General features: G+C 44.3%; 4 protein-coding genes across 4 annotated transcripts; 2 read left to right on the forward strand and 2 right to left on the reverse strand.

Moving 5' to 3' along the window:
• Nucleotides 1-25029: 25029 nt before the first annotated feature.
• On the forward strand, nt 25030-48634 carry LOC103184122 (kinesin-like protein KIF3A). The gene is given in 19 exon segments (XM_007901980.2): nt 25030-25232; nt 29690-29738; nt 29741-29971; nt 30256-30400; nt 31765-31849; nt 32277-32382; nt 32920-33059; nt 33649-33846; nt 34416-34590; nt 34698-34793; nt 38180-38188; nt 38700-38856; nt 39934-40114; nt 40342-40452; nt 40986-41111; nt 41871-41924; nt 43586-43654; nt 45549-45676; nt 46227-48634. Coding segments are annotated over 19 exon segments (2115 nt in total). The 5' UTR covers nt 25030-25226; the 3' UTR covers nt 46276-48634.
• A 5153-nt stretch (nt 48635-53787) lies between these two features.
• On the forward strand, nt 53788-56511 carry LOC103184173 (interleukin-4-like). Its single transcript, XM_007902044.1, has 4 exons — nt 53788-53916; nt 54912-54959; nt 55675-55797; nt 56416-56511. The coding sequence occupies exons 1-4, from the start codon at nt 53788-53790 to the stop codon at nt 56509-56511; spliced, it is 396 nt and encodes a 131-aa protein (XP_007900235.1).
• Nucleotides 56512-65713: 9202 nt separating this feature from the next.
• Nucleotides 65714-68288, reverse strand: LOC103184172 (interleukin-4-like). Its single transcript, XM_007902042.1, has 4 exons — nt 68151-68288; nt 67687-67734; nt 66193-66312; nt 65714-65848 (listed from the first exon to the last, which is right to left on the reverse strand). Exons 1-4 carry the CDS (start codon nt 68286-68288, stop codon nt 65714-65716), a joined length of 441 nt encoding a protein of 146 aa, XP_007900233.1.
• A 15068-nt stretch (nt 68289-83356) lies between these two features.
• Nucleotides 83357-121041, reverse strand: rad50 (RAD50 homolog, double strand break repair protein). The gene is made up of 25 exons (XM_007901978.2): nt 120821-121041; nt 119753-119836; nt 117064-117215; nt 116199-116384; nt 115090-115294; nt 112602-112730; nt 111756-111921; nt 110734-110927; nt 109906-110112; nt 107434-107616; nt 106653-106810; nt 104626-104801; nt 102831-103068; nt 101528-101717; nt 99821-99947; nt 99187-99380; nt 98497-98607; nt 97812-97904; nt 97417-97530; nt 94918-95045; nt 93555-93779; nt 86860-86945; nt 86507-86649; nt 85720-85853; nt 83357-83849 (listed from the first exon to the last, which is right to left on the reverse strand). Exons 1-25 carry the CDS (start codon nt 120947-120949, stop codon nt 83663-83665), a joined length of 3939 nt encoding a protein of 1312 aa, XP_007900169.1. The 5' UTR covers nt 120950-121041; the 3' UTR covers nt 83357-83662.
• Nucleotides 121042-129284: the final 8243 nt, after the last annotated feature.

Genomic DNA, 129284 nt, shown 5'->3' on the forward strand with positions numbered 1-129284 from the left:
CACACCTCCCCATCACCCCCCCACACCTCCCCATCACCCCCCACACCTCCCCACCACCCCCCACACCTCCCACCACCCCCCACACCTCCCCATCACCCCCCCACACCTCCCCATCACCCCCCACACCTCCCCATCACCCCCCACACCTCCCCATCACCCCCCCACACCTCCCCATCACCCCCCACACCTCCCCACCACCCCCCACACCTCCCCACCACCCCCCACACCTCCCCACCACCCCCCACACCTCCCCACCACCCCCCACACCTCCCCATCACCCCCACACCTCCCCATCACCCCCCACACCTCCCCACCACCCCCCACACCTCCCCATCACCCCCCACACCTCCCCATCACCCCCACACCTCCCCATCACCCCCCACACCTCCCCATCACCCCCCACACCTCCCCATCACCCCCCCACACCTCCCCATCACCCCCCACACCTCCCCATCACCCCTCACACCTCCCCATCACCCCCCCACACCTCCCCCCACACCTCCACTCCTCGTCGCTTCTTGTATTTCTTCAACACAGTCGCTTTACAGTGTTTTAAAAATAAATATTCGTTGGGTTTAGAGGGTTTGGCTGCACAAACCTCCCCACTCAGTACAACAGGGAGAGAGAGAGAGAGTGTTCATTTCATTTCAGTGTTAAAAGACAACACAAACGTTAAGGCAAATGCTATTGTAAGGAATATGTTGATGTTCAGTTTGGGTGTTTTTTTTTACACATACACTGTAGATAGTTTATTCATATTAAAAAAAAGTATCTGCTCTCTTCAGATCAAAAGCACTGATGTCAGGGACCCCGATGATGACTACTACTACTACTACTACGTCTGATAATCCTTAGTATAATAGAGAGTTATCACCACAAAACGCTTCCCAGAATATACTGTTAAGGTGAATTGATTGGGTATTTTGTGGCACACAGTAGTGTCGTGGATTGAATGACCAAATTATTGTCAAATTGTTTTTTTTCAAGAGGAGAGGAAAAGGGTGTTGTTGGGGGAAGAGAGAGAATTATTGGGATGTCTTTTTCTCGTGATTTTTGAGGAATCGTAAGTGTTGTCGTTCTTGTTGCCAAAATCCAAAATAAATGATAAATGCTTCTGAGAGAGAAAGCACATTCATCCAACAAGAAAAAAACCCTATATATATATATATATCTTAAGGACAACGTCGATGTCAAGGCAGATAGTTTATTTTGATCTATTAAGGGTAACGTTTACTAAATGCTGTGAAAATTATATTGGGGTTTGGTTGACCATTGGTTTATCCTGTGGTTATTTTTTTTTTTTGGGGGGGGGGGGGGAGAGAGGTGGGGAGGACACGTTTGCTCAGTACCAGATATCATTAGTAAAAAAAAATAAGAAATAATAATAATAATAATTTATTACACCACCGTTTCACGTCTCGAAGGGTCTCACACACTGTCGAGTACTTTGCAGGTCGAGAGAGATAAACATTCGCCCTAAATTCTTCATTCACTGAATAAGTCTTATAGTACATAATATGTATAATATATTGTGAACAGTCTCCACCAGTTATTCCTGTTTGCAATGCCCTTTATTAGCTAAATGCTCATCGACTGTGACCAACACCGACACTGACACTCAATCTGTATCAGAATCCCAGGACAAGGGTGTGTAGAAAAAAGACTTTTTTTTATATAAAAAAAGTAGGGATTTTTGGACTCTCAAACAGCTGTTATATTTTGTTTAAACATACTCTTTCGAAATCTAACCGGACACGTTCGATCTGTGTTTTTCAGATGTTTCTGTATAACTATACACATAAATACAGAAAGAAATAAAGAAATAAAATAAAGAAAATAAATGATTTGAAATTCTAATGATGTACTAGAGGTTTAGTGATGACACACACACACACACACACACACACACATACACCTATATATATATATATATATATATACCTTTGTTTGAGTGTGATGTAGTCTTTTGTTCTGGAGAATATTTCTTAAAAAAAATAAAGTCTTTATTATTGAAAAAAAATGGACACGATTCGATATTGACTTCACTTCAGGTCAAGTTGCAGTGCCTCAGTCACCAGTACTTTGTTTTTCACTTCACTCCAACAACGATTCATTTACATTTATAAATATATATATATATATACACAGCGATTATATATATATATATACATGTCGTGCAAACGAGGGATCACACTCTCTCACACACTCTCTCTTACACACACACACTTTCTTACACACTCTCCCACACTCAAACACAGACTCTCAAACATACTCTCTTACACACACACACTCTCTCACACACACACACACTTTCTTACACACTCTCCCACACTCAAACACACACTCTCAAACACACTCACACACACACTTACACACACACTCTCTTACACACAGACTCTCACACACATACACACTTTCTTACACACTCAAACACACACTCTCAAACACACTCTCTTACACACACTCTCTCACACACTCTTACACACGCACTTACACACACACTCTTACACACTCACACAGACGCTCTCACACATGGACGCACTCAGACACTCACACACACACACTCTCAGACACACACTCTCACACACACTCTTACACACACAGTCGCACAGAATCTCTCTCTCACACACAATCTCTCTCACACACACACACTCACACACACACTCTCTCAGACACACACTCTCTCACACACACTCTTACACACACAGTCGCACAGAATCTCTCTCACACAATCTCTCTCACACACACATATATATACAGCGCCTACGTGAGAAGCGCTGTATAAATTGTTGTTTTTGTTTATATATACACATATATATTTGTGTGTGTGTGTGTCTATATATTACTTATAATTATACAATCACATTATAAATTATAGTGTAATAATTATATATTACAAATTATAGATAATTTGAGAACCCCCCAAACCACTGTGAACTCCCGTATTTATCATTTCAATGCAATTTAGAAAGAAATGCGACACATCACATTGCACACGAATGTCATCTGGTGTTCATTTCCCCCCATATATGTATATATATAACCAAAGGACTATGTTTTAAACGAGTATTAGCTCTAATTTGCTGTAATGCTGGTGCGGGACGTGCCTTTTTTTTCTCCCCACGACATAAAATAAGCAACGATTAAGTAAGAGAAGGGATCCTCTGGGTTTGTGATTTCACAGGGGAGTAAATGGTCATTTTTATTGGGGAATAACCCGTTATTTTTGCAGGCGTTTCCCTCCAGCTGCTCATTAACCGATCTGCGGGTTTTTTCCCCCAAGAAAACGTTCACGTCCACGCAATGGGAACACGACACAGACACACACACACACACACACACAATGACAAATCACAACGTGTGAGTGTTGTGAGTAAATCGAGCAAAAAAAAAAGCAAATTAAAACCCAGAGGAGGCGACTCACAGTCTTGATCTGCAAACGCAGAATTGTCCCTTTAAACGCACACAGTCACTAATTTATGGGCTCAAAAGACAAGACCTCCTCACCAATAAACTCTGCATTTCTCTGGTTTCTCGTGGACCCGTTTATTCCCTCTTAGTGTCGGGGTTTACACGGAGTGTCATCTGGTTTGTGAGTTATTATTGAGTGACTGAGACCGTATCGCACACTCTCTCTCACACACACAATCTCTTACACACACTCTCTTACACACCACTCTCTCTCTTACACACACACTCTCTCTCTCTTTCACACACACTCTCTCTTACACACTCTCTTTCTTATACACACACTCTCTCTCTTACACACACTCTCTCTCTCTCACACACTCTCTTACACACACTCTCTTACACACAATCTCTTACACACTCTCACACACTCTCTTACACACAATCTCTTACACACACTCTCTCTCTCACACACTCTCTTACGCACAATCTCTTACACACACTCTTACACACACTCTCTCTTACACACACTCTCTCACACACACACTCTCTCTTACACACACTCTCTCTCTCCCACAATCTCTTACACACACACACACACTCTCTTACACACAATCTCTTACACACACTCTCTTACACACACACTCTCTCACACACACTCTCTCTCACACACTCTCTTACACACAATCTCTTACACACAATCTCTTACACACACACCCACACACACACACTGTAGTGTCACTCTGTTATACCGTTATCCCCGCGTTTTCACGCAGAGAGAAAAAAAAAACACGCGTTGGGGTTCATTGGTAAGATCTTAAGCGTTGTCAGATTCTGATCAATCAATGTTAATAATAATGTTAAATACTTCTTTTTTTTTGGACGTTCTTGGAAGCTTTTAAACGTCGCCAGAGGCCAGGAGAAACCTCACTGTGCTGGTTGCATGCAGATATATATTATATATATATATATACATATATTTATATGCAACTCAGTTTGGTTTGGAGACTCTTAAGCAATGATGATGTGTCTGATACCAACAAAAAAAAAGGTGTTATTTTCTTGTTTGAAACGTTCAGGGTTTGCCTTGGCTTCTCGCAAACCCACTTGTGCGTAATTTTAATCCCTTAAATCCCTTTCCAGGTGCTTTTTTCTCTGGTATTTATTTTTATTTCCAACGTGAAAAGGATATTTAAAGTGCTTTATAACGCAGAACTGGAGTTCAGTCTCTCTCTCTCTCTCTCTCTCTCACACACACACACACACACACAGAGAGAGAAAGCGATTCAAATTGGTTTCATTTCCGAATCCCCAAAGCATCGTTGACGATAAAAAATTAATGCATCTTGTGAATATTTTACTGGAGAATTTGAAATGAGCGAGTGAAGCATCCGAGAGGAAGGGCAGAAATAAGGCTGATGTGTGTGGAGTGTGAACAAAGTCTTAATTTCTTGTTAACTCCCTCTCCTAAAGACAAAAAAAAAAAAAAATCCCTGTTAAACTTCCTAGGAATCTATCTCACCCCTTGTCTCTCTCCTCCATCCATCCATCCATCCATCCATCCCAACCCCCTCCCCCCAAAAAAAACCCAAACAACCCTAACAGATATTTTTTTTTCTAATCAAATAGCTGTTAATAATAAATGTCCTCATGCCCGCACATTATATTGCTCGTTTTGAAAATGTTGTTGAAGGTTAATGCAATATTAATCGCTGAGGTTGGTATAAAATAGACAGAAACCTGGTCCAGGAGGAGAGATGTAGAGTTAGTTACTGGTTGTAGGACTTCCACAGAAACACATCAACTCTTTCATCTCAGGTAAGGCTTTGTAATTGTGATTGTATGATTTCTATTATCCAATGCAATATTTCTAAGTCTTGTGTTTTTTTTTTGAGAGACAGAGAGAGAGAGAGAGAGGAATAGAGAGAAACACAAGGAATTAGACTTTGCAGAGTTCAGATCTAACTCAGACCGAATTATCTTTCAAATGGACTAATTATATCGAGTTTAAAGTCAGTTTCAAGCCACAAATGTGTGTATATTTTTATTTGGGGGGTTGGGGGGTGGACCAAAACCTTTGTTTAAAAAACCCAAACACCAGCTGTTTAAAGAAAAAGCATCAGATCTTCCAATTATTGACTGATTTTACCCCATAAAACGAATGCAACTAACGTGCCTTCTCATCCCTCGAACAAAATTAATAATTAAACTATTATTATCATTATTATTATTAAAATTAAGTGCAACAACGAATAGAGATTTAGTTCCAGTTCTGATAAATACAGCTCTTACCGACCTGTCTCTCCAACCGAATGAGAAGTTCAGTTCAGAAGTAAGAGTTTATCTTAAACCCCAAATCCTTTGCCTTTCCCTTCTCACAGAGCGCTTCACAAGATTCACAGCAAAAGTGTAGTGACTGTGGGTTTTGCAGTTGGCAGGCAGGGAGGCTGAATGCGTTGGAAAATAACACCAGAAGTTTCGTGTCATGGAAGAGGTGGAGCACAAGTAATGCGTTTTAATACTATTCCAATTTTTTTGAGGGCATTTTGCTGTTTTTCGGGGTTCTGTGGTCAGTTAGACCTGGGTTTGTTTTTTTGCAAATGCTTTGAGACTGTAAAGCTAAGCAGACAGGAGGCAAAGTGACCAAATTCAACAGTACTGGGACAAATCAGACCTTTCTATACGCTTGTACCCTTAAACCCAGGCTATATGTATTATATCATATATGCATCTGATATATTACACCTGTATCTTATAGCTATATGAAGTTAATTGTGATATATATATCATAATTGTTATAATACATATACTATATGAAGTTAAGCCCCATCCTTCTGCTGTCCACGCGCAATATTTAATATTTAATATTTAAGTTAGCAACCAAATTTGCTTTCAGCCGCTCGACCTCCAACCAGAGACGTTGTCCAAATTTAAATGGACAAGTCCCTGTTCCAGCAGTGACTCACACGGTGATAACGTGATCTCAGGAGATGCGAGTTAACCAGCATCATCTAAAGTCAACTTCTGGTAACTTTCCTGGGACTTTTTCTTCATCCATCCCAACGGACCCGGAAAAGATTACAGATTTATAACAGTCCGTCTGAGAGCCGTTGACTGTTCATTGCGGGAAACGTTTTAGAAAGCGTTTCACATTGCCGTGTTTCCGCTGTGTGACATCTCACCTTCTTTTTTTTTTGGGTCGCCCTATCCCGCGCTCTGCATAGCGTTTTTAAATTTAAAATTCATTTCTCTCCCAGAGAATACGCAGTCACCACACTTTGGAGCTTACGGTATATTCTGTGAAGCGCTTTGAGACGTCGCGACGATGTGATAAGGCGTTGCATCAAATGCAAGGGTTGTTGTTATTATTATTGTTATAGTAGCATTTAACACTCGTTATAAATTATTTAGCAGTCTCACTCTTCCTTTTGAAAGCATAGGAACAGGAGAAGGCCATTCAGCCACATGAGCCTGTTCTGCCGTTCTGTTAGATCATGGCTGAGCTGCACCTCAAGTCCAATTACCTGACTTTGTATTCAACACTCTTCATATTATGAAGATTGCCTTTTTCTTTTCCATTCTCTCTCTCTCTCTCTCTCTCTCTCTCTTTCTGAAACACTCTCATCAATCACTCAGTCTTCTTTCCCTTCCCCCTCTTCCCTCCCCATCTCGCTGACATCCTGTTTCCTCTCCATTGCCCAAACTGTTTCATTGCAGTTAACGTCCATAGATCATAAATCAACTTTCCTTTATTCACAATCCATTTGTATAAAAGGCAGCTAATTGCATGGGTTCCTCCAGGCAAATGTCCAGCAGAGGCCTTGTTGGAATCAAATTGAAATTTGTCATTACTTGGTCCATTAGAAAGGTTTTTTTTTATGGGGTAGAAGAAAGTATGATGTATCTATGTTTAAGTGACATGAAAAACGAATTAGCGGATAGTCTGAGCATCATTAAGGGTTCAATCTATTTCCCGGATTTTTGGTGGGTATGTGAAATCGTTACGACAATTACGAAAGTAGAAATACCCTTAAAAGCCCACATCATAGCATTTACGTCAAATGTATTTGAACTTGTGGCATTTGAGCACTTTCCAACTCAACCTGGGGAAGATAGGTGCGCAGAACTGTCGAGACGTCTGCATTTATTTCTTGAAGGGATTATTACCCGTGAAAAGCAATACACCAATTGACTAACAACCGGGTTCTGACTTGCTGTTAGGTAAACAGAGGTGTGTGGAGTAAGAACAGTTGCCTAAGGTTTCGCCCCGGCTGGGAATCGAACCTGGGTCCTCTCGCTTGTGAGACGAGTGCTCTAAACTTCGATACTCCACATAATCAATTGCAATGGAGCTTGGTTCAGAAGATCACTCCCCCAGTGCACCATTGCAACCTCTTCCATATCTTACACCAGCTGTCCTTTCACTCACAGGACTTTCAGTGTAGATTTCTCACTTTATTTGCTACTTCTGCTAGAAATAATAGATGTTCCGTTTAAAAAAAATAACACTAGGACCATTTCATGCTGATTTATACAATCAGAGCCAACTTTTCAGTTCAATGAAGCAACAACAACTCGAAGACCACCGCAGACGCGAGAATACGTGAAACGACTGCGAGGAACAGATCGGGAAGAATTCCAGAAGCTTCTCGACTTCAAAAAAAAGAAACATTGTGGGGAAGCTCTGCGAGACAGTTGGAGTTTATGCATTATATTTCGGATCGTTCGCTTGAGTCGCTGTCACTATCCTATAAAAATGTGCACTCTCTTTCCTGTACTGATTTCCAAACTCTTCAGTTGAAAATGATTGATGGTTCGCCATGCGCTGAGGCCATTATTGAGCATCTGACGGCCCTTAAGGATATTTGTAGACCACTTATTTCTCGGTGACCTGATGCTGCCAAACTCTATCACCGCAGAGATACCAAGTCACCTCAGTGTTTGCTAACCCTTTGAGTTCACCAATATAATGCTTCCCCTCGATCGGAATATTCAAAAATTGGAGTCATGAATAATTAAATTTTTCATTAAGTTTAATGCACTGAGAGTACTTTTCAGATGCATAACATTGGGGTTATTTAAGAGACTGATATAAGATTAAAACAAATCGATGGGAGAAGGAAGGACGTAACTCTTTGGGAACGTCAATGTGAGACAGCTTATATTTCTGGTTTCTCCTATCTGCGTCTGTTAAAAAGTAGCTGTTCCCATTGGAGTCATTGTAGTGGTGGAAATGTGCGTATAAAAATGTATAATTCGCAAAACCATCAATGTTCTCCTGCCCAGTGGTTAGTGCAGCTCATAAAGAGATTCCAACTCAAAGCTACACTAACTACACTGTTAGCACCATCCATTATTGGAGAGGACATCCATCAATTAAGTCTTCATACCAAGCTCCTGACTTCCTATTCTGGTAATTAAAGTTGATGTTAGCTCTCATAACACTACGTGGGAGAAGAGCAAACAGCTGTTGAGATGCACTGAGCAACATTCCTCCCCGATTCAAATTCACCAGAAAACAGGAGCTAATTCAACTCACTGTGTACGTGAGATGTTGCTGCAGCAGATTAGCTGCGTAAGAAGTCGCCGTATGCAACATAACTCATTGTGGTGAAGTGCTTTCCCTCCTCCTTCCCCATCTTCAGGTCCCGTCTGAAGACCTTCGTCTTCTCACAGACATGAAATCTTGTGAAAAGCAATTACTGGGTTTAACCACATTGATTGCCTCAGACAATCCCAGTGTCTGTTCTCAGCGCAACCGAAACCAGAGCACAAATGGTGGGTTAGTTGTATTACATCAAGCTCCCTAACCTGCTCACATGAGCGTTCCTGGGTTTGTTGTGGATGTGGAGGCAAAAGCAGCCAAAGAGAAACACGGAATCTACGGTATTTCCGCCATTGATATTTTCTCTTACACATTTTTTGCTTCCGCCTCCGCCAATGATGGAAAAATGATCTCATCAATTATTTATAATGCAAACAAGAGTGGCGAGAAAATTGATAGGGTCTCTCTCGGTATCAGAAGGGAATTAAAAAGGCCAGTGACACAGAATGGCTGCAGTGTAAGCTATGTGATACGGGGATCATGCTTTCAACATCCTGAAAGGCCACGGCTTTATCTCACACCTGTTGGTAAATTGCAACTTGCGGATTAGGTACAAGTGTTCTCTAGGGTCCCTGGATTCAGATACACACTGTACACTGAGCAGACCTCCTACGCTCAGTGGAGTCCTGTAGCTCAGTGGTTAAAGCACTCGCCTCGCAAGCCAGAGGACCCAGGTTCAATTCCCGGCAGGGCGAAACGTTGGGCAAGTTTCCTTACTCCACACACCTCTGTTTACCCAGCAGTAAGTAGGAACCCGGTTGTTAGTCGATTGGCGGATCGTTTTTCCAGGGGTAATAATAATTCCTTCAAAAAAAAAAAAGAAAAACAACAATAAATTGGTCACTTCAATGCAGGACTGTTTGTGGTGGACGCTGCTGTGCGCAATCGGCTGCCGCGTTTCGCCCACAAAATATACAGTCAATTCACTTTACAGTATATTCTGCGAAGTGCTTTGAGACGTCTCGAAGACAGGATAAGTCGCTGTATCAAACGCAAGGGTTATTATTATTATTAACTTGAAAGTTGTCTTTCCCAAGTTCTTCTGAAGCTCTGAAGGTTAGGGCCAAAGGACTTGCTGGGCTTCTGTATGTGACAGATGAGAGTTTGAAGTTACTGGGCAGGAAATAGTTAATGGCATTCGTCTCCTGCTACTTTCATTTTGATCACCGGCTCCAGACTTTAAGGTGCTTTATAACCTGGATTAAATTGATTCTATTGTCGATGACTAACATGCAGTGAGTTATTAAGTTTCATAACAAAACAGCTCGAAGGTGAAGGTAGAGCATCTGCTTAAAGAGGGAGCATTTGGACAGTGAGAAGCTAATCAAATATTAATATCTCATTGTAAGTCTTGCATTATAATTTCCAAAGAGAAATGCACTAAACCAATGCAACGCTGTTTCTCTGGCTATTTCTGGTCCAGTTCTTTACTCTCATCAAGCTTTCTATCCGTTGGAGTTCACAAAAGGAGAGGAGGTGCTTTCGGAAAGAATCAATTTGGAAAGTGAGGCAGAAGTGTTTCCAAGACACTGGATAATAATAACAATAATAATAATGCTAATTCTTACAATTTATATGGCTCCTTATCATGTCGCTGAGAAGTCTCAAAGCGCTTCACAGAATATACTCTAAAGTGAACTGATTGTCCTACGTGTGAATTGACACACAGCTCCAGCCTTCATTTATTGGTTAGAGCACTTGCCTCGCAAGCGAGAGGACCTGGGTTTGGTTTGCGGACAGGGCGATGGCTTCGGCAAGTTTCCTTACTCCACACGCCTCTGATAACCTAGCAGTAAGTCGGAACTGGGTTGTTAGTCGATTGGCGGATTGCTTTCCGAGGGTAATAATCCCTTCAAAATAATAATAATAGTAATAAATTGATCACCACACTTAGAATACTGTGTGCAGTTCTGGTCCCCACATTATAGAAGGGATGTAGAGGCACTGGAGAGGGTGCAAAGGAGATTCACAAGGATGGTCCCAGAACTGAGAGGTTATACCTATCAGGAAAGGCTGAATATACTTAGACTCTTTTCTCTTGAGAAGAGGAGGGTAAGGGGTGACCTGATAGAGGTCTTTAAAACGATGAAAGGTTTTGATAGGGTGGACATAGGGAAGATGTTTCCACTTGTGGGGGAAGACCAAAACCAGGGGCCATCAATATAAAATAGTCACAAATACATCAAATAGGGAAGGTAGAAGAAATTTCTTCACACAGAGAGTAGTGGGAATGTTGATAATGCTATCGCAAGGAGTTGTTGGGGCAAATAGCACAGATGTATTTAAGGGGAAGCTGGAGAGGTACATGAGGGAGAAAGGAATAGAAGGTTTTGCTTGAAGGCTTAGTTGAGGAAGGACAGGAGGAGGCTCATGTGGAACATAAACACCGGCTTAGACCAGTTGGGCCGTATATTTCTGTGCTGTATATTCTAATGGATTCAATCCATGAATGTTTGGGGGACGCTGCTGCGTGCAATTGGCGGCCACGTTTCTCCCACAAAATATTTAGTCGCTCCGCTTTACAGGATAGTCTGTGAAGCGCTTTGAGACTTGTCAAGGATGTGATGAGGCGCTGTATCAAATGGAAGGATTATTATTATCACGTTATTATTATGATCCAAACCAGTAATCCTCCGACGAGCAAATTGGCATCTCATCACTGGTTTGGCACGGCTGACAGCTGTCCAATCTCCCCAATTTAGACTCCGTCAATTGTTGCTGACAGTGAGCAATATAACTAAGTGCAGAATGCCGTTGACTCATTTCAAGCTCCAGGTTTGCCATATGTACCAAATAATTTCTGCCTGTTTATGGCCAAGCTTGAGAGCGCATATCACAAAAGATTGCTGGGATCGGTTAACAATAAGCAAATGTGAAAGGAAACCTTGAAAATGTTTTTGGTTAAGCTGCTGAGGTCCAGAGAACTTGAGCTGTTCAGTCTGTTAGCATTCAGGCATAATAATAATAATATTAATGTTAATACTACTACTAATAATAATAATCCTTGGATTTGATATAGCGCCTTATCACATTTTAGCTCTAGGATCTGGGCTCTAACCAGCTCAGATTGTGGCAATGCAGACATTTCACTGTGTCTCTTTCTCTCTCCCGGCTGCAAATTAAATGAAGTTGCTGCTCCCATCCCAGGCAATAGGACAACAGGGGAGAGCTTCAGAGCTGTGTAGTTACTGTGTGCTTTGCAGACGAACGGGTAGGGGAATATAGTCAATAATCCTAGCATTTGATACAGCAGTTTATCACGTCATTGAGACGTCATCTCAAAGCGCTTCACAGGATATATTTGTGGGCAAAACGCAGCAGCCAGTTGCGCACAAAAATGTCCACAGTCGTGGATTGAGTGACTTAAGTTTATTTTATTGGAGGGATTGTTAGCCTCGCAACCGGGTTCCTAATTACTGCTGGATAAACTTAGCGGTGTGCGGAGTAAGGAAACCTGCTTGAAGTTTCAACCCAGCCGGGAATCGAACCAGGGTCCTGTCACTTGCGAGGCGAGTGGGACTTTGTAGTGAACCTATTTGTAGGTGGATGCATTTTATCGCGTGTTTGAATGGTGAAGCATTGAATGGTGGCTCAGATGACATCTCCGATCTGGGACTTAAGTTCTGAATCTGTCTCAACCACTTAAGTTGTTCGCGGATGAAAGTTGCCACTGAGTAAACCCAGATAGGTCCTCCAATCGTTTCGGGACTGATTCTTTACTCTTTTTGATTTCTTTCAGCTTTTAGCCCCGAGCCTCTGAAAAACGGGTGTCAGAATTAACAGACATCTCTCTTCCTATTTACTGTTCTTTACAGTTGTTTTATACATGAGCCGCTCGCTCCACTATAAAGCAAAAAGGGGAAGAAAAGAATGAATTAGCGGGGAGCCTGATGTGCTGATTTTTAGTACATAAACTATGCTAATCTGCCAAATTAGAATTTATTAGCACTGTGATTAATATTTCATTGTATTTTTTTTCGCTTCTGTTTAATAAAACATCGCCTGTGTGACTATAGTGTTTCTCGCTTTATGTTGCGTTTCCTAAAAGGCCCTTTCCTGCGTTGTATGAGAATCGAGTTCACGAAAAAAAAACAGAAAAGTTTCAGGGGGCTCCAGTCTGCTCCATGACCCCCGCAAAACCATCATGGGTCGGGCCTTCAGCCTTTCTGCCCCGACGCTCTGGAATTCCATCCTATCGTCCCCTTTGCCTCGCTCCCTCCTTTGCCGCCTTCAACGCCCCATCTCAAGACCCTCCTTTTCGACCGTGCCTTCGGTCAGCCTCCTACTCCTAACCCTCCACCCCTGATGATCCCAACCCCCAGCTCGGGTCCAAACCCTTCACTGTCCAAAGCTTGCGACATCCTCCCAACGTGAAAGGTGCTGTACAGATATAATTTGTTGTTGTTGTTACATTAGCGGCGACTTGTGTCCAAGCAATGAGAGACAAGACTCCATCCTATAACCCGTACAGCTCACCACTCTGACTCAGTGGGAATTTCGCTATGAAGATAGATGACATGGGAATGGCGTTCTGTGAGTTGTCCTGATCTACTTCTGTTCTCAGCCGATTGTGCACCGCAGTTTCCACAAACGGTCGTGGATTGGGTGACCGCATTATTATTATTTTTTTTGAAGGGATTATTATCCCCAGAAAGCAATCGACTAACAACCGGGTTCCTACTTACTGCTAGGAAAAACAGAGGCATGTGGAGTACGGAAACTTGCCTAAGTTTCGCTCTGCCCGGGAATCGATATCGTGTCCTCTCGCTTGCGAGGCGAGTGCTGTGACCAATACGCTCCAGGACTCCGCAATGTGAGCATCCATTTGATGGTCGTCAGGTGTGTCAGTCAGTGTTCAAGGCTTGCATTGGGATTTGATAGCTCAAAGTCTCAAAGACCCTCCAGTGATGCAATGCTGCAGCTGATGTCCGCTGGAATGAGACATTAACTCTGCCCGTTCACGAGGAAGATTGAAAGTGAAGTGAGTTTCTCCAGGTGTCATTCAATATCAGGTAAATTGGCCTTTCGCTTCGAGGCTGTTTGTGGAATCTTAAATGGCACAAAGGCGGCTGCGTTTACCTACAAGAAGTCACTGCGATTGTGCGTAATTACTTGTGAAGGTGCGATGAAAAATAGCAAGTGTCTTCTCTCGGCTGACCTTTGAGTGACTGCTTTCAAAAAGGGAAGGAGTAAAGTGAAGTGCTTCTCCTTGTGAAGAATCTTTGCCTTCCTTCACATCTTGCTTTCAAAGTGGGAGATGTACGATCTCCATTAACATGTTTGTGAAGTTGTTTTGCTATGTGGTAGGGTGGGGGTGGAGGGCGGGGGGGGAGGGGGAAGAAGGCAGAAGAGCAAAGCGTTATTTTTGTCGCAAAATCGCTGCAATGATAATAATATAATAATAAACCTTGCATTTGATATAGCGCCTTATCACGTTACTGAGACGCCTCAAAGCGCTTCCATAGAATATATCGTGAAGTGGATTGACTGTGTAATGTGCAATGAAACATTTTGATTTGAAACCCCTCATTGTGTTCTTCTTAACTAAATGAAGAAAGCTCGTCTAAATACAGCGCAAAGATGCTTTGAGACGTCCTCCTGATGTCTGCGTATCTCCGTGTGTTTAGCTGTTGCTGCTCTGTGAATAATTTATTGCAGAGTCCTCTCCACTTTCTGTTTCCCACACACACACACACACACCCTCTCTCTCTCACTCTGCATCTCTAAGATGATTCTCTCCACTGGCCTAAAGAATCCCATTTAGAAGCCCAGTGGCAATAACTAGTTTAATGAACGTAATTGAGATTGAACTCACTTGATGGGGTACGATTCAATCTGGAATCCTCTGGTTGAGAGCACAGACTTACCAGAAATATAGTTAAGGTCTTTCGAAGTCTAAAATTCTTTAATTGACGACACGCTATCCCGAAAGCTATGAGGTTTAGATGTGCTCTGCTCCAGATGGAGTTTCTGTGTTAAATAACTAGCAAGTTCACAGAGTGCCAGACTCGGATTCTTTGAAGGACAAAGATCACCAGTCGAGCTTCTTTGTGGTTGTCCTCATAGGATCCGACGGAATAACAATAATAATCTTTGCATTTGCTATAGCGCCTTATCATGTCTTTGAGACATCTCAAAGCGCTTCATGGAATGTACTGTAAAGTGTAAATTCTATGGCTTTCTTCATCCAGTGCTAATGATCAGTTGATGAGCAGTTTTTTTTAAAAAAGAAGAAAAGTAATGTTTCATGGATTCAAAGCTGAATTGTTGACTTGTAGAGTAAATGCGAAACTCTGGGTATTAACCATAGGATTATACAGCACAGTTGTCCGTGCTGGCTCTTTGAAGGAGCTGTCCAAATTAATCTCACTCTCCCCATAGGTCTGCAAATTTGTCCTCTCCAAATATCTATCCACTTCTCTCTTGAAAGTTATTATCGAATCGGCTTCCACCTGCCTTTCAGGCAATGCATTCCAGATCCCAACAACTCGCTGTGTGAAAACATTTCTCCTCACCCCAGCCCCCACCCACCCACCCACCCACCCACTGGTCCTTCTAATTGTCTACGCTGCTCAAGCAGACAACGTCAGAATGACGGGCAATCGAGGTGACACAATGGGACTGAGCCAAGCGAGAGCTTGTTGCACAAAGTTGTTCCCTAGCTACGTGCTGTTGCACTTGCAGGCAGGATGTGATGCAGGAACTAGAAGCTTCACTGAAGAGGAAGCACTCACAGTGGAGATAGGAGGGCATTAATGATGTATATAGTGCCAGGAGCAAAATAAGCATTCGGTGAACGGGATCTCACACAGGCTTTCACTGGTCGGAATACATTACTGTCATATGTGCAACCGGCTCAGGAAGAATATAATAGAGGAGTCCTAAGAACTCGCGGTATTGTCCGAGATTGCTTTACCACACCAATATTTTTCACCCAAACTTAGTTACTACCTTATCGTATCGGAACAAACCGAAGTCAAAAGCTATTGAACTGATCTTTGGTGAACTCTACATTTTTTTTCTTGTTCCCATATTTCTGCAGAAGCTGTTTATCTCACTTTGTACCTGATATCCCTTGTATCAGTTTCATTTCCGTGCCCAATTTATTTCTGAATTTAAGAACAAAGCGCGCAGAGTTTAATAATAATAATAATCCTCGCATTTGATATAGCGCTTTTCACGTCGGGAGGACGTCCCAAAGCGCTTCACAGAACACACTGTAAAGTGAATTGACTGTGTATTTTGTGGGCGAAACGAATGGGTATTTGACCCATTTAACCACACTCCTCCCACAGTCCTTATCTCACCAACTTATCATTGGTGTTATCCTAATCGTTCGCGCTCTCTCCCGAGAAAGAATTCTGCACAAACACTCCGAGATCCCTAAAAATTATCAAAGAGTTCTTCAGATTAGTCATCTACCGTCGTATCTTCTCCGTCAATGCTGCATAAGCAACAGTCACTTCCTTTCCCTTCATTCAGCAGTGCAGTGATCATTCTTTTCCATGACACAGTGCACCATTTTATTCCACACTATTGGTGCAGCCTTCAAACCCACTGCCAAACTGATGGTTACACAACTTAGTCAGGATGAGTCAACTGTGGAGGACTATTGTTTGAAGGAGCTAATTGACTTATTGACTATGTGTTGCTGGGAGCGTGTTCATCAATCCATTACTTTACGTAGGGGATCAAATCCTCTAATCAAGTCTTGTGTGAGTCCTGGTCATTCTGTATTCCTGCTCTTTAGCTCTGTGCTTACAATCCAAATGAAATTCTCTGCTTTTGTCTACAGTGTCCATCGCTCTCAGCTTTTTGACAACAAGAAAACACGACACTGTACTACCGGGAAGTACATAATTGAAACACTTCAGATCAGTGTCAGGCCTCTTTGGCGATGCAATTCATATCAGTTCGACTGCCATTACACTTAGGAAACCCTGGATTAGAGATCACCTAATATTTTGCAGGACTTCATAATAATAATAATATATCTTGCATTTGATATAGCGCCTTATGACTTTGTTGAGACGTCTCAAAGCGCTTCAAAGGATACACTGTAAAGTGAATTGACTGTGTATTTTGTGGGCAAAACCCGGGAGCACACAGTAGTGTCCCACAAACAGTCATGGATTGAGTGACCACATTTTCTTTTGGAGGGATTATTATCCCCAGGAAACAATCTGCCACGGGGTTCCTACTTCCAGCTCGGTCAACAGAGGCGTGTGGAGTAAGGAAACTTGCCTAAGGAACAATTCAAACTGACCAAATCCAGACCCGAAGAGTGAGTCGACTTCAACTTCAAAGAGGAATCTGTCAGAGAAAAAAGTAAGCCATAGGCAACAGGTTCTAATTGGGATAATTTATGTGAGTTATGCATCGGCAAATCAGGAAGCATTAACCAGTGTTGATTGGCGTGTCTGTTTGATGACTGATATCTGAACAGATATACTCGGTTTCCGTTGGGGTCGTTTGAGATCTCGCACAGAGAACTGTCATCCACTTGAGAAAGATTGGGGCAATGCTTGAGATACAAGAAGGATAAGTCACACAGTATCACTGGGACCCACACTATGTCAGCTGTAGCTCTACAGGGTATAGATCACAATCCTTAACAGGATGTCCTTTGGACGTTAGGAGTAACAGTCTCCCCAGGAGTCAGTAGGCTTCATTGCTATTCATTTATGACCTCTTCAATGCCTCCTCCCCAGTGAATCCCACCGAATCTTACTAACCTATCATTTAAACATTTTATTTATGTGAAAGCATTTAATAATGAACTAGGGGAGGGTTCTTGACGAACTGCAAAACCTTGTGCCTATATTTTGTGGAACACGAGAGAGAGAGAGAGAATGAGAGAGAGAAATATATTGATTTAAAAGCGAAACTGCAATCTGTGATGTGCTAATTATCACTGTGCTGCGATGTGCAAATTAATAGATTGCAATGTCGACCTCAGGATGTGTGCCAAGTCGGAATTTTTACCAGGATTCTCACATCATTTAAGTGCTCTTGGAAGCTGCCCTGTGTGCAGAGGCGCTATATAAATGCAAGTTGTTGTTGTCATTTACTGAAGGGATTTTGAGGCAAATTCAATTTCGAACAACGCAACCAGACGCCACGCACATACACACACACACACGCGCACGCAAACAACTGGTGGAACAGGCTGAATGGACTGTTCCTGTTCTTTTCAATGAACCGACAATTCATTGCTATGGATCCACTATCCTTTCCAATCAGCTCGCTAGCAGAGGTCCATCACACCAGAGACTTGGAGACCGGGCGAAGAGGAAATGCGGTCATTTGAACAGCACAGGAGCCTCAGAGCTCCCCAAGTATCTGCTCGCTCGCTCGCTCTCCCCCCTCCCCAGCGTACGGGCAGGACACAGGTGTCCTCCCTCTTCAGATAGCTTAAGGCAAGAGAAGAAACACAACTGGGGCAACAGTGAATGAAAGCTTTTGAAAGCTAAATCGTGGCACTCTCCTGGAGCTATAATTAGCTCAGTTAAAAATCGCTCAGACCACATCACTGTAGGTGTTCACAAGAACCTTGCGTGACCTATGGTTAGCATCAATGTGCGAAATAATCCAACACAGTCTATTTCCTGGATCTTTTCTGATCTTCCAATGCAGAGGAGCAGTAGAAGCAAGAAGTGCCAATATCTTATTTAGGATAAACGCCAACAAATTGCACTTATAAAGCTGTTGGTTTAATAATAACAATGATTGGATGACCAAATTATTTTTCTGTCATTTTGTTTCCTGGCAGGGATTCTTACCTCCGGTAAAGTGATCCGCCAATCGAGGCGAGCGCTCTAACCAATACGCTACGGGACTCCACGTCATCTCATGAAACCCCCACGGTCCACACGCGGCGGGCAGGTAGAATACTTTCCTGCTCACCTCACTGCTTCGCTGGCTAACGTCGGACCATTTTGTCAGCAAGAGTGACACCTCGTGGCCACCTCAGACAGCGCTGACCAAAGGTGCTTGAAAAACACCAGCTAAAAAGCCTGGATTTACCTGGGGATGGGGGGGGGGTTGGGGGGGACGAGGGGGGTGGGGGGGCGGTGGTAGGGCTGGGGGTGCAGGTGAGTTGCCTTCAGAACCGCCTGGTAGTGGAACCGTCAAGGGATAGATATTTCTACTGGGGAGAAATTCCACCTGGGTCTAGATCTACTGGGTCCAGATCTATTCTATTTATGGAGCATTCTGGAGCGTCCAGAATTCGGCGAATTCTTAGCTACGCCCTTCATTTTGAAGCCGTTTTTTTTTTCCTGTAAGTTCTTTTAAGGAACGAGACTGGATTAAGGAACGTGCGGACGCCTGGAAGTTCTAGGTCGTTCGCTCTTGAATGCCTTAATCCTGAAGCTGCATCGGCGGCTCTCTTAGACGGCTCCGCATTCTCCTGACCCTCCGCGCAAAAATTTGGCTGTGATTTGAATTTTTCTTTTTCTTAACTGCTGGACAGTCTGAGCCACAAAGCAATTTGTTCCGTCTGCGAAATAAATTTCACTCAAGTACTAAGTTAATTCTCGAGATTATGACCGAAAATGTATTGTGCTATCTGTTCAGCACATGCTACCGTTTCTGAGGGAGCAATAAATACCGTTTATATTTATGCTTGAAAGTCAAATTGAGTTATGATAAAATAAAACATGGAGGATAATTTAATTGCTGTTATCAAATTACTGAAAGTCTGTTCTGTTGGACAATAATTCCTCAGTTTCTTATATTGGGTTCAATATATATCTACAATCATGTCTTGTAATCTGTTTTAAGCACTTTGAGACATCCTCTCAGCATGAAAAGCGCTGTATAAATGTAAATTATATTGCATATTTTATGATTATATGTTTATGTTATAAGGGCCTGCAATAAACTCTTAATAATCTTTAAAACGTACACTGATTCTGTAGTTTGTTTTAAGTATATTTTACCAAGACTTCGATGTATTTAACACGTGTTCCATGTGTTTCTGTAACTTGGTTTAGCAAATGGTTATGAATTTCGAATTGTGATAGACTCTATCCCGAGTGAAGTGAAATATAAATACAAGTTACTCTTACTGTTATTGCCTTGTGATAAGAGGTGCTTCTGCTTTTGTACAAGTAATGAACTTTCATATTTATAATAATAATAATCCTTGCTTTCGACATAGCTCCTTATCACGTCGTCGAGACGTCTCAAAGCGCTTCACGGAATATACTGTAAAGTGAATTGACGGTGTACTTTTCGGCCAAACGTGAACGAACTGCACACGATGCCGCGTTCATGACAAAGGGCCCACAAAACAGAATCGTGGATGAATTATTCAATGAGGAGAGTCATGAGTCCACTGAAACCTGATCTCATTCAGAGCCTTACTGAGAAAGTTTCACAAACAGTGCATAGGGGCGGACAGATTTACACTCATCATCAGGCTACAATTCCACTGTGCTTTTGTTACTGGCCGCTCATGCTGCTCAGTAATCGGATACGTAGGTCGACCAAACACGGTACAGCTTAAACCGGACTCTTCTTCTCTTAACGTCTTAATAACACTTTGGTCTTCTGTCTAACTACAACGCCAACTCGCATTTATATAGCGCTCCTCACGTGGGTAAGCTATCTTGGAGCGCTCAGCAGTGGCGGAGCCTGAGGCCGAGACGGGGATGGGGGGGGGGCGGAAGGGATTGACCAACTTATTATTATTATTATTTTTTATTTTTTTGGAAGGGGTTACTACCCCCGGAAAGCAACGCAAAGGAGCTCAAACGGTTTGCGCTTAACGGGAAGAAAAAAAAAACAGGATGCAGAGTTAATACAATGTTCAAGGTAAAACTGTACCTACAAAAACCTTTTCGCAACCCCCCCTCCCCCCGGAAAAATGTAAAGCTTTTACGCGGCTGCTTGTAGCTGCATTGATTTGAGCGAAGTGGCTGGATACGGTCTGTCATCTCGGAAACACTACTTTGATGCACATCTGGGACTGTATGAATATTGCATCTAATGGCCCAAATGAAGCCATCTTTACGTTCCTGCATCACTGATGTATTTGCCCCGAAGCTACAAGCATTTGAAACCAAAACGAGTGTGTTTAAAAAGGACCGATTCATTAGCAACATCTGAGGGATGATGGGATTTCAGCTTTTGACCTGTAATAATTCCCTGTGGTGTAAATACTGAAGTAATAAAAGCGCTACACTCGCATTATCTATAATTCTTGAAAGAGCTTTCATGCATTCCCATGTATGTCGGTTGCAAATTGCACAGCCAATCCACTTTACAGTATATTCTGTGAAGCGCTTTGAGACGGCTCAACAGCACGATAAGACGCTATGACAAATGCAGGGATTATTATTATTACTGTAGCCTATTTAGCTTCCTTTCTGATTTCTTTAGAGCACTCGCCTCACAAGCAAGAGACCTGGGTTCGATTCCCGGCAGGGCGAAAAAAGTTTCTTTACTCTGTTTACCGAGCAGTAAGTAGGAATCCGGTTGTTAGTCGACTGGTGAATCGCTTTTCCGGGGGTAAAAATTGCTAAAAAAATAATAAATTGGTCACTTCCATCCACGATTGTTTGTGGGACGCCTCTGTGCACAATTGGCTGCTGTGTTTCGCCCACAAAATATGCCGTCAATTCACTTTACAATATATTCCTTGAAGCGCTTTGACATGCCTTGAAGACGTGATAAGGCGCTGTATCAAATGCCAGGATTATTAGTCTCCTTTCAGCTTCTGTCAGATTCTACTCATATTTGTGGCAATTTTTACACAAATGAAAAAGAATGAAGATTCTTGGACTGCGCAGAAGGTCTGGATTGTGGAATACACGCCTGGAGTAACGCCAGTAATTATGGATTTGAACCTCGGGCCGCGACTCAGAGTTGCTTTCGGACTTTCGCAAGCAAGATGTGTGAGCTTTCTGGTCTGGCGGAGGGTGCGGGCGGAGAGAGGAAGAATGGAGTGTCTGAAAAGAAAGATCCTCACCCTCACCTACAAGGCCATTCACGGCCTCGCTCCCTCCTACCTCTCCGACCTACTATCCCCCTACCTACCCGCCCGTACCCTCCGTTCCTCTGGCTCCGGTCTGCTCCACATCCCCCGCCCCAACCGCCCTACCATCGGTGGCCTTCAGCCTCTCAGCCCCGAGGCTCTGGAACTCCATCCCCCAGTGCCTTCGCCGCCTCCTCCCTTTCCTCCTTCAAGGCCGGTCTCAAGACCTTTCTCTTCTCTTCAGCTCCACTCTCGACTCTCTACCCCCTCCTCGCTCCCTCCCTTCCCTCCCCTCACCCTGACCATTTCCCCCCTCCTCGCTCCCTCCCTTCCCTCCCCTCACCCTGACCATTTCCCCCCTCCTCGCTCCCTCCCTTCCCTCCCCTCACCCTGACCATTTCCCCCCTCGCTCGGGTCCTGACCCAACTGTACAGCGCCTTGGGACGTCCTCCCGACGTGAAAGGCACTCAATAAATGGAATCTTGTTGTTGTTGTATTATGAATTGTACTGTGCTGCAAGAATTCAGTGCCACTTTCATGGTAGATGTGCGATATGAAAATTAAATATTAATAACCATCTGCCTATGTGTGGCCTGGCTGTTACAGTGCACTTGCTCTGTTATCTTTTCTGCCCTACGAGGTTAAGCTGCTCATAGAATAGTCTACTCGGTAAATGACTCACTCACTGCTGTGTGGAAATAAATTATGTGTAAGGAATCATGCGTAGAAGTAAATTTGCTGCGCTCAAATCCATTCCCTCCCTGGCACCTCCCTACCTCTCCGACCTCCTCACTCCACCAATCCACCACCCGGCGCCTCCGCTCGACTGGCACCCACCTCCTGCTCGTCCCTCGCGCCCTCCGCCCCACCATCGCAGGTGGCGCTTTCAGCCGCTGCGCCTCGAAACGCTGGAACGCTCTCCCTCGATCCCTCCGCCATCTCCCCGCCTCCCCCCCCAAGTCCCCACCCCAGGCTCCGCCACTGTTAAGTGGCCTAAGATGCAACCCTGCGTGGAGGGTGCTGTATAAGTGCAAGTTGTTGCTGCTGTTGTCATTGTTGTTACGCATAGAAAGGATCGATACTCTTTTTTTAATAAAATAATAAAGTTGGTCACTTCGATCCACGACCGTTTGCGGGGACAACGCCGCTGTGTGCAATTGGCTGCCGCGTTTCGCCCGCAAAAACGTACAATCAATTCGCTTTTACAGAGTATTCTGTGAAGCGCTTTGAGACGTCTCGAGGGCGTGATCCGATGCTGCATTGATCGCAAGAATTATTATTATTATCATTAATATTATCATTATTATTATTATCTTCATTATTATTATCATTATTATTGTCATTATTATTATTATCATTATTGTCATTATTATCATTATTGTCATTATTGTCATTATTATCATTATTATCATTATTATTATTATCATTATTGTCATTATTATCATTATTATTATCATTATTATTGTCATTATTATTATCATTATTATTGTCATTATTATTATCATTATTATCATTATTGTCATTATTATTATCATTATTATCATTATTATCATTATTATTATCATTATTGTCATTATTATTAAGAATAACTGTAGTAAACAATAGCCTTCAAATAAAAGGACGATGACGAGAAGAGATTGTCTTTTTAGTTGCTTGAAATGTATTGTATACTAAAACACAGAAGTGAAGATTCTTACCAGTTTATCCAAAACTTCATCTTGCACGTTTCTGGAGCTATTGCATAAATGAAATGCGGAGGAGTGGCTGAAAATGACAGGGGCTTCAGATTCCTTAAGCACATCCAACATTGTAGCTTTGGAAACATGCGACAAATCTACCAACATTCCCAGACGGTTCATTTCCTTCACAACTTTCTGCAAGGGATCATCACAGCAATCATAAGATGGCCTTTTTTTTATTACACAGTTAAAATTGGCAACAATTAGTGCATAAGCAAAAAACAATAATAAAAAAAATTGGGTCATTTTCAATCTACGACTGTTTGTGGGACATTGCTGTGCGCAATTGGCTGCCGCGTTCGCCCACAAATATACAGTCAATTCACTTTACAGTGTGTTCTGTGAAGCGCTTTGGGACGTCCTCCCGACGTGAAAAGCGCTATATCAAATGCAAGGATTATTATTATTATTATTATTATTATCATTATTATTATCATTATTATTGTCATTATTATTATCATTATTATTGTCATTATTATTATCATTATTATCATTATTATCATTATTATCATTATTGCCATTATTATTATCATCATTATTATCATTATAAAGATTATAATCAATATTATTGACATCAGGATGTGGTGCATTGGCTGTGAATGGGGAAAAAAAAACACCTGAATCTTAAACAAATAAAGGGTTTTTTTTTAGGAACGATCCCGACATTGTGCGTGTGTGTGTGTGTGTGTGTGTGTGTGTGCGTGTGTGAGATTGTATTTTTTTTGGTCACTGATATCATTAAAGAAAAACACAACAAGAAACGAAAATAAAACAACACAATAAAGGATTGCAGTCCTGGTGCTCAGGTCCAGCTGTCCATCAAACCGTGTCCATGGCAACCAGACGCTCTACGCGTTGCCTGGACCTCAACCCCCGATTGGCTCCTCCCCGCGCCCAGGTCCCGCCTTCCCGGAGGCGGGGCGGGGGCGGGGAGGGGGGCGTTGACGGCGCCGGCGATTGGTGCGCGTGCGCTGTCCGTCAAGCCCTGGTGCGGCCCATCCGCGAATGGGGCGGTGGAGTTGACGCGCGGGCGGGCGGGTCCCGCCCACCGCCTGCCCCATCGGCCGCCCCGCGATTGGCGGAAAGGGCCCGCCGATCAGCCTGCGGGGCGGGGCGGGGCCGGAGGGGTCGGGGTCGGGGTCGGCCAATCAAGCGGGAGAGAGCGCGCGAGGGCGGGTAGAGTCCCGCCCACACGCCCGCGCTCGGCGCTCCTGACTGGCTGAGGCGGCTGTCGGTCGGCGCGTTGCTAGGCGCGCGCCGGGTGGGCGGGGGAGGGAAAGGGTGGGAGGGGGGTGCCGCCCGCGCGCGCGCGCGTGCGCAGAGCCGGCGCGTTGACGGTTGGGCTCGAGCCGTCCGTTGATCCCCTTTCCCCGATCGCCTCAACCGCCACTCCCTCCTCCTCCTCCCTCCCTCCCTCAGGAAGCGAATGGTGTCGGGCGGGAGGCGAGCGACGGCTTGAGGCACGCGCTTCGGCTCGAGTCCGGCTTCGACAATGCCGGTGAGTGAGGGGAGGGAGTGAGGGGAGGGATTGGGATTGGGTCGGGTCGGGGGCCTGGAGGGAGGGAGGGAGGGAAGGAGGGAGAGGAGGGGAGGGAGGGAGAGAGAGAGAGGAGGGAAGCACAATGGCGTCTTCCCCGCTCCCCCACACACACACACACACTCACACTCCTTCTCTCACTCCCGGGATGACGAGACGAGGCGTGTCGGCCGCTGAGGCCCGAGGGTCTCCTCCCGACGCTCACACCCCATGGGCCCGGGACCGGGACCGGGGACCGGGACCGGAGGGGACGTCTCTCGCTTCTCAGCAAAGTCCACGGGATATGACCCTCTCCCTCCCGCCACAGATGGACAAACATAAACCCCTTCTCTCTCTCTCTCTCTCTGTTTCTCTGTCTCTTCTGTTTCTCTCTCTCTCTCTGTTTCTCTTTCTCTGTTTCTCTCTCTCTCTCTGTCTCTCAGTTTTTCTCTCTCTCTCTGTGTTTCTCTCTCTCTGTCTCTCTCAGTCTCTCTCTCTCTCTGTCTCTCTCAGTCTCTCTCTGTCTCTCTGTGTGTGTACATGTCCTCTCTCTCTGGAACGTCCCCCCGACCCGAAAGGCGCTGTACAAACATAATTTGTATTGTATTTCTCCATCACTCTGTCTGTCCGTCTCTCTCTCTCTCTCTCTCTCTGTTGGACAATCACAACCGCTTATATATATATATATATATATCTAAAAAAAATCACAGCCGGCCCCAAAGTATCCCAATATCTTTATAGCAATAATAACAACAACAATAATAATCCTTGCATTCGACATAGCGCCTATCACGGCTTCGAGGCGTCTCAGAGCGCTAACCCGCCGCCGCCTCCTGATGGGGCGAGCAGATTGTAAATAAAGCGACTGTAAATATCGGTGCGTCAGTCTCGCCCGAGTTGTGTAGGTGTGGGCATCTCACCGCTGGTTGATTGAGAGGGAGGGAGGGGATCGAATCTTCTGTTTGCGTGCAGCAGTGATGCAGCATAAATCCGTCTGATGGTCCTTGCGAGGGTGGATTCGCCTGTATTTTTCTGTGTGCAAGAAGGCAATGAGATTGACTTTGGAATGCATCTCCGGATGAATGGTTTGGGATGGGAGATCAGCAGAAATTGAGGCGCCGAACACTCAGATCAATCAGTTCTGATTTTTAAAAAAAAACGCAGTGCGTGTTCTGCTAAACATACTTGTTAGAATAAACGTGAGAGATTTGGCTGCTGATATTTTATTACGTGTGTCTAATTAGATTATATGGAGAAATGAGTGTCATGAAATGTCTGGTCATTTGTGATTCACAGGCCTACTTGTGAGCAGTGAATTTTCTGCGTATGTATATAGCTGCACAAAGCTTTTAGCCAAAATATATATAGATAAATCTGCACAGACTCTTGAACAATGTGGGTAGAATGAATTCCGTGTGCATTGTGTGCACCTCATAGAATATGGCAGCATTAAATCCATTCTTTATTTATAGTGAAGCAGGTTGGGGAGTTAATTCGGTTGAACCTAAATCATGCCTGAATAAACAGTGTGGATTTACAGTAGTCTGAATGGATACCCTATTACTCAATGAATAAGATGCCTTTTATGGCAGTTAAATGCGCAGTTGTATTCTCTCTGGTACTGTTATGAGTCTGTTGAATTATAGTATGTCAGATTCTACTTTCTGCAGTTCATTATTATTTTCAATTATTTAAGTATGTAACAAAAGTGTAAAATTCCGACTTTTGGTACAGTAGAGTACCACCATTGGGACAGAAATGCATGAAAAAATACACAAGAGAATGACTAAAGTGATTCTCGGACTTGGACCAATGCATTATGAAGACAAGCTAAGGGAATGATGATCATTTGCTTTGGCAAAACTAAGAATAAAAAAAATTGGTCACTCAGTCCACGACTGTTTGAGGGATACAACTGTGTGCAATTGGCTGCCGCGCTTCGCCCACAAATATGCATTCACTTCACTTTACATCATATTCTATGAAGTGCTTTGAGACGTCTGGAAGATGCATATTTGTGGGCGAAACGCGGCAGCTAATTGCACACAACAGTGTCCCATAGACAGTTGTGGATTGAGGTATTAGTGATAAATATCTTGTGATAGAAAGATGGCTCTAAGAATCACAGAGGATAGCAGCTGCCTGCAATGTTAATGTATCATCTAGAAAGCATTAGTAAACAATAAATGTTGCCAGATTATGGTGGGAAGTTACGCCTTGGGAATACACAGGTCATTATTCTATTCCGACAGCAGAACAGGCAGTGGAGTATATTTGCTTTATTTCTTAATAGGTTTTCTTAATCTTCCAGTTACTCGAAGGAAACTTCCATTTGTACAACTAAATTCAACACAGTTATTTGGATGCTGCATCCCATAAGAACTCTTGGAATCTAAATCAATTTTTTGTTCATAAACATTCCTAGTGAAGTGTTGACAAATAGATTTCATTTTGATGACATTCTTTAGTTTTTAAAACTTATTGTTGATACTGTTATTTATTTTGAAGCACAAGAATTGGGTTCTTCAAGAGGTATATTAATTAGTTCATGGAAACTCCTATGGTTTTACTCTCATTTTAATGTCTCTTCTCTATATTGCTTTGTTTACTTACTTTCAAGTGCCTGTATCTGTATCCCTTTTAAGCATCTCATTTGATTTTGCATCGGTGGTTGTCTGGAGGAGTGCATTCCAGATTTTCATAACACTTACATGAAGAAATATATTTTGGGTTTACTTTTAATTCGTTTAGTTCTAGTTTTAATATTAGACCTGGTTACACACTAATTGAATAACTTCCCCCTTTTCAGTGAGAATGAAATCAATCTCTCTAAAGGGTGCTATTTTTAATGGTTTGTCTGGCAACTGGCTGGTTCAGTTTTCTTTTTTGTATCAAATAAATTCAGTTCTGAATCTGTTGTGTCCATTGATGTACCAATTGCGTCTTAGGAAAGTAGGTCAGGCTGCAAGTGGGCAAGAAGCACAGAGACTATTTACTGAACTACCTATGGTTAAAATGGCATCCCTGGTAACGTATCAGAAGTGTTACACCGTCTCTTGCTGAATTTTTACAACCCATTTGCCTTTCCTCAAGCCTTACTTTAATGAAAACATTGATGTTTGGGGTGTGGTTGAATGAGCTGCTGATTCTCCTCCAAGTGTTTGTGACTCTTAAGGGTTGAGTTTCAGGTGAGATTTCTGAAGGTAGTTGGCCAGTGCTGAGTTCTGTTTACTCATGCACAGCTAGCAAGTAGCTATGAGCAAATACCTCAGATGATGTATAGTTTTCTTCTCCAAGCGTGAAAACACAAAGGCCAATTGTGTGCTCTCTGGTAGGATGGTTTACGGCACAAACTGGTGATCGAATCTGAGAAATTACTGATCCTGTATGGCTCACGCATTGGGCCCTCAATGAGGGCATATTTGAGGGTAATATTTTAATCTTAACTATCAGAATAGATCTGTGTATGGAACAAATGAAATCTCTAACATGAAAACAGCGAGGTGTTTTTAAACAAAGCTGTGTTGTGATTGGGACAAAAATAAGTGAATTGTCACTTCTCATATTATCACTTTTTTTAGGTCGCCAAATTAGCAGTGGCAGTAACTGGGTTGTGCTCTAATATGGCCATAACTCCCACCGAATGGAGTTTACCTTAGGGAAATGCTGCAGAATCGCTGTGTCATAATAAATTTAGTTCTCTCGAGTGCCTGTCACTACAATTTTATGAAACACTTGATTCACGAGAAATTTAAAAGGGCTCCTATCCCTCCACATAATTCAAGTGGTTTCTGTCCATTTGGTGGCCTGAATGCAGGGAACATATAGAATAACAGAAAAAAGAAAGTACACTCAGCTGGTACACCAGCTGATGTAAATCTGGGTCATAGATGTAAATGTATTAGATTTGCTAAATACAAGCAATCATGTTGGTAAGATTAAAATGCCAATCAATTTTCTCTCTCTCCTCTCCCCATCTGCTTGTATCACTCCAAGGCCTCTTCCATGTCATGTAGTGCACCATAATGTTTATTTGCCATTAAATAGTTCACATTGGCCATGCATTGTGGTACCAATCTTTTGTCATCACCACCTATAAGGGCTTTTCTGCTAAAGCATGTGTATCTACCTAATCTGGCTTTTGTATATACTAGTCATTTGCCAGCGAACACACAATCGGGCTTTGTATCTGACGCTAATAATTAAATTGTAATTAAAGGTGTAGTAAACACCTTAGCTGATTTTTATCTGATCATGCATTTATCTGATCATTATTCTCTTTTTGTAGTATTGTATTGTAGATTTGGCTAACACATTTGGATGCCTTGAGTTTGTATGAAAAGATCTTCTTTGGAATTTAATTTGAAAGATGATATTGGTTACCGCCCTGAATTCCCAGCCTTAATACTAATCCGATGCATTTGATCATAATTCCACAGAGTAACAAGTCCGAGAAGTTGGACCGGGTTGAGACCTGCGATAATGTGAAGTGGTGGTGCGTTGCCGGCCGATGAATGAGAAGGAAAAACACATGAGCTACAAGCAAGCGGTACTGGTTGATGAGATACGTGGGACTATCACAGTCTACAAGACAGATGCTGCCAACGAACCACCTAAAACATTCACTTTTGATACAGTTTTCAGTCCCGAAAGCAAGCAAGTGGATGTGTATAATCTCACAGCAAGGCCAATCGTCGATTCTGTTCTTGAAGGATACAATGGTAACAACTTTCTTTCAAATGCTCAGTTTAATGTGATAAATTTCACATTTTCATATAGGGTTCCTGCCTTTCTACTTGCTATATTTCAATGCCAGGAGGTCATTTGGACTTGGGTCCACATTGTTGGAGTTTCTAATAAAATTAATGAGTTTCAGATTAAATGTGCTGAGGCAACTGAGAACACTCAATTGAGGCTGATTTATTTTGAATGCTCATCTCTTGTACTGCCATTCAGAAGTTTCTGCACCTGACAAGATGTTTTGTATTTCTCTCAATTTGTTCAGGAACCATTTTTGCTTATGGACAGACTGGAACTGGAAAGACATTCACCATGGAAGGAGTGCGGGCTGTGCCTGAACTGAGAGGAATTATTCCTAATTCATTTGCTCATGTATTTGGCCACATCGCAAAATCTGAAGGGGATACCAGGTAAAATTCTGTCATGGGATATTTTTAGATCTTGAGGACACCAGTGGTTTTTCTGCAAATAAGTGTTTTATCGGTTGTGTTTTAACATATAATAATAATCCTTGCATAAGAGCAAGGAAACTTGCCTCCGCTCAGCGGGCACTGGCCTGCTTCACATCCCACATTTACCATTACTGGGCTGGCCTTCAGCCTCTCTGCCCCCACTCTCTGGAACTCTTATCTCACAGTCCCTCTGCCTCACCCCCTTCCTTGCCTCCTTCAAGACCCACCTCTTTGACCATGCCTTCGGTCAGCCTCTTACCCTACCCTCCCCTCCCTCTACCCTTCCTGATTGCAACCACCAGTTCTGGCGCGGACCCCTGACTATCCAGCGCCTTGGGATGTCCTCCTGGTGTGAAAGGCGCTATTGAGATATAATTTGTTGTTGTTATTCGTTCAAAGATTAAATATTTTATACTCTCATTACATGGGCACTTTGTGGCTTTGTTCTCTTTGGGTGTATAACATGGTCCATCAAAGCATGTAAACAGCATCCAGTATCTTAAAACATTGCTACATTGTAAATTATTCATAATAATAAATAATCCTTACCATCTTTCACATCAAGACAAGGGCTCAAAGCACTTCATAAGATCTATTTAAGTTTTTTGTGAGTATATATGGAAATAAATCCTTGTTGCACAGAATTAAAGAAATTATATATGATTGTGTTTAGTCTATTAATGAATATCTCTAAAGTGCTCAGTTGTGAACCCTTACAAATAGTCTTTGCTCTGTTAATGGAATTGACATATTTTGTACAATTTTCACAGCGCGTCTGTAAAATAAATACTTTTATTTACAAGCAAAGCCTGTTTGTAATCTCTTCCAAACTGGCTCAAGTGGAAAAAGCAAAACACTGCTTTAAAAATTACCACATTCCTGACCACAATTCTGTTTACTTACATCAGTATCTGCTGATCTCTTCTCATGAGTTGGTGGTGCGTAGGGAGTGCAAACACTTTCAGTAAAACACAGGTTTATTGTTTGCCTATAGCAGGACGTATCATCTGTGAAGTCAAACCACAGACGGGCAATCGCGGTCCAGATAATTGGGAACAATATGTTTCTTTATGGAATCATTTTAGGCGACTGTGAAGAAGAAACTATTCTTTTTTTAAAAAAATGGTCATTCTGAATGCTGCAATTGGAATGTTGCCCGTGTAGATTAGCTGTTTCATTTGTGTTCTTTAAGATATTTGGATGTAATAAGTATACTGTTCTAATTGTGCTGCAACCTTTGTCTTAACCTATATCATGCAGTGATGATAAACAGTAGCAACATAGAGCACGAGTTTGATTCTTTATTCACATCCATTTCCAAGGTTTCTGGTGCGAGTATCCTATCTAGAGATTTACAATGAGGAAGTCCGCGACCTTCTTGGGAAAGATCAGACTCAGAGGCTAGAGGTAAAAGTTCAAGTGACATTCAATTTATGTCTTTGTTGTCCGATAAAGTAATCGAGAGGAAGAATAGTTTAGTTTATTTTTGAAGAGAGCAGAGATTATAATTTACTTGTGGGGAGGAGAGAAGAAATTAATTTAACAGCAGAACAGATGAATTCCTATTATTCTATTGCAACTTTGAAAAACTTTGTCAGGGTCCTGTGGTATCCTACAGTTAATCTCCCCAGGAACCTCATGACTTTGTAGTTTGCATCATTCGTTTTTTTGCCTAATTACAAAACTATTTACATTTGCATATAGTCTTTCTTTCGTGTCAGTAATTGCTTAATTGTGTAAGTAACTTACTCAGTCCATTTCGAGGTATTTAGGCAGTCTTTGGCAGTCTTGTTTCTACGGTTATTTGTGATTTTTCTGTGTGTTTGCTGGACAGGTTAAGGAAAGACCTGATGTTGGGGTGTACATTAAAGATCTCTCTGGATATGTTGTGAACAATGCGGATGACATGGACCGTATCATGACTTTGGGCAACAAAAACCGTAAGTTGAGAAAAATAAAAATGCTATTGATGAGCAACATTATTTTAAGAATCCCATTTCGACCCCATGATGCTTATTCAATCTTGTGGAAATGTATGCACCTTTTGAGTAAACTGTTTTACAGCAAAAAAAACATTTTTAACCAAGTGTTTTGTTCAGATTGATTGAGTGATTGATGCATTTCTCAACCGGAATGAAAATAAACAGTATTCCCTATTTCTGGACATGATAATGGACGCCTAATAATAATCCCTCCAAAAACAATAATAAATTGGTCATTTTCAATCTACGACTGTTTGTGGGACATTGCTGTGCGCAATTGGCTGCTGCGTTCGCCCACAAATATACAGTTAATTCACTTTACAGTGTGTTCTGTGAAGCGCTTTGGGACCTCCTCCCGACGTGAAAAGCGCTATATCAAATGCGAGGATTATTATTATTATGATTTGATCCTCAATTCAAGAGAGATTTAGAAATCCGCTTTTATTCTAAAAGGAACTGTACAGTGATATTGCGAATATGTTCTGCTCTTTCCAGGTTCTGTCGGGGCCACAAATATGAATGAACATAGTTCCCGTTCTCATGCTATCTTCACCATCACTATCGAGTGCAGTGAGAAGGGAGTCGATGGGAATATGCATGTTCGCATGGGCAAGCTGCACCTTGTCGACCTGGCAGTAAGAATAACTTGAATCTTATCCACTGCATTTAGAGATCAAATGCTTTCACCCTTTTATGTTGACTGCAACATGGTAACTCACTTGAAGACGCTTCCCCACCTGTGCTATTGTATTCTACAACATTCCTTCAATCTAGCATGTTTTTAACAAAAACATTAACATCACAAAATTTGCCTTGACAATTCCCCCATTTCTGCAATTTCCTTATGTTTCTGTGTACACTTGGACAGATTAAGACAATAGATATTCATGTTTCTGTGTTCACACAAGTAAGAACAATTTAAAAAAGATATTCTATGATTTACCAAATCTGCTGTTTCTCTGCACTTTGCCCGCGCTCTCTCTCCTTTTTTGCCACTTAATCCCTACCAATTTGCCCCTGAGATGAGCAGTCTGAGATGCCACTGATTCTTGCTACTCAAGATCATTTAAAATATTTTGCAATTTAGATAGTGATGGCGCATTACGAAAGATTATGAACTTTCATTGTGGTAGATCAAATAAGGCCTGTTTGCTACATTGCAAACTTATGGTTTTCTTAATTGCATCAATGTGTTACAATTCACTTTGCTGTAATTACCCATAGGGTTCAGAAAGGCAAGGAAAGACTGGCGCCACAGGACAACGGCTAAAGGAAGCAACAAAGATCAATCTCTCATTGTCTACTCTGGGTAATGTCATCTCTGCTCTTGTTGATGGCAAGAGTACACATGTCCCATACCGCAATTCCAAACTGACCCGTCTGCTCCAGGACTCGCTGGGAGGCAACTCGAAGACCATGATGGTGAGGGAGTCTTCTCTACTGTTTACATATTTAATACATTTCAGGATGGTTGAGGTATCTATTTTATTTGTACAGTGATTCATTTAAACAAATTCACAATTAATGAGGACAACTAGATTCTTTATACAACTAATTCTACCTTTTTTAAAGAAACCAACGTTAAGCATTTATTGTTAATAACTCATTTTTTTAGAAATACTGGTAGAAGTGTATTCATTGCTTTGCATCTACAAATAGATTTTGTTAGAAGTTGCCTATTTGATCTTTCTGTACAAGATAAATATATTTAAATGGTGAAGATTGCTTTGACTGATTAACCTTCGTGATCAGTGGAACCCTCCCTGCAGTCCTTTTGCTTCTTTTAAAAAAACTTTATCTGAAAGGATGGCTGGGTGAAACCTGTTCCTAAGACCTGTGTTGACACTGTGAGAAGTGAGACACTCAGGGATGAGATTCCTCCCACCTTTTGTTTGGTATCTTCTCCCAGCAATGTACCTGAGATTGAGAATAAGTAGCAGAGGGCAGTTAATTAAATGTTGTGCATTTAAACATTTTGCTGTTTGGAACAGTGTGCGAACATTGGCCCAGCGGACTACAATTATGATGAAACCATTAGTACTTTACGATATGCAAACCGAGCCAAGAATATCAAGAATAAGGCCAGGATTAATGAGGACCCCAAAGATGCCCTGTTGCGTCAGTTTCAGAAGGAGATTGAGGAACTCAGGAAGAAATTGCTGGAAGGTATAATGCCTATCGTATCATTGATCTATGAATTAAATAACTTATAACGGATCTCGATGTGCAGCTCTGTAAAAGACAGCTTATAAAAGTTTTAAAATTATTTGCAGGGGAAGAAATCTCTGGTTCAGATCTCACTGGCTCCGAAGATGATGACGAGGAAGGTGAAGAAGGAGAAAATGGAGAGAAAAGAAAGAAACGAAGAGGTAGGCATTCTAAAATAAATTTGATTAAATTCTCATTTGATCATTAATGTAGTGAATAGTGAAGTCATGGGTGGGGAATCAGCATCACGCTCCTAGCACAGGTATAGCACTCAACAGACAACTGTAGAGTAAAGCTCTTCCTCTAATCTGCTCCAGTAATGTCTCAACACACATCTTAGAAAAGCATTCTCTATTGCATTAGCGTGATGTTTCTGTTTTGTACCCTTGAAACAAATTAGTCCTAAAAAAAGATAATTATTTCTGTATGCTTGTGGTCACTGGGCTAATATTGTCCATTTTCTACCGCCAGAAGAGACAGACTTTCAATCCCTTAGTCAACCTGCGATTTGAATTAAGCTCCCACAAAGGAACTGTGCATTAATCCATTTCTCCCACCTCTCTGTGACCATGTATTGGAATATCTTTCACAAGACTCGTATTCACATGTGTTTCAAACCCATTCTTATTTTATAAAACTCATCCGCTTTAGCTTTCCGTTTCCCTCTGTTTGACTAATACTTTGGTCCATGTGGAAGAAATGTAACTCTACTGTTTTACTTTTTCTCCACTTTCCTGTCTGTATCAACCTACAGGTAACTGAATCGGTCTGGCTAGTCTTTCTCTAACAAATCCTGATGTCCGCAACCTGATTCCAAAAGTCTCAATATAAATGGCACATGGGCTTTCCAGCTCTTTTATGCAAATCAACATTCTATTTTTCGGTGAAACGCGTTGAATCAATTTAAATGCACGTTCATTTTCTTTAATAACCGCTGACTTTCCCAAACAGCAAGTGGTACGCAGACTGTTGCAGCCTTCAGCTTATTTGATCATTTTCCCTTTAGTGGTTAAAATGAGTTCTAAGGCCTGCTGTTCATCTCACTGGTTTTCTCTTTCCCTTGGTTTTCTTTGGGACTTGTCTTCTCTCTTGCAGGCAGCAGCAGTAGCTCTGACTCCACATGCTCTGTCATAGAGAAACCACTGGATAAATCACTGGCTAGTGAGTGGATGCTCTTTAACACTTCCTGTGAGCGTGGTCCAGGCTGTTCTATCTCTACTGCTTTGTCCTTTCCAATCGCTCCTTTCCCGCACAGTAAAGTGCACTTTTCTACAGGGGTGGAAAATCCAACTGGTCCAAGATCCGAACTAATAATCTTCGGGTTTCAAAGCAGTAAAATATAAGCGTCTGAAAACATAAGGAAATAATCTGCTGCATTATATCATTGTAGTTTTAAACACTGGATGTTATTTTGCTAATTTCACTGCTGTAACAATACTTGGAAAGGTGATCTTTATGAATGATTTATATCAAAGCCCATAGAATGCATTTAATTTTCTTACTAGATCAGTGGATCAGAACGGTTTTGTTGAGTTCAATAAGATATGTTATTAGGTCCTGGACCAGTATATCCCGAGAAATAAAATATCAATCCTTGCTTGAGCTTTTCCTTTTCCAATTGCTTTAACGAGAGATAAAGAGACCAGAAAGCATGTGTAAGATATGTGCATTCCATCACTGCTTGAGAATCCCCCGCCTATCATTCATTTCACCCACTGATTTCAAGTCACACATTCTGTTTCCCAGGCAAAAATGTCTGAAACAAGAACTGTTACTGGGGTATTTTTATTATTATTATTATTATTATTTTACATCATAACTTAAATATTTAGGAAAACAAAGCAAGAGATGTCCTACTGTTTGTATTCAGTAAGTTAGCACCAGAAACCATGTTTCATTATCGCAGTCACAGTAAATGAACGCAGTCTAAACCGGGACCTGTGTCAATGAGTCTGCTCTGCTCTTTTGCAATGTGTTTTAACAACTTACTGAGTTTCATTTCATGCAGCTCAGCTGTTGCAGTTGATATCAAATGCGTCACTGAATGCAGGTACCCATGGACATTGTATAGTAACAAGTCAATTTCATATTGCTGAGACGTAGCAAAAATTTGATAACTGGACTTAGACTAATGACAGCTTAATATTAAAACAGCTTCAATTTAGTGCTGGGCTCAGTATGGATTGTGAATGTGAGCTGCAAATTGTGTAAGAACTAAACTACTGAACAGAGTTGGATATGAGGAACTGTGTTAGTGGGAGAAGTTCAAATGGTGAATTTTCTTCAGTAGAATTTGATCAGTCCACAGCACTAGAAAATCATTATGTCAGGTATCTTTCTTTGCAGTATTTTCTAGACAAATAAATTTTGAAGTTTTTTTTATAATATATAGTATTTCAGTCTATTTAGTTTGAAGTTACCATTTAATTTATTTAAAAAATTACTCTGGGTGACTGGTTGTTTCAGAGAGGTAAAAAGACATTTCTGCTGTAAGGAAGAGTTGATGTGTTATTTGACAAAATGTGACTTGTGTTATTTTCCTTGAAAATATAGTCATTCCATCATTCTGGCTTTCATAACTTTTTTAAGTTTAATTATCCTTAACAGTGCTTTTCGTTTCATTTAATGTCTGACTATGAAACCACTCAACCTTTTCCCAACAGGGAACCACCAAACTTTGAGCAAAGGTGTGTGTCTATTTCTAGCTTGTACGTCATCCGTTGAGAAATGTAGTGACAGTTTTAAGATTTTTTTTTACATTTACATTCTAATCATGTCCTCTAAACAACACAGTACACATTTTGTATGGCTGAAGAATCAAAGGTATGTTACTGCAAGAGGTGAGATATGCTCACTATCTCTCCAGCTCTTATTAAGATACTTCCATGCACAATAGCAGAGAAGTGAGTATTATGTGTCGCACCTCATGAGTAGAGTTGATTACCGTATTTGTTCTATTCCTGTTTTAAAACTGGTTTGTTTCTACTGGCATCAAAAGCTTAGAAATATCAAACTCATCTCAACAAATTGCCAAGAGTTTGTTGGTACAAGATCAAGGTAACAAGTTTATTTTGGAGAGAAAAAAATGATTAGGGTTGCACTGAATAGTCTTGGCCTGTTTGGCCAATGGAAAGGAATCTAAATTTACAGTGACCTGAAAGTTCCAGAGAATAATTTAGGAAGAGGTGATGGGGTCTCGTTTAAGCACATTGCATAACAATACTCCTTTCTGTTGAATTACCTCGACAGTCCTTGAATCAAATCTGATGTTTCTTTATTTTGCAAAATCGATGATCTCCTTTTTGTGATTGTTTTCATACTTTGCATCTTTTCTTTTTTAAAAAAAATCATATTGAGGGAAATGCTTTCTCCGTTAACTTTCTTTTCGTTTTCTTTTTAGTGACAGTTAACACTTGCTTCGGTGATCAGTCCCATGTTGATTATTTTGGCTGTCTGAAATCCAGAAAATTATGCTTTAACTTGTCTTCCCTTTTTCCTCCTTCACACGCTGTTCACCTGTGGCTTGCTAATTTCTTCCTATATCAAGATCAACCAGGTTTGTAAGCTTACTTTTATAACGTTAATTATTCCGTTTTGTTTTTGCTTTTGCACACATGTTTGCTATATAGGCCATAGCTTGTGAGAGAACTGAACCTGGATCTTTATCTACCAGATGGGAATCTATCACTATTTGCTAAAGTGGCTATCTTTTATCTTTGTCTTTATAATGTAATCTTGACCCCGATGTACAAAGGAGAAATCTTCCTATGCAGCCTGCTGTGTGGATATATCGTGTTATTAATAGCAATAGAAATTGGTATCAATTGTTGAGCATTTTTATCTAGTATGTTGAATTCTTAAAAGACCCTGAAGGTGTCTCTTGGGCTAGCAAGCAGGTCCAGTTACAAAATACATTCAGTCAACGTAAACCTAGTCCTTCAACCTGAGAAATCCCAAATAATCAAATATTGACTCATGATTAAGTAAAATTATAGTTTATTATAATGTATTCTTGCAATTTGACTGACAAAATGTAAGCCTGTGGTCTCGTCTCGTATGACTTAAAGGAAGGAAGAAGGTGTCTCCTGAGAAGATGGTAGAAATGCAGGCGAAGATCGAGGAGGAGAGGAAAGCTCTTGAAGCTAAGCTGGACATGGAAGAGGAGGAGAGAAACAAAGCCAGAGCAGAGCTGGAGAAGAGAGAGAAAGACCTGTTAAAAGCACAGTAAGTCTCTAGAAACATGCAACACTCCAAGAATGTCATCTGGTATTCCAGTTACTATGTTGTGAGGCAAGGTTGACAGATTTAGACTTGTTCGGTTTGGAGAAAAGTAAAAATTAATCCTATGTCAGCTCCTTTACACAGGAATGTATCTTGTAAGTAACAGAATGGTCTCCCGAGGAGTTTGATTTGCTTCTGATTACTATAATTGTTGCTTTGTCATTTCTAAATGATCTAATTTTATTTGACAAGCTGTTGATGGTAGAATTGGACTCTGTCACCAGAAATATCAAATTAAGACTTGCTCTTAAATGAAACTCATCAATTGAGTTTATTTGTTATAAGTTTTTATTGCATCTATAATGGTGCAGCGCTGGATTCTTCCACTAGGTGTAGCTGACATATTGGTGGTGGCAGAATTGCAAGAATTATTTCATTTAAATCGCAGTTACGGAGTCTTTCTGTTCACGCTTTCCATTGCACCGCTCAGTAATAAGGAGTATGACTTCTTTGTTTAACGGTGGGAAGCTTACCAGTGCTCTGAGATGGTGAGCTTTGTGGTTTCAGCTGGTTCAACTCAAGCATTACCCTCAATGCACATGCACACTGGTGTCCCCAAGCCTTGACTCTTAAATTTTCCGAGATTGGATAAGCAGAGTGTCACGTGCCTCTAGGAGGAGAGTACACACACACCAGCCAACCTGAGACGTATGTGGGATTCTAAATAGTTGATTCTAAGCAGGATGATATGGGTTCCTGTGTGTGTCAGATACCTAACTGACCTGAAAAAAAATTATTAGCAATATAAACCCAAAAGCCCCTGTCAAAATCTACATCAAGACAACAATGAAAAAGATCGGCTAATATTTCAGGGTGCGATTAATTGAGTAAAGGGTCTTCAGCCATATCTCTTGTAAATTAGATGAATTCAAGTCTGTAACCAATACTCCTGTGTTTTTTTTCACGTATCAATAAATTATAAAATGCCTGAGTCTGAGGCCATATTGAAAAGAATTTATGTAGTAATAAATAAATCAATAAATTGTGGTGAAATGGATCAAATTTGTTGTCCCTCCCAAGGCAGGAGCATCAGACGCTGTTGGAGAAACTGTCAGCTCTGGAAAAGAAGGTGATTGTGGGAGGAGTAGATCTCTTGGCCAAGGCTGAAGAACAGGAGAGACTCCTGGAGGAATCGAACTGCGAGCTGGAGGAACGCCGCAAAAGAGCCGAGCAACTCCGGAAAGAGCTGGAGGAAAAAGAGGTAGTGACATTTCTAGATGAATGAGGTTTATTCTAAATAGGTTTCCAAGTCCTTGTAATACTGGAGATTTCCAAGTTACTGATACAGACTACATTAAGTAATGTTTTCCGTGTTAAGCAAATGTGTGAATCTTTCATATACTGGTGCTCCCCCCTGCTTTGTTACCACTAATCTTTTCTTTTGAATAAACTAAGGGCCATTTGTGGTCTCTATTTTTCATTAAATAGCAAGAACGTTTGGACATTGAGGAGAAGTACACCAGTCTACAAGAGGAAGCCCAGGGAAAGACTAAGAAATTGAAGAAAGTTTGGACGATGTTGATGGCAGCAAAGTCTGAGGTAACAAATTGATACTAAATACTAATACTGAATGTTCCTATGTTCCTACATACGTTTTTAGTTTTGTGTGTGAAAAAGCAGAATAAGCAATTCTATCTCAAGAACATCAACCATTAGATATGAACTTTATGAACATTGTATTGCGGTTGGCTTCAGAGAATTTTTAGATGATCTTTCAGAACCTCAACAGAAATGACAGCCGAGGCAACTTTAAAAATTAAAAAATGTTTAATTCAAGATTAAACTGTGGTGGAGGACAAACCCGTAAAAGGAAACGTCATAAATAAATAAAACTTAGTGTGAAATAAACACATTTCACCAGTCTTTATTTTGTCTAGTGATCGGTTTGGAAAACCTTTTTATTTGGCCTGTGTTTATGACAATCAGTGGAAATCCAGTACTAATGAAGGCTAGTTCCATAGCCAATATTCTTTTATCACAAGCCACTGTCTACCCCTCTATTGGTGTATGACAGCCTGTGCCTCGTGTGGTGCTATTGTTTGTTACACTGTTCTGGTTGTTCTTGTTCAAAGATGGCAGACTTGCAGCAGGAGCACCAGCGTGAGATTGAGGGGCTACTGGAGAACATCCGGCAGCTGAGCAGAGAGCTACGTCTCCAGATGCTCATCATTGACAATTTCATTCCGCAAGAATATCAGGTTGGACCAAGATTGCATTTTTCTTTGCTTTTATTATTTGTTCATCCAGGGCACCACCGATTCACTATGTCTTACATGTAATGTTTGACTTTTACAGTCCAGGAATGATTTTAAGACTCTCACAGTTCAGGGATTGGGCCAATTGTGAACTCACTTCTGTTTTAGACTTTCCCTCAGTCCACTGACGAACATTAGGTGCTGAAGTAGCACCAGTTTGATGCAGATGTGTGGCTCTTAGTGTCTGGACATTTGGATGTGAATGACGTGTGCCACCAAAAATAAAGCTTAATTTCACCTGTGAAATTCCTAACGTTTCCATCCAGTGACTTATTTGTAGGGTTTGTCAGTTTTTGATTTTTATTTTTTAAAATGTTTGATGGACAACATCAAGGTTTATTTTACTTTTTTTCAGATTTAAGACATTCCTTTACACTTTGGCAGCAACAAATAAAAGATGTGCAGAACGCAAAATACTGCAGATGCTTAAACAAAAACAGAAGTCGCTGGGAACACAACAGGTCAGGCAACATCTATGGAAAAACGAAAGTGAGTCAACATTTCGGATCCACGACCCTTCGTCAAAACAGCTAATTGTGAAGGTTCATAGTGCGTTCTGACGAAGGGTCGTGGACCCGAAATGTTAAATCATTTTTCTTTCTCCATGGATGCTGCCTGACCTGCTGAGTGTTTCCGGCAACTTCTGTTTTTTGTAAAAAAAATGTGCAGCTTTGTCTCAATAAGTGTGTTTGTGATTTGTAGGAGATGATTGAGAATTACGTACACTGGAATGAAGACATTGGAGAGTGGCAGCTGGTAGGTTTACACTGTCTAATCGGGCCACTAATTCAATAGTGATTAATGCTAATTGTGAGGGTTCATAGTGCCTGTAACTACAATAACAACAATGTGCATTTATATAGCGCCCTTCACACTGGGTAGCATCCCGGAGCGCTTTAACTGAAATGGTAGTGGAGCAAAGACTTGCCATTCAAACCAGGTATCTTATAACTAGATAACATATATCGGGAGCTCCCCTGATGATCACTGAATAAAATTGCTGTGTGGTTACTGTACAGGTTTGATTTATGGTCAGTGCTGAGTTTGCTGATCTCGGTGAAGGGTGATGGTGAGTGCTAGAATTGGTCATAGTACCTTGGCCTATGGGTATAGCAAACTGGTCACGTCCCCACTTTTTTACACTTGTTCTGCTGAAAGTGCACGTTTCGATGTTGCATGAGGACAGGATCAGGATTGTTGATGCTGTCCCTAAATTCAGATTACCACTTACACACTCAAAAGACTAGCCAATGTGGTATTCTGCCTTGCATGACTCACCTTCTTCAGCAGAAGAGCGAAAGGTGGAGGAGAGGAAATTGCTTCTCAACTGTATTCCAACAAAAAGAGAAAGTATTCTCATCTCATTCTCTTTCTATTCTCAGTTTAGCATTTGAATGTTTTAATGCCCATATTGAGACACAAAGAAATATAGCTTCTTGACTGAGATGATATCTGATTTTTTTCGCCGAGTTTGCATCTCTTAACTTTAATCTGCCGCATCAATCGTGGCATTTTTGATTTTTTTTTACAGCACGGCAATTTGTTGAATGCTGTTGTTTTATATTGTGTATAATAGCAAAGCCTCCGTAGCAGGTGTTGGCATTCCCTTTTGAGTTTAGTCAGTACTCTAGATCATTGCACCTGTTAAATATTGGATCCTAGAGTTTTTCACACCCAACTAATACTGTGCTTTCTGTAATGATTTGAGATGACAACCCAATGTATTCATGCAAAAAGCCAATCTAAATCAAACCTACAAAGTGGGATGTAATTTGTGCAAAAGTCTGTTGGCTGATATTAACTAGAGGAGGTAGGTCCCTTGGGTGGACCNTTTTTTATCGTTATTCAAGAGCTGGTTCTCCTCGGCCCTTGGCATGTCCATTTTACAACGTGATATCTAAACTGGGCTTCCTGTGCAAAAATAATACCAAACTGCTGCATTTACACACGGCCATTGTATACAGTTGATAGGAAAGCTATTCTAGTTTCCACCAATTCATTATTGTCCTATAGTTTGTATGATATGAGGGTTTTGGAAATCAGATGGAGGTTTGGAAGAATGAAATGCAATTTTGAATCTCAATAGTAATATTGTGAAGCATTTATATTAAACTTCATTTTCATAAACTTTATCATCCATAAATATTGTAACTTGTCTTATGTGGCATCGACTTGCTAACACTCATTTGCATTCTAACTGATTCTTGTCTGCAAACGTTTATCTAAAGAATCTGATCTAATATCTCTACAATGTATTTTGTGCACTTTCCTTCAACATCTTGAGAAACCTTTTTGTAAAGCACAGGAGGAATCGAAAGCTTGCAAACAACTTAAGTTGATTTTAATCTTTTAAAACCAGTTTCCAGCACCATTTGATTACTTTTCAGTTCACTGCAAGACTGTTCTTCTAATTTTAGAAATGCGTGGCCTACACAGGAAACAACATGAGAAAACAGACCCCAGTTCCAGATAAAAAAGAAAAAGATGTAAGTTAATAAGTTTTGAAGTGGAGGTGATCTTTCTTTCACGACTGCTTTAGTATAGTTTATCCTCAGTCACGTTTCCACAGAGAAACATGTTTGTGAAATACAGACCCGAAGGAGGCCGGGGGGGAGGGCAGGAGGGAGGGCAAGTGGGGAAGGAGGGTGATCGAAGGCATGGTCGAAGAGGAGGGTCTTGAGATGGGTCTTGAAGGAGGCGAGGGAGGGGGCGAGGCGGTGGGACTAGCGAGATGCAGTCCTAGCGGGTGGGGTCAGAGTGGCTGAAGGCTCGCCCGCCAATTGTGGGCTGGGTGAGGGTGGGGAACGTGAAGCAGGCCGGAGCCCGCTGAGCAGAGGGAGCTGGCAGGTTGGTAGGGGGTTAGGAGGTTGCAGAGGTAGGGGGGCTTTGAAGATGAGGACCAGGATCTTGAACTGTATCCTCTATGTGATGGGAAGCCTGTGGATGAGGATGGGGGTGATAAGGTCACGGAGCCTGGTGTGGGAGAGGATACGGGCTGTTGAATTCCGGATGATCTGCAGCCTATGGAGGGAGGAGTTGGGGAAGCTGACAAGCAGGGAGTTTGCATAGTCAAGACTGGGTGTTATGAATGCACATATGAGGGTTTCGGTGGCCTGTGGTGTGAGACAGTGGCGGAGCCGGGCGATCTTGCAGAGATGGAAGGTAGAGTGGGTCATGGCGCAGATAGGCGGTAGGAAGGATAGTTCAGGGTCAAACAAGACGCCAAGGTTCCAGAATGGCTTATTAAGGTGGAGTGTGCATCCTTGGATGGTGATGGTGTCAGTGCCTGAGGTGAGGAGGCGCCAATCGGGAGCCAATCAGGAGGGCCTCGGTCTTGTTGACGTTCAACTAAAGAAAGTTCGCTCTCATCCAGGACTTGATGTCTGACAGACATTCTGTCAGGACAGCAGTGGGTCCTGGAGTCAAGGGTGGAGGCAGAGAGATAGAGTTGGGTGTCATCCACATACATGTGGAAGTTGACCCCATGTCTGCAGATAATGTCACCAAGAGGGAGCATATAGGTATTGAAGAGGAGGGACCAAGGAACTCCTCATGAAATGGTGCGGAGGGCTAAAGGAGAAACTGTTTTTGAAGATGAAGTGGAGACGGTGTGAGAGGTATGATCTGAACCATTCAAGGATAGAACCGTGAAGGTTGAGGTGAGAGGAGAGGCGGTGGAGGAGGATAGAGTGGTCAATGGTATCGAAGGCAGCAGGGAGATGAAGGAGGACGAGGAGGCAGAGGGAGCCCTGGTTGCAGCTGGACAGAATGTCTTTTGTCACTTGACCAGGGCTGTTTCTGTGCTGTGGGCGGCACGGAAACCCGATTATTATTAGGAGCGTGGAGTAAGGAAACTTGCCCAAGGTTTCACTCTGCTGGGAATCAAACCCAAGTCTCTCGCTTGCACCACTGAGCTACAGGACTCCACTATTAACTAGCGTAAAAGTGGGAAGGGAGAGATCTTATCTTATCTGTAAGGTGCAGTGCATTACAACATCAGAGGTGTGAAAACTCAGTGATAACAAACCGCTATTTTATGAGATCATGAGACAACTCTTTAGAAACTCTTAACCTCTACTTATTTGATGAAGTTGATTGATCTAAAAGGATGTTTTACAGAAATGAAAGATGTAAATATTTTATTATTTCACTGTCATTCACGCTATGTACTTCCGACTGGTGAATGTCCTTCAGCCTCAAGGTGTTGTATCTTTGAAGTCCTACTGAATGTTAGATGAATGAAATATCAGAAACTAAATAAGCTCTGCCTTCAGAAGTCCCGAAACTTGCACTAAAATCATTTGTAACATGTCTTTATTACTAAAGTGAAACTGGCTTTCACTTTGTTTATTTTTCTATTATACGCATTTATCGTTGCAGCCCTTTGAAGTGGATCTGTCCCACGTTTACCTGGCATACACTGAGGAGAGTCTTCGACAATCATTAATGAAGCTGGAGAGACCCAGAACCTCAAAGGGAGGCAAATCCAGACCCAAAACTGGCAGAAAGTGAGGCCACACTGAAAACATTCACTTGAATGGAATATGTTTATTTAAGAATGCTACGATTGGATTTACATTTAAGATTTGTGAATTTTATCTGCTGTGTTGCTGAAAGACTTTCATTTCTGAGATAACATAGTTATGCAATGCAATGGAGCTCACAGAGCAGTGATATCTTTTGCATACTAGTCACTTATGTCAGTTGTGGAGAGATCTAAATCAGAGAGCAAGCTCTCCCTAACCCCTCAATGCAGGGAAGAGCGAGAGGAGCATTCACCACTTTCAAATCTTTCCTGATGTCTAGCTTCACATCACAAAGTTAAGACCAGATTATGAGCTGTTGTGGAATGATAGCGAGATACTATATGCAGTAGATTTACACTTGTTCATAGATATAATTTTATCAATGTTTCAGTATAAATGGAAGTTTCAGTACAAATGGAAACGATCAGGTACATTGAATGCAGGCTGTGCTAGTTCTTCTTGGAGCTTTGTTGCTGATTAAAATGGCAAAGTACTTCAAAAGCCTAATGCTATCTATTTTTCTCCTGATCAGGAAAAGATCTTCAAAAACTGAAGCTGGAATTGACTCCCTTCTTCAGTGAGCAGGGCACCCGGCCGAATAAGGTGGACGGACCAGCTTTTAGACGGAAAATGTTTCCTGACAATGAAGAATGATCACTGTACAAAGAACAAAATGGCAGCTTGATGCCAAAGCACTGAGTCTCGAACCATACACGCTGGGGTCTCATTTGAGGTATTAATATGAAACGTGCCGTCATTGAATTTCTAAAACCAAAGTGCTGTATTCTTCAGTTGATGATTTAGAAATGTCATTATTACACGTATCATATTCAGAAGTGGATTTTGAGAAACACTCCCAAATTTGACCTGACTAACTGTGAGAAGAGATGGAAAAGAACCAGGGCTTGAATTTAATGCTACCCGATAAAGTGAAAAATACTAGGGTTTTTTGGTGATAGTTGGTCAGTCTTCCAGTTGCTATCAAAAGGTTGGTAGCGGATGTTTACAACCCAATGTTTTAGAATCCCACTATTTAGTCTTCATTTAGTTCTTGTCATTGGTCTTGGTATGTATTCCATTTGGGTTTTTACTTGTGGAATAGAGAATGTGACAATGGCACTTAAACTATAAACACAAATTGTGCTACTACCTGTGAAAGAAATTAGATTCAAACCCTGATTTAAAGTTTTCACATTGAATGAATTGAAAGGACTTCGACTTCTGAAATGTACCAAAACATGCAACTTCAGGATAAAGTAGTTTTCGCTGTGATCGAGCTAATCTGTTCAACCCAATTTGGCTGTAGCTTTATGTTTAGTTTTGTTCTGCGAGACGCAGTTGAGCCCTCAAGGTTTGCACAAAAGATTGATTTTAAAATATTCCCATTTGCCTTTTATTTCAACTGACTGTTTGCACTAGATTCTTTTGCTTTTTACTGATCGATACACAAGTAGAGCGATAGGCTTATAGATTTAACATTAAAACTGAAATAAATTTATTAGTGATAATAAAAATATCAGGCAGGTCATTCATTTAATAAAACATTAAGACTCTTTCAGCTATTTGAACAGTCAGTTAAGTGAAATAAGCTTTCAATCAATTTTATTAAGTATAGGATTTGCTGCTTCAGACATGTTTGTGGGCATCATTAAAGAATATTTCTGTTTACAATAATTCATCCAGTACTAAAATATGGACCCCTATTTGCTTTATGATCTGTAACTATCAGATTGCTGTGATTTCTCATGCAGCTTATAGCCATTTGTTAATTGGAACGTGGAAGAGAGAGGAGGAACTTTTAACACAGCCCAACATCAAGAATGGTTTAGAGCAGTGGTGGGCAACCGTTTTGGTTGGCGAACCGAATAAATGCTTCTTTGCTTATTCAGTAGCTACTGGAAATAAAACGTTGAATAAACACAGACTTACCTAGACTGGTGTGAGTGAGTGTCAGGATACTTCCTGACATCTCTGTAGGCCATGTGTTGGTCACCACCGGTTTAGAGTAATCAAATGTCAGACTTTACACTCACACTGTCCTCCAGAATAGCTCGTGCGTGAAGATACGATTGTGCGTCCAATTTTTTTTCATTGAGAACCAAAATTCTCATATATCCTATTATCTTCAGAATATTATTTGAATGGAAATTCAATGCTGAAATGCTTTTATTTCACAGAGAAAGGAAAGGGCCTTTGTTCATTGATCAGTCGTGCGTCAGGCATATTTGGTTTTCCTGTTTTTTTTTAAAAAAATATCCAATTGCCCTTGGCTGCTTGTCAAACACATCTTCTTATCCTCTTGCATATCTCAATTTAGCAGTAGGCATTAAGTGCAATGATGTTGCGTGACATGTACACAATATGAGAGTTTGTCACTGTGTTTCAATGATGTGTACATGGATGTATTTGTCTGTTACTGTGACAAAGTGTTGTAAAATGGTTAAAAATCATTAGCATGGTTCTTTTAAAAGCACTCCATTCTAGGGGTTTGCATGAGGCACTTTTTGGTTAGCGAGCACCTGAATAAACCTAAACCTATCTTGAGGTCCTTTACTTTATCTGCAAGTGACGTCAGTGCAAATAGCACAGTGCCTTCTTGCTACCACTTATAGTAATCTACACATGTTCTGGTGAACTCCACACCAGTGTAGTTGCTTATCCTAATACTAGGTTGTATAGTGTGATTAATGGAGAGGTCCCTAGGTTGTGCGTTTCTTAATTTTGTTGGGACTGACATCTCCAAAGATTTTCTTGTGATTCAGTACACTAGATTCAGGAGCGGTGAAGCAAGCTCCAGACAAACTTGTTTTTTTTAAACAAAATGGTTATTTCTGTGTAATCTGTTATGTATAAATTGTGCAATGTGTGTTGTACATATGAGAACTTGTATATGTATATATACAGCATGTTAATGTCATAAATAAAGAAACCTCTATACAATTCTGTGTGTTTTCCTTCTAAAACCGATTTCTGTACACGTGAGGTGCTGGGACCAAAATCGAATGTTCTACAATGGTCAAAAGATCAGAAAGGTTCTAGGTAGTAACTACAGTTATTTAACGAATTGCAATGACCTGAGAAAAATCTCAGAATTGCAGATCTCAGAAATAATTTATGAGCATGGTACTCTGTTTGGTTTGGATATTCTTAAGCATGGCTATGCGTTTTTGCATGTGTCAGACACCCATCTGACCAGATAAAACCCAGAATACTTTCCAACGATTTCCATTTATATGCACCTTTCGTATCAGGAAGATGCTTCAAAACACTTCACATTGAGCGAGACAGTTGCAAGGATATTTGTGGAGCTATTAGAATGGTTGCGCTACAGGGTGCAATAGGTTTGGGAAGTTTCCTAAAGCGGTTTGGTTTACAGACATTTACTCTAAATTGCACGAAGTGGTTGGATTTTGCTGTTGGGTTATGTTATGGGGGTTTCCTTCCTCTCTTTATCAGCCCAGAGCAAGACCTGTGCTTGCGAATCAATTATCAGATTTTGCTGAAACTGTGAAATGATTCATTTCCGTAAATCTTGGCCTTGTTGACATTTTTCTTATGGCCATTCGTGGGGTTTTCTTTCACTTGGATAGAATAGACATTAACGTTGCATTCACTTCTCATCTTCCGGTCGCTGTGCGATGAAGAAATCTTATCGAGAATTCTTCGCAGCATATTGCAAATTATGACTAAAAGTGCCAGAAGGTGCAATTCCTCAGGGGACATCAAACACAAAGCCTGACAAACGCATCAAGTCGGAATAGAAATAAACATTATCACGTGTAACACAGTTTCATTACTGCTGATAAAGTCCACTTATACTAGATCTGGTATCAGAAAATTATTCGCAACACGGTGGCTCATTGAAGAATTGCTATTTTCCATGACTTAAAAGTAAGCAAAAGTGACAGCAAACATAGTTTTTGTGCATTCACATATATAAAATATAAATATTCTTGCATTCGATATAGTGCCATATCACGTCGTTGAGATGTCACAAAGTGAGTCACAGAATCTACTGGAAACTGAATTGACTGTCTTGTGGGTGAAATTTAAACATAAAAGATACCACATAGAACAGAGAATTTGGCTCACGCATCTTAGTGAGGTACAAGTTAGACTGGTTAAACATCAATAATGCCTTAGATTGTGATGGACCTGCCTAGCGTTAGTCATCTAAATGCTAACAATGTTTTTTCTATCAAAAGGCTGTGCGCTGCCCCACCTCCAATCTCTCCTTCCTCTCCAAGGTCCTGGAACGAGTTGTTGCTTCTCAGCTTCACTCCTTCCACTCCCGCCACTCCCTTCGTAAACCCTTCCAATCGGGTTTCTGTGCCGCCAACAGCAAAGTGACAAATGACATTCTCCATCTGCGACCAGGGCTTCCTCTGCCTCCTCGTCCTCCTTGACTTTTCTGCTGCTTTAAACACTGTTGACCACTTTATCTTCATCCACTGCCTCTCCTCTCACCTCAACCTCCACAGCGCTGTCCTTGATTGGTTCAGATCGTACTTCTCACACTGCCTGCACTTCATCTCCTCAAAGGGTTTCTCCTCCAGCCCCTGTACTGTCTCTTGCAGTGTCCCTCAGGGCTCTGTCCTTGTCCCCTCCTCTTCAATATCTATATGCTCCTCTTGGTGACATTATCCGCAGACATGGGATCAACTTCCACATGTATGAGGATGACACCCAACTCTATCTCTCTGCCTCCACCCTTGACTCCAGGACCCACTGCTGTCCTGACAGAATGTCTGTCAGACATCAAGTCCTGCATGAGAGCTAACTTTCTTCAGCTGAACGTCAACAAGACCGAGGCCCTCCTGATTGGCTCCCGTCAGCGCCTCCTCACCTCAGGCGTTGACACCATTACCGTCCATGGTTGTGCACTCCACCTTGCTAAACCAGTCTGGAACCTTGGGGTCTTGTTTGATCCTCAACTATCCGTTCTACCCCACATCTGCACCATGACCTGCTCTGCCTTCCCCCATGTCCGCAACGTCGCCCGGCTCCGACACTGTCTCACACCCCCGAAACCCTCATACATGCTTTCATTACATCGAGGCTTGACTATGCAAACTCATTGCTTGTCAGCCTCCCCAACTCCTTCCTCTGCAGCCCGTGTCCTCTCCTGCACTAGGCTCTGCGACCCTCTCACCCCCATTCTTGCCTAACTCCATTGGCTTCCCATCATACAATCCCCTCCATCTTGCCCCCTCCCTTGCCTCCTTCAAAACCCACCTCAAGACCCTTCTCTTCAACCGTGCTTTCGATCTCTCTGCTTTGCCCCCCCCCACGTCCTCCACCCTCCTCCACCCCGACCCCTTGCTCGGGTCCGTAGCTCTGTCTGTCCAGCGCCTTGGGACGTCCTCCCGATGTGAAAGGCGCTGTACAAATGTAATTTCGTTGCTGCTGTTGCATAATGAACTATAGAATCTACCAACCAGAAATTTATGACCTACATTTGTGATTAGGACCTAAAATCTGTAAAAAAAAATTAACAATAATGTTAACGTCAGATGCAAGCACTGAAAAATACTTGACCAGGCTTTTGGATATCGTAGCAGACTACTTATAATACAGTTATGTTTTAAAATACCTAATTTGTAATGGGCTAACGTGGAATTCTTCTGTCTGTGGGGTATTTGTTTATGGTATTTGGAGGTGCTGGTAATTTATGCCCATTTTTGGATGTAAAAGATCCTTTATCTTATCTATAGCCCTGATCAGATTGTTGAAAGTCATTATATGCCTTTACCACCGTGACTGTCTTATGCTTTCGTTTGGTTTATGATGCCCTTGTGCAAAGCAATTACCGTAAATGTGCCTGAGGCTGCAAAATACTTAGCCACAGGATTACCAAAACGTCACGGCAGGGAATCTTTCATTCCAGAAATATTTGACGTGAATTTAGAACGTTATATTTTTTTTAAGAAAGAAAGGCTTTTATCTTATTCTTTCCTTCGTTAGCTTGGTGTCAGCGTGGCTCATTTGGTAGCCTCAAGCTCAGAACCTTGTGGGTTCAAGCTATGCTAGGACTTGGCATCGTGAGGACTGAAAATATTGAAGTTTGAAAGAAAACAGAAGTCGCTGGGAACATGCAGTGGGTCAGGCAGCGTCCACGGAGAGAGGAAAATAGGTTAATGTTTCAGGTCCGTGACATTTTGGCAGAACTCAATTAGATTTGTTGCAGAGGAGCATTGTCATTAAAACAGGAAATAAATGCATCTAAGTTGTCTCTCAAATAGCCAATTGGACCGTTCTCTTTTCAGAACAAACATTTCACTTGTTATCTCTTCTTGCTCTAAGACGCACAGTTTGTGTCGCCTCACACTGCGGTGAATGATTTGCCGAGAATTCTTTATCAACCCTCCCCTGCCTAATGATCTCGCAAACTTCAATCGGTCACCTCGAAGACTTCGCTCCAACTTCTACAAACCAAACCGAGCCAATTTCCTTAAGTTTTGCTCATTTGCTGCAGGAGTCCTGTAGCTCAGTGATTAGAGCACCCGCCTTGCAGGCGAGAGACTTAGGTTCGACTCCAGGCAGCGCGAAACATTGGGCCAGTTTGCTTACTCCACACGCCTGATAATAATCACTCACGAAAAAATAAGAGAACAAGAATAAAATTGGACACTTCAATCCACGACTGTTTGTGGGGACGCTGCTGTGCGCAATTGGCTGCTGTGTTTCGCCCCCAAAAATACAGTCAATTCACTTTACAGTATATTCTGTGAAGCGCTTTGAGACGTTTCGACATGAAAAGCGCTGTATCAAATGCAAAGATTATTATTGTTATAAATTCTTGTTGCCCAGAACCCTCGTGAATGTCCTTCTATGATCAACGATGTCCTTCCTGAAATGAAGAGACCAGAGAGCTTACACTATCCAGTTCAGTTTGAGTCTGACTAAGACCTTCTTTTGACGAACGGTGTAATTCCTTTTGATTTTCACTCATCACTTGGTTAAGAGAACCTTGTAGTGTGGGACGAAGGGTCTTCTTCATCTAAATTAATCATGTGAATGTAATGAATTAGAGAGGCAAAATTTGCATCTCAGTTTCATTTGTTCCAGGCAATTGTACTCTATTGTAGAGGTCACCACTACCACAATAACAACAACAATTTATATGTGTGTAGCACCCTCAAATTCAAGATCCTCATCCTCACCTACATCGAATTCAAGATCCTCATCCTCACCTACAAGGCCATTCACGGCCTCGCTCCCTCCTACCTCTCCGACCTACTATCCCCCAACAAACCTACCCGTACTCTCTGTTCCTCTGGCTCCGGTCTGCTCCACATCCGCCCCAACAGCCCTACCATCGGTGGCCGGGCCTTCAGTTTCTCAGCCCCGAGGATCTGGAACTCCATCCCCCATCCCCCCAAGCCTTCGCTTGGTTCCTCCCTTTCCTCCTTCAAGACCGGTCTCAAGAAGTTCCTCTTCGACCGTGCCTTCAGCTCCCCTCTCGACTCTACCCCCTCCTCGCTCCCTCCCTTCCCTCCCCTCACCCTGACCATTTCCCCCCTCCTCGCTCCCTCCCTTCCCTCCCCTCACCCTGACCATTTCCCCCCTCAATATATTTTATTATGGTACAACCACCTCAAGAACCAATAGAACTTGGAATTGACAGTCTAAATGGAAGTAGACATGTATCACTGCGTGAAGAATTATGTGCGAGACGTTTCTGGCATTGTTGCCCTTAAACAATACCTTCATATAATTCTTCGTCGAGGCATTATCAAAAATCTTATTTTGAAAAGCCCTTCTGTGTGAGTCACAATAATTTAATCATTGGTTAGCCACTGCCAATGAATTGAATGTACGTTTACATGTGTGCGGTTGCTCTACAAAGGGTTAAGATGATTTCCTTCCTGCCCATCCTACGATTATGAAATGCTCCACTTACTGAAGTGGTGATAATCTTTGATCAATCTGATTAGAGCATTTATTAGCATTTATTAGCAATTGGATGACTTGCCTGGGATTTTCCAACACGTTTGCTGAGTGGATAAAGGTTTTCCTTTAAATAAGAGCCTTTGTGGACCGTACCTTGATCTCCTGTCACTTGCTCGGGGATCGAAACATTACGAAGCAACATGACTATGATGCTGAAAATTTTGACTGTTCTCACTGCCATGCTGGCTGTCAGCTATGGAAAGGTTGACCCCAAGAAACATATCTTAAGGGAAATCACCAAAACTCTGGGACATATGACCCAGGACAAGGTATGTAGAGATTCCACCTTTACATTAAACACCAGAACAGCTCTAGATAAGCTAATTTCAGGATAGCCTTTGTAAAACTAGTGAGATCTAGATAAGATGCAGGAGTGGGAAATCTGGTTTGCGATATGATAATTATTTGATTTCAAGATCCTCATCCTCACCTACAAGGCCATTCCCGGCCTCGCTCCCTCCTACCTCTCCAACCTACTATCCCCCTACCTACCTGCCCGTACCCTCCGTTCCTCTGGCTCCGGTCTGCTCCACGTCCCCCGCCCCAACCGCCCTACCATCGGTGGTCGGGCCTTCAGCCTCTCAGCCCCGAGGCTCTGGAACTCCATCCCCAGTGCCTTCGCCGCCTCCTCCCTTTCCTCCTTCAAGGCCGGTCTCAAAACCTTTCTCTTTGACCGTGCCTTCAGCTCCCTCTCGACTCTCTTCCCCCTCCTCGCTCCCTCCCTTCCCTCCCCTCACCCTGACCATTTCCCCCCTCCTCTCTCCCTCCCTTCCCTCCCCTCACCCTGACCATTTCCCCCCTGCTCGGGTCATGACCCAACTGTGCAGCGCCTTGGGACGTCCTCCTGACGTGAAAGGCGCTTTATAAATGGAATCTTGTTGTTGTTGTTGTTATCAGAGGTAATAAGTAACGTATCACGTTCAGCATTTTTTCACTTAATTCGTAGAACTCAAATGACTCATAATCAATCCGTGGAAGGGATGATTTTGGGTGAGGGTCTCCTCTTTCCTTTGAGAGTGGTTAGAGCACTCGCCTCGCAAGCGAGAGGAGCTGGGTTTGATTCCTGGGTGGGTGCGAAACATTTGGCAAGTTTCCTTCTTCCACACTCCTCTGTTTTACCTAGCGACGTGAAAAAAGACGCATCTTGCTTGAGTGACAGAATCCTAATTTGTCTCTATTTTAAGAAATAAATCATGTAAATTTTCCTCGGTTTTGTGCCTTGTGAACACGAGAAGCTAATTGCTCCTTATTCCTTTCTTTGAAGATTGAATGTGGTGCTACTCTAATCCCAGATGTCTTCAGTGATACGAAGGTAAGTGCCATTGTTCTGTCCAAATGAGTCATATTTTAACGATCATAAGAAATTCACCAGATGCCTGATATTCCACCTCCTCTTAAGCTGCGAAACCTTTTTATCTCAAATTTAAGATAGCACGGAATTGTAAAAATCTCCTCCATTTATCTTTAATTTGGAAGCTGGTTCTTTTTTTAAAAAAGATTTCCTTACTTAACGCAATAATAATCCACGCGTTTGATATATAGCCTTATCGTGCCATCAAGGTGTCTCAAAGCTCTTCGTACGATATACAGTAATGTGGTTTTGACTGTACATTTTGTGCGCACAGCAGTGTCCCACAAACAGCCGTGAAGTGATCGACCAATTTTATTTGGGAGATTGTTTTAGGAATCTAGGAATCCATTTAATATATAAAGGGAAAAACAGCAACAAGCAACAACCTGCATTTGTATAGCTCCGTTCCTGTGGGGTATCGTCCCGGAGTGCTTAACGAAACACAAAACACTTATTAACAATAATAATAGTTGGAACTCATCAGAATCCAAGATAGTTTGCTCTTTGATGGCTTATTTTTATAATAGTTTAATAGGTTACAAGTAGACTTAAGGGAACATTTAAACCAATTTGTTCTATCCTGCTGGAATTCACTGTTTCCTGGTTCGTATTTTGAAGGTCTCTAATGAGATCAATGGTGTTTACTTACTGACGGAGTGATGATTTTGGTTCCCAGGGGCAGAGTGCATCGGAAATCTTTTGCAAGGCTGCCGAAGCTCTGGTGAAAATACCTCCCTGCGAGTCCATCAAACGTCACTTGAAGGCTCTGAGATTAAACTTAGCGAAGGAGGGTGAACAGGTGAGTCAAAGGATTGATTCATTCAGCGCAGGAATGACAAGACACACTTCTCATTTCTAAGCACAAAGTGCTCGATAGTAACCTGCATCATTCCAGAGACATTTTCTCTTCGGCCTCTAGAATTGCAACATTGGAAGGAAGCAATAATAATCATAATAAGAATAATCCTCCATTTAGTATAGCACCTTATCACGTCGTTGAGACGACTCAAGGCACTTCACAGAATATATCTGAAAGTGGCGGGTACTTTGTGGGCGAAACGCGGCAGCCAATTGCTCACAGCAGCGTCCCACAGACAGTCGTGGATTGAGTGAGTGACCAAATATTTTTTTTTGAAGGGCTTGTTGCCCTCAGGATCAAAATACAAGGATTATTCTAGCTTCCAGGACCATCCCTGGAGATAATCAAGTAATATGGATGCTTTGAGACAAAGACGACGCGATTTACAACAATAGCAACTTGCATTTATACAGCACCCCTCACTCAGGACAGGTCCCGTCCCGGAGCGCTTGTTTAAATAGCCATTTAAATAGCTTGCTGTATTGTACGATTAAGTTAAAGCCTCCTTTGTACTGTGTTAAGCATCAAACGTAACATTTTGTCTCTCTCGGTCGACAGACTCTCAGCTGCCCTGTGAATAAATTCTCTGAAATCGAGCTGACTACTTTCCTGAGGAAGTTGAGGAAGCTCTCGCAACAGAAATACAGACAATAACAGTTCTCCGACCACCGAAACGATACGCTTAAGATGCTTCACAGAGATTAAGAGGAATAGAAATCGCTTACAAGCCTCAAGCAGCTCATGATCTTAACCTGACAAAGACTCCCTCAAAATTTGCGATTGAGCGGTAAATTATTCAATTCAGTCTCACCTGGAAAGTTGGCCTTCCGAAGTTCTGTTTACGGAACGGTTTCCAAATTAGGACTTAAGATTGGATTTTGAATTTTTTCTCCCCCCAAAATACTTACCGGTCCACCTTAAGTGATGGTAAAAGCCGACGATCTTAAGACTCGGACCAGGGGAAATTTCAGGTCTCGGATTTANTTTTTTAGCCAACATCAGATACGCATAGGAATGTACCTGGGGACAGAAGAGGAAAAAAATAGCGGTCAATCTCACAGGTTCAACTGTTCATTTTGTGTCACTAAATGTTGCACCTCTGTTGTATTTGTGTAAAGGTTTGACTTGTGTGCAAAAAGCATAATTATCTGCTGAACAGTTTACTTGGCTTTAACAGTATTGATGTAAAAAAGATTGCTTAAAAAAGTTAACTTGCTTAAAATGTTAACAGCGTGTGCTCATTCATACGCTTGTGAAATAATAAATCCTTATAAGATATTGGTTTGGCATTTTAGTTTCATTTATTTTATAGCACACTCTTTTTTATAGCAATAATAATCATCATTACACTTGGCACAGTGCTTTATCACGTCAAAAGGATGGCTTGGAGGGCTTCACAGGATTTACTGTGAAATGGAGTGACTGTGCGCTTGTAGGCAGTACGGTTACCCACAGCTGTGTCCCATAAACAGCCATGGAGCGAGTGACCAATTTTATTTGGGGGATTGTTGGCCAAGACGCCGGTGGAGAGGGAGAAACTTCCTTCTCTTTTCGAATAGGCTCTCAAACCTCCAGCTGAACAGGCAGACGGGAACCTTAACGTCTCGTCCAAAAGACGGGTTCCTTTGTATTTTTTTCTTGCCAATTTACTGCCTTTTCTGAAGGTGTTTGATGTCTTTTTTTGTGCGAGCCAACTAAGGAGCAAATGAACTGGTTCAGCTGATCCTCTGATACGCTGGACAGTGTCGCAAAAGTAAGCATAACGGGTGAAACACATCAAATGCCCAACGTACGGACACTTTGCCTACAAAATAACACAACCACTACACTCTAACGTTATATCCTGTGAAGCGCTTTGAAATGCCCTCCCGACGTCAAAGGCGTTGTATCAAATCAAACATCATAGAATCATAGAATTATACAGCACAGAAGAAGGTAATTCGGTCCATCGAGTCTGTGTCGGCTCTTTGAAAGAGCTGTCCAAATTAATCCCATCCCCCCCCCCCCCGTTCTCTCCCCATAGCCCTGTATATTTGTCCTCTCTTTATGTTTTTATTATTATTATTATTATTATTATTATTATAATACCTATTAATTTTAACATGAGTGTGGTGGCAAGTTATTCAAGTGTGAGACCTTCACAGTTTAGTTTGATCCTACCCTCATCTGATGAATGCATTGATGGACTTCCCTTATGTGGTGTGTGTGTGTGTGTTTGGAGAAAGGGGGAATGTTTTTAAAGGTTGGGTGACGTTGATTAACAACAAGGAGCAGAAAACACTGGTTGATTCACCTCCTCAATAAACCAGAGGCACTTGTCTGAAAGTGCCTCACTTACCAGCGATCAGCTAACTGCTCAAACCAGGGATAGCTCCTCATACCTCCCCAGTTTACAGGATGGATCATCTCACTCAGCCAATGGTGGAGCCCACGCACAGATTCTCTTCGTTTTTAAGAAGGGCTTTTTTAATACCCAACATTGCAAAGGGTTTATATTGGTTTGTTCAGACTGGTCTCCAAACCATCGGTGGGCAGATTTCAACACCCCCCCACTCTTTGGAATTCCATATAACTTGCTTCCTCCCTCACCTCGTTCAAGGTCCACCTTAAGACCTACTTCTTTGACCGCGCTTTCACTCACCTTTCCCCTCCCTACCTCCATCGCCTCCCACTCTCAACTCGGGTGCCCAGCCACGATTGTTAAGTGACTAGGGACATTCTCCTGATGTGAAAAGTGCTGTGTAAATGTAAACTTGTATTGTATTGGCCTCCAAACCCCTTCCCCCAACTCCATCTCCTTAGCTGTCAGCCTGGCTCAATGGCATTTGAAATCACACAAACTCAGCTGACACTCCAATGGAGAGCTGGTGGGGTGGGTGTTATATTGTCGGAGATGCCGTCATTCAGTTGAGCCGTTAAACCAAAGTCCAATCTGTCTGTTCAGGTGGGTGTTAAAGATCCCATGGCACTACTCAAAAAGAGAAGGGAGTTTCTTTTCCCAGTTTACAGGCCAACAATGCCCCAAATAGAATTGGTTATTCATTTCATGACTGGTTGTAGGATATTGTTGTTCACAGATTGACTGATGGTTTCGCCTACAAAATACACAGTCACTTCAGTTGGTAGCCCTCTTGCCTGTAGATCAAAGGTTGTGGTTTCATGTGTGGAGTCAGGACTTGAAGTCATGAAAGGAGAAAACAATTCTTCTTGCAGGGAATAATAAGAATGTGGAACCACAGCCCCAGAGATGAGAAATACACTGAAGAATTCAAGTGAGAGATAGTTGCTTGAGGGGTGAAATGTTCAGCGATACGAAGGGAAATCAGACAGGTGGGATGAGGGAAGGTGAGAGTGAATAGCCTGTGGTGAAGTGGGTTTGATGGACTGAATGACCTTCTGGTCCTACATTCCTAAATTATATATTCCTTTTCTTCAATATTATAGGAGCTGTATCAAATATATTTATTCCACTCCAGGGCCACTAGAAGAGTCAGGTAATAATGATAATGATAATAATCCTTGCATTTGGGGATTTTCCTTCTGCTTTAACACACATCGTTGCTTACTGTTGCAAAATATATTTATTAAACTATCTTCGAGAAATCATTTCGGTAAGTTAGACACTAATCTTGAGAGCGGACGTTTGAAATCTCTCTGTGGTGGGTTATATGAGTTTCCTTCCTACCAGGGTAGGGGCAAGAGAGGAAGAGAGGGAGAACTGTGATTGCGTTTAATAACACCACAAATCATTGAATTACTCAATTGGAGATCTTTCTTTTCATTGTCATCTTTCTGGGGCTTTCCTAAGTGTTAGCCCAAATGGATATATAAGGAGAGGGTACAAGCCCTTCAACCCTCACATAGTTCTGGTGATATACGGTCACTTGTTGTTAACCCACCTGAACTCAATAACAAGTCTTGGCAAGTCAGTATGTCGAAGGCCGTGAGCATCATGATCGTTCTGATGACAGTCTTCGCCAGAAGCGACTGCGGAGTTCTGAGAGAGATATTATCCAAACGGCAGGCCATGGGGGAACTCATTCAAACTCTGTTACAGTTAACTGCAGGAGAGGTAAGACGTACGTGCCAACTATCTGTGCGAGAGCTGTTAAGCATGTTAATTCTAACTACACTCTAAGAAAGCTTCTTTGACTCTTGTTTGCTGGGGTGAAAGCCCCACTCCGACTCAGTCTCCACAAAGCGCTTTGAAGAATACTTCCCAGAGTCCCCTCGCCTCGCCCCCACCCCACCCCACCTCATTTGCCTCCTTCAAGTCCCGTCTCAGTCACAAGACACTCCTCTTCGACCTTGCCTTCGGAGACCCTTGTACCCTCACTCTCCCTACCCTCCACTCCTCCTGATCCCAATTCCCAGAACTTGGGACGTCCTCCCATTGTGATCGGCACTATACAAGTGCAGATTACTTTTGTTGGTATCCTGTATATTTCCTGTGTGTCCTGCCACGACCCGCAGTCAAAGCAGAGGCGATAAATTATTTTTGAAGGGAATTAGTTAGATGCTTGAAAAAGAGGGATAGCCAATTGTGCACAGCAGCATTCCCACAAACGGTCGTGGAATAATAATAATAATATAATGATAATAATAATAATGACGAATGACCGATGAGAAATGCATTAGCTTTAATTTTGAACGGCTTGCCTTTGAATTATACCATTCTGTGGTTCTGACTGTGGAAATGATTGACATAAGTAAATGAATCTGATTCCCGATGAGAGACGCAAATAGGCTTTGTAGATCTAATGTTTTGATGTTAATCAGACAAACTCCAACAATCACATTTCCTGTGTTTCTAGGTTGCTTGTGGTAACACCATGGTGGCTGATGTTGTATTTGCTGGAAACGTGAGGACTGAACTCTTTTACAACAGTGATTCTTCACACTGAAATATTTTTATAACAGTCACAACAATAATAATAATCCTTGCATTCGCTATAACTCCTTTTCACAGCTTCGCGACGTCTCAAAGCGCTTCACAGAACATACCTTAAAGCTAGCTGTCTGTATATTTTGTGGGCAAAACCATTCTACTTTCTACCTCTCTTCCGGCTTTCGCAAACCTCCTTAAAAGAAACAACTTAAACCCTGTTTGGTTTGGATACTCTTAAGCCACGGTGACGGGTTTCCGCACGCGTCAGATAAACACGGCTGATTTAAAAAAAAGGGTCTTTTTTTAATTTCGCTCCACCATTTGATGTTTTAGGCGGCACCTGAATCGTTCTGCAAAGCTGCTAGAGCGTTGCTGCAAGCACCTTCGTGCAAACCCATTGAACAGCAACTGAACAACCTGATCATAAACCTGCAAATAACAGGAGTGGAGGTGAGAAACGGGTTGAGATCTGCGGAGCGGACTGTTCGGTGCTCGGAAACGCGAAGCAATAGAAATAGCCGTTCCTGGATACTGTCCTGCGGCTAAGACAGTAAACCAAACTCCCCGTCTGCCTGTTCAGGCGGATGTTTAAAGATCTCGCGGCGCTTTACAAAAAGAGAAGGGAGTTTCTCCGGTGTCCTGGCCGACAATCCCCCAAATTATATTCGTCACTCACTCCGTGACTGTTTGTGGGACACTGCTGTGTGCAAACCAGCTGCCGCATTTCGCCCACAAAACACTCATTCCAGGATATCCTGCGAAGCGCTTTGAGGCTTCTCAGCAATGCGATAAGACGACCGGGACCGTCACAGAGGGCTGACTCGATTCCGACATTCCATTACCAAACTCGTCACCTAGAATCAGTTCAGCTCCGAGGGGACCCTATTTACCTCCCTCCACACCCCCCAACCCCCCCAAGGAGGATAGTCACTAGTTGATCGTTCGACATCCGACACGCGCGGGTTGGCAAACGCTTCTCCGTATTCTCGGAAGAGTAACGTTTAACCCATTGTTTTTCCAGACATCCAACTGCTCCCTTGACGAAAATTCTGAGGTTGAAATGAGCACCTTTCTGATAAGCCTGAAGAAATTCTGCAAAAAAGTCTTCAGCTTGCAATAACCGGTGAACCATCGGGGCGCTGTTCTCAGTTTTCAATGTGGAATACACATTTTCAAAATTATTAAATGTAATATTTATTTAACCTAGCAACGTGCATATGCAAACAGTAAATTCCTGATAACTCGACCCTGGCTTAACTTGTCAACACCACTTGCTGGATTTATTGCCTAACTCGCCTAACTAATTTGGATAAATGGTCTCTGAGCTTTGCCTCGGCCCCTCCTTTGCCTCCTTCAAGGCCCATCTCAAGACCTTCCTTTTCGACCGTGACTTTGGTCATCTTCGTTCCTCCACCCCCCCACTTGCCCTCCACCCCTCTTAGTCCTAACCTGGAGTTCGGGTGCAAACTCCTCATTGTCCAGTGCCTTGGGACATCCTCCTGATATTGTTATTGTTGTTGAACCTTTTTCTCTGGATTGATGAGTTAGCAGGAGCTTACTGCATATACATTTTTTGTATAAAATATTTAATATCTGACTAACATTGTAGCTGATGAATAGGCCAACTGCAATCATACAAGAATATTGTTTTGTGGTGGAAATAATATTATTAATAATAATTATTTGTTTGAAACTTTTGAAAGTCCTCTGAATAAACAAATTTTTATGCAAAAATAAAAACCATGGATTTTTATTTATTTACACGCAAATCAATTTATTTATACACTCAAGAACATGTTACCGTGCAATGCGTGAACTGCTTATTGATAGGAGGTGTAGAAAATTGTCGCCCACAGAATATGCAGTCAATTCACTTTACAGTATATTCTGTGAAGCGCTTTGAGACGTCTCGAAAACGTGATGAGGCGCTGTGTCAAATACAAAGATTATTTATTTTATTATTAAAAGAATAAAAATCTGTGTCCCAAGTTACATTATAAAAACTGAAGAAGCCAAATCTTCATACTTGAACTGTGTGGATCTCAGTTTTCAGTGATGTAAGAATTATGTATCAGCACTCAAAACGGATGACAAAGTATACCGTTCAAAACCCTTTGACACATCTCAATGATCTGATAAGTTACTACAATGAAATCAAAAACAAGAGTAAATTGACATTATGAAATGAAATTAATATCTACAAATTTGGGCAGAGACACAAAACAGCTTTGTCTCCATCTATCCCTCATGTCTTTGACTCTAACCTCAAATAATGATCCAAGCTTTCGATCACCAGATTTGTGGCTGAATTCTTTCATCTGTTGAATTTGGTGGTTTTCAACTTTCAATTACGAACCATCAGTTTAATGATTAATTTCTTAGTAGAAGTGTAAATTCTGACAATCTGATTGCCATCAATCCATAGATTGTTTGTGGCAAAGGAAGGACATGGTGCCATCTCTTTATTCGGACATCAATTTGCTCCTGGCTTATTAATTATCATCCACGCAGATGAACAATTTATGAGCGAAGATGAAACCATGGCTTGGCACGTTAAGATTGTAGCGTGTGGGAGAAATTGGAAAAGCTTCAAATCTTCTTTACTCCACACGCCTCTGTTTCCCGAGCAATAAGTGAGTAGTCGATTTGTGGATCGCTTCTCCAGGGGGTAATAATTTCTTCCAAAAAATATATAGATAAACAAATAGATAAATAAATAATTTGATCCCTCAATCTGAGTGCAAGCTCCCTGCTGTCTGAGCCATGTTGGTACTAAGATACAATGCTTGCATTTGACCCAAATGTCTCGCTAAACAGTGCAAAATCTGTGGATGCACGGATTAAGTGAGACAGATACAGAAATGTCTGTCCATTGATATAGACAGATACAGAAATGTCTGTCCATTGATATAGATAAGGTCCCAGAATTTATGAATATATACATACAATAATAATCCTTGCATTTGATACAGCGCCTTTCCACATCTTCGAGACGTCTCCAAGTGCTTCACAGAACATACTGCAAAATGCAGTGACTGTATAGTTGGTGGGTGTATATATTTCGTGTCCTTTTACAGGCAGGCACCAAATGATGATACGTGTGGTTATTGTATACAGTAGCCTGGGGCAGGGGCTGGAGTTTGAAGAGCAGTAAGATAGTGTTCAGGTTTCAGAGGCTTTTAAATTTTAGTTGCTTTGATCAGTCCCATGAAGATAATTGCAGCGAGCTCAAACCAAATGTCCTAATGAGTGGCAGGGGATCGTGGGGTACTTTTTGGAGAAGAGTGAGTGAATGTGTGAGTAAATAAATCCTTGATTACTTGATTGACTGGCTGAGAGAGTGAATAAGTGGTTGATAGCTAGATTGTGGAGTCCTGTGGCTCAGTGGTTAGAGCACTCGCTTTGCAAGCGAGAGACCTGAGTTCAATTCCAGGCAGAGGGCGAAACCTTGGGCAAGTTTCCTTACTCCACACAGAGCCTAATAATAATCCCTCCAAAACCAAAAACATTAATAAATTGGTCATTTTCAATCTACGACTGTTTGAGGGACATTGCTGTGCGCAATTGGCTGCCGCGTTCGCCCACAAATATACGGTCAATTCACTTTACAATGTGTTCTGTGAAGCGCTTTGGGACGTCCTCCCGACGTGAAAAGCGCTATATCAAATGCAAGGATTATTATTATTATTGAGTGAGTGAGTGAGTGAATGAGTGAGTGAGTGAGTGAATGAGTGAGTGAGGGAAGGAGTGAGAGAGTGAGGGAGGTTTTGCATGGCTTGTAGAAGGAGTGGGCTTGTGTTTTTTTCTCTCATTGCACAGTAAAAACCGAATTCAAGATTGAAGTGAAATGTTTAAAAATGCCCTGTCAGACCTTTGAATGACAAATGCACGAAACAGCTCAAAAAATGACATTATAATAATTTATTGCTTTCTCCACATTTTTCTCCAAAACGAATACCCAAACATTTATTCAATGATAAAACTTACCAATATTTATAAAAAATAAATTATTGCTTGCAAGCGAGAATCTTAATTTTCATTCTAGATAATCCAATGCACATATGTGAGATGTACACATACCCAACATGTTTAATAATTTATCCTAATATATCTATATAGCATAAAAGATAATAAACTTTAAGTAAAGTTAACGTACGGCTATAAATAAATAAATATTTATGTTGAAAAATAACCCACTTTTATGTAACAAAAGGAACATAAGGACAGTCTTTTGCAAATGAATCATGAATTTGGGTCTTGTTTGCCTTGTGATTCAAATGGATATTAAGGGACTTCAAGTTTGGTCTCTTAAGACCCTTTTGCCTTAAAAGTTAAGATTGTGCAGGAATGAGGCTAAATTCTTAAACCGCTTAAATTTTCATCAATTTGAGATAAAATGGTCCTAGTGACCAAAACAAAGTAGAATGTTGATTTTCTTGAGGTTGCCATGATTTAAAAGCATGATTGTAGCTCTTGCTTATCCTGTCCTTATAGGTCCCTTTGCATCCAACTTCACCCCAAATGAATTGGCCATTTATTCACCATATTGTTGTTTGAAGGCAAGTAGTTTGCACCCCAGCTCGGACACAAACCCTTAACTGTCTAACGCCTCGGGATGACCCTTTGGCACGAAAGGCGCTGTATAAAGGTAATTTGTTGTTATTGCTGTTGTTGTAGTCATCGGAAGTAACGTCGCTCATTGGACAGTATTTGCCTCAATGGTATTCACCGGCTCTCATTAATCTTTCATCTAATTGAGTCTAATTTGTTCTCATTCTGTGAAGCTCTTCCTTTGCGCAATAAAAATGCAAGCTGTTTGTTCTTGTAAAGGCAATGATTAAAGAAAATACAGATAAAATAGTTTCTAGGTAAGATAAATCTAATTGTTGTCTATAGCACAAGATATTACCAGAGCTGACCATATAGGCTGATCCCACAGTTAAAAGTAACACACAGTTTTCTCATCATTCAACCCTTCGATTTTGTCGTCAAATGATTCTTGTCACCATTTGTCCTAAATTTCTTCTGGGAGAAGTTCAACAGTCTTTTCAGAAAGTTTTTGAACTCGACCTGAGAAAGTTCACTGACTTCACACTCAGTTATCTGCAGGGAGAGAAATAAATTTCAGGTCAAACTTTTTTTGGAGGCATCGCAAGAGATTGCATTGTTCTTCGCTCGCGTATCGTGAATGGGCAAAGCTCTTCGGTCAAGGAGTAACAGAACTTCATTAACACTATAAATCAGGGTAGTCCGACTGGTGGCCAGTCTGGTGACAGGACTGGCCATTCCGGCTAAAATATTGCTTTTGTGGCCCCACAGATGTTTCTCAAATCCAGCATTCGGCCCTCAACAGGTTGTCCCCCCCCACCCCCCACCCACACACACGCACTGCCTTGACAAATAGCCTTGACAAACTCAAAGGAAGAGTATTTATCGCAAGGACTCACCTGCCCTCCCATGTGAATTAGGTTGTGTCGAAGTTTGTGCAATTCTTTGAGGTTATTGTAAAATGGAAGCAACTCCAGGACTTGGGCCGCTTTGCAAAAAACCTCTGAATCACTGCGATCCTGCAAAGCAAACCACGGTCAAGACATGCCGAAAATATCTTAGAAGTAGTCAGCAAAAGAAAAAAATAATAAGTCATCATAACAATAAGCCTCGCATTTGATACAGCGCCTTATCGCGCTGTTGAGACGCCTCAAAGCGCTTCACGGGATATACTGTAAAGTGAATGGACTGTGTATTTTGTGGGTGAAACGCGGCAGTCGACCGCGCGCAAAACATGGGTAGTGCGTAACATGAGAAATGATCTTAAATTGTTTTTTAAAAGAATATTCAGTTCATTGCTATCTTATGAAATCCCGGATTGCTGTGAAGGTAAGTGACTAGGGGGAGACTCTGACTGTAAAGGCTGCTTTGCTTATTCATTTTCACATCGCTAAGTTGCTAAAATACACATCTTGCAATTTGGTTCCATTGATCTGCATCTACGTCAAAATGATCTGAACTCCTACGCTCTGAACCCTGACTGCTTAATCATCCACACAGATTGCTCAGGTTCGATACAGAGGTACTGTCTGCCCTAAGGCAGAACACGCATTAGATTTCGCCCACAAAATATACAGTCAATCCACTTGACAGGATATCCTATTGAGATGTCTCGAAGACCTGATAAGGCTCTGTATCAAAATACAAGGATAAAGCAAGATTGAGGGCTATCATTGTACTTCAGGCTTCACACCGCGGGACAGTGTTAGTGCTTTGACTGAAAGTTCGCTTCAGGTGATCGCTCAAAATCGAAGAGTGGGATTTGAAACGATCATTTCCACCCGCACAGCATCAGCCCACAAAAGAGATCACAGATTAATATCCAGTCAATATCAAAACTGTAACCGTCGTTGCGTTGGTAGAAAGCCCATATCGATGCACAAAATGAAAATGACGATCCGATGAAGGGAGAGGGAGATAGGGCACTTATTGAGGGCACTCATCTTTTTCAGTGCTACGGGTTGAAATCATGATCCTTTTGATCTTTTACACATCGCACCTCATCGACCGGGCTTATGGTCACCTCCTCCTGACTCCCCCTCCCTAACCCCCCCCACCCCACCACCACCACCACACGGTCAGGCTCCCACCCTCTTAAGCCCTCCGAGCCACTACCCCACGTGAAGTTCTCTACATAAATGCAAGTCACGTTTGTTTTTAGACATACTAAATTGGCTAAAGTGCAAGATCAGAGAATATTACATTGCTACTTGCACTGAGAGAGATCAGAAGGGGAAGTAAAGCTAATGCACGGGTCAACCTCTAAAGTTTGTTACCAGGCCAAATTGTGGTTAAAACAAAGTGAATCACTTGATATCATAAGAGATCAACGGCGGGTACGTCATTCTTGCAGTAACAGCATTACTCAGCCGGCAGGGACAAAAGATTCTCACCTTTACGTCCTCGAATATCTCTGGCACGTGGTTTTGATGATGATGAACCTGCAGAGAAAGGTAAAAGAACTCACATCAGTTCGATAGCTCTTCACACACAAGCAACTTGTGAAATTACACATCGCTCCTCTTAAGTGCTACTCAGTTTGTTTTGCAGGAATAAGCGTTAGATAATAAATACACATTGCGATAGATGTTAAGCATTGAGATTTGATCTGCAATGGCCTCCCTGATCAAACGCCAATTTCAATTCACCACATGATTTGTCACTTCATGCCTCGAACAGATAAATATATTTTTTATACCGATGAGTTTCGTCCACAGTCAATCCACTTAACGATATATTAACTGAGCGCTTCGAGACGTCCCGACGCAAAGATTATTATTCTTATTCTCATTTATAAGTAGGTACATTTCAAGCGGTTTATTCGTTGGTTCACATAGAAATGAAAGTGGACACTGACCTGGTTTTCTAAAATGTGCCGGATGGTACTGATGATCTCCTTCAGAGACTGATGTCTGGCCTTTGTGGTGATCTGAGTGGCACACACAGCACTCAATAGGATAGAGAGGAGAGCTGCAGCTTTCAGTATGTGAGCCATAGCAGTCTGTATTGTTCTGATCTCAGTCGTTGGATAAGCCACTGATTGACTGAGTGCGGATGAAATAATGGTCCTCCTTTTATACAGCCAGCAACTACCTCAGTGAGGAAATACCGAAGGGGAGGGGAAACGGGTGTGTGGCGGTGGCTTGAGTAGGGTAGGGTGAGGGGGTGGGGGGGGGTGGGGTTGAGGTTACAAGGATGTTAAGTGTTGAGTTAGCAAACGAATAATATAAGTTAAATCTGATCAGAAAGGAAACTCTTTTGACTGATTAAAAAGATGGAGAGAAAGCAAACAGGAACAATACAGAGATCAGATACCGAGATCATTTCGGGTAAATTGTTAGGTCACTTTTTAACCACACAAATGCTGCAAGTGAACATTTTCACAACGGGGAAGTTTTTCTCTTTCCCCACTACGTTTCTCTTTTTAAAAAAAATCTGTTCACAAAGACCTCTCAAACAAATGATTGAGCGATTACCCTACATTTTACTGAAGGCAGTTGGAAAAAAAACACAGATGTTGAATGGTAAGGGATATTCAAACACTCCTGACACGTTGGTGCTCATATTTAATAATAATTTTAATAATAATAAGCATCCTTGCATTTGACGTATCATCTTATCACATTGTCGCTGATGTCCTGAAGCAGCGTTAGGGTTTAACTGCTCACCTGAAGGGAATTATATTTCAAAGTGATTTCCTATGGAAATTCTATGCTAAAATAATGATCTGTGCATTTGAAATAGCGCCTATGCCGTCTGCGAGATGACTCAAAGCGCTTCACAGAATACACCGTAAAATGAATCGACTGTATACTTTGCAGGTGAAACGCAGCAGCCAATTGAGCACAGTCGTAGACTGAGTGACCAAATTATTATTATTATCATTTTTTTTAATGGATTAAATGGATTCTTTAATTTTTTTAATGGATTCTTACCTCCTGAAAGCAATCTGACAATCGACTAAGGACCGGAATATTACTTATTGCTTAGGTAAACAGTGATGTGTGGAGGAAGGAAACTTGCTTAAGGTTTCCCTACCCGGGAATTGAACTGTGAATATGTATAATCCATCGAGAATATACTGTAAAGTGAATTGACTGTGTATTTTGCAAGAAACTAAAATGCTCTGTAGATTATGAACGTTTAGGGTTACTCCTACTCTCTGACAGGGTTCCGTTGATAGATAGATAAATAAATAAACACATAAACAAACAAAAAAATCAATTAATCAATCAATCAATCAATCAATGGCGACATTGGCAATAGCCACACTTTATCTATTTCCAAATCCCTGATTGTCCAGAGTCTTGGGATGTCCTTCTGGCGTGAAAGGCGCAATACAAATGTAATTTGTTTGGGTGGTGACTTTGGAAAAGGAATGGGATTGGGATTGGAGTATCAAGAGAACTGAATACTTTACTCTTCTTCAAACAGAGACATGGAATTTTTTCTAACACCTGCCTGGACCAGAGGGAGACAGAACAACAACAACATCAAAATTCCGTTTGTAAAGCGCCTTTCATGCAGGGAGGATGTCCCAAGGCGCTGGACAGACAGAGTTGTGGACCTAAGCTGGGGGTCAGAGTCGGGGAGGATGGAGGGCAGCGGGGAGATCGAAAGCACAGTCGATGAGGAGGGTCTCGAGATGGGTCTTGAAGGTGGCGAGGGAGGGGGCGAGGCAGAGGGATTGCGGGATGGAGTTCCAGAGGGTGGAGGCAGAGTGGCTGAAGGCCCGCCCACCAATAGTTGGGCGAGCGAGGCGGGTGATGTGAAGGCTGGAGCCTACTAAGCGGAGGGAGCGAACAGGGTGGTAGGGGGTTAGGAGGTCGCAAAGGTAGGGGGGAGAAAGACTGTGGAGGGCTTTGAAGGTGAGGACCAGGATCTTGAACTGTATCCTCTGTGTGGTGGGAAGCCAGTGGAGTTGGGCGAGAATGGGGGAGATAGGGTTGTGGTACCTGCAGAGTTCTGGATGATCTCCAGCCTGTGGAGGAAGGAGTTGGGGAGGCTGACAGCAATAAATTTGCATTGTCAAGCCTCGATGTAATGAAAGCATGTATGAGGGTTTTGGTGGCCTGTGGTGTGAGACAGTGACGGAGCCGGGTGGTGTTGCAGAGGTGGGGGAAGGCAGAGCGGGTCATGGTGCAAATGTGGGGTAGAAAGGGTAGTTGAGGGTCAAACAAGATGCCAAAGTTCTGGACTGGTTTAGCAAAGTGGAGTGTGCAACCATGGACGGTGATGGTGTCAGCGCCTACAGGTGAGGAGGCGCTGACGGGAGCCAATCAGGAGGGCCTCAGTCTTGTTGACGTTCAACTAAAGAAAGTTCGCTCTCATCCAGGACTTGATGTCTGACCGACATTCTGTCAGGACAGCAGTGGGTCCTGGAGTCAAGGGTGGAGGCAGAGAGATAGAGTTGGGTGTCATCCGCATACGTGTGGAAGTTGATCCCATGTCTGTGGATAATGTCACCAGGAGGAGCATATAGATATTGAAGAGGAGGGGACAAGGACGTGGCACGGAAACCCAATTGGAGGGTTTATGAAGGGAGTGGCGGGAGAGGAAGGAGTGAAGCTGAGAAGCAACAACTCGTTCCAGGACCTTGGAAAGGAAGGGGAGGTTGGAGATGGGGCAGTAGTTTGGAAGTAGGGATGGGTCCAGGGAGATTTTTTGAACGTAGGAGTGATGACGGCTGTTTTTAATGGCGTAGTGTACAGGGAGAGGTTTATGATGTCAGTGAGTTGAGGGGCAAGGAGGTGGAGCTGGGAGTTAAGGAGAGGGATAGGGATGGGATTCAGGTGATCAGTTTCATGCGGGAACAGGGGTTTAGTGGCTCGTTCTACCGATGAGCAACTCAGAGCTATTGATCCCAAAGGTCATTTTCAAGTTGATATTTTTCTAAAAACAAAATTCTAATCACAGTTTCGTCCTAATGTTAAAAAGACCTGTTATCCGTTCATCTGTCAGATATCTGAGCACAAACATAACCAAACTCTTGCAAGCCCTTTCGAGTGGTGACATTTTCCGTTAACACTTTCATGCGACTTTGCAAACGCCCAACGAGCGTTGTTCAAGTGAATTGCTGGCTCTGATCATTTTGGTTCAAAGCTGAAATGATCCTGGGTGGGTGTCAGTCTGGCTCAGTTGGCAGCTCTTTTTCCTCTGAAGGTTCAAGGTCTGATTTGGGATTTCAACTCATTTAATCCAGGTTGACAATCCAGTGCAGGGCTGGCACTTACTGTTCAGGTGAATGTTAAAGATCCTGCGGGGCTATTCAATAAAGGGAAGGGAGTTTCTCTCTACCGGTGTCCTTGCTACCAATTCCTCAGATAAAATTGGTCATTTATTTTGTCCAGTGCCCTGGGACATCCTTTCGTCGTTTGTGAGACAGCAAATTGGCTGTCATGTTCACCTACCAAATACACAGCCACTATACCTTACATTAAATACTACGAACCTCTTTGAGACGTCCTCCTGATGAGAAAGGCGCTGTATCAAATGCGAGGAATTATCATTATGAAAATACTTTGAGGGGAGTTTAGAAATAAAATGTGGGGTGGGTGGGGGTGAAGGTGGCATTCTCTGCTTCAAACATAAAGAGGGATCCATCAACTCTTTCAAAGGGAATTACACAGTTACAGTGTAGGAGGAATACCAAAGACCATGGGAACGAGCTACAGAGTGGAACGGGATATTCATTTGTAGAGAAAAAAACTGGGCGAAGGTTGGATTGACGATAAGATGCTGAAACATTCTAGGATTAACGCTTGAATAGACTAAGAGGTTGCAAGTCATCATAAACTCTGAGCCTTATTGTTACTGACTCAGAGATTGACAAAACTGATCCGTTCCTGCGCTATAATAATAATACGAATCATCATTGCATTTAAGATAGAGCCTTACCACATCATCAAGACATCTCAAGGCACTTCACAGGATAAATGGTGAAGCGGATTGACTGTCTATTTTGTGGGCAAAGACCTTCACAATCTTGAAAGTCTCTTTCAGGTGTCTGCTTACTCTTGGGAGCCAGTGGAAAGAGGACTAATTTCTCGAATCTCTCTTTCTAACCAATAACCCTCTCCCTCCTCTCCGCCCCACTCCGGGCAACATTCCAGCGAATCCACATTACACACAATGCCACTGCTCAGCAGATCCTTTGCAAATGAAAGAAAACAACTTCCAAATGAAAACCCCAACATCAAAACTTTCCAACAATTCTGTGCGATGTTATATTCAAGACAACGGCCTTAAAGATGAGACCGTGAGAAATACGGGGCAGAGACTTTAGATTGTGACTAATTCATGTCGATCTCTCACACGATTCTTTAATAAGCAATCAAAGCGGGGACGGCTTCTGCTGACTGGAAGTTCATCATACTTCACCCTCCAAAGGTAGACTGTTTCAGTGATGGATTCCTGAGGACCTCACTTCCAATCCCCCTTCCTGAGGATTCAGGTTAGAAATAATCATGTGCAACAACAGCAACAGATTACACTTGTATAGCACCCTTCACGTCAGAAGGACATCCCAGGGCGCTGGACAATCAGGAGTTCGGACTCAAGCTGGAAGTTGGGGTCAGGAGGGGTGGAGACAGTGGGGTGGGGATGAGAGGGTGGCTGAAGGCACAGTCAAAGAGAAAGATCTTTAGACGGGACTTGAAGGGGGCAATATTAGATAATAATAACCCTTGGATTTGATATAGCGCCTTATCACATCGTTGAGACGTCTCAAAGAGTTTCACAGAATGTATTGTAAAGTGAATTTACTATATATTGTGTGGGCGAAATGCAGCAGCCAATTGCCCACAGCAGTGTCCCACAAACAGTCGTGGATTGAGTGGGCCAACAACTATTTTTTTTGATTTGGAGAGAATATTATTCCCCCGGAAAGCAGTCCATCAATCGACTAACAACCAGGTTCCTGGCGTGTGGAGTACGGAAACTTTCCTAAGATTTGAAAGACAGATAAACACACACACACGTACACACACACACAGACAGACAGAGACAGACAGACAGACACAAGATATCATGTCAGACGTAGGAGGATGATTGGAGCTCAAATGCTCAGCATCGGACAAAACGTTAAGGTCACTTGCAAACGGCAGCAGCAAAAGTGAAGGAAAGTCAAAATGATGCAGAAAACAATCTGAAATAAAACCAAAAAGTCTTTGTTTCAGATATCCAGGATCTGCATTTTGGGGTCCATTCTGACGAAGAGTCTTGGACCCAAAAGGTTGTCTCACTCCTTTCTCCATAGATGCCGCCTGACCTGCTGAGTGCTCCCAGCCACTTCTGAAGAAAAGGTCAGATATTTAGACTCACTTTACTGAGTGTATTTGGAGATTGATCTTCATCTGATTAAAGTGTCGCATTTCGTTGAAAATGAAATGATAACAAATAATCTCCAATGTCAATCAGTCACTTTACATCCTCCTGATTACTGGCCTTGACTACAACGCAAAGGGGTTTTTATGTAGACTGTGTCCCAGTGACCTCAATAGCCAGTGAATTCTCCTGAAGAAAATCGACTCCATTTTTTTCTATCTCCACGACCAATTTACTTCCTTTGGACAAACTTCTGGTCTATTGCAATCCCCTTAGACTGTGAGGATCATCATCCTCACCTACAAGGCCATTCCCGGCCTCGCTCCCTCCTACTTCTCCGACCTACTATCCCCCTACCTACCTGCCTGTACCCTCCGTTCCTCTGGCTCCGGTCTGCTCCACATCCCCCGCCTCAACTGCCCTACCATCGGTGGCCTTCAGCCTCTCAGCCCCGAGGCTCTGGAACTCCATCCCCCAGTGCCTTCGCCACTTCCTCCCTTTCCTCCTTCAAGGCCGGTCTCAAGACCTTTCTCTTTGACCGTGCCTTCAGCTCCCCTCTCGACTCTCTACCCCCTCCTCGCTCCCTCCCTTCCCTCCCCTCACCCTGACCATTTCCCCCCCTGCTCGGGTCCTGACCCAACTGTACAGCGCCTTGTGACATCCTCCCGACGTGAAAGGCGCTCTATAAATGGAATCTTGTTGTTGTTGTACGGGTAATATGTGTCAACCCCAACTTACTTTTGTGCTGTTCGTGACCCGAGCAGAGATGGTCTCAGATAATATCAAGAATTATTTTCAAGTACCTATCTAATTCCCTTTTGAAAGTTGTTATTTAATCTGTTTCCACCACCCTTTCAGGACGTGCGTTCCAGACGGTATCAACTCTCTGCGTAAAAAAAAAATTCTCCTCGTCTCTCCTCTGGTTCTTCTGCCAATTATCTTGAATCTATGGATTCAAGATAATTGGCAGAATCTGGTTACTGACCCACCTGCCAGTGGAAGCAGTTTCTCCCTCTCTCTACTCTATCAAAACACCTATAGTAGATCTCCCCTTAACCTTCTCTGCTCTGAGGAGAACCCCAGCTTCTCTAGTCTCTCCACATAACTAAAGACCCTTATCCCTGGTACCATTCTGGTACCATGGTTCTAAGGCAAAGAAGGTGTTGTCAGTGTGTTAAGCTTGCGAGAGATGAGAAGAAGCTGTAAACCTTGAGCAGTGGAAATACTGCATATCAACCACAAAACACACAGTCGCTTCTGTGTAGCGACTGCGTTTTGTAGTAGAACTCAAGCGATGTACCGAAGGGAATATAAATCAGTCAGTTCAATGCGGAGAATGATATCTCTGTCCGGTGAAACCTCGGGACACTTTGAGTGGAAGTGTCGAATAGGATTGGAAAATATAATTAGAGTGCCCTCCAGTGTTAGTCACATAGAATAACGTATGGGTTGTCAGAACTCTTATAATTTCTGACTCCAAAGAATCAATTCAAGAAATGCTTATGCCTACGGTTTCTCCTACATCTCATCTTCGGTAAAATATAGTCTGATAATTGGACGCCTGTAACTTGCAGAGTTGCTTTCATTAATCCGTGCGTTTGATACAGGGCCTTGTCACGTCGTCGAGACATCTCTAAGCGCTTCACAAGACTTTAGTGTCATCGCTTCTCAAGAGTTTAGTTTGCCTACGAAACATGTTGCCCATGACACGCTGCCGTGGCATGTGGGCGCAATATAAATGCAAGTGGTTGTTGTGGCTGAAACCTGCGTCATTTGGGACAGGTTCGATTCACTGCGTGTGTTTCGCTTCTTGCACCGAATGGTTCGGAGTTTTTCCGTTCCCCGTGTCGGGAAGGACACAACTTGGAAATGATAATAACTTTGGCCGTGTCAGGAGATCCAAAGGAATACAGACCGGATGACCACTTTCCGCCCCACGTTAACAAAGACTTGGAATTACAGTACTTCAGTCCGGAATGCTTGCCTGACGATCATTATCAGCATTTTCTAAACCAAGTTGCTTTGCTGAATGGGTAGAGAAAAAAAGAGAAAGAGAAAGAGAGAGAAAGAGAGAGAGAGAGAGAGAGAGAGAGCACTCCTTTCCAGTCACGGGTGATTTCGACGCGTAGGTGGACGTTCCATTTGGTTCCAAACCGATGGGTTTCCGAGGGTGACAGATTCCTTCCCGGGTGACTGTAAATAATAATTATGATACCAATGCAAGCGAAATGCTGGAGGAACATTCACAGATGACATACTCTTTCATAACTCAGCATAAAGATATGTGCATCTGACACTCTTTGGCACTATCATTTAGTAGTGTCTGACATTTGGGTATTTATCATTATTGTATCCCATTTAACCTGTTGTGGTACCACTGGCGAGGAGATTGAGGGTGAGGCCACGCTAGCTAGTCTTCCTTTGATGTGCACACGCATAATAACTTAGGCATAATTATTATAATAATAATAATCTTTGCAATTGCTGTAGCGCCTTATCAGGTCGTTGAGCTGCCTCAAAGCGCTTCACAGAATCTAGTGTGAAGTGGACTGAGAGTGTATTTGGTGGGCGAAACGCGGCCACCAATTGTGCCAATTACTATATTAAATATTACCGACTTTCTTCTGCTAACTTTTCAGGCAAACTTACTGAAGCACTTTGCCCGGCCTTGCTCTCAGACAAGTATCAGAGCCCCGATGAAAGAAAGAGATCATTTAAAAATGATCAGATAATAGATATAAGATATCATTTTGAGTCTCGATATAGGTCAGAAGGACCTTAAGAATGTAACTGAGCCACCACAGGCAGCAGGTAGGCAGAGTGGAAGAAACCAGTCTGCTTCACCTCGGTCTGCTTCATCTCGGAGTCCTGTGGCTCAGTGGTTAGAGCACTCGCTTTGCAAGCGAGAGACCTGAGTTCAATCCCCGGCAGGTCAGGGCCAAACCTTGGGCAAGTTTCCTTACTCCACACAGAGCCTAATAATAATCCCTCCAAAACCAAAAACAATAATAAATTGGTCATTTTCAATCTACGACTGTTTGTGGGACATTGCTGTGCGCAATTGGCTGCCGCGTTCGCCCACAAATATACAGTCAATTCACTTTACAGTGTATTCTGTGAAGCGCTTTGGGACGTCCTCCCGACGTGAAAAGCGCTATATCAAATGCAAGGATTATTATTATTATTATTACTCTGATAGTCGGCCACTGGACCATTGGAGAACTTCCTATTGATTTTACTTGGTATCCTGGAGGCTGTTAGGGTGAAAGTTATCAGTGCAGCAGCCAGACACGTGGGTTTTGCCCGAATTCAAAAATATATAGTCTTTAAATATGGCGGATTCCATTATAGCCACTTGCAGCGTTAGTTCAGACTTTTTACGATAGTAATAATGATAATAAATCTTGCATTTAATAATCCCGGCATCCTGGAACATTTTTCCGACGTGAAGGGTGCTATACAAGAGTGATTTGCTGTTGTTGATGATACAGCACCTTATCACGCCATCGAGACGTCTCAAAGGATGTATTCTAAAGCTAATTGCCTGTATATTTTGTGTGCGTGTGGGGAGTGGGCGGGGCAGGGAGGTGAAACGCCCATGAATGGCCATTATTAAAAATAATAATCATCGCTATCACCATTGCGTTTGATGCAGCGCCTTTCACAGTCGGAGGACGTCTCGAAGCGCGTCGCTCCTTTTGTCAGTGTCGTACAAATTTGTGTTTGGTCACTAAACAGAGCTGGACCGGGGGAGTGAGGCACGAGCTTGAATTGGGAGCTTTGGAACATAACCAAACGATATTTTTTATCGGGGAGGGATCTGACAAACACTGTGTCCTCTCCCGCTCCGTGATCCCATCGCCCCCACCCTCGCTTGGTTCCACTGGCTTCCCATCCTCCAGAGGATAAGTTCAACATTTATGACCTCGCTCGTCCCTACCTGCTGACCCCATATCAACCTGTCCTCTCCCTCTGATCAGCAGGCTCCGGACTGCTCCATGCTCCCCCGCCGGGCCCGCCCTTTCATTGGCGGCCGGGCCTTCAGCCTTTCTGCCCCCGTCCTCCATCCCACATTCCCTTCTCCCAGATCGGGTCCAAATCCCTGACACTCCAGCGCCTTGGGACGTCCTCCTGACGTGTAAGGCCTTGTACAAATGTAATTTTGCAATGTATTGTCAACACACAGATCCCTCCGCTGTTCTGCTCAGCACAGTGTTTGCTGAAACAATCGGATTCCCGAGTCGGAAACACGAACGAACACAGTCCATTTGCTTTTGCGTTTTCAAAAAAAAATCAATTTTATTTAGACCCCATCGGATTTCCAGAACATTGTACGCCGCTGAGGTTTGGATGCAGAAGACCCTTTTGACCTGTTTGATCTCACCTTCTTGCAGAACACACAAGCTGTTGATTTCAATGAGTCCTCGTGTCCCCATCTCAACTCCACCCTTCGGGTTTATTAATTACCCTCTGTGTAAAGTGATACTTCCTGGTGTCTGCCCTGATATTGCCCCCTTTGCCACCCCTAAAACCCGTGTAGCTAAAAGTTACTGGATTCTCAGATTACTTACTTAATCCCATCTCCCTTCACACACACACAACATCCCACAAAATATGCTGTCAAGACACTTTTCCAGTATATTCTGTGAAGCGCTTCGAGTCATCTCGAACACGTGATAAGGATTATTATGGTTACTATCCCCTTCCCCATCCTACCCCCTTGATGTGTGATACCTATTCTAATTATCAGTATAACTGCTACGGTCACAACTCTCAGTTGTACATTACTCATCACGCAGTGGTTGATGACTGCTTTAAGAGATACAGTGAAAGACAGAAAAAAATATCAGAGCAATATAATTGATAACTGACAATTGCCGGGTAAACCCCCAGCAATCCCGAACGATTGCGGGCAATCGATTTCCGTTGCGTCTGTCACAACCTCCGCCTCATTTCGTCCTTCAGGCTTTTCAGCAGGGCGGGCAGGTCGATTTCCGACCGCGCGTTCAGCACGCACGTCTGATTCTACAACCCAAACACAAACGAGGAATGAAGCGACATGAAATGCAGACCGAATCATTCCAAATTGGATTGCGCGGGCGCGTGTGGCACGTTTGGGGTGAGTATGCGCGCGTGTCTGTACGCACATGTTTGTGTGTGTGTATGTTGGCGGAGGGAGGGAGGGAGGGAGGGTTGGTGGTGGGGTGGCGGCAGTGGCTGCTGGAGGTCCATGATTGAGGAGGTGCAGTGTAACAATACTCTCGGAGGGAATGGTTGTGATAAACCAAACCATCTTTGGAAAGTTTCTCGCTCTCTTTCACGTTCGCCCAGTCACTGCTCGACAGTAAAACCATGCGATACGCATTGGGACGTCCTCCCGACACCAAAGGCGCTGTGTCCAATGTAACGGTTCATGCAATTGCGTTCTGAAAAACACGCGGCTGCCATCGCGTTCCCCCCGTGGTTTTTCGGCCCGAGATGAACATTCGCAGGACAATTCCCGGTCGGGACTTACCACACTGCCCACAGCTAAAAGGTTGTGGATCAATTGCTCAGTACGTTTCGCTACGAAGCCACTTCTGTTCAACACAGTCTTTCTCAGCACATCGTGGGATTTGCAAGAAACAGACCCGTTGGATGGCTTCAAAATAAGAACGAAACAGAATTAAAAAGGTTATTAAATTCCTTAAAAATCAGTGAAACGCTTTGAGACATAGGATGATGTGAAAGGAGCTATATAAAGCGCAAGAATTATTACTATTATTATTATTATTTTCAATCGATTATTTAGAGACATTATTCAGAGAGATTCACTTTGTCACGTCTTCCCATTGCCGTTGGAACGTGTCCCTCTCCATCCGCTGAATTTATTTATCATTGAATATTCTAAAATCGTCGATATTTTACTTAAAAAGGTGGGGGAGGGGGACATCATCTGCGCTCAAATAGCAGCAAAGGTAACTTCTTACTCTGATGTTTTCATTCCAAATGACCGGGACCAGTTTTGCCATGTGCTGAAAGGCAAATCAAAAGAGAGAAATATTAATTTAAATGCTAAATTATATGTGAGATTAAACATTAAATAACATATTAACACATACCAAGGAGGCAACAAGAGCAAGCAAGCAAGGAAACCTCACCTCATTACGTCAGACTAGTCATTTCCGGTGATTATTGGGTGAACACCAATTTTACTTTTTTCATATCGGAGGTGATTTATTGGTTAAAACCCCAAATCAGAAGCTTTTAAGACCGTGCAAACCTATATAATAATAATAATCCTCATATTTGATACAGTGACATTTCACGTCAGGAGGACGTCTCAAAGAGCTTCGCAGGAGGCACTGTAAAGTGTAGTGACTGGGTATTTTGTCGGCAAAACATTTCGCCCACAAAGTATAGAGTCAATTCGTTGTGCGGTATATTCTGTGAAGTGTCTCGAAGGCGTGATAAGGCCCTATATCAAATGCAAGGATTATCATCATTATTATTACAACAAATGATATCAAGGATTATTATTATTTAATGCAGCAGCCATTTTGTGCACAACGGTGTCCTAAAAGAACCTGGGAAGCCACCGAGCAATTTTTCTTGGGAGGATTGTTGGCAGGGACATGCCTTGCCCGTCGAGAGGACGCCTCAAAGCAGCTCCACGGCATTGCAGTAAAGTGCAGCGACTGTGGGTTCTGCAGGAGAAATTGCATTTCTAATAGCGACTTTCGGGCACCACCCGCCTGCGGAGGCTGTTAAAAGAAATATAACGAACGTTAATCGAAAGGCGAGCTACTTACTTTTTCCAGAAAGCCCAGGTCTGTGATAATTTCAGTCACTGCCCTGCATTTGCAGCCTTCGGAGAAGGTCAGGACGAGAAACATGAACGCGATTGTAAGTGGCTTCATACTTGACGAGTATTTCGTACGCACAGAGAGACTGGAGGCCAATTCTGTCTCTGTGATTTACAAAGGCAGCTTAAATTAAGAATCAACAGGAAGCTCCTGGTCATGTTGCTGATGACATCTTGGGTTTGGTCGGCCTGATAGTGAAATTCAAGAAATAAAACCTATGTCGTTGGGAACAAACATCATTTGGTTTGAGGTCGGGCAAATTATAATTGCAGCTCAAGTTACGATTAATCAGGGTCTGGTGTTGGAACACGTGGGCTGAATGACACAAGTGATTATACAACCACTTTGCGTTTAATTTTGAGGGAAAGGGTGACTGCCTTTGACGTGCTCTGACAATTCAATCATTTCAAATGAAATGAATGCGAACGTGGCCAATTTGTGCTGTGGTCAACAATCCACAAAACAAACAGTTGGGTTTCTCGTCTCCTGTGTAAGCAAGAGCACGCGTGGGTCTGTTGCGTCTGCTCTGACGATGCCACCGTTTCACACCAGAGAAATGTCTTCCTTTTTCCTCAACCGAGGATTCCCACCCACTGCGGTAGGCAGGGCCCTTGACCCGTGTCGGTCCTATTTCCCGCAGCTCTGCCCTCACCCCTTCCCCCTCTGCCCCCCAGAACCGTGAGAAGGTCCCTCTCGTCCTCACTTTCCACCCCCGCCGGCCTCAACGTCCAACAAATACTTCTCGGGCCATTTCCGGCACCTCCAGCGTGATCCAACCACGAAACTTATCTTTCCCTGAAATATCTTTCTGAACGGACTGTTCCCTCCAAGACTCCCTGGTTCATTCCTCCATCCCCACCAACTTCTCCTCCCCATGCCAGCGCAGGAGATGCAATTCCTGCCCTTTCACCTCCTCCCAGACCACTGTCCAGGGCCCCCAAGCACAGTTTTCAAGGGAGACAGCGCTTTACGTGAATTGCCACCAATGTAGTTTACTGCATTCGCTGCTCACGATGTGGTCTCCTCTACATTGGGGGAAGACCAAACGCAGATTGGGCGACCGATTCGCCGAACAGCTCCGTTCTGTCCGCAAGCACAACCCTGAGCTTCCGGTCTCTTGCCACTTCAGCTCTCTCCCTCCCACGCGCGCTCTGACCTCTCCATCCACGGTCTCCTGCGCTGATCCAATGAGCCACAGCGCAAGCTCGAGAAACAGCACCTCATTTATTTATCTGCGAGGGACCTGGCAGCCCTCTGGCCTCAATATTGATTTCTATTTCAATATTGACCATCAGCTCGGTCCCAGACACACTATGGTCTCTCTATGGTCGACCTATTTTGATGCAATCTTTTCCCCCTTTGTTCTGCAGGATTAACAGCTCTTTAACCCATCATCCCCTCTCCTCTACCCCATTTTCTGTCTTCCTTGCCCTGCCTCCCCCACCTCTCTGTTGGCCCTTAAAAGCCTCTCCCTCCCAACACGCCCCAGTTCTGACGAAGGGTCGTGGACCCGAAACGTCGACTCAACTTCCTTCCTCCATAGATGCTGCCCTGACCTGCTGAGCGTTCCCAGCCACTTCCGTTCTTGAATCAGTCGAGTTCAGCTGGTCAACCCGAATATTCTCTGGAGGGGAATTTGGATGATAATAATTACAATTACTTGTTGTAAAGAATTGATGATGTTAAGAGCATAAGAATTTCCTGGACGAAAGAAGACCAAGGTCTATGCAGTTCACCTTCCACCATCCTGGCAGTTGCTTGACCATGTCGAGTCCCGAACTATACACTGAGATATTATTTCCCAACGGAAATCTATCTAATTTGACACCAGGAATACAATATAAGACACTTGCATGATATCTGAGTGCGGGCAGGAGGTGAACAGGGGAAACCCTTGTGAGGTTTAAACTCATTTAAAATCTTTCTATATGAAAACGTGGACTTTTTTCCCCTCTGCTTATCAATACTTTAAAACTCTGTGCTGGATCCTTCACGGTGTCAAAAGTCCTTTGTGGTTTTGGAGTAATAACTGTGAAACGATCAAAATAAAGACGGCAAAGAAAGATGCTGCACCAAACACAATTATTATTAGTAGTAGTAATAATAATATAATTGAACATTAATGAATTCATTAACAAGTCGCTATTTGTAGAGTTCGATATGTCGTACCAGAAATATGTGGCTTTGAGGTGTCCAAATTGACCAAACACACTTCAACTGTTACTTTTAGGAAAATCTCCCAATTTTTTTTATTAGAATTTCATATTTTTATTCTCCATTCTCCCCACCCCCCCCCACACAAATACAACTGAAAAACTTTATTGGTGAATGAGGATCGTAACGGTTGCATTTTTGAGGCTCGGGAAACCCAACCCCCAAAAGCAAAGTCGGTCCTTAAAGCATTTCATTCAACGACAACTGACTGAGGAAGTCAAAACGCTCACTGTGACAACACCGAACTTCAATATAAATCGTACAACAGTCTGTCTCACTCGGGTATAGTGCTGTAAATTCTTTCTGTTTCCTACTGCTCGAAATCAGCTCTTGCGAAGCAATGGGATTTGGCTCTTGCCATTCACGAAGGGAAGGCAATGAATTTGCCTCCGAACCGCGACTGACTTACTCACTTTGTCTTTGAGCTCAAGAGCTTCGAAGACGGGAAGGTGCCTGTAGCTGAGAAGGAATAAATCATTACCAAATGCTGGGAAAATCTGGATGGGTCGCAGTCTGGGGTGAAGTTCCTTTGCCCCCATCCCTTCCGCACCTCGTGGAGGCACGGGAGTGAGTGGGGGTGGGGGGGGTGGGCTGGGTGGGAGAGGGGAGACGTCCTAGTGGTGGAACGTCTTCACCGTATAACCTACACTTCTCTCAGCAATGTGGTTATACCAAGTTCACTCCTGCGCTACTTTCCTGCAGATGCAACACTGGCACGATAAGGGTGTTATGAATCACTGCTGAATAGCAGATCGATGGATCGACAGATAGCTAACCATGTAACATGTTTACCGAGATGCTGATGAACCCAACGTCGACAACCAAAATCGGAATCAAATCAGTTGACTCTGTAAAAAAAAAACAACCCCAAAACTTCGACGCAAAGTGTGTCTTTCACACGGGAGCTATGACTGGAAGATAATTTGGAGATAAAGGTGGTGATGGTGTGTATGTGTAAGAGACACACAAGCAGGGGCCCACGCAATCACTGAACGTGGGCGTTGAGAGAGGTGACACTGCACCTGATGATCTCCGAGCACTGCTCAATGTTCTTTTTGACCCGATAAAAGTGTTCGACGTACTGCGACCGGCTCAGCAGCTCCACAAAGTCCTCGTCGTGGGTGATGACCACAAGCTGGAAGTTTCTCTGGTTCGATCGACTCTTGATTATCCTGGGTTAAACGGGAGGGACAATTTTACACAAGAGTTGACGCAGAGCGTCGCAGCACTGAAACAGGCCGTTCGACCCAATTAATCCAACAGCAACAACAACAGCAACAAATGACATTAAACACAGCGCCTGACTTTCACGTTGGGAGGATGTCCCAAGCCGCTGGCCGCTGGACCGGTCAGGGATTTGGACCCGAGCTGGGGGTTGGGATCAGGAAGGGGGTGGAGGGCGGGGGGGGGGGTGGGGGGATAGTTGGGTGACCCAAGGTGCGGTCGAAGAGGAGGGTGTTGAGACAGGCCTTGGAACAAGGCAAGAGGGAGTGAGATGTTTATGTAATATATATTCATAGATATATAGTTATTATATATATATACACACATAAGACTTGATCTTCTGATACAATAAGCTCCAATATTAATTTGAGCGCATTAATTTCACTGGGACAATTCATAGCAGAACTCAGTCTGAAGGGTTATCTGTTGTTCAGTGTCTCTCCTGCGACCTGGTGGCAGGTATAGGAACCGCGATGGCCATGACAATGGCTGAAGAACAAATTATAATAATAATAATAATCCTTGCATTTGATATAGCGCTTTTCACGTCGGGGGGACGACCCAAAGCGCTTCACAGGACACACTGTAAAGTGAATTGACTGTATATTTGTGGGCGAACGCGGCAGCCAATTGCGCACAGCAATGTCCCACAAATAGTCGCAGATTGAAAATGACCAATTTATTATTGTTTTTGGTTTTGGAGGGATTATTATTAGGCTCTGTGTGGAGTAAGGAAACTTGCCCAAGGTTTCGCCCTCTGCCTGGAATTGAACTCAGGTCTCTCGCTCGCAAAGCGAGTGCTCTAACCACTGAGCTACAATGATTAGGTTGAGGACCGAGTTCAGGCCGGAGGAGAGGACACACACACACACGCACACGGCCGACAGCCTTTCGGAGGCTACTTCTGTCGGGCCGAGGTTTATTGGAACATTGAAAATGCCGTCCCCACGAGCGGTTGTCAAAAGCTGAGACTCTTTGACACCGTTCAAAAAGGAACCAGGAATAAACACGCGCAAAGGAACAATTGGAAAAGGGCACGGGGGTGGGGGGGGGGGGGGGGGCGCGGAGAGAGAAGGACATTGGGATTAGAGTACTTATCTCTACATCATGGAGGAGCGAGCATTAACACAGGCTGAATGGGCTGAATAGCCTGTATCCTAGCTCCTAGGATTCTGTGTTTGAACTGTGTTGCAACCCGGTTAAACTAGGTCAATAGTTAATAGGTTCACATCACAGTTAATAGGTCACCTCCCCCATTCATAGAATCATAGAATTATACGGCACAGAAGGAGGCCATCCGGCCCATCGTGCCTTGTGCTGGCTCTTTGAAAAGAGCTTCCGAATCAATCCCAATTCCCCGCTCTATCCCCATAGCCCTATAAACGTGTCCCCCCACAATTCCCCCACCTCGGGAGTCTGGCTCCGCCACTGTCAAACACTCTGGGACTCTACCCTGCCTAAATGGCACTGTATAAACGCAAGTTGTTGTTGTTTTACTTTGAAACGGTCTCTTGCCTGCAAGATGCTCACTTAGTGAAAATTGCTGCTGATGCTACTTTCGAGCATCAGACCATAACTTACGCAATACAGAGATTATAGAGTATTCTGGAAATGCTTAATCGGCAAAAATCAGCAATGATATGTTACGAGTTAAGACCTTTCTGGATCAGCACAGCCTTTGGTATTTTTAACGCAATGAAGCTCGATATTAAATGAAACAGTTGCCACGCCATGAGACCGACTGGACAAACAAAAATAATCTGCCGGTCAGTCAAAATATTCTTCGAGGAAAATTCATACTGATTTTTAGACACTTACTCCACCAGGGCATGAGCCAATGATTCAATGTTCTCCCGGTCTAAGTTGGTGGTTGGTTCGTCCAAAGCCAGTATTCCGCAGTTCAGACAAAAAGTCTCAGCGAGAGCCAGGCGGATTATGAGGGAAGCCAGGACCTAAAGGTTACGGTGGCAAACAAACATGGCTTTCAAATCCAGGAGACAGTGGAGAGATCCGATTCAGGTAAGTAGGCAATCAATAATAATAATGCTTGCATTTCTCATAGCGCCTTATCATGTCGTTGAGACGTCTCAAAGCGCTTCACAGGATACACTGTCAAGTGAGTCGACTGTGTATTTTGTGGGCGAAGCACGGCATACAGTCGTGCACAGCAGCGTCCCACAAACAGTCGTTGATTGAGCGACCACATTTTTGGGGAGGGATTATTACCCCCAGATATAGAGATAGAGACACACAAATACCACAGACATGCACGAACACACAGGGGAGAGAGATGGACAAGTTAGAAAGGGTGTGAGAGAATGTCTGTGAGAGAATGAAACATGCACATGCACACACACACGCACATAAACACACACACACACACGAGCACGCACAAACACACACACACACACACACGCACGCACAGAGCACCTTGGCTTTTTTGACTATTTGAATTTCAAGCAAACTGAACAGTGTTGGCCAAATCCAAGAAATCCTGCCTTTGTCCCAACTGACTGCAGACAGGCGGCGAACCTGTCAAGGATGCCCATGTCATGACCCACACTACTCGCTGTGTGACCACAACAGGAAGCGCTGTATCACGCACCTTCTGCCCCGCGCTGTATCTCCCCCTCATGTCGAGTGGCGTGTCGCCTTTCACCATCACCACCCGGTAATTGTAATTTCTCCGCTTGTCCCCAGCCGTCACGTTCTCGTCGGCATCAGAACGTATCTCAATGTATTCAATGTCTAGCGGAGAGAACACAAGCCCTTCGTGACTGACAACCATTAGTTACCTCTCCAACGGTTAGGACCACACATGCCCAGACTCTTGCTCCCCTCCACTCAGCTGACATTGACTAGTTGCCCCCAATGTTCCCCACCCCCTCCCCTGTCCCGCCCCGTCCCGCCCAGCCTCAGTCGCTACACCTCTTCAACCTGGGACATTTCAGTCAGTACCTTGGCCCCTGTATGTGCTCCTCCACAGGTCACGGATAATTTTGTTGATCTCCTGCATCTTCATGCTGTGAAATTTCATTATTGCCCTGAAAAATAAAATGCAATCAAACCACTTATTAATTGCTCAGTGATCGTGATTTTCAGGGCGGGTGGTGCGAGGGGGTGGGGGGGGGTAATGGGGTAATAAACCCTTCGAAAAAAAGGTTGCAATAATTTACTACAATCCACGACTGTTTATGGGGGGACACTGCTGTGCGCAATTGGCTGCCACGTTTCGCCCGCAAAATATACAATCGGTTCACTCTACAGTGTGTCCCGTGAAGGGCTTTGAGATGTCTCGAAGACGTGATAAGGCGCTGTATCGAATGCGAGGATTATCATTATTCATTTATATTCTGTGAAGTGCTTTGTAAGCTTCACGGTTAACGTACATGAGTGTTTGTGAACAGAGCCTTAAGAGAGTCGCGAAGGCGGACAGAAATGATTAAACACCGCGGAGAAAAGGACTGAACGCTATGGGTGCCCTCGAACCAAAGGGTCACGGAAATAGCGTGTCAATAAAGCGGTCGTTCCAAACTCAATAATGATAGAGTTAAAGGAATATCTACGGTGGGTGTCTTTGGAAATTTGCTCCCTTTAACCTCTGGGAAGGGAAAGAGTTGGGGGGGAAATTCCGCAGGATGGTTCCTCAGGGGATTCGTGCCAGACGCTGGCATTCCAAGTTGGAGGGTTGTGCCGGGGGGGGATGGCGGGAGAGGGTCGAAAGAGGTTTTCCTTCCTCAGTTGAAGGCTCGTTACGTTCCTGTTGCATTGGGTCGTGTTGTACTTGTTAGCCAACACCGAGGAAGGCAAGGTTGAGGAGATCGCCCTCTTGTGGCGGTGCGGTGCGGTGGGCGGGCAGTGTGGTGAGAGAACCGCACTCAACTGCGTTGGGTTTAGCACGAGGGTCGAACGCGACAATTGCACGGCAAGCGCGAGCGGGACCACCGAACACTAAGTAACGAGGGGGGGTGGGGGGGGTGGGGGGGGTGGTGGATGTGGTTGAAGAAAATCTCGATTGGCCGCTGCATTTTATTTTTCCGCGCAAACCGCCCCCTTCCGAAGCGTGGCCCCCAAGATGAGAAAGTGGGCGTTCGAAAATGAGAACGGCTTTCCGATGATGCAAGCAATGAAGGAGTCAACCTCGCTGACTGGTTAAGTCGCTGACTGGAGGGCATCGACTTAAGGCGATCCAAAAAAAGAACAAACACACACAAAGCGGGAGAGGCTGGGAAGATCTCTGTCACGTACAGTGAAGCTCACGTCCAGTCGTGTCAGTCGGGACCGTGACTGACGCGACTCCCGCAAAATCGGAGCTGCAAGTTTGTATACGTCGTATAAAATCCGATTTAATCGATAATCTACACTGCGCTTGTGTAATCCACTGGAGCCCCGGAAGGAGGGAGCGGATAAAATTTAGATGGACTTAAGGTGGTTATAGGATTTCTGAAGCTCACTGGACAGTGCTCTTTGGCCTCCTGAATAAGGTGCAAACTCACTATAAATCGACCCATTGGGGTTATTACAAAACTTTAACATTTCCTGCATCTTTTTTGGTAAACGTTTGGTTGCGATATGACTCAAAACTGCTGATTATTATAACGCATCGTCTTAGACATAATATTTATCTGATTTTCAAAAGATGCTAATCGATGCTTCTTCTCTTCAGAGAGCTGAGAGAAATGAGTCAGACAACTTTTCCAGAGTTCGACTGTGTGCTCGGCAAATCTGACTTGTGCAAGTTAAAAAGGTCAGTTTGTTTGTCCTTTCCTAAGAAGATGCCGTAAGGCACTTTCTAACCCCCATTGAACCGAGCTCCCGGTTGCCTGTTCTGTCCTAAAAATTGCCCCCGTCTGCAACCATAAAACCTTGCTCTCCTGCTCTGTTCGCTGCAGCCTAAAATATTGTGTTTGGTTTACTTTTTTTTCTCTCAATCCCATTTAAAATGTGTCACATCTCACTAAGGCCTGCTCTCAAGCCGCCTTCTCTCAAGACTCTCAAGCCTTCAGCCTCTCTGCCCCCACCCTTTGGACCTCCATCCCACATTCCCTTCACCTCGCTGCATCTCTTGCCTCCTTCAAGGCATGTCTGAAGACCTCCTTGTCAACCACCCAGCACCTTGGGGCGTCCTCCCGATGTGGAAGGCGCAATACAAACGTAATTTTTTATTGCACCGCATTAGCCAAAGTTTTCAGGTTCAGGAAATTATCTCTGAAATAAAAGTGCCGGATTTCTGTCAACTTATACAGTAAAACTCGCAAAAAGTCCGATCTGTATAATTGCCCTAAATCGTACATCTGCCCAAGTCCGGTTCAAGAATTTATATCCTATCCAAGTTTGACCTTAAAAAATAATAGTTTGGTCACTCAATCTATGACTGTTTCTGAGACACCGATGTGTGTAATTGGCTTCCGTCTTTCGCCCACAAAATATACAATCAATTCACTTTACACTGTATTCTGTGAAGCACTTTGAGACGTCTCGAAGATGTGATAAGGCGCTGTATCAAATGCAACGATTATTATTATTATTAACTCATAACTCATGCATAAGTCGTACTAAGCGTAGGGTCCCAAACTGATACGACTTATGTGAGGTTTGCTATCTAAGACTTTTTGTCTCTCCTGACACAAGAGACCTGACTCAACAAAAAGGAAGTACATTAAAAAGAATCATTCTCATGGGGTTAGAGGTGAAATGAGGTCAAGATGCTGGAATTTTCTCAGTCTTCACAAAATGCTAACATTGGTGGAAAATAAAATACTTTGTCATGTCAGTGTCAAGTGCTCCCGAGTCAAGATAAGCACAATCAAGCTAACAGGAAATCTCCTCGATCTCAGCAATAAACCTTAGCACCTCCGCCAAAACCTCAGATCGACACATCACCCAAACATAGCCACACTAGCTGTTCTGTAACACTCTGGATACCAACAGGCTCAGTTGCTAGCACTCTTACTTACCTCTGGATTAGTATGTTGGGAAGTTCGAGCCACCACATCGGGGACCTTGAGCTCAGTCTAATAATAATAATAATTCTTGCATTTGATACAGCGCCTTATCACGTCTTCGAGACGTCTCAAAGCCCTTCACAGGATACGCTGTACAGTGGATTGACTGTACATTTTGTTGGCGAAATGAGGCAGCCGATCGCGCACAGCAGGGTCCCCACGAACAGCCGTGGATTGAGTGATCATATTATTATTTTTGAAAAAAAATATTTCGAAGGGCTTATTACCCAAGGAAAAGCGATCCGCCAATAGACTAGCAACCGGGTTCCACAGCTTGTCACTCCAATGCAGAGCTTTGATGGTGGGGTGGGAGGGCAATGAGGTATTCAAACCGAGGTCCTGTTCTGCGTCTGTTTAGGTTAAGGATAAAATGGTGCTATTGGAAAAGAGAAAGGCGTTTCTCAGTGTTTTGCCCAACAGTCCAGATAGAATCGGTCATTCGCTTCCCGGCTTTTTGTGGGACGTCGCTGTGCGCAAACTCTCTGCAAAATACACAGCGACTACGCTTACAGTAAAACCCTGTGAAGAGCTTTGAGATGTTGGGAGGGAGAGAGAGAGAGAAAGAGAGAATTTCAGCATATGGTTCCCAATGGATTTGAACACTGCAGTAAGAGTAAAGTGTGTTAACTCGCTATCTGGTTCACCATCCAACTTCCATTAAAAAAATGAGAATCGTGCCTCAGCAAACAAACGATACTTCTCCGAAAGACTGCCTGACACATTTCTCAAACCAATTCAGCTTTGGTAAATGAAACAGAATTTTTTTGGGGTGGGGGGGGGGTTCAGCCGGGTGTCTGACACATGCGGAAACCCATCACTGTTGCCTACGAGTCTCTAAACCAAACTGAGATTTCCACCCATCCCACCTGCACACGGAAATCCCAGAGGTAGATTGTTGGAAAGGAATGCGCTCTATTTCTCTCTCTCTCTCCCTCTCTCTCTCGTTCCCTGGAGGGACGCCTCCTGCTTATACCGAATTCCCGCAAGTATTAGGCGCAGGTTGGCGAGAGCCAAGGCTTGGGGGAGCCCAGAGTGTGCTGTGCGCTCGTTGGGGTCACCGTGGGAGTCTAACCAGCTAAGCTTGCCACTGAGAGCGCTGGCTGGCAGGCTTTCCCGCTGCCTGTCCAGCTAGGACCACCCTCCCCGTTACATGCCTGACATACGTGAAACAAAACTTTGTGAAAACCCACCTTGAACTTTCCTACACTACGTGCCGCTGGTGAATGTGACACTTGTTCTAGCCGCCAGGCAACATGTGACTGTTGCTCAAAAGCTGATCCTGACAGAAGATTAACCATCAGTGATATTCATCACTTCTCTGAGAATTTACATTCGTAGCATTTGCCATTTCCTGTCCCTTGACTTCATCCATCTCACGGATTGGTCCGAAATTGGACGCCAAAAAAAAGATGACATGACCCAATCGATGGTGGGATTTTTCAGTGTGTTTCTGAGTGCGATGTCCAGCTACCTACGTCCTTTCGATGACCTTATTTTCATTCTCAGACCCACTATCCTTGAATTTCGGACATGGAAGGAAAATCCTTTTCATAAATTTTAAACACAGGCTCAAGCCTCCTTCGTTCTTTGGGGAGAAATGTCCCAGAGTGGCCAAACTTTACTCGGTGCTAGGTGTCCAAATCTTGGGATTTTATCCAGTTCCCCTCTCTGTAACTGTTCTAATGACTTGAATATATTCGTGGCTTTTGACATTTTTAGCGGTATTTTCCCTTCCTTCATTCACCGCTCTGAGCTTGGGTGCGCTCTGGGGTCGATTCCCGGGATGGGGGCGAAACCTTAGGCAAGTTACCTCACTCCACAAACCTCTGTTAAACTAGCAGTAACTAGGAACCCAGTTAGTTGATTGACCGGTTGATTTCTGTGGGTAATACCCCTTGAAAAATATAATTATTTGGTCATGACTGTTTGTGGAACCCCACTGGGCACAATTGGCTGCCGTGTTTCGCCCACAAAATACACAGTAAATGCACTTTACAGTTTACCCTGTGAAGTGCTTTGAGCGTCTCAACGATGTGGTAAGTCACTATATCAAATGTAAGGATTATTATTATTATTAGAGCAAATGTAAGGGAGAATCCTAGGAGGCTCATGGCATCGGAGGTTTGCTTTAATGCACCACTAACTGAACTTAAATTTGGTGAATTTACGAGATGAAATGGAAAACCTTTTACGTCTAAAAAGGTTGCAGCTTCAGCTAACAGGTTAGGACGGCAGCATCTGAAATGTTGTTTCTGAATGTTTTATTTAACCACTAATTAATTTTAATGAGAACTAGTACTGAGCGGGCACTTTAATACCCCTCTTACTGGTCGTGTTTCCCCCAGTGGAGATTAATGGTTGGTGTCCTGAAATTCGTCTCATTTGGGACAAACACACTCAATTATCAGTGATGAGTGTCTCGAGAGTCATAGAAATTAAAGCATTTGCACTTAAAAGTCGAAGCTAAATCTCAACATGGGTCTGAAATAAACCGAAGTCCACAGTAATAAAAAAACCTGTGTCATATATAACAGACCACGGGATAGTCATTTAGGAGGCTATTTCGTTACTATTTCGATTCGCCCACAAAATATAAAGTCAATTTACTTTACGGTATATCCCGTGAAGCGCTTTGAGACGTCTCAGCAACGTAATGAGGCGCTGTATCAAGTGAAAGTGTTATTATTATTGCTACTCGCGAAGATAATTCCGGCCATCAAAATCATCGTCTGCTGTGCTGTGTTACGGCTGTTTGTGGGACCTCGCTGCGCCCAAATAGCCCGCTGCGTTCGCCTACAGTTCTCATCACTGCGCTTTATAGCGAAACCCGTGAAGTGCTTGGAGATGTCTCGACAGCGCAATATCAAACGTGGGGACTTTGGAAAACGCGCTGTATCACATCATCACACCGATAACCTTGGAACGAGCCATCGAACTGAAAGCATCCCATTACGGATCTTTACAACAACAACAACAACAAGATTCCACTTATAGAGCGCCTTTCACGTCAGGAGGACGTCCCAAGGCGCTTTACTGGGTCATAGTGTGGCAATACTTACCCACACCCCACCCCCGCGATTCCCTTAATTATGAGTAATATGCAGCAAAACAACATGCATTGAAACAAGCAATAATGGTGACACAGCATTTCCTTCACACACGCAACACACACAACACACGCAAAACACACATGACCAGCACTTGTCAGACCTGCATCTCGTTATAATAATCCTTGCATTTAATGCAGCGCCTTATCACATCGGTGAGACGTCTCTAAGCGCCTCACAGAATGTACTGTAAAGAGAAGTGACTGTGTATTTTGTGGGTGAGACCCGCGATTGCGCACAGCAACGTCCCCACAAACAGTCGTGGATTGAAGTGACCAAATTATTATTATTACTTGTTTTTTAAAGGGTTTATTATCCCCCGAAAAGCGAGCCACCATTTGACTAACAAGCGGGTTCCCACTTACTGCTTGGTAAACAGAGGCGTGTGGAGTAAGGAAACTTGGCTAAGGTTTCGCTCTGCCCGGGAATCGAACCGGGGTCCTGTCACTCGCGAGGCGAGTGCTCTAACCGCTAACGCTACAGGACTCCACGTTATAACACAAGCTGGTCAGAGCGGATCAATGCATTCTTTGCTACTCACTGATCCAGTGCTTTGTAATAAATATCAAGGTCTCTGTTGGCCAGTTCGGTTGTTCTAATGGTGATCATCATTTCTCTGAACTTCTCCTCGGCGTCTTTGTACTGCTGCTCTTTCAGCTCCTTCCTGAACCGAAGAATCTCCTCCTCGAATCCTTTCTGGCGTCCGTGAGCCAGGCTGCGATTGTCCTTCAGCTGTTCCAGTTTCTCGTCCAACTGTCTACGTTCACTGGTTGCCAGAGAGAGAGCGAGAGAGGGAGATAAAGAGAGAGAGAAAGAGAATGAGAGAGTGAGAGAGAGAGCGAGAGAGACAAAAAAAGGAAAAAAAAACACCAATATTATAACTAGGAATTCATCAATGACACCAAAGTAAAACAACAACTTGCATTTATAATAATCATAAATAATCCTTGCATATGATATAACGCCTTATCACGTCATTGAGACGTCTCAAAAGTGCTTCACAGAATATACTGTAAAGTATACTGGGCAAAAGATGGCGAAAGATGGCAGCCAGTTGCGTACAGCAACGACCCACAAACAGTCATGGATTGAGTAACCAAATTATTATTATTATTAAATTATTTATGTCTGAAGGGATTATTACCCCCGGAAAAGCGATCCACCGACCAGTCTCCTGCTTACTGCTGGGTAAACAGAGGCGTGTGGTGTAAGAAACCGTTTAAGTAACGTTTTACCCTGCCTGGGAATCGCTCTCCGCTTCTTATTTTAAGATAGAATCATTCATTGGGTATCAGATTATCTGCATTATTGAAACCGCGGGTAACCGTGCGCATTCAACAGGAAATCGAGACCGATGAGAATCCTTGGCAGGGTCTGACTCAACACACTTAGGGCAATATTGAGGTGGCAAGGTTCATTCAGATTTGGAAACGAATATCGACGGCTTGTCATCTGAATCGCAGCATTTGGACTTCAGTAAATCAATGCGAGTGATTCAATTCCCAGAGAGAGGAGACAGAACCACAGAGGCTGGAAACAGCAGCCCGCCTTTCACGTCGGGAGGACGTCCCGAGGGGCTGGACAGTCAGGGATTGGGACCCGAGCTGGGGGTTGGGATCAGGGAGCGGGTGGAGGGTTAGGGGTAGGAGGGTGACTGATTGTTGGAGGGCGACTGGCTCGGTTGAAGAGGAGGGTCTTGAAGGAGGAAAGGGAGACAAGAGAGGTGAAGGGGCTGCGGGTTTGAGTTCCAAAGGGTGAGGGCAGAGAGGGTGGTGGGGCGGGCTGGACTGTGGTGCTGGGGGGGGGGAATGTGGAGCAGGACGGAGCCTGCTGAGCGGAGAGAGCGGACAGGTCGATATGGGAAACAAGACTTGGGAACAACCTTAGCTTCACATGGTTCTTACTTTTTCAGTTGCATCACTTGCATCTCTCCAATCTGCTGCAGTAGATCCTGCCTTTTGGCCTCCACACCTCTCAGCTCTTCCACTCGTTTCCGCAAGGTCAGATTATCCTGCAACCACCTCTCCTCAAGCTTGAAAGAGAAAAGAACTAAATCTACACCTGGACCCAAGCACCTTTCGCTGACGGTCGCTTCCTCGCAGTGTCTGAATAATAATAATAATAATAATCCTGGCATTTGACACAGTGCCTTATCACGTCTTCGAGACGTCTCAAAGCGCTTCATAGGATACGCTGCAAAGTGAATTGGCTGTGTATTTTGTGGGCCAAACCCCGCAAACAGTTCGTGAATCGAGTGAACAATTTATATATGTAGAGCTACTACAGGGGGAGTGAGAGTCAAAGGGGTGTCTGGGTCAATCACAAGGGATGAAATGAATTTGCGTCACCTCGATCCACTCTTAAGTTCACAGTCAATTATAGGTGGGGGGTAGGTGACCGGAAGAGGAAAAGAAAGACGGGGAAGGAGGGGGCGAGGAGATGGAGGGATCGAGGAGAAGAGGATGGAGTTTCTCTGTGAACGTAGAGCATTCATTCTCCTTCTCCAGCTGAAGAGGGTAAGGAGATGAGGCAGTGGAGCTGAAAGGACATCTTGCTCTGAGAGCTAGTGCTGACATCTTCGCTACAGACTTCTGTGACTCTCCAATTGAGATCATGGATCGTTTGGATCATAGCGCCCATGTACTGATGGTTTCCTCTACACTGGATCAATAGGAATGGTTCGAAACTTGCTCAAGATTTTTTTTTTGGGGTGGGAGGGCAGTTGCAAAGACACTGTGTCGCCTTCTGGTGCTGCCAAATCAGTATTTTTGTAATCAAAAAAAACATACAGTGTCATAAGGAAACTCTTCTTCCTTATCAGTGAAATCTGCTGTGTGCAGTCACACAGACAGTGAATCTTCAAAAGTCCCATCAATCCACTTACTGAAAGTGAAGCTCAGCACTAGTTTAATTTCCACTACAGCAATGGTTAAAAAATAACTACCATTTTCTCTGAGATAAGGTGCTATCACAAACAGAGGTGCGCGCGCGCACGCGCACACACACACACACATCCTGAAATGGATGAATACATTTTCTGAATTTTGATAAGAGGAAGCATTGCTTTCTCGGGTCACTTAGGTAGACGTTTGCTGAATTTTGTTTTAACTTATTTTTCCTGTTTGTCAAAAGGCATCATTGCATTTTTGCCCACACTGAAACACACAGTCACTGCACTTTACGGGATATCTTGTGTGTGTGTGTGTGTGTGTGTGTGAAGAGCCTTGGTATGTCCACCCGACGTGTAAGCAACGATTAATATTATTATTATTGGATAATGCGCTAATGTGCTCGTCAGATCTCTAGGTCTTTTTGTTTTTAAAAGAAAGATTAACTCCCCCCCCCCCCCCACCCACCACCCTCCAAAAAAAAAAAAAGCCCAAATTTACCATTTGCAAATGCCTCAAATGACTTCTGTTGGTTTGGAAAACCGAAGCAAAGCATTGGAAGGACATCATAGTTAAAAACAGTTCTGTTAAAAACAGAACATTTCACAAGATTAGAGTAGGTGACAACTGAAAGCACTTACATGGCAACCTTTTCGCTAAAATAGGCAATTGCAACCTTGACTGTTTTGGTGGTGCTCACACCCACTTGGGGCTATTGAGACGCTGGATTTTCCCCTTTACATGCCTTCTGAGTAACGGCTCATTGCCCCATCTGCAACTCATTGTTCCCTATGACGTTAATGAGACGGAGATCATCGCTTTCCTCAATCTTCCCTTCCTCAATCTTTCTGGATTTAGAATCCTAATCACAGAATCGCACGGAAGGAGGCCATTCGGCCCACGGTACCTGTGTCAGCTCTGTGAAAGAGCTACCCAATCAGTCCCACTTCCCTGCTCTTTCCCCCCGTAGCCCTGCAAATGTTTTCAAACTCAACAAATTTCCTTTTTAGTCCCTTCGACACCCTGCTTTACAGTCACTGGATTTTTCATTCACAACGTCTCAGAAATAACCATTTAGTTGGCCAGAACACCAGAAATATAGCAGTTGTTACCAGCCGTCAACTGTGATGCTTCACTTCCAACAGTGTCGCTTATTGCATCGAGACTGGCTCCGCACAGCCTCTTGCCTCCTGCATAAAACCCTGTATGATAGCTCTTAGAACATAAGAATTTGCTGGACGAAAGAAGACCGAGATCCATCCAGTTCGTCTTCCCCCATCGCTGGCACACGCCACGTCCAAACTATATACTGTGTCCCGATATATTATTTCAATATTATATAGAAATACGTTCCTGTATTATTTCCTAAAAGGAAATCTAGTTAGCTTTTGAAAGAATCGACACTTTGTGATTCCACCATCTCCCCAGGGAGCCTCTCCCATACATTTTTGTCACTCGCTCACTGAAATAGTGTTTGCACCAGAGAACCAAACATGGCCAACAGACATTCCTTACTTTCTGCGTATCGATGTCCTTCCGGAAAGCCTCGATGTCCCTCTGAATCTTCTCTCGCTGCTTTTCCACCTCGTTTAGTTGGGTGACCGTTTCTTGAAGCTCGGACTCCTTTTGCTATTTTTAACATGAAAAAAAAAATGCCCACAAAATCACAATGAAGGGAACGGGTCCGTGTTTCGGTTTCCCAACCGTCGGTTCAAAGAGTTTTCGGCGCGCTTCGAAATTCCTTCCGGGCCTTAGCGCTGGGAAGCGTTTAGGTCTTACAACTTCATTTGGAAGTTCTTGAAAAGAAACCGGCTTTGAATTTGGCTCGAATTCCAACCGTCTTAAGTTTTAAGACCAAAATGTGTTGACAGGCTCAGACTAGGTGGAATACCGAAGGCCCGGGTTCCTACCTCTTTGAATTCATCTTTTTTTTCCTGGATGTAGCGTTGAATTTCTTTGGCGAACCAATCGATGTTTTTGACTTTTTCTTTCACGTCATTTATCTGCAGAAGAGACGACCCACCGAGAGTTATTGTTTGATGAGGAAAAGCAAACGGATCCAAGGATTCTTTTGCAAAGCTGCGAAACAACATTACAAAAGAAACAACGGACCAACTCTATAGATCGACACAGCACAGAAACAGGACACTTGGCCCAACTAGTCCTTGCTGGGGTTTATACCCCACTCAAGCCTCTATCCCTCTCCTATTCCCCTCTATTCCCTTCTCCCTCCTGTAACAGTGGACTCCTTCTATGCTGTAAACTTTCTGTGCTTCTCTAAAGCAGTGGAGACCAACCGGCGGCCCGCGGGCCGGAGGTGGCCCACGTGAGCGTCAAGAAGCCCAATTTCACCCTCCCTCCCACCCCCCCCGAACATTGAGACTAAGCTAAGGCCGTGTTCGATCGGTAGTGTGCTTCCAATTTCTCTTGATTGAATATTTCTTGATTCATGGCACAAACCGATGATGAAAATGTATTTTACTGGCCAGCCAGAAAGGTTGGCCACCACTACTCTAAACCCACGGGGCCTGAGCCTGGGAGAGCTGGGATTTTCTGGTTGGAATGAGAGCACAGCGCGTATTCGTTGGGTTTGACCTTCTCTTGAATCTCCTTGCAGCTCGCGGTCTTCTTCTCCATCAGATCCAGCTTTTCTTTCAGTAGTTTTTCCAAAGCTGCGGCCAGAGGAGACAGCTGTTCCTTGGCTTCCTGAAAACCGGAACGGAAACAGTCTGTTGATCAACGGACGGACTATTCCCTCTAACTCTCGGCCGAGAGGTTGGCAACACTCTGGCTCAGAAGCTTGTGGGCACGAATGCCCCAAATATCACTAAATAAAACAATAATTTGGTCAAATCGATCCACGGCTACGCTTGTGGGACACTCACTGCTATGCGCGAATGGCTGCCGTGTTTCGCCCACAAGACACGCAGTCGATCCAATAACAACGACAACAACTCGCATATATATCGCGCCCGCCCCCTCACGCAGGACAGCGTCCTGGAGCGCTCGACAATGGCGGAGCGCCGCGTCCAGCCGCGGGGAGGAGCTGACTGTAGGCCCGGTCGAAGAGGACGGCTTCAAGACGCTATCCGAAGATGGGGAAGGAAGGGGATGGCGATACGGGGGGGGGGGGGGGGCAGGGAATAAAGGAAGAGCGTTCTGGAGTTTCGGAGCGTAGCGGCTGACGGTGGAACGGAGGGCACGAGGGACAAGGCCGGAGCCAGCCGGGCGGAGGCAGCGGGCAGGGGAGCGAGCAGGTCATTCCCTGGCCTCGGGCCAACATACGCGTATATCTCTGTGGAGGGACTCGATCTCGGTGGCCAGCTCCACGCTCTGCTCCTCCAGCTGTTGCCGCCGCTGCATGTTGCTGGCGATCTGCAGCTTCTCAGCTCGCACCTCGTTCAGGCTGCTCTTCAGCGACTGGATCAGCTCCTGCTGGTCTTGGATCAGCTTCCGTTTCAGCTCCACCCGGCTCGAGACTGCCACGAGAATAACCACACCACGAGGCGTTACGGTCAAGTGCGGGGACGGTCATCACTCTTAACGGTAAAACTCCCGTGAGCGTAATCGTCCCGAGTCACGTACCTGGGACGCTGCTGCTGTGTAACAGCTGCCACGTTTGGCCCACAAAATATAGTCAGTTCACTTGACAGCATATCCTGTGAAACGCTTTGAGACGTCTCAACGAGGAGGCACTATATCAAAGGCGAGGATTATTAGGATTATCTGCCCAAATCCCACTGAATTTCCTGTAATTTATGGGAGTTTCACAGGAACTCATACTTTGCGTAAGTCCCACCTCTAGAGGTCTCCTCTCGACCTTCTCTGTTGTAGGGAGAACAGAACCAGAGAACTTCGGTCTCTCCTCCCAGGTGGCTGGGTCCTGTGAGATCTGCTCTTACCAGTCGGGAGCCCTCACCTGTCTCGAGCTTATGTTGCATCTCCTGTTTCTCCTGGTTGACTTGCTGCATAGTGCGGCTCACATCGACTCCCTGGAGCTTGGCTGCCTGCTGAGCGATCTTACGCTCTACGTCCCTCAGCTCCATCTGATTATTTGGTGTCAAAAGAAACCGATAATAAGCACAGGCCCCGACGCAGACTGGAACCCTGACACCCCCTCTCCCAACACGCCTGAGGATGCAGCAGCAGTGGGCAACACAATTAATTCGGAATTATATCGATCTATTTTATGGAACTATAAATGGATTTATTTCAAAAACACGACACTGAGTCGATGAGCGTCTCAAAATAACACACTGGGATTAATCCCCACCACGAGCACCGGTTTTCTAATTAATTAATTAATTTATTATTCAGTATTTGATGCCGCGCATTATTATGTCATGTCGTTGAGACGCCTCAAAGCGCTTCACAGAATAGACTGTAAAGTGAATTAGACTGTATATTTTGTGGCAGAAATCCTTTACATTTCTAACGTATTCAGTGTCTAAGCGCTCCGAGACCCCACGGGGCCTGAGGGGCACTGTATACAGGCAAGTTGTTGTTGTTGTTGTTGTAAAGTAAAGGGCGGATGACTTGAAGTGACTTGCATTGGATGAGTTCCCGAGTCCAAACAGAATGAGGGAGGTGGAACCTGCGAATGACTGAGTGAGACGGTGTTGGATTGTATGGTTTCTCACAGTACGTGTTAAGTTAGCTCCCTCTCTTGGACGTTCTCAGCAATTCACTCGAACGTCTTCTTGAACCCCAAATCGTGTCAGCGTTAATCACTCCAAACAAAACATTGACATGATCGGTTTGGGATGAAGAAGGCTCTTTGATCTCGTCCTTGTGGAACGCCCAGCCTGAAGTTCTCCCATCAGAGCACCGAGCTGCTTGTTAAATGAGTCCCAGTGTCCTGGCCTCCACTGCCCTTCCTGGCAATACCATCCAGGTGTTAAGTCCCCTCTTGGTAAAGAAAAACTTCCTGGTGTCTATCCTGAAATTGCCCCCTTGCAACGCTAAACCAGTGTACACTTGTTCTATTGTCTCGGTGCATGTTACGGTCTGGAATGCACTGCCTGAAAGGAAGTGGTGGAACTGGATTTGATAGTGGGTTTTAAAAGGGAATTGGATTGGTCCTTGAAAAGGAAAAATGTGCAGGGCGAAGGGGTAAGAGCGGGGCGAGTGGGACTAGTCAGTAGCTCTTTCAAAGAGCCGGCACAGGCACAATGGGCCGAATGGCCTCTTTCTGTACTGTAGGATTCTCTGATTCGAACTCACATTTCGGATCATCCAGAATTTGGCAACTTGTCGGGTTTTCGGTGGCTTCTTAAAACAAACGTACGGGGAAAAAAAACGGCTTCAAAACGATGACTGCGCTTAATCTAACAAATTCCAGAGGCTCCAGGATGCTACAATCCGGATGGAATTTCGCCCCGAAAGATTTCCACACAGTTGGGAAAAAAAATGATAATAATTTGGTCACTCAATCCACGACTGGTTGTGGGACGCTGCTGTGCGCAATTGGCTGCTGGGCTTCGCCCACAAACTATACGATCAGTTTACTTCACAAGTATATTCTGTGAAGCGCTCTGAGACGCCTTGACGACGCGATAAGACGCTATATCAGGTGCAATGATCATTATTATTATGATTATTATAAAGCGGTTTGTGCTGGGGTTACCTGATACCTATCCATGAGCGAGATGTCTTGTAGACACTGTTTGGCCGAGCCTTCCTCAGATATGAAGGCGGCCTGAAGTGTCTCCTGCTCTTCCACGTCGCACTTCAGACGCTGAATGTCGCGAATGATGTTCTGCAGCTTGTTCCGCAGCTCAGGCAGGTCCCTTTCATTCAGCTCGGTCACTGTTTCCCTGCGGAGCAAGAAACCCGACAGGTCACTTTACATTAAGGGTTACATAAGAGCGCAGGGCGAACATACAACCACATAAATAATCCTTGCCATTTGGTGTAGCGCCTTTCACGTCAGGAACGACTTCCCAAAAGGGTTTCATTTCCGTGGCTTATTGTGAAGTGTAGTGACTGTGTATTTTGTTGGCAAACGCGGCAGCCCAATTTGCCCACAGCAACGTCTCACAAACAGCCACGAGATGAACGACCAATTGTTTTTTTTTGGGGGTGGGGGGGAGGGATTTCAAATCGGGTCATGGGATCATTAACATTTACCTGACCAGGCAGACGTGATCTCGGTTTAAACTCCTTCATCCCCACTGTCAAACTGGCTGAGTTGTGATAACTCAGCTAAACTGTCGATCAGACCTGGGCTGTGGTTTTGTTCCACGCCGAGCAGTGACGTTTACCAACTGGAGGAACAGCCAATGGAGGAGCGAGCAACACTGCCCTGAATCGGCGCCTGCAGCTTTTGGGGTGAAAGGATCCCTCTAGCGGTCATTTTACTGCACGGCAGGAAGCAGAGCTACACGCTGGGACGAAAGTCACCTTACTGATCTGCCCGCGCGAAATCTCTCGCCATCTAATCTCGAGAAAAAGCTCGCACGCACACTGAATGTTACTTTAATGTTTAAGTCCGGGTTCCCACCGGTAGTTTGTTAAACATCGACAATTAATCTTGACAGCAAACTCAAATCCCGTGGGAACACAGCACGCAAACAGGGGCCCCGGGGAAACGGAACCAAACGGATAACCATCGTAATCCTTGCATTTGATATAGCTGCCGTATCAAGTTGTGGGTTCGAGACGCCTCAAAGCGCTTCGCGGCATGTACCGTAAAGTGGAGCGACTGTGTGTTTTGTGGGCGAAACGCGGCAGCCCATTGCGCACAGCGGCGTCCCCCACAAACAGTCGTGGATCGGGCGGCCAAATTATTATGATAAGTCTTTCGGAGAGCCAGCGAAGGCACGGGAGGAGTATAGCCTTCCTCCCTGCGCCGTAAATGTCCGCGGCTTTTGGGCCAAACCAATCTCCGCACAACAACGATCTGCATTTATTTATACAGCGCCTTGTACCTGACTGGCTTCAGTCCCATCATCTCGTCCCGACGTTTCTCCCTCCTCTTCAGCTCGGACTCAGTCGCCTTCAGTTTATCGGGAACGAGACGGAGCTTTGACTGCAAGTCGTTGACGATGTCTTGCAACTCCGCCTCGGAAGGGAAGATGCGCTGGCAGACCGGGCAGCAGGGCTCGTTGTCCTCCGTCAGTTGGCTGATGAACTGCGTGTACACAGCGGTGGCTCCCGAGAGCATGGCTTGGCACAGGGAAGAAACGCACAAAACCCCCAAATCAGTGACGTTCGCACGTGTGAGCACATGGTCTATTGAGTCTCATAGCTCAGTGGTTTGAGCGCTCGCCTTGCAAGCGAGAGGACCCAGTGTTCCCGGGCGAATCAGGGCGAAACCTTAGGCAAGTTTCCTTACTCCGCACACACTGCCTAGTAGCATGAACCCGGTTGTTAAGTCGATTGGCAGATCGCTTTCCGGGGGGGGGGCAATAATAATCAGCTGCCGCATTTCGCCCACGAAATACTCAGTCGTTTCACTTGACAGTCTATTCTGTGAAGCGCTTGGAGAACGCGATAAGTCGTTACATCAAATGCGGAAGGTTTTGCCCGCACAGCGAGCAGTCTTAGGTAACGGGGCATCGAGGAACGTCTGGGAAACACCAGGCCACTGGCTAACCGCGCTGGCATAAACCATTCCCCCCCAGAAAGCGCTCCGCCAATCGACGGACAACTTACTTGCTACTAGGTAAACACTGGCATGCGGAATAGGGAAGGACGCTTACCTACGTTAGGCGAGTCGAGGCGAGCTCACTAACCACCACCCTCCCGAGTGGGATTCCCTATTAATATCAATAACAATACGTCAACTCATCTCTTGCCTATGCTGCAGGAACTTAGCCAATTGTTTCAGCCAAGAACAAAAGGAATGACTCGAGCTGAGACACGAATCCCTCTGAAGGTTCTGGGCAGAGCGGACACATCTGAATAAGATCTCTAACAGTAAACTCCTGATAACTCGACCTGCTCCAACTTGTCACTACCACTTAAGTCATGCTACGGCCAATATCCCGACCGCATTTCTGTGTGTGTTTATCCCAACTATTCCCAAGTATGCCCAACTTGCCACTCCTGGTAACTCGTCACTCCTGGTAACTCGTCACTGAGCCCTTTTCCCTTGGAGCGATGAGATATTAGTGGTTTACGGTATTACGAAGTTCACCTAAAAATTAAATGGTTGCAAACCTCCACCGGACAAGCACGAGTGAGCATTGAACACAAAACAAAATACACCGACTGTGGAAAGAAGGGTACTTAGGAGGAGACAAAAGAATAAAAAACATTTGACAAACTTTCTTTTCAAGAATCCTATCGCTTTCAATAATAATAATAATAATCCTGGCATTTGATATAGGGTCTTATCACGTATTCGAGACGTCTCAAAGCGCTTCACAGGATACAATATAAAGTGGATTGACTGTATGTTTTGTGGGCAAAACGTGACAGCCAATTGCGGACAGCAGCGTCCCACAAACAGGGGGTGGATCCGGTAAACAAATTATTATTTTTTTTAGGAAAAGGTTATTACCGCCAATCGACTAACAACTGGGTTCCTACTTACTGCTGGGTAAACAGCGTCTTGTGTGTGGAATAAGGAAACGTGCCTAAGGTTTCGCCCCACCCGGGAATCGAACCCAGATCCTCTCACTTGCGAGGCGAGGGCTCTAACCAATACCTTACAGGACTCCACGGCTTTTGCTGGAAACGCTCCCCCCACCAACCCCAAACACACACACACAGACACACCTCTCTGCTTTGACGTCTTGTCGATATCGTCCTGGAGTTTGTACAGATCGCTTTCAAAGTCTTGGCCTCCGCACACTTCGAAAAGCTTCTCTTCGTACTGAGCCAACTGTTGCTCCTTCTTCTTGAGCTCAGCGCTGGTGTGATTCTTGTTCTGCTCTGCTGAAGCCAAGTCCTTGCTAAAAGTTCCAGAAAAAGAATCAGAGAGTGAGTTGTTATGACTGTGCTTTCAAAAGTGCTATAGGTGCTTGAAAAGGAAAAAAACTGGGACTACTTGGGCAGCTCTTTCAAAGTGCCGCCACAGACACGATGGGCCGAATGGTCTCCTTCTGTGTTGTAGGACTCTACGACTCTATCAAAGTAATTTGAGTTCACTGTGAGGCTTGAAAACTTTATTTTAGAAATTATTAAAGGAGAAACAGCGTTGCCAAAGCACAAATTTCCATTTTCTTTCAGCACAGACAACGTCCGGTCAGTTGGATCTCTGTCACCCGCGAAATAAGAATAATAACTTGCATTTTAGTTCATGTAAAATGAATTTGTTTTGCTCAACTCTGTGTTTCTTATCGACTCTCACACAGCGAGTCATCAATAGCATGAGAGCATCAAGCCGTTTCTTAAGAGTCCAGTGTCCTATCCTCCACCCATCCCTGTAATCTGTCCCATCCGTCAACTGTCCTCAGTGTGAAGCAAGATGACGTAGGAGGAGAAAGTTTTTTTTCTTTCCCTTCCCCGTCACATCCCGTCTTCCATCGGCCTTCGATTTGGATGGGAAACTAACCTTTGCTCGGGTGGAAACGTTTAGAAACACACTCCATTTCTCTGAGTTACGTCAGAAAAACGCAGCAGAAAGTTACCCGGCAAGTACAGTTCCCAACCACAGTCGTTGCACTATTTTATTTGCTGCTTCACCGCATTGCACCAGTCGGTACCCCCATCAACAAGATGTGAAACAGGTATTAAAATAAAATAGTCATTCTTGCTCCCCTTCTCTCCCCCTCCACCTGGCCCAATTCCGGTAACAAATTTCAGAATAAAACATGCGAATGCTCAATCTTCACTCCATCTTTGCAACTCAGTAATCTCCGTTTGCTCTAGTGCCACTCTTGTGGTCGCACGTCTTATGTGCTCAAAACATCTTTCTGTTTCTCACCTGATAACAAGACTTACATGGTGCACACACAGAGCTTGCATAAGAGCTTCCATTCCATAACTAACATTGGGGCAAACCCCCTCAAACTGTCTCGGCGACCTTACAAAGAAAGCCCCTTTTCCCTTCTCTGGTGTGCCAGTCATTTGGTTGTTTCATAGGGTGAGAGCCAACCGGTTAGATGCAGGAGAAGGATTTTCATTGGGGTTGGCGGGGGCGCGGGCGGGTGGTGGGGGTGGGGGGGTTGGGTGGGGGGTGTTGGTGAGATTTGGTTGAGATTTCGAGATCTAATTCTGAATGTTAAATTCAGTCGCGACTTTGAAGCCGGTTGTTTGCAACTCAGTAATCTCTGTTTGCGGACGATACCGTGCTGCAGTATGTTCTGTGAAGCGTTTTGAGGCGGCTCAACGACGTGATAAGGCGCTGTATCAAATGCAAGGATTTTCTTACTCGTACTGTTACTATAAAAAGCAACTCACCTGCTCCGAAAGTAGGGCTCCGTTTAGGAATTTGCCCAAAGTTCTCCACGCTCTTAAAATCCAAATAAGTACAAGTGTATGGAAATACAAATGGAAGTGCTTTGACGTTATATGAGTTCTATATCAAATCCAAGGATCGTGTATTATTGTTACACTATAAACTTGGAGGAGGTAGTATGACTGACTGTTGCAGATACTCATTAAACACTCACGATAGCGTAATGTAATGTAAACCAACAAACTGTCTAATGACCTCTCTGGTGTGCAAATCATTTGGTTGTTTCATAGAGAAGAGAGCCAACCAGTTAGATGCAGTAGAAGGGATTTTCATTGGGGCTGGAAGGGGGAGATGGGGGGTGGGCGGGAAGGGGTGGGGTGAGAGAGAGTAATTCTGCACTTACGTCATCTTAGTCAGTTTCTCTCTGGAGCTGTTGATCTCATTGGCTTTGGTGTGAATCCAATCCTCCAGCTGCTTCTTGTTGGGGAAATGTCCCAACAGAGCCACCAACTCGTCATTGTGTCGGGACTTTATCTTCCTGATCTGCTCCTCTTTGTTTGCCTGGAGCAACAACGTCTCCGTTATTTAAGCTCCAAGCGGGACATCGCAAGATCACAAGACGGGTTCGGGTGAAGAACTTCCGGAACACTCAACCACCTCCCAACTACTGCACCAAACTGCTTGTTGAATGAATGCAGTGTCCTGGCCTCACCCACCTTTCCTGACACCCTGCTCCAGTCTTTTGATTCCCCTCTGAGGAAAGAACTACCTCCTGCAGCTGTGAACCCACATGTCAGAACTTCAGCTCCTGATCTTGGTCGACGCTCCAATGCAGGAACAGGACACTGCAGGGACCTGGGCCCCTCAGACACACACACTGGAGTCCTTGAGCTTCGGCTCTTCACAGCCACACAGACTCTTTGCGGAAAGTTTTGTGAAGCGCTTTTACGTTATAAACCTTGCATCAAACCTTGCGAGGATTATTTATTATCGTTACAGTTAGAAGAAAAAAGGCCAATACCGTAACCACGGAGGCAGTATAAGTGACTGTCCTTCGGGGGATAGTTTATTTCCTATTCCCCTCCCGCCCGCCGCCCCCCGTCCTCCCGACGTGAAAGGAACACTCTATATAAACGTACGTTGCATAACAATGTGATGTGTTGCAGAGCAGCCTCAACCCTTACCTTGTCTTTCTTCGATACCTCCATCTCAGTTCGCGTTACGGTGTGGAAGGATAGCGTCTCCATTTCCTGATCCAGTTTGCGAAGGGACCGGTCGAGCTCTCCTTTCTCCTTCTGCAGAGCCGTCACCTCCGCCCTCAGACCCTCCACGTTGCTGTCGGCCTCCGCTCGCTCCAGTTCCCGCTCCTGAGGAGAGTAACCGACCAAAGAGGCCGCGATGAAGAGCTATAACGACACCTGAAAGGAACAGCTAACAGGCGAGCTGTTCGAGGCTTGGTTCAGTTGCCTTAGTAACTCTGTGGGCTCCGGGTCAGAAGGATGTGGGTTCAAAACCCCACATCTGGGACTTTGACCTCACAGTCTAGGGCTCGCACTCCAGGCACTACTTCTATAATCTTCTGTAAGCAATAATAATAAATCGGTCACTTCAACCCACGGCTGTTTGCGGGGACGCTGATGCTGTGCACGATTGCCCCCCCCACCCCCCACCCCCACCACCCTCGCCCCCGCCCGCCCCATCACCTGGGCAAGCTTTCGGCCATTCTGCACGTGCTCTCTCTGGATCTCCACCACCCACGGAGTCCCTCTGCCTCCCTCTCTGCCTTCAAAACCCGCCTTCAGACCTGTCCCTCTGGACGTGCTTTCAGCCACCTTCTCCCCCTCCACACCCTCCGCCTGCCCCCAGCTCAGGATCCAAGTTAAGATATGCGCGAAGCCCCTTCGAGACATCCTCCCAACGAGAAAGTCGTTGATGATCGATCTTTCACAGAGAGTAGTGGAAACCTAGAACTCTCTCTCTCTCCCTCCCTCCCCCAAAAGGCATTTTCAAGCCCGAGGTGGAATAATGTTTGTCAGGTCAAGGCTATCAAGGGAGACGGGGCAAAGGCGGGTAATTGGAGCGGAGCCACGATCTAACAGAATGGTGCAACAGGCTTGCGGGGCTGAATGGCCTCCCTCCTGTTCCTATGCAAATTGTTGGCGACGGGACAGTGGGAGAAGCTAAGGCAGTCGTTTCCACGCCGAGTGACCTCCGGAACGGTTCACACGGCTGGTAAGACAGGTGACCGCAGTCAGCAGGGAATGCTCTGCTTTCAGTTGAACACTGAGAATGACTCAATCGAGCAAGTGAGGGAAACGGGCTTGAGGCACGAAGCTGATGATGCAACAACTGGTAGAGCTGCCAACTGGCTTGACACCTGATAAGGGTTCACTCCATTCTCAAACCTTCCGTCTTGTTCCTCTACAGTCGCGTGAAAATAAAGATCTTATCAGGTTGCCTTTTCTTTTTCTGTGTGTGCGCGCGTGCGTGTGTGTGTGTGTGCGCGCGCGTGAGAAACATTACATCTTTCTTCTTCGCTCAGGCCGAGGAAAGGGGGAGAGAGGAAAATCAAATGAGTTCGGCTGCCGCAAAGGCAATGTGGCCGCAGCTCGACAGGAAACGCGGTGAAGGGCGTTGAGACGTCCACCCCCGATGTGTCAGATGCAAGGGATTATTATTATTATCTTCATTATTATTACTATTAACAGCAGATAGAGAGTTTCAGCTGGTTAAGAGAGCGTGGAAGGGTTGGAGGGGAAAGCACCATGGTGGAACTCAATTGCGATATTCTTACGATCGATCAGCAGAGAAACCCGTGGAGATCGCACTGTTGTTCCCCGACGCCCACTAGTGCCGCCATCATCAACATCACCCCCAACTCGCGCTCTATTTCGCTTGCGTTCGAACAGCGCCCTTCGCGAGGGATGGTTCCCCGGACCGGCTATGTAAGCGCAAAGCCCAAAGCACAAAGGGGACCAGAGGGAGCGCGGGGTGCGAGCCTTTCGCACGTCCCTGTGCGTTTTTCCACCCTCCCAGTTCGCGTCCGGGCGGCGAAATGTCCTGCTTGTGCGTGGGAACCCTGACAAGTTGAAACAGCCTTCAGCTTGTGGTCGTGAGCACTTTTGACTCATTCTGTTCGGGAAACCTGATCGCTCACTGTGCATTTCAAAGAACTGTGGCCAGACATTTTCACGCTGTTATTTATAACTACTCAGTGATGACAGTGATGTCGCTGCGAGATCGTAGACGTCGCTACGCTCCTGCCAACTGGCTGGTGTTACGCAGAGACTCCAAAGAGGAGGGAGAAATAACAAATTGGTCTCTCGATCCACGACTGTTTGTGGGGGGACGCTACCGTGCGCAATTGGCTGCCGCGTTTCGCCCGCAAAGTACAGTCGCTCCACTTTACAGCGTATCCGGTGAAGCGCTTGGAGACGTCTCGAAGACGTGACGAGGCGCTGTATCAAATGCGAGGATTATTATGATTATTACTAGAAAGTGTTCCTCAACTGCGGCCCATTTTCCGAATACACTATTTCCTCTCTTGCTCCCCCCCCACTCCTCCCATCCCCCCATCTCTCTCTCTCTTTCTCTTTTCCTCTCCCCGCCGCTCCTCTCAAGTCCTTTCCTCTCTCTCAAATCTCCTGCTGACTTACGGCCTTCTTCAGCTCTTGATCGAGCTCCTGCAGTCTATCCGAAGATCCTTCCAGCTGCTGAAGATCTACGTTCACGCTGTTGAGCTCCAACTGTTTCTTGCGGTGGATATCTAGCTTGAGGTCAATGGTTCTCTCCAGTCCCGTCTTCTTGTCTCTGACCTTGTCGATCTGCCGTTGTTTGGCTGCGTCTTTTTCCGTGAATTCGTTCTGCGAGACCAAACGAAGACCCCAAAACAAAGTGAGAGTGTGTGAGAGGAGGAGAGAGAGAGAGAGAGAGAGAGAGATGAGTTTAGAGAGAAGGGAAGAGGGAAGGATAAAGAGAGGAGAGAGAAAGAAAGAAAGACAGAGAGCGAGAGAGGAAAAGAGACAGATAGTGTGAAGAAACAGAGAGAGGGAGGATTCATTTTTGTTAGGTCAGGGTAGAGGGGGATATGGGGCAAAGGTGAGTTATTGGAGTTGAGATACAGATCAGCCTTACAGATTTAATTGAATGGCCGAACAGGCTCAAGGGGCTGAATGGCCTCCTCCTGTTCCTATGTTCCTACGAGCAAGAGAGGGAGAGAGGCGGAGAGGGAAAGAGAGCGCGCGAGAAGGGGGAGAGAGGAAGAGAGAGCGCGACAGGAGGAGAGCGAGAGGAAGAGAGAAAAAGAGAGAGAGCGAAAGCGCGAGGGAGAGAAAAAGAGAGAGCGAGACGAGGAGAGAGGAAGAGAGAACGAGAGGAGAAGGTGAGAGAGAGAGAGAGAGAGAGAGAGAGAGAGAGAGAGAGGGGAGCGGAGCAGGAGAGGAAATAAATGTATTTTTCACCGAATGAAAAAAGTACGTTCTCACCACCAGCTGGTTTCCCGCCTCTTGCTCGATCTTCAGCCTCTCTTCCACCTGCTGACGGAAGCCGTGATACTGTCGATCGCTGAAGGGAGGGCGCTCGTAGCCGCTCAGGTCCAGCTGCCCCGCCAACGTCCGCACCAAAGCATCGCGTCTCTTGACGTTCTCCTGCTGACGATCAGCCAGCAGCTGAAGTCGCCCTGAAGGGAAATGTTTTACTCAAGGGAGATACACACACACACATACAGACACACACATCCCGCAACCCCTTAAGATACACGTGTTTCCCCGCGTAATGATCCCTTCAAAAAAAATAAAAATAATAATAACCATTTGATTATTGCATTTGCATTTGATATTGCCCTTCGAGACGTCTCAAAGCGCTTCACGGGATGTCCCGTAAACTGTATATTTTCTGGGTGAGACTCGGGGATTTTTTCGGGGGCTATTGGTGCAAAGTGGCTGTGTTTAACCTCTCGGTTAAATTCATTAATTCGTTACATTAATTAATTCGTCCGCGGATTGTCGTCCAGCTCTCCGGAAGAGCGGGAGCGCAGGTGAGCGCGCGAGTTCAAGAATGCGTGCGCGCCGGCCGGTGTGTTAAGGTTTTTTTGCGCGCGCTTATAGTGCGGTGATGTAAAGTTTATCATTACCTGATGGATGCAGGATGTGTGTGTGAGTGCATTTCCCTTGAGTGAAATGTCAAGCGCTTCTATGAATAGACAACGTGGGCTGTAATTGATGAAAAGGAGATCTCTCTGATAGCTACGTGCAAAATATATAACAATAATAATCCTGGCATTTTATAGAGCACCTTATCATGTCGTCGAGACGTCTCAAACTGCTTCAAAGAATACACTGTAAAGTGTAAAGATCGTCTGTTATTTTGTGGGTGCAATATGCATTAATTCCCTTCTTCACCCAGCAAATTAGTGGAGTGAGTGAAGGCAGTTGAGATAGGGATTTCCATCTAAAAACCACCGCCCCTTCCGACCCCCCCCCACCACCCACCACCTCCATTTACTTACCCTGTTCAACCAGCATATCGGACTTCTGCCGGTTGAGTTTCTGACACCTCTGGTTGACTCTCTCCAGCTCCCGCTGCCGATCGGTCACCAGCCTGGTCTTCTCGCTCACTGTTCTCTGGTGATTCTGGTACGTATCTATCAGCTGCTCGTCCGTTCCTTGGAAGACCTGAGGGTCAGAACACAGGGGGGACGGACGTTAATTGATCCCGGGCTAAAGGTCGGAAATATCCTGGGGGAAGGAGTGGGGAAGGGGAGGGAACAACACAGTCGCAGTTAGACATACAGTCATGTACTTTCCATGTTAATCACCTGAAATGTCTCTGCCTCTACCCTGGTCTGAGGAACATAGGAGTTGCTAGACGAAAAAAGACCAAGGTCCATCTAATTCGCCTTCTCCCACCCTGGTAGGGGCATTGCTACGATAATGGAGATGTTGACAGCAATTAATTCTGCCTACCATCGCAGGGGAAAGCTTTGGGAACCTTTGATCCAAAAGTTGCCTGGTTCTTCCAAACATACCACACTTGTCATGTCTCACATGGCTCATGCACTGCATCCCCCCAAAATATTATTGTCGAAAAGAAATCTGTCTTGATTTGCATTTGAATGAATTGCCTTCACCTGGAAACCTGTTCCATAGCTAACATAGGAACGAGGTGCAAGGATCAGAAAGGTTCCAGATAATGTCCCCCACCCTTTCTCCCAATCTATGCTGAGTTGGTGGAACTCAATCAAGGTGGTAATGGAGGAGAAGATTACCCGTAAAAGTGTTTTCAAAGCCTAGTTCAAAAACGTGAAGCTACAAATACCAATGGCCTTAAAGTGGGGACTGCAGTTTCTGCCGACCTGTTCCATTTTCATTTCCAAATCTTGATTGTCTTCCTCCATTTGCTTCTTCCTACTCTCCAGGGCTTTGATCTCGTTGTCCACTTTTATCACCTTAGCCAGGCTCTGGTCGATCTCCAGCAAGCGATTCTGGGATTGACAAGACAGAAGCAAATTCACTTGGCCTGTCTGACCAAAAACGCTTGAAAAGTTGGGTCCTTAAGATGGGTTTTGAGGGCAGGGAGGGAGAGGACAAGACAACAACAATACAGCGTTTAGGTTCTTCCAAAGCCTGGAAGATCACTATCCATTTCTTTTTTAAAGAAGACCACAGACATGCACACAACAAACACACTCAAAAAAAAAAACGCTTTGTGAATTGGTTGGTTATGTGTTATTGGCGGCAATCCATAAGAAATAGCACAGCGCTGATAACACAGACAAACAGCTATATCTTATTGATGAACCTCAGTGATCGCTGACTACAAAGGCAAAGTTTGAGCAGATTAGAAACATTATCTAAACCCTAAAACCACATTAAAGAGTTTTGCAATCGCTCTCGAGTCACTTTCTTTCTCCAAAAACAAACCCTGGGAGGTTCTGGAGTCCAATAGCGTTGTGGTTACCGGACTTGCCTTGCGAGCGAGAGGACCCGGGTTCGATTCCTGGCCTGGATGAAACCATAGGCAAGTTTCCTTACTCTACGAGCCTCTGTTTACCCAGCAGTAAGTAGGAACCTGGTTGTTGGTCGACTGGCAGATTGCTTTTCCGGGAATAATAATCCTTTAAAAAAATAATAATTTGGTCCCTCAATCCACGATTGAGTGTTTGTGGGACGCTGCTGTGCGCAATTGGCTGCCAAAGTGGGCAGCTAATGGATGAAAATGGCTCAACTTGATATAGCACCTGATCACGTCTTCGAGACGTCTCAAGGCACTTCACAGAATATCCTGTAAAGTGTAGTGACTGTGGATTTTTGTGGGCGAAACGCGGCAGCCACCCGGGTTAAATGGGATTGAAGGGATCGCTGTTAAAAAGAGCCGGCGAACAGACGCGGTGGGCCCGACGACCTTCTTCTGTGCTGTCAATTGCTGATGTTTCTGTGGTATCTGCACTGCAGTGAACTTGGCTTCAGAGCATCTGCACCATCGAAACCCCAGGCCCTCAAAGCTGCTGTTCGCTAAAAAAGAAACACTTCTCGACAGATTGAGATCAGGTTCAGGGGATTTGAACACCGTAGAATTTTTTCCAAAAAAGCTCAAATGAAAACCCCTCGTAAATGCTTCGTAAGGCCCGTGATATAAGCAAAGGTAAAAGTTTTTTTTTGCTGTAAGAGCCGTGAATTAGCTGTAATGGGTATTTTTTTTAAAAATCATTTGAACATCCGTTCAGCATTGATGTAATCTCCAGAGGCGTTAGGTTTACGTTGTCAGTTAGTTACTTGGTTGGTTTGGTGTGCTGCTGCGAGTCTCACTGCCGACAGGGTTTGAAACTAATCTCCATGACTGAAGTCTCTCTTATTCTAGCATTGAGCTGTATCCTCCAGTGTATCCACCAGTGAGTTGGGAAATTACAAAGCACCTTGATATCTCCACTGGGTGTGAAGGTGGGGGGGGGGGGGGGGGGGAGGGAGAGGGGGAGGAGGAGGAGGGAGAATAATCATCGAATGGAATCCAGGTGCTACTTTAATAAAAAAGGAAGTGAAGAGGAGGTTAGAAATAAATTATTTTACACCCAAGGCGCTTCCGAGTCGAAAGGTTGGCGGTACAAGCCCCCACATTCCATGGGACTTGGAATCACCTGGTCTTTAAACTGACGCGGGACTGCAGAGCTGGGGGTGTGTGGCGCTGTCGGAGGTGCCGTCCTTCGGATAAGACGTTAAACTGACACCACGTCTTCCAGTTCGGGAAGATCCCTTGGCACGATTCGAAAGAGAAGCGACTTTCTCTCTACTCCCGGTGTCCTGTCCTGGCCAACAGTCCCCCGCTAGCTGTTTGTGGGGACGCTGCTGTGTGCAATTGACTGTTACGTTTCGCCCCCAAGAATACACAGTCACTCCTGTGAAGTATATCCTGTGAAGCGCTTTGAGACGTCCCAACGGCGTGGCAAGACGCGACATCAAACGCAAGGATTATTACTGTTATTAGAATTGTCTGCCGCAAACCATAACTGCGGCAGAGATCCATAGTTTAATTTAAATGAGGTTTTAGAAGGTAGCGATGTACAGAGCAGAAGGAGGCCATTCGGCCCTTCGAGTCTGCACCGGCTCTCAGAGCAAGTCGTCCATTCAATCCCATTGCCCTGCTCTATCCTCACATCCCTTCAAGCCTCTATCCTTCACATACAATACAAAGTTACACTTGCATAGCGCCTTTCATGTCGGGAGGACGTCCCAAGGCGCTGTTGGATGCCTCAAGCATCTGTTTGATCCTGTTTGTTGGGTCAAATGCAAGGATTATTTATTATTCATTACCACACGGTGTTCACAGTGAAGAATGAAGAGCGTTACCTCCAATGGATCGATCTGATTTTCTATCGATTGGACATTCTCTTTGGAGGCCGCCAGTTGGGTCTCTTTGTTGGTCAGCTGATCCCTTATCTCGTGGGCTTTCTCCTTGTTTTGTTTGAGGTACTTGAGTTCTCCCTGACACTCTCGGACTCGCTGAGCCTGTTTCTGGCGTACTTGTCGTAGCGTCTCCAAAGCCTTAATGTACCTGTGGGAAGGTGAGCAGATTCACGCTGTGACTCAAACCGCTGTTACTCAACTTAGCATTCGCACCGACACAGAAAGCAACCGAATTGTACGCTCAAGTCCAATCTTCACAAACTAACCCTTGAAGACATTTGCCGTTGATATATGCCTGGCTCAGTTGGTTGCACTCTCGCCTCTGAGTCAGACGGTTGTGGGTTCAAGCCCTCACTTGCCATTTGATACAGCGCCTGATCATATCGTCGAGATGTCTCAAAGCGCTTCACAGGAAATACTGTAGGTTGACTGTGTATTTTGTGGGCGAAACGTGGCAGCCAGTCTGCGGACAGCAACGCCTCTCAATCACCCACGGAGGGAATGACCAATTTTATATGTGGGGGGACAGTCGGCCAGGACGGTTTATCGTCTCATCCGAAGGATGGCGTCTGCGACAATGCAACACCACCCATCCCCTCCAGCGCTGTGTTGGAACGTCAGCTTAGACTTGTCTCATCACAGCCGTGAGACACGCAGGTTTTTTTTTTCTGCTTTAACATTAATATCAGTGCAGTGCAGATAAGGAAAGAATACCTCAGTTATCATCATACATTACCAAAAGTAAACTTCTGGTCAGATGCAATCAAAAGTTCAAAGCGCTACTCACGAAGATGAGTCTGTATTCAGATAAAAATCATGATATGGATCAATACTATACAGCACGATGAAGCTATCTAAAGGGCGCTGTAGCATACATCTGTAGTTGTCACAGGTTCAATCCAGGAAATCCTGCTTGGACGTGAAGTAAGGAGACTTGCCTATGGTTTTGCCCCGGCCGGGAATCGAACCTGAGTCCTATCGCTTGCGAGGCAAGTGCTCGAACCACTACCCTACAGGACTCCACGGGAATATTGGAGGAGAAGGAAGCTTACCTGGTGGCCGAAAAAATATCATCAAACTTCTGCTTCAGAGTTTTTCCTTCACTCAGAGGCCAGTTTGAATCTTCCTGGTGGCAAAATATGACGTTGTTTATCACGGCTTTGGAAACGCCCAGTGCACTGATCATCTCCCTGTCTATCTCTGCGCACTTGGAGCTCAGGCTGATTTTCTCTCCGTGCCTTCAAAGAAAGAAATCCGAAGCATTAGGGTTTTAGATAAAAATACAGTTCCGCAACTTGACCTTAAAATCACGAGAGAACGTTTCGATGAAGAGACCCTTTGGCCCATTTGATCTCACCCTTCCAGATTCCCCCCACCTTACTATCCTCCCGTTACATCGCTGTTTTCCGCACTACACTGTAAGGGTGATATAAAAATCCTTGCATTTGATATAGCGCCTTAACACATCGTTGAGAAGACTTAAAGCGCTTCTCAGAATATACTGTAAAGTGAATTCACTGTGTATTTTATGGGCAAAACCCGGCAGCCAATTGAACACAGCAGCGTCCCACAAACAGTCGTGGGTTGAGTGACCAAAATGCTACCCAGATAGTTCTTACTGTCTGGAAAGCACTGCCTGAAAGAGTGGTGGAAGCAGATTTGCTAATACCTTCCAAAGGGAATTGGATAGGTATTTATAAAGGAAACATTTCGGGGCTTTAGGGTAAGAGCGGAGGAGTGGGACTAGTTGGTAGCTGTTTCAAAGAGCAGGCACAGTCATGGAGGGCCGAATGGCCTCCTTCTGTGCTGTAAGACTCTACGATTCTGATGTCCTGTAAAATGCAGCCCGCGTGGATGATGACAGAGGGGCCTCACTGAGCGAGAGGCTGCTTTGCTCAGTTGAAGAACTCTTTTCACCTGAGGCGAGTGATCAGTCCCTCCAGGGTTTTGAATTCTATCTTCTTCCCTTTCTGGGTGCAAAGCAGTGACTTCTGCACCGCCACCGTCTCCCCATTCACGTCTCGGAACTGCAGACGAATTTGGGCTCGCACGTCAGTCTCGTGGGCAACCTAGATTAACGATAAGATATGTAGATTTTACAGGACAGCCGAGGTTGTCAATGCTGACAGTGGCATCTTAAGGGCATCTTTATCTTTTTTTTGTAGTGGTGGTGTGGGGGGGGGGAGGGAGAGGAGGGGCGGGGAGAGGAGAAAGGGGTTGGACGTGCAGACTAGACTATTCCTGTCTGAAATGGTTACTGGAACAAGTTACAGTTACACAGCACCTCATTTGAAATCATTACTGATCACACCGGGACACCTCAAAGCGCTTCCCAGGTAGTTCCCGTCAAGTGCATATGCGGCAGCCAATTTGAGTGGTAAATGGATCACTGGAATTATTCGAACCGTTGATTTATCTGTGGGTGGGGTGGGGGGGGTGCAGGTGGGGAGGAGGGGGAACGTTGGTCAGGGCAGAGCAGCGTTCCCCCTAGACCGTGAGCTCAGGTTTTACGGATGAAACCCGCTACCTTGTGAATCAGAGATGAAGTGCTACTAAACAGAGAACAGATAGATGTCAGAACGAATATGTGACCGTAATCACAATCGCAGCTCCAGCATTGCCTCTGGACTCACAGAAGATGACTGGTTCCTTGCACCACTCGTGTTTAGTCTGCAACACAGACACGAGTAGATCTTCCTGGGTTTGGGAGGGGAAAACCCGGAACAAATAGAAAATTAAACAGAAGTCTAAACCTAAACATGAGCAATGCTTACGAGGCAGGGCGGAAGGGAACAAGGATAATTACATTATTTAGAACAAATTACCTAACAAAATGAATCAAGCGACACTAAAACATGAAGATGATTACCATATGTACCAACCAAATAAACAGGGATCACACTCAAGTATTTCAACATTCTGGAAGGATCAAGTGACCACACTCCTTCCCTCATCTGTGGACTCATTGAACAAGATTTTTTTCATGTGTTCGTTGAGCGAGTGTTGGTCAGGGCATCAAGCGAGACTCCCTTTTCTTTTACATGCAGGAATGGTAAGGGGGTGACCTCAATTGGTGTGTAATGCAGGTTAGGTTAGGGTAGGGTACGGTGGGAGGGTGAGATTGGGATTCCGATGAACACCTCTGAAATTTCCATGAGTAGGTAGGATGCATGGAACTCCGTTCGGTTTGGATTCTCTTAAGCGGAAGATTTCCGAATGTGTCAAGACACCTGGCCGACCCCCAAAAAACAATAATAATACTGGTAAAAATAATACAACGCCTCACTGCATCTTCGAGAGGTCTCAAAGCGCTTCACGGGACACATCGTACAGTGCATTGACTGTATTTTGTGGGCGAAACAAGCACATTGAGGACACGACGAAAATTCTTAAAAACTATCAAACTTTGGTATAAAAGTGTTTTGTTCCCAAAGGGGGGAGGGGGGGGGGTTGAAAAAACTCCAGATATGGTTACAGTTGATTTGTCATCTGATATTCAGTAAATAAAAGTGTACTTTTTTTGACCACAGGAAAAATCACCGAGTCGGTGAGTAAGTCCTAATTATCTTGCACCATCAATGACCAAATGATTAACTTGGTGGTTACAGGAATACACACAGTCACCCCCTGCCCTATGGCACTCTGACTTGGAAGGATTAAAGGAAACTGAGTAGGAACAGATGTGAAACCATTTTAGTAGCTATTCTTTGCTGCTGTCATCGGGCGCCGAGCAAACCTCACAAAGATAACTGATTTAGATCTTGGGCCTCCTTCAAGTCACTTCCTTCTGGGCTCCACAGAAGTCCAGCGGAGGAAACTCCAACCATCAGAAGGCGGCCGGAAGGCGTCCAGGAGCTCAGCGGTTAGAGCACTCGCCTCGCAAGTGAGAGGACCTTGGTTCGATTCCCGGGCAGGGCAAAACTTTGGGCAAGTTTCCTTGCTCCACACACACAGACACACACACACACACCTGTTTGCCGAGCACTAAGTGGGAACCCAGTGGTTAGTCGATTGGCGGATTGATTTTCCGGTGGTAATAATCCCTTCAAAAAAATGGAACGCTGCCTCTTGAATTAAGATAATCCTTTCTATCTGATACAGCGCCTTTCAGGATGGCAGCACGTCTCAAAGCGCTTCGCAGGATTTAGTGACGGTACAGCGAATGTCTATTATTCTTAAATACATACAGGCAACCAAATTGTGCCTCACAACGCTCCACAAAGAGCCATGAGGTGAATGACCAATTTTATTTGGGTGTGGGGGAGGGAGGGAGGGAGTGAGTGAGGGGGTGAGCATCATTGTCCAGGACATCGGGAGAGAGAAACTCTCCTCTCTTCTTCTGAATTTGTTTACGAGTCCAAAAGGTAGTCAGAAAAGCTGAGACATGACGAGCTCCGAGATAAGGGTATCGAGGTGTATGGGACCAAGGGCGGGTAATTGGAGTTGAGGCACAGATCAGCCACGATCTCACAGAATGGCCTCCTCCTGTTCCTACGTGTTAGGGAGCGGCTGAGATCCCAGCGAAAGACTGACAACATCAAGGAAGACGAGAGGATATTGGGAGAAAAACGCCCATCAATCAAATGCAGCGGATTTGCACAGTTACCTTTGGATCATGTACAAACGTGTTGCCTTTCGTTCCAGGCGGGAAATCGCTGGTGCAAATGTACTTCAGGCACTCGATTATGGTCTGCAAACGGACAGAAGGCAAGTTAAGAACAAGGACCACAGATGAATTGTCTAAAGCAAACAGTTCAATCTACTGTAGGTTATAAGAAAGCGACTGCAGGGTTTCTTTTGACAGAATTTTGCATTGCAAATCCCCAATCCCGACCATGACTGGTGCACAGTAAACCTCACACAAGCCGTGTCAGTTGGGCCCGTACATCTAATACGACTTGCGCAAAATATGAGTTAGAGATAATTATTTGGGGAGGACAAGTTTGCAGGGCTATGGGGAGAGCGCGGGGGGAAGTGGGATTGAATTGGATAGCTCTTTTCAAAGGGGTGGCACAGACGCGATGGGCCGAATGGCCTCCTTCTGTGCTGCATAATTCTATCTCAAACTTGCATACAATGTAAACTCTTAAACACGATTTGGGCAGATGTACGACTTGGGCCGAGGGGGAGGGGGGGACGGGGGGGGGGTCTCCAACCTTTTGGCTGCTGAGGGCCGGCAGCCTTCTTTGAGAAACATCCACGGGCTGCAAAAGCAATATTTTTTGTGTTTCCCTTCCGGAAGCATTACGTAACATTGACGGGTTATGGGTGTGTGGGGGAGTGGGTGGGCCAGACGAAATGGAGGGAGGTCGGATGAAATCGGGCCGGGGGCCGCATCCGGCCCGCGGGCCGCCAATTGGACCACCCTGAGTTAGGCCATGATACGATTTATCCAGATCAGACTTGTGCGAGTTTTACTGTACCTGACGGCATAGGGTAGACACGCGCTTACCCATCCAGCGTGAGACACGTTCACATCAGGGCCCGTTAGTGTCTCTTGTCCCTCCCAAGAAGTTGGGACACATCCCACAGAGTTTGTAGCCGGCGTCGGGCAAATACGGGAAGAACACTTGGTTTCATAACGCTGACACCCTCACGTAACGGGGCAACTCCACGCAAACGCTACGTGCAATCAACGCAATCTCTCTCCGACGCTTCCAGTTGACCGACTTACTGTTTTTCCCGCTCCGTTGGGTCCCACCAGCACCGTCAGCGGAGTGGAGAAGGTGATAACCTGCTTGTGTCTGTCGTCGATCCCAAAACTCCTCACCCCCTGAATGCTCATCTTCTCAATCTTGGACATCTCGGCGATCCCTTTTGGATGGAGGCCGATGCGCGGCCGAGCACGGGGCAAGGAAAACCTCCGCAGACCTGAATTATACCAACGGCGGTCATAAGTGTTTGCCCGCAAAAAAACACACAGCCGCTCCACTGTACAGCATAGCCGGCGAAGCGCTTTGAGACAGCTCGGCGCTGCGATAAGGCGCTGTATCCAACGCAAATATTATTATTAACGCACTTCAAAAGGCCGCCCCCGGTTTTAATCCAAATCCACACCCCGGACGGACTTGCCAAAGCAACGCTCGATGCTGCATTGACCACGTAGAGCCCTACACGCTTTAAAGGGTGCGGTCACCCCCAACGCACCGGGCGGTATGCGGTGTGCGTGCGGCCTGGGAGCGTCCAAGAGGGTCAACCCCCGGGACCCGCCGTGGCGGGTTATCCTGCGATGGATTAACTACCGGAGAATTATTCTGCCGCTGCACGTCTGCAAAGTGAAAGCAAAACCAAGGGATTGACATGTGACTCAGATGGGGCTGTCGGCCGCAGCTCCTGTTATTCCCTTGAGTTAGCGGCACAGACGCTGCTCTGCTCTGCTCTGCATCGGCAGCAATTCGACGAGGGTGGGGGGTGGGGGGCGCGGGGGGGGGGGGGGTGTGGGGGGTGGGGTGTGGGGTGGGGGGGAGGGGTGTGGGGGGGGGAGGGGGTGATAATGAGAATATGGTGGTGGTGGGGGGGGGTTAATGAGAACATGGGGGGTAATGGGACCATGGGGGGAGGGGGAGGGGGTGGGGGGCTTTGACGACCCGCAACGATAAGATCTAATGGTCATCTCAAGACTGTAGAGACAGACCTTTCCGTCCCCCACTAACACCCGTGAGTCGGGTGAGGTTCCTCACTCCGCGCGTCTGATAATAAATAATAAATAATAAATAACCCCTCCAGAGGGGGGGAGAGGGGGGGGAGGGGGGGAGGGGGGGAGGGGGGGGGGGGAGAGGGGGGGGGGGGAGGGGGGGGAGGGGGGGGGGGAGAGGGGGGGGAGGGGGAGAGGGGGGGGGAGGGGGGGAGAGGGGGGGAGGGGGGGGGGGAATCTACTTTTACAAAACTCAGAATTCTGTCTCCTCGTCTCAGTTGTGAGATCAGCTGGAAGGCAAAGTTTTGTGTTCTAAACCTGGGTTATATTTCCTCGAGTTGAGTTAGCTCAATGGAGACGTTCTTGAAGTGTTTAGACTAACGTGGGTTGGATTTGCCGACTCCATTTTAAATGGGTTAGAAAGAGTAAACTCAATCCCTTAGGACGTACCAAGACAGTCGAACAAGACGACACAGGTTTAGAGGTCGAAAGGGCGATTTCAGGACAGACAGACACAGGAGGCTTTTCTTTACACTAATCAACTATTGCCGGAAAAGGTGGTGGAGGCCAGGAAACCAGATTGTTTTGAAGGCATGAGATCGGATGAGACAAACGGCCCTCTTCATCTCAGACCACTGCGATTTTGTGAAAATAATGAGGGGAATTGACATGTTAGGGAATTACTTCATTCTGATCTCCTTTCATACAGAGCAGCTAAAAATCTAACACAGCAAGATACGCTAGAAAGATTGCTTGATTGCTTGACCAATTGATTGATTGATTGATCGCTTGATTGATTGATTGATTGATTGACTGAATTCAGTCTCAACTTTGAAGCTGCTGCTGTGCAAGATTAGTATCATTTCTGCTCCAAGACCAGAAAATAGCTGTGCAAGCAACAACAAACTATGACTTGGATTCTTATCTCGTCCTTTATGGGTGACACCCATCTCGGAAACCAACACAGTGTTTAAATGCCAGGGGTTTAAACCCTGGGCAAGGAGGAACGGATAGACTGTTTCTCATTGAATAAAAAGGGATTGAGCAAACATCCCAAACTCAGAAATGTTAAGGAACGTTAAGAATCTTCACATTAGGGTTTGGTGACTTTCAGGTCAGGAGGATGCTCCAAAGTGCTTCATCTGATTTACTGTAAATTGCAGTGACTGTACCTTCTGCGGTTGAATACAGCAGAAAATTTGTACATGGTAATATCCCACCCATAGCATGAAATGAATCACCAACGTTTAGTTAAGTGTAATGATTGCCAGGTCACCAGGAGAGAGAAAAAAACTTCTCTTCTCTTTTCGAGTAGTGTCATGGGATCTTAAACGTCTACTTGACAGCCCTACTGCGGGGGTAGGAGGGCGGCTGAAGGCACGGTCAAAAAGGAGGGTCTCGAGTCATGCCTTGAAGGAGACAAGAGAAGGAGTGAGGCAAAGGGATTATGTGATGGAGTTCCAAAGAGTGGGGGCAGAGCGGCTGAAAGTCTGGCCGCCGATGGTAGGGCGGGTCGGGCGGAGCCTACTGAGCGGCGGGAGTGGATAAGTTGATAGGGGGTCAGCAGGTCAGAAAGGTGGGAGGGTCGAGGCCGTGGAGGTCTCGAAAGTGAGGACAAGGATTTTGAATTCTCTCCTCTGAGGGACAGGGAGCCAGTGGAGCCGGCCGAGGGTGGGGGTGATGGGGTCAAGGAGCCTGGTGCGGGAGAGGACACGAGCAGCAAAGTTCTGGATGATCTGCAGCTTGTGGAGCGAAGAGCTGAGGAGGCCGACAAGGAGGGAGTTTCCGTAGTCGAGCCAAGGTGACAAATGCGCGTATGAGGATTTGGGCGGCCTGAGGGGTGAGGCAACGGCGGAGTTGGGCCATTGTGGAGAAAGGCAGTGGGGGAATGTGGGGGAAGACAGAGTGGGTCATGGTGGATATTGGGAGGAAAGGACAGTCGAGGGTCGAACAAGGCACCCAGGTTCCTAACTGTGAGGTGGAGTGTGCAACCGTGGATGCTGATGCTGATGCTGCCAGTGCCTGAGGTGTTGAAGCGCTGGCACGAGTCAATCAGGAGGGTCTCAGTTTTGCTGACATTCGGCTGTAGAAAGTTGGCTCTCATCCAGGACTTGATGTCAGGAATAACAATTTTGCCTTCACCCTGTTGCCAGAGGTCACTCCCGAGAAAATCAGGATGAAAACCCTGCTCAGGGTGCAGAAGTCAATAAAAGACCCACTCCCCTCCCCATCCTACTCCTGTTTGCCCAAATGCAGTCACTCCACTTTACAATACATCCCGTGAAGTGTTTTGTGATGTCCCCCCTGATGCGAAAGGTGTTGTACCAAATGCAAAGATTATCGTTAATATGTTATAATTATTATTATTACTGCCCAAGATTAAGATAACTGTTGAACTTGAGACTTCTGTCTCCGTATCTGATAGCATGAAATGAGCAATTTGGAAAACTTCATTTGCCCAGAGATGTATGATATACATCGAGGATATGAACAATGAGAAATAAAGAAAACTGAAATATATAGATAAAGATACTTAAGACTTTAGGGCAAGCCATATCTTGATATTGACACATAATATTTATTGTCTGTGGATTTATCTCGGCAACTTGTAGCAAAAAAAATATTTTTGATGAGTAACTTACAAAGATACGGCGATTACATGATATTTCTCATTTCTTCCACTTGGCCGGTGGATTGACTCATTTCCGCTGTGCATGATATAAAAGCATTAAAATTATGTGTAAATGAATAATAAACAGAGGATCTCCAGGGCTTCAAAGCGAAATGCTGTGCCTCTACTCACTCTTGCTTAGTGGGACTTTGTTCATGTGTGTTCACAGTGAACACTACCTCAATACCAGGCTTTGGGAAACACAAAGAATCATCACTGAAAATGAACAGGTTATACTGGAGGTAAGTTGAGTTTCTGGTTGAGGTGTTTCGCCCACAAAATATCAATTCGCTTTACATATATTCTGTGAAGCGCTTTGAGGCGTCTTGAAGACATGAAAAGACGCTGTATCAAATGCGAAGTTTATTATTAGTTTTGAAGGTCGAATTTGATATTGGAAAACTATGTGATATACTTCTAGTGCTTGGTGGAACCTCATAGGTTCCACCAAGTAAAATGCTTATTGGGATAGAGAGAGGAAACATGGCAAATATTTTTACATGTAATAATAATAATTAGAGCTCCTTATCAGGTCATTTGGAGTCCTTTATCAAACTTTAATGGGAAGATGTTTTGCAAGGATGTGATCGAATGGGTCATGGGGTCTTCTCAATTCTAACTGTATCCACCGTTTATTTCCTCTAGACTCTGCCACATATACTAGAAGCTCCAGTCAATGTTGATGTGAGTTACTCACTTACTTGTTATACGTTTATAAGCCAATGCGGATGATTAAAAGAGTGGGAATTCAGACAGTGTGCAAAGCTAAGGAAGAAATACGAATTTCTATAAATGTTTGAGTATTTATCAGACCAAGATTTCAAGTGAATAACGTTTTTTGATGATACAGGTCACAGTGTACTTTTTCCAATATCCCATTTGTAAGTAAGCCACGAGTAAATGGTATTGAACGAAGATTCCTTAGATCCTGATCCCAGATCCTGCACTGCAGAAGAAGGCCATTCAGACCATCGCGTCTCCTTTAAGAGCAATCCTTTAAGACCCATTTACCAGCCCATTCCCCTCATACCCCTGTAACTGCCTCCTTTTAAGGTTGTGGAGTCCTGTAGCGTATTGGTTGGAGCACTGTCCTCGCAAGTGAGAGGACTTGGGTTTGATTCCAGGGCAAGGCCAAACCTTAGGCAAGTTTCCTTGCTCTACATGCCTCAGTTTACCTAGCAGTAAGTAGGAATCTGGTTGTAAGTCGATTGACGGATCGCTTTCCTGAAATAGTAATCCCCTGAAAGTAGATAAATAATAATAACTTGGTCACTCAACCCACGACTGTTTGTGGGACGCTGCTGTACACAATTGGCTGCCGAGTTTCGTCCGCAAAACATACAGTCAGTTCACTTTACAGCATATTCTGTAAAGCCCTTTGAGACATCTCAATGACGTGATAAGGCCCTGTATCAAATGCCAGGATTATTATTATAATCATTATTATAAGTTCCCTTTTGAAAGCAAACATGGACTCTGCCTCAAACATTGTCGTTGGCAGGATATTCCATATCCTAACTACACTGTACGTAAAACTAAATCCCCAGCTTGATTACTATCTAAAATTGCGAGCTAGATACTGACAAACCAATTTCCTGGTTGGATTAAATTTGATTTAAACTTGGCATTAATTTAAGATTAGAGATTGTGTCACGCGACATGTGGGTCAGGCTGTTTAGGAAATAATGGCATTACCTATTTTTTCATCTGGAGGATTTTTTGTTCTCTCTTTTATCAGCATGACAATTGCACTCATCGTATAATCAGCATATTCTACGATGGACTGGTGGAATTGCTCAACACAAATGTCAACACAACTGCGATCAAAATACTTTCAAACCTAAACGAAGAGAAGGCAGCCCTCAAGGTAACAACAACAACAACAAGTCACATTTGCACAGCGCCTACAAAATACACAGTCAGTTCACGTTTAAGTATATTCTTTGAAGCGCTTTGAGACGTCGCGAAGACGTGATAAGGCCCTGTGTCAAAGGCAAGGATTAATATTATTATTGTACATATCAAGGTGCAAGGAACTGCAAGGATTATTGTACCTCAGCGTAAGCCAATGTCTGCAAAATAAGAGGAGAGAATATTAGAGAGAGAAAGAGAGGGAATCAACATGATTTGCTTTTACTCGTGATTGAAACATGACTTCGCTTGATCATTGGAATTTTTTTTGCAGGTCACAGGGGCTGGTTGCTTATCGATGGAAACAGAACGTTTGAATAAAATTCGGTTTCTAAAAAGATTTAAGAATTTCTTAGCGAGTAAACTCATCATATCGTAACCAATATCACGCAGCCTGGGATGGAATCGAATTCGTTTGGATTGTACGTTTTGCTGAAAACCTGAAAATTCTCCTGGTCACTCCTGATGAATGAAGGCATCGACTTTGGAATACTTGAAGGATATCCAGTATGCTTCAATTCATATTGAGAAATGAGTATTATATTTACTAAATATGGAAAAAGGTCGTTAGTTTTGTTTATTTTCAAGGCGCAATGTCATGTGAACAGAATGATGTATTTCACTCGTGGAATTATTAGTGAACGGAATTGTAATCGTTGAAGCGGAGAACATCCTTCGAATTGTTGCAGTTTCACCAAACGTTGTGTGAAAATTCTGAATAACAGTATGTATTCATTCATTCATTCATTCATTCATTCATTCATTCATTCATTCATTCATTCATTCATTCATTCATTCATTCATTCATTCATTTATTTATTTATTTATTTATTGATCATTTTTTCACATATTTATTATGTGTTACCCATTATCAATGGATGGTAATGTAAAGTAGAAGTGAAAATCACTTCAGAATTACAAGTGAAGTCATTAATAAAATACTCTTGGTTTTGTATACTACTTGTTGCAAGTGTTCTAGGACACTGAAGAGTGCAATGTAAATGCAAGATGGTGTTGAGTACCCCAGCAAAATATTTCCATCTGTATTCGATTTGGAAGAGAGTACTGTTTTATTCACGATTTATTTTGTTGTGCAAACCTGACGTCCAGATCAAAAATAAAACGAGTGTTTAAAAAAAAACGTAAGAGACAAAGTCATTTGGCCTTTCAAGCCAACTTCATCTGCAGTCTCAGTGTATCACATCCAATCAACTTATCCCACCCTCTTAAGGTCGCAGAATCCGAGCAGACTCGCACACATTCATGCTGAGATGTGTTGCCCACCGAGAAGCTCATAGGGAGTCCCTGGTCCCTGCCATCCCCTCCAGTGAGGGCAAAATACAGTGCTTGTCGGATGTCGAATGACCAACTAGTGACTCTCCTCCTTGGTGGGGAGGTACGCGAGGTCTCCATGGAGCTGAACCGGTTCCTGAGCCAGGTGGGTCCAGAGTATTCCAGGGCACTGCTGATGACAGCCCAGCCCAGCCCGACTCATTGGCAGGACTCAGAATGGCAGACCAGTCAGTCACTGGGGTCAGCGAATCCACCCCCACTCAGCTCCTGTTAACCCTGTAAGCCAAAGCCCTAACGGATAGGGTGGTCCTAGCTGGACAAACAGCGGGAAAGCTGGCGAACAACAACAACAAATTACATTTGCATAGACTCTTTGTTGCCAGACAACAATATCAATGGCAAGCTATGAGGTTTTAGCTGGTTAGACTCCAGCTGTGTTCTAACACGCACTTTGAGGTCCCCAAACCATGGCTCTCGCCAACCTGCGCCTAATGCTTTCCGTAATTAGATAAGTAGAATGCGTCCCTCCAGGAAGAGAGAGAGAGAGAGAGAGAGAGAGAGAGCGCATTCCATTTCATTCCATTTATCTCTGGGATTTCCATGTGCCGGTGGGATGCGTGAATTCTCAGCTTGGTTTGGAGACTCTTAAGCAACGGTGATGGATTTCCGCGTGCGTCAGACACCCGGCTGACCAAACAAAAATCAGACACAGCCTCAAATCGTACCTGCCTCCGCCTGCCTTGGCAAAAGGGCAGTTCGGTTAAACAAAAATGTTAAGAACAGTTTGTTTTCCTTTTTTCTGTGTGTAAAAAAAATTCCTTTGCAAATAACTGTCCAGTTCTGGAAGACATCTAATTAGGACAATAACCATTTGACCAGAGCTGTGATCACTCTCGTCTTATCAACAGGAGAGGGAACTCTTGTGATTAGAAGAGGGAGCTCCACCTCTCCTAAATTCTAACCCCCCCAACTCTGGTGGACAACCTTTGACTACCCAGCACTTTGGCATGTCCTCCCGTTACGCTGTGTAACTGTAAATTGCTATTATTGTTAAATAACAAAATGATTACGAACGAAAGTATTTTCCACCAAATTGATTCCAGGCTGAAATATTTTATTCCGATATCGCCGTAAACATCAAACAATTGCAGTGCACAGAACACAATACTGATACGATAACTTATTTTGTAATTTCTAAGTGATTTCACTTCTACCTTACACTACCGTCCATTGGTAATGGGGAACACGAATAGATATGTGAGTGAACCACCAATAAAGAAAGAAAGAAAGAAAGAAAGAAAGAAATGCTTTGATTCCGAATTCTCACACAGCGTTTCGTGAAGTCGCAGGCATTTTGTAGAATATCCTTCACTGAAGTGCGCACACGGTTTTCAAACTTACGAATACAATTTCAAAATCTTATTTCGCTCCTCTTACAGCAGTGTATTTTGCTCAATAGAGCTTATTCAGGCAGAAGTAAAGACTAATGCAATTGGCGCTATGTAAATCTTGTTTGAGCTAGAGTTTCAATTGCGATATTAAATGACATAAATATATTATTTGATACAAATAGAGGACTCATCCACATAAATAACAAAATAAATATTTTTTACTTATATATAAATCAGC

This window comes from Callorhinchus milii, unplaced genomic scaffold (assembly GCF_018977255.1).
Source record: "Callorhinchus milii isolate IMCB2004 unplaced genomic scaffold, IMCB_Cmil_1.0 Scaffold13, whole genome shotgun sequence".
In the NCBI taxonomy this organism is placed as follows: domain Eukaryota; kingdom Metazoa; phylum Chordata; class Chondrichthyes; order Chimaeriformes; family Callorhinchidae; genus Callorhinchus; species Callorhinchus milii.

Excerpts from the sequence above, each read along its gene's own strand:
- LOC103184173 (XM_007902044.1), top strand. The coding sequence starts at position 53,788 with ATGACTATGATGCTGAAAATTTTGACTGTTCTCACTGCCATGCTGGCT. Across the intron at positions 53,917-54,911 it reads GACATATGACCCAGGACAAG|ATTGAATGTGGTGCTACTCT; the intron begins GTATGTAGAGAT and ends CTTTCTTTGAAG. Across the intron at positions 54,960-55,674 it reads ATGTCTTCAGTGATACGAAG|GGGCAGAGTGCATCGGAAAT; the intron begins GTAAGTGCCATT and ends TTTGGTTCCCAG.
- LOC103184172 (XM_007902042.1), bottom strand. The coding sequence starts at position 68,288 with ATGGCTCACATACTGAAAGCTGCAGCTCTCCTCTCTATCCTATTGAGT. Across the intron at positions 66,313-67,686 it reads AGATATTCGAGGACGTAAAG|GATCGCAGTGATTCAGAGGT; the intron begins GTGAGAATCTTT and ends TTTGCTTTGCAG. Across the intron at positions 65,849-66,192 it reads TAATTCACATGGGAGGGCAG|ATAACTGAGTGTGAAGTCAG; the intron begins GTGAGTCCTTGC and ends CTCTCCCTGCAG.
- rad50 (XM_007901978.2), bottom strand. The coding sequence starts at position 120,949 with ATGTCCAAGATTGAGAAGATGAGCATTCAGGGGGTGAGGAGTTTTGGG. Across the intron at positions 111,922-112,601 it reads TGGAAATGAAAATGGAACAG|GTCTTCCAAGGAACGGACGA; the intron begins GTCGGCAGAAAC and ends TCTGACCCTCAG. Across the intron at positions 101,718-102,830 it reads ATGGGACTGAAGCCAGTCAG|GGAAACAGTGACCGAGCTGA; the intron begins GTACAAGGCGCT and ends CTTGCTCCGCAG.